The sequence below is a fragment of the Misgurnus anguillicaudatus genome, chromosome 2, assembly GCF_027580225.2.
Source record: "Misgurnus anguillicaudatus chromosome 2, ASM2758022v2, whole genome shotgun sequence".
NCBI lineage: Eukaryota > Metazoa > Chordata > Actinopteri > Cypriniformes > Cobitidae > Misgurnus > Misgurnus anguillicaudatus.
Genome location: NC_073338.2, coordinates 23,628,394 through 23,750,289, shown reverse-complemented (window position 1 = coordinate 23,750,289; position 121,896 = coordinate 23,628,394). Strand labels below are relative to the sequence as shown.

Below are 121,896 nucleotides of genomic sequence, written 5' to 3'. Positions count from 1 at the left end.
ACCGACGCCATTGCCTCATGAGGCAGCGAGGCAACAAGTCAGCTGCCTTGAGTTTTCAGACGCAGCCATAATCTCACTCTCAGAACACATGCGGACTGAAGCGAGAAAGCGCTGGCACGACGATTATGTCACAATCGCGATGTGCATTGAACTTATAAAAAAACAATTATAAACATAAAAATAAACATTTTCTTTCGTCCCTTTTTCACATATTATACCTTCCAACACAACATGGAGGGATTTTGAGTGAAACAAAAATAAAAATAAACATTTTAATTAATACCTGCTATAATAACACGAATGAACAAGAATGAACTGTGGAGTGTGGACGGCCTATAGGAGAAGGCTCTAAAATAATTTAACATGGTTTTAGAATATATTTTAAACAAAATATGTTGGCCTATTTTGATATTTTAGGCCTATTCCAATGCAAAAAGGTGTCCAAGCTAAGCTATAGGTTCAGGAAACGATTTTCTAGTTCGTCATTTTTTCAAAAAATATTTAAAAGTGTTTTTTAATGTTAATATTTAATGTTAAACATCTATAAATCAAAATGAATATGGAATATATTCCGACAATTTAGGATATGATGTTTGAATTTTAAAGTCCAAAAATAACTTATTTTGACACCGCCGTGCCAGGAGGCATGGCAAACTGAAACAAAACTTAAGATACAAATTACATTAACAAATATTACATGTAAAAAATAGAATTAAATGAAACCCATGAATTGAAAGGTCCACTAATCACCTAACTCAAGTGATGTCAATAAAGTTTCCATGTTAGAATTTAAAAACACAAATCATTTTGTAATTTGTGTAACTTTTTGGACACATTTATTACTTTGGCCTAAATATCTATATATAATATTTGCCATATATCTATAAAGTATGCTTAATCAACGGCCCGGCCCAGCCAGAAAATCGAAACCCTACTATGTAGCAATAGGCTCAGCTGTACTTTATGGATGGGAGGGGCAAGTGAGTTTTTAAAAGAAGACATAGGTAAAGTGATCTGCAGAGCAGTAACCTTCAGTAAAAGTTTATCAATGATAAACCTTAAACTTAAACCTTAAAATATCAGAGCTCAATACGAAGGATTTTTGGCCAAAAAGTAATCTTAAAGTAAATATGGATTCATCTTTTTCACGCAGTTACAGTTAGTCAGGAGCAGTGAGTGACTTTCTTTTCTTCTTTTGTTAAATTAATTAATTATTTAATTATTTTTTTAATTAACTTTAATAACATACTTCACGAGGTTAGGCTTATTATAAGACCGAATGCAAAACCAATTGTTTACTTTGAAATAACTAAGACAGTTATTTTGACATATGCGCATTTTAAGCCAAAAAGACGCGAATACAAAGTCGTTTTGCCCTGGCTGTGCACGCGCGCTTTGGTGGGTATGATGCGCTTCGTGCTTTCAAGTTCAAATTGGCAATCTGGTCTACTTTGAACTAATAATCATAGCCTATAAAGATCGCCTCAAGAATAAAAACATGGTGTTGTGGTTTGTTATGAAAAGAAATGCAAATCTTAGACTTTATTCAGTCCATAATACAATTAGGCCTAATAAACATTCCAGCTATACTACGCTGAAATCATGTAGTATTAGCAATGTACGATTTCACTTGTATCATTTAAAAGAAGACATTCCAAGCATTATGTAGACATTTATCCTTGTATGACAAGCCTATCCGTTAAGTTACAATACATTTTTCTGACGCGTTTCTAAAAGAAAAAGAAAACAGAACGCGGGCATGTTTATTTTTTAATTTGCGAAAAGCATAACATTCAGTTTTTATTTGGAGTGAACACACACACACAAACACACATTCTGGTTTCCATGTTTTGTGGGGACATTCCATAGACGTAATGCATTTTATACCATACAAACTGTATATTCTATTCCCCTAACCTACCCCATTCCCTAACCCCAACCATCACAGAAAACTTTCTTGTACTTCACATTTTCAAGAAACATCATTCTGTTTGATTTATAAGCTTGTTTCCTCAAGGGGACATCAAAATGTCCCCACAAGGTCACAAAAACACTGGTATTCCTATCTTTGTGGGGACAATTGGTCCCCACAACGTGATAATTACCAGGTACACACACACACACACACACACACACACACACACACACACACACACACACACACACACAAAAAGACAAGACACTTTAACGTTTTAAATGATGCATAAATTGTATATGTCCAAAATCTGCAGAGTAATCTAAGTCTCTTTGCACAGTGATTGAAAAAGAAAGAGTTTGCGCCGTGACCCAGGGAGGGGTACACTGTAAAAAATCCAACTAATGAAATGTTGGACGGGCAAAAATATATAAGTTAAACCAAGTTTTTTGTTTGAGCTAGTTGAGAAGACATATTATTTTAAGTCTAGATAAATCTGTGTTTTAAATATTAAATTAATGGTTATTTTCAAATCCAGTCAACATTCAGAATGGATTGTGTTGACTGAACTAATTAAGACAAATCAGGTAAATATGTGGACTTATGACAGCTATGTTTCCTGACAACAAAATGCTCATAATATTACTGTTATTTGGTCACAAAATGTAATTTTAAGAGTTGTTCAGGCCTGAATGTATGTGCTTAAAGTTTAAATATGCGGTCGGTTAATAAAGATAGCGTCTATTTAAAAATGTGCTCGGACACTTTCGGACATAGATGAGCTCCATATGAGCTCCAGAAAATCACAGACACTTAAGCGCTCACACCCCGCCCAGCGCAGCCTTGCCTCGGCAAGCGCATCAGAAATCGACTGCTGGCTCTGATATCTCTGTGGTGTTTAAACGTGATTGAATTCATTTTAATTTCTCATACTTAACAATGAAAGGGTTATGTTTTAAATCATATTTTAGGATTGCACTTAATTGATATCGCTGTTGAGTGATGTTTCATATCTTTTACATTTGTTATAACCGGACTGCATGCGAATTTGAACTTCAGAGCTGAAGGAGCGGGTGGAGAAATAGTCCCAATATCATAACAATCTTAAATAAAACTTCTAAATATACCCGTGTGTGTACCCGTGTGCGCGCGCGCGTGTGTATGTACAGGGCCAGCCCAAGGCATAAGCGAACTAAGCGGCTGCTTGGGGCCCCGAATCGTTTTTACAATTAAATAACTTAAACAAGTAATATAAATGAAATAATGAATGAATGAATGAATACGAATGAATAAATAAATAATTCATCACAAGAAAATTTTGATTTCTCTGATTGGTGGGAGGGGGGCCCCCAAACAAATTCTGCGTAGGGCCCCCAAGAGACTCGGGCCGGCACTGTGTATGTACAGTATGTGCGTGAGTTTTTAATTTAAAATGTCTTAACTTAACTCGGAAGGATCTGAATCACAGGTCATTTCATCTGAGATCATTCCGCATGTAACAGCCGGAATCACTCACTGTTTCCCACAACGACACGAGTCATCAGCCGTTTCCTCAAGGGGCCCGTACCATGAAAATGGTTAAACAAACTCAGGGTTACAGGATTAGTTTCAGGTTGACAAAACCAAGCCAATGTGCAGGCCTTGCTGGTAAAAGCTATTTTCATGGTACCCAAAACCCAGGATTTGCACAAACTAATCCTAAACAAAGCTGGCTAACCAACTAAACCAGCTTCATGGTATAGGCCCAAGGTCACGTCAGGTAAGTGTTTGTAAATAAATGTTAATTTTAGACTATATGGCAAAGACGCAAATACTCGACGTTTTTGTAAACATATAAGTTATATAAAGGTGTGTTATGTTATGTGTCCGAGTTAAAGTGGAGCTATTTTAGTTAAGATAATACCGGACAGGGTTTAGGACTCCGTCTTAATTATAATTGGGACATTTTTACAAACAAACCTTATAAAATACAATACTGGCGTGCATTTTGAGACAAAACAATAGCACTCATATGTTAAGAGATGTCAGTACTTTAGTCAGTGATAAGTCCTGTCCGAGAAAACCGCCCAATAGTGTTTAATTCAATTACGTGTGATGTCTGAGGGAAATTTGGCAATTTTAGGGTATAAAATCTTTCACCGTCAAGCTTTATTATATTAAACATGTTATTTATGTATGTGTGTGTGTTTATATTCCTCTGTTTATTAAACCAGAGCGGTGATGATGTGGAAGAGGCAGACCAGAGGGCTAAAGAAAGTCTCCTAAATGGCCCTGCAGATGTTCTGACTGACTTTGGAGTGCCTTTTGGACTGTTTTATGCCCTCTATTTAGAGAAGACTTAATTCTATATGTTCAGTCTGTATGATAAGTGAATAAAGCTTTTGTTTTTATGTGACTGAAGTTAATTATTTGTTAACCACACCAGCATAAATTATTTGATAAATAATTTAAAAAAGTTTCTTAAAAATTCCCAAATAATAAATATTAATTGAAATAACACATACAACATTGAGTAAATACTTAAATTTTAATTGACAGAGTCTTTGCTGTAAGTTTTTAAAGATTCAACTGATTAAAACATTTTAGTTGAAGGAACTATAAAGCTAGTTGAGCAAACATACTTTTTTATATTTGAGTCAAGTTTGGGCCAACTAAAAAACATCAATCCAGGTAACACTTTGGAGTCAGAAATTGAGTGAACGTAAAATTTCTGTGGAACTAGTTACTAAAAAATAATTCATTGAGCCAACAATTAATTTTTTACAGTGTAATATTCTTAATGTTTGTTTTTAACAAATGTGCTGCGCTGCCGCATGTCAAAAAATAAACACGCCGGTTAACAGAAAGTGAAAGTAGTGCATTAAATTTGGTGTGGCCAGTCACATGTCAGGGGGGTCCAGTGCCACTCTGGACACCCCTCTGGCTCCGCCACTGCACAGAGCACAAGTCTACGTTCTATAACCAACACATCCCCCCATTGAATCTCTTAGACCATACACTTATAAGTTATATTTGGAAGGCCAGGAATCAAACCTGACAGGTTGCTTTTAGAAACGCAGTTTGCGGTTTTAAGTTACTTTAGTAATGTGGGTGGATCATTTGAAAAGAAAAAAAAAAGTCCACAGAAGACTATTTTCAGCATACTAAGGGTGTCAGTTCAGGTTAGAGTGCTAGACATTATTTCCTTTTATAAGTATAATAATAAATGTTCTTTTGTGATATTAAAATAAAAAATGTTTTCACATAATTATAAGTCACTAATTTATCATAATTTCTGTGGATATGTGACAAAGTTGTATCAGTTATGTATGCAAAAGATGTTTATTCTTTCTCTTGGTTACTAGGCCTACTAGATTTTTACAGTAGCAAGTTACAGTATAACAACTATTTAGCCCAACAGTTTATTAAGATATTACAGTGAACAGGGCACATGCTGTAATGTTTGTGTTTTGGTGATCACAATGATAAAATATTGACATGTTTAATAGAATAAAATAATATAATACATTAATAATAATAATAATAATAGTCTCATGGTCTAATGTGCACATTTACTAAGGTTACTAGAATCTTGAATGAAATTGATTCTGTTTTGTCCTGATGTAACTCTGTACATTTTTACAGGTGTAAAAGTAAAATTTGAAGAATATTTTGTCCTAAATACTTCAGAGAGAACAATGACCCTTTAAGGTACGATAAATGACAATTACTTTCAAGTTTGTACAAGGCCCCCTAATGGCCTTCATAGGGCAGAAATCTTGTAGCTTTAAAAAAAACCTTTAAACATTCTTGTTAGCTTGAACCCTACCCAATACACTTGTGATTAATCTGAAGTGAAGACAAACAACGTGTTTAGCTGGTTTAGATATTTGTGGTTGGAGCTGGAACTGTACCAGTTTCCTTTCAATTCAATTCAATTTTATTTATATAGCGCTTTTCACATTTGTTAGTTGTTTCAAAGCAGCTTTACATTGTTAGAGGGAGGGGAAAAAACAGAAAAAATCGACAGACAATATAAGTAGCAAAATACAGCGGCTATAAATAAACTTTACAGGCGAGTGTATATACCTCTTACACTCTGAGGCTATTTTGGGGATTTCCACCTGGATTTGGCCTACCCAATTTCAAAAGCTTCCCATACCCACATGCAGAGGTGTACATACAAAAGTTTGGAAACCCTTTGAAATTACATAAAGCACGGTTGAAAGTGCTAAACATGGTTGTATGTGTTGTCAGTCCTCTAATAAACACAAAAATAAATAGGCGCTTTTTGATGTTTTTTTTCCTAAAGTTTGTATTTAAAAGTGTATAACTCTATCATAAATTAATCTACGCAAAAGTTATTCTATTCCAACTGATGGGAGGAATAATACCATTTTTGTATTTAATTTCCGCCTAAAAATATTTGAAGTGTCCCCACAACCACATACAGTGGAATAAATGCAATTTCTTTATATAATTTTACAGAAAACCCTTTGAAGTTACATAAAAAGCTGCTGTTTGTTACAAATATTGTTTTGATGAACCACCACATTTTCTTTTTTTTTATGTTGTTAACACAGTGTATGAAAGTGAATAACTCTGGTTCTGTGTGCTCTAGCAGACTGCAGACAGTTCTGGTTGTTACCAGCAGCAGACAGTAAACACCCAAAAAAAGAATGATCTCTTTAGCAAGTCGAATTCAAAAGTTATTCTCATTTTACTGAAGGGTTTGAAAATACATTTTTCATATAAAAAACTTTTTTTGTTTTGCACATATAATAAATAGCAAGGGATTATTAATGCACACAACCAAAGAAAATGCTGTGAATGGACTCATTTTTTAGAGTAGGACCTAAGAGAAAAGATGGTGTAGCATTTGTGGCTATCTGTGCTATCTGAGGCAGTTCACACTCAAGTTTCACACACGTTTACAAAAGAGGATTTTTTACCTCATTATTCATTCGACGATTGTTGGATATGTGATGAAAAAAAATAACGATGTAGCCTCATTCCTGACAGTGAGAGCTTTCATTTGGTATAAGACTTGCCCATGTTTGTCATATTTGAAAAATATGAAATATGTGAATATTAAATGATATAAAAATGGGGGGGGGTGATAGTGTAAATTAAGTGTAAATAACTTTCATACAGTAAAATATATGTCAAAGTGATGCATATCTGTAGAAATTAGAGATTCTAAGCTTTCAAACAGTATCTCATATGTGGTGCTGGGCCCATGACAGAGCATTAAAAATGGAATATAAAGGAATATTTTATATTAAGTAATAATAAATCATTTTGGACCCGGTACAGGGTCCCAGAGATAAAGAAGTTAATAATGTATCATATAAGAAGGTGCTAAGTTAAGCCAATGTCGGTTGACTCCCCGTGGTTGAAAAAACCCCTATAAGAAAAACCTCCCAACTTTTTTAAGCCTGTGAGGAAAAAAAGTCCTAGGAGAGAAAAAAACATTGGGATATATACATATATATATATATATATATATAAACGGGTAAGCAGATTAAACGGGTTTGTCGGTGGTCGTTGGTCAGGCATCGCATGGGCATCACGTTGAAGAACAGTAGATCAGTGATGTGTTGACCTCCATGGCAGCTGTCTGTTTGTCTCAATGTCAATGATGAGAAAGGGAGAGAGAAACAAAATCCTATTAGCGTAGGGGCCGTTCGCATGTAATGCAAGTGTCGCACAGTGATGTGTTTTAATATATGCTCGGTTCCAGACAGGCTAGCTATTGCAGCATTAGTATATTACCCAGACGAGTTATCTGAATGCTTTGTTCCGTACAGGCTAACTATTGTGAGATAAGTACATTTACTAGACAAATTATGTGAATGCTTTGTTAAAGAAAAAAGTCTTAAGTTTAGATTTAAAGTGATCGACTGTGTCTGATTCACGGACATCAGTTGGCAAATCATTCCAGAGCTTAGAGGCTAAGTAGGAAAAGGATCTACCCCCTTTAAACACTTTTGATACTCTAGGGATATAGAGACCAGAATTTTGGGACCGCAGTGTACGTGATGGTTTGTATTCTGATATTAATTCTCTAAGATATGAGGGTGTTAGGCCATTTAAGGGTTTGTAGGTGATTAGTAGTATTTTAAATTGTATGCGATATTTGATGGGTAGCCAGTGTAAAGATGCCAGAATTGGGCTTATGTGGTCCTTCCACCATGGCATTTAGTTTGCATGCAAACAGCCTGGTTTCATTGTGGGATAAATATACAAAACTTCAGGCATAAGACACGCAATTTAGCTAGGCTTATGTCTAAAACAAGCAAACATATTATTTTATACATTTATATGTACATTTACAACATATTTAGTTTTTTAATGATGTATACTTGCTGACTCATCTTGCTCAAACTAATAACCGGCGCTCTTCAGAGACTGGATGGTTTTGAGTTACTCTCATTAATCTCTGATTTTCTTTCAAAGTCTCAGTGATGTGAGAGCTTTGGGTAAAACCGCACCGCCCCAGAGGGTTTCACTGTTACAATCGTTTTGTCTCTCTACTTCTCCAGAATCAACACACAGGACATTATGTTGCACTTACATCTTTTTGTTTGTTTTTGAGGTTGAAGGGCGAGACAGTCAAAATTGGGATCAGACAAATAATCACCATCTGATGGACGTTTTGTTCCAGTGATAATGGTACAATTCAGAAACCATTAAAGGTGCAGTGTGTAAATTTTAGAAGGATCTCTTGACAGAAATGCAAAATAATATACAAAACTATATTATCAGGGGTGTATACTGCCCTACAAAGGCAAAAGAAAGTAACTTCGTTTTTGGTCAAAAATTACTTATTGATATTTTTGAGACATTCAAGACCTCCTTTATTATTTGCATTAGTGTCTTGAGTCAATTTTATGTTTTTTCGAGAAAATAAAAATAAAGAAGAAATTAACTGACAACTGAAACTCACCATAAGTCTAAACTTTAAAGTTTCACACTCTAGCGAGTTAAGGTCTTTTGCCTTTGTAGGGCATTAATAAAGACCTTTTATAATGAACCCTTATGTTTTTATTACCTTAGAATGAGACATTTTAATCTAAATAAACAGAGGGTCCCCTAACACGGAAGTCACCATTGTGTGCCGCCATGTTTCCACAGAAGCCCTTAATGGACAAACCTTTTTTACGAAGCTGTCTCTGAAGATGACATGTTTGTCTGGTGGTGGCTACCATAGCTTCTCTATAAGTTTTAAATGCGATTTGTGAGCAGCTAACTGAGCCATTGGTTGCAATTCGCAACCTCACCACTAGATGCCACTAAAATTTACACACTGCACCTTTAAGGGGCTGGACACACCAAAGCTTTTAAGCCCGCGGCTGGCGCATGTTTTCAATAGTTTCCAATGGAAGCTCTGCGTTTTTCAAATAAGTCATGCAGCTAGCGGTTTTTCTCTGCGCTGAAAACCGGCGCCTGGCGTTTTTTCCGCGCTCAGCGCTGAGCACCGAGAGTTGAAAAATGTTGACCTTTGGAAGAAAAGCTCCGCTCGTCAATGTCAGTTCTCACGCGGCCGTCCAATCACAGTGGAGGTGGGGCGGGCCAAGTATCACTGCAACCAACCGTCTCACAGCTGACGTATCAGAGCTACCAAAGCGCTTAGCTGAAGAAAGTTGGCACTCAGTTGAAAAACAGCTGACATTCGGCGTTGTCCAGGCGTTTTCAGCCGCGTTTAAAAGTTTTGGTGTACACAACCCCTAAATGTTTACTAGCCTCTAACAGCATTACAATCTGATACACAACATTGACTAATAATAAAACAATATTCAGTATTTCCACACAAAAAAGTGACACAGTAATTCTTTTTTTCCAAAAATTTCAGGAACAAAATATTTATGTTTTTAACATTACAGAGATTTTTTTATTTAATGATTTTTTTAATGAAGGGAATTTTAATTGTTGGGGATGACTGCTGAAAACTTTGCACTTGACCTTTCCTTAGCTGTGAGTGTTTGGTTTGCAATCGAAAACCATATTCACTGTATTTTTAATGAGTTCGGCACTATTGAGAGTTTTAAAAGCTCCAAAGGCACAGAGAGAGAGAGAGAGAGAGAGAGAGAGAGAGAGAGAGAGAGAGAGAGAGAGAGAGAGAGAGAGAGAGAGAGAGAGAGAGAGAGAAAGAGAGAGAGAGAGAGAGAGAGAGAGAGAGACAGACAGGAAGAGAGAGCCTGTTGAATATCTGTTGACAGCCACATACTTTACATTGTATCCCAGACAGGAGAAAGCTGACAGTAAGACAAATTGTGATGGAGGGTGGGCACATGTGCACACTGCAAAAAACAAAAGGACAATATCGCCCTCTAGTGGTCAACTGAAATACGCCAGTGGAACTTTATCCTGTTGTTTTATTATTAAAATAAATAGCGGGGACATTGTGTATAACTGTGTTCTTGTGTTTAACATTTCAGATAATCTACCGATTAATTTTGAAATTAGCTGTCATTGAGTTTTCAAAAGCTAATGGGTTAGTGTGAAAGGTCTGAGGATTTTAAAATTGTACATTACTATTAGTGGATTAATCTGATTAATTTCTCACAATTAGTAGGCCTAAGGCAAACTTATCAGTAATCTGATAAGTTTGCATGAGAACATTTAAATTAATCTTAAATTTCGCCAATCATTAAGCTACATACAGGTTGGGTCTTTATTGATCTCTTTGCTGATTAGTGTAAAACTGTCCTACGTCATTAACAATATATGATCAAATGAATCAGCATATGTCGTACTATTTTGACATTTTATTTGTCATCAGATTCCAAAAAATAAAACGTTAAAATGAAAGACCCGAGGAGTATTTAAGGGTTAAATGAAATAAAAGTAGCTTGAAATGCTCTGTTGATATGCTCCAGATGTAGAGTCAGCGTTTTTCATTGTGTCATGTTCCCACCTCATGTGAACTTGCTATGATCACTGACACTGATTCTTCTTGTATGGGACGATGGGAGATGATGCTGCTATGTGCTATCCCTGCTGCTGATGTACTGTACAGCTCAATCCAATTAGGCTTCACCTCCGGGCTGGGATGATGCACTCCAGCTCAGTCGATGCTCCTCGCTCGAGCTCCACGCGTGACACCACTTATCTTTATAACATTATCATGGCTTCGTGGCGAGAATAATCCACACTTTTACTGGTACCTTTTTACTTCATTTGCACGAGTAGTTTGTGAGCTTTACATACGAAAATGAAGAAGAGCGGCTGTCCGAACAGGGCTTCAACTAATGCATCTCTTCCTTAATCGGATGGAGGAGGAAATAAAAGGCTGATATACTTGTTTTAGTACTTGCATATAAAGAAGAAAAACGGAGGAGAGGTAAGATCATAATTTAAATCGCCTTAAAGATCGGTATATCGCAGAAGATGGTGCTATCCGAGCGTCGCGTTTGTTTTCATCATGTTCCAAAACTCCACGCACACGCGCGTGCCACAGCAGTTTACCTACACTTTTACCAGGTGCACAAAAATAGGCTACTAATTACGGATTAGACGGTTATCGTGAAATACCACAAGGAATTATTTTAGGCATAAATACCTTAAATACGAAAACGAACGGTTTTAAACCCTCATCCTCCTAAAGTAGCTAACAATTTGTTTTTTTCGTAACGGACAAACAAACGTTTCCTATTGGTTAGCCAGGAAAGTTTGCTTAACGTTCTCTTTAGGTTCCCAGAACGTTACGCTAATATATTTTTTGCTCACGTCTTGTGAATATTTTTTTCTCACTTGAACTTGTGAGCTGATTTTTAAGATAGAAATGAGTTGCAATATTAGGGGGCACACCAACTTAACCTTGTGAGGATAAGGCATAAGCTGCTGCGGGATAAAATGGATGTGATAAAGTGTTAAAGCAAAGCAAACTTCACCACGGAACAGTAGCCTATAGTTTCGGTAACATCGCAGTGTGCACATTATGAAATGTTGGCCTATATAGTTTTCTCTCTGGTTGGAAGTTTTAAATAGCCGGCTGTTACGAAGTCTTTTAAGAGCAGGAAATAGAAGTCCGCTAAATAGTCCTACCGGGATTTATCATCAAGACATCCTTAAATACTCAATCGCATTATCGTCTGTCCTCAGAGCAGAAGTATAGCCAGCTTGACATTTAAACGCTCCATAAGAACAACACTGTAATTGTCATTCAATGGTTTATCTATACATTTGTTTTTCTAGATCTGTGAATCTACATTATGACTGTGAAAGTCATTGCAGGTGGTTTAAAGTGTGTATTGTCTGTGTTAAACTCTTAAAAATTTAAGGAACTACACGATGCCATAGAAAAACCATTTGGTTACATAAAGATATACAGCTTAAAAATAAATGTTTTTTTTTAGAATTTAACATGAACTTTGACTAAAAGGTTCTTTGGGGAACCAAACTTGGTTCTTCTATGCCATCGCTGTGAGGAACCATTTGTAAAACCTTCATTTTAATGATTGTAAGATAATGCATCTTATACCATGGGGCTGTTAAAGGAAAACACCCCCGTTTTTCAATATTTTAATATGTTCTTATCTCAACTTAGACAAATGAATACATACCTTTATTTTTTCAATGCGCACACTTAATCTTTGTACAGCGCGTTGTGAATGTGTTAGCATTTAGCCTAGCCCCATTCATTCCTTAGGATCCAATCAGGAATGAATTTAGAAGCCACCAAACACTTGTTTTCCCTATTTAAAAACTGTTACGTGAGTATCACAAGTGGACGACGTTAATGCCAGGTGTAAACGGTGTTCAAAACATTTTGAGCTCATCCACTTTCGACCACTTTCAACCACATTCAGAGGTAGTCGAAACCCCTTTAGATCGGATTGCTTTTGTAGTGTAAACTCACATGTGGTTGAATGTGTTCGAACAGCCACAGGAGACTGCCTTCTCTCTGCCCATTTATCTTATCCAGGGCCGGCCTCAAGGGGGGGCATTCGCGGGCCGTGCCCCCCAAACAGGTTGTTGTGGCCCCCCCTACAAAGTTTTTTATTAATTTAATATATATCAAGAATAATTAAAATAAATTTAACATTGAATGTTTCATGACTTTTAATGTAATCAAATGAGGAAAATATAGTTGATATATGTTTTATTTAATTAAAATAGACCAGTTTCTCTGATTGGTTGTATTCCGGCGTCTCATGCGTCTTTACGTGTCTTTATGTGGCTATAGACCGTTAACAGCATTACGACGTGATTATAGTAAAACGGCTTTTAGGACGCGGTGTGCCCTGCGTTATGAAACCCATTCATTTCAATGGCTTGCGCGCCGCGCGAGGGCGGTTATTGTTGCATCGAGCAAAGCGCGAGCGCAGCTTGCACTCACGCCGCGGTCGAAGTTCAAAAAAGTTTTGCGCATAGTTTGTGGTCTTTTGCACTTTATACGGGAAATGAGCTGACAGTCTGTACCAGTTGTATGCCACATGCCATGTGCCCCCCTGTTAGTTATGGTTTGGCGCCGGCTTTGATCTAATCTGAGGTACTAAACACAATGTTTTACGTCTTTTCTGACTTCTGGCGTGAACACACAGTGTACAGTGCTATTTTAGCTTTTAATTGATAAAATATAGATATTTTCGCGTAGTTTCATTTTGCAAGCGTGTGAAAGTTGTGCAATCTTATTTCATCAATTGCCCTGAAATATCAGAGAAAGCTCTAACATATACATGTACAAAACCCTGTGCAGCATGTTTACTAACAACACAAGCAGCGGACTCCGACATAATATTAGTTCACGTCCATTTATCTCATTATTACTCCCACTCGCATTTAAATTACAGCAGAGAGACTTGCCCACAGACCATCTCCTCAAAGTAATCATGACAGAAGCGGTCAAAAGTGGACAAAAGAGACGGATTAAATACCAGGTGTAAACATGATGTGTCTCTTTCGTCTACTTGTGATCCGATAGATGAAAACACATCTTAATACCAAGTGTAAACAGCCCCTTAGTTTACCTCGGCGCCTCCCCCTCTCGCTCAAACTTCCGTCAATATTACTGTGCCTGAGGTCGAAGTGCTGCAAATTAAGTGCTCTTCCGCCATACAATATACAATATGCAAAAGTCTTTAAATAGGGCAAAAACATGGAAGTGTTTGGTGGCTTCTAAATTCATCCCTGTTTGGATCCTAAGGAATGAATGGGGCTAGGCTAAATGCTAACACATTCATGACGCGCTGTACAAAGATTAAGTGCACGCATTGAAAAAAGATAGGTGTGTATTAATTTGTCTAAGTTGAGGTAAGAACATAGTAAAATATTGAAAAACGGTGGTGTTTTCCTTTAAATGCTTTATTCTGATTGGTTGAGAAATGTTCCACGGGTATGCATTATTTTTTTGATAAACGCACACCTGACCTGTCAAATGTCTTAACCACCAGAGCCATGTCTGTGGTAACTGTGGTATAAGCGGAATAAATGAGTCCGGTCCGCTTCGCGTCGTGCCCCATTACCACCTTGGTTGTGCATTATTTTCGAATAATTAAACGTTGTCAATTATTTCTTACATAATCCTCTTCCTTTTGTACATCGTGTGCTGTACGGCTGGTTTTAGCCTAAAAAGTTTATTGGTTTATTAATTTTTGGAGCTAAGGTTCAATATAATAATAGTGTGTGGTTGCTGGTTCTACAGAAATGCTTATTTTTGGAAACTTGGAATCCACGTGAAGATTTATTAATTAATTTTTAAAAGTTCCATAATTTCTGTTTTTCAGTTACAGAGTTACATCTTATTTCATTTCAGGTGTGACCATGAAGGGCCTTGTCTGAGGTGGATTCACCACAATACTCCTTGTTGGCATCTTATATAGCATAGCATTCGAGTAGCACATTATGGCAGAGAGGGCAAACTTTGGGACTCAGAAAGTCTCAAGGCCGCAGGGCTCGCTCCCGCCGGAACCCATCGAAATAATCCGGACAAAAGCCAGATCCAGAAGAGTCCGGATCAACGTGGGTGGACTGGTCCACGAGGTTCTGTGGAGAACCCTTGACCGCCTGCCACGAACGCGTCTGGGAAAACTTAGAGACTGCAACACCCATGAAACCTTAATGGAGATCTGTGACGACTACAGTCTGAATGATAACGAGTATTTCTTTGATAGGCACCCTGGTGCCTTTTCCTCCATTTTAAACTTTTATCGGACGGGCAAGCTGCACATGATGGAAGAGATGTGCGCTCTGTCTTTTGGTCAGGAGCTTGACTACTGGGGCATTGATGAAATCTATCTGGAGTCATGCTGCCAGGCACGCTATCATCAAAAGAAGGAGCAGATGAACGAAGAACTGAGGAGAGAGGCCTTCGAGAGAAAGAAGGAGATCAGGTGGACACGGGCTGCTGTCCGGATAAAAGGCAGAAGCTCTGGGATTTGCTGGAGAAACCAAGCTCTTCTGTGGCAGCCAAGGTAGGCCAAGCACATGGCCCATGCATGCACCATGCACAAATATCTAAGTATACCCAATAATAATTCCTCCCAGAATGATGGCAAAGATGTTTCCACCAAAAACAACAAACCAGCACTTCAATTTACCATATGTAATTATAGTGCAAATATTCAATATAAAATGGATTATCAGATTGTCTTACAATGAATAATCAAGGGTAATGTTTACAGTAAAAACCCAAACTTGCAGTGACATGATGAAATCTAAAACCCAATGAATTTATAAATATAACAGAATCCATATGCTCTTTCCTGGATGTCGTGATTGACGTATTAGCCCAGGGGTTCATACTGTATCACAAAAGAAGGTGCATATTTTTTATTGGTATAGTTCTTTGTATGGCCACACTAGAGGAAATTTGAATGTTCTTGGAAACCTAGTTTGAAACTATTTTGGCTGCCAATTTTAACCGAGATGTGTGTCTGTTTATGATTTTTATTTTTGCAAATGCTGAGGATCGATATGGATGCATTATGCAATGATTTTAATAGCACTTACAGTTTGTATTTACATTTCAGTGCTATTCTGTAAGCAATAACAGTATGGTGGTCATATTTAATCTATTGAAGAAGATATTGCTTGTTAAATAACAATGTTATCATCTAGGGAAGTTTTTGAGGAATTGTGCTTTCTTACACATTAATAGAACGCCTTGCTACCAATGCATTGATGGAAGGTTGTTGAGAAAATTGAAATGGTTTTTCACAGCTGCTCAGAGGGCTTGCCTTCACTCAGTGCCCAGTCCCAATGGCACTGATCGCCTACTTCCCAGAATACAGCCAGGGAAAGCAGTCAGAAGACCCATTAGTGAAATGCTTTAATGTACAGGATTTTTTTCGTGCCCTTTGGCTCGTGAAAAAAGAAGCTTTCTAAGAGGGAAATAAGAAGCATCCTGAATAAACAAAGTTAAAGAATACATTTAATAAAAGAAAACTTATAGGATCCTGATAATGTTAGTAATAAAAACTCTATCGGGAATATTAAAGGATTATTAAAAAAAGTTCAGATAATTTACTCACCACCATTTCATCCAAAAAATTTTCTTTGTTCAGTCAAGAAGAAATTATGTTTTTTGAGGAAAACATTCCAGGATTTTTATGGACTTTAATGGACCCCAACACTTAACAGTTTTAATGCAGTTTAATATTGCTGTTTCAAAGAACTCTAAATGATCCCAAACGAGGAATAAGGGTCTTATCTAGCGAAACGATTGTCATTTTTGGCAAGAAAAATAAAAAATATGCACTTTTAAACCACAACTTCTCGTCTTCCTTCGGTCCTGTGACGTGCCAGCGTGAAAGAGGACCTTTCCGACGTTGTTGTATGTCGAATGATAGTAATTAATGTCTTTGTGTCAGTTTATTGTTTAAAATGGTCCGCAAATGTGCGTTTCATATATGTAACACACGACCTTTCGACGTCATTACGCAATTACGTGAGGTCGCCCTGGCGCGTCACAGGACCGCAGATAGACAAGGAGTTGTGGTTTAAAAGTGCATATTTTTTATTTTTCTTGCCAAAAATGACAATAGTTTCGCTAGATAAGACCCTTATGCCTCGTTTGGGATCGTTCAGAGTCCTTTGAAGCTGCGTTGAAACTGCAATTTTAAACTTGCATTAAAACTGTTAAGTGTTGGGGTCCATTAAAGTCCATTAAAATGAGAAAAATCCTAGAATGTTTTCCCCAAAAAACATAATTTCTTCTCGACTGAACAAAGAAAGACATAAACGTTTTGGATGACATAGTGGTGAGTAAATTATCAGGATTTTTTTTTAAGAAAATTGACTAATCCTTTAATAATAAGAAATATAAGCATTGCAATCATGGTAACAGGCATACAGTTATGGATCATATGCAAACAACTTTACCTTTAATTATGGAATAATTTTGCTTATAAATGTTCAGTTATAGTACATTTTACACAAAACTAGCGCTTAACCTTTGGGCTGAACATTTAGAGGGATAATTTTTCACCCCAGTTGTTCACTTGCACCTTATGTGAAACTCAAAAAAGTTTACATTTACATTTGGTGGATGCGTTTTTACAATTTTATCAGCAAATGTGTTCCCAGGGAATCAAACCCATGACCTTTTGCAATGCTATTGCAATGCTCTTCCAATTGAGCTACATGAACAGGGGGCAAAAGGTAACGATAAAGGTGAATATTAGACTAACAGTTCAGTCCACGTTCACTTTGTATAGAAAAAGAGCCAAATGAGCATTCTTGAATATTTTCCTCTTCTGCTAAATATCAAAAAAGTATCAAAGTCATAAAAGTTCAAAATTACATGAGCGTGAGTACGTGAATTTTTATTTTTGGCTGAGCTGTCTCTTTAACATGAAACATTTGGAGTTTGCATGTTCTCCCTGTGTCCACGTGCGTTTACTCCGGGTAATCCGGTTACCAACCACAGTCCGAAGACATGCTGGAGTGCGTTTCCCAAAAGCATCGTTGCTAACCTGTTAGCAACTTAGTTGGTTGGCAATGGTTAGAAATTGCATTGCAACCAACAAAGTTGCTTACTTAGTTAGTAACTATGGTTTTGGGAAACACACCCCAGGTTAGGTTAATTGGAGTTGTTCAAATTTAGGATGACCATACGTGCCATTTTCCTCGGACACGTCCTGGCCAGGATTTCGGGTCTGTCTTCGAGAAATCATATTTGTCGACCGCATACGTCATCGGGGTACTCACATTCTAGTTTAAAACATTATAAAATGAAGATTTATTTTTCTTAAGACATACAATTGTAGTTTTAGGCTTACCTTAAAATGTAATAGTTGCTTTTTTTAAATAAAACCTGAAATATTAAACCTCGATGACGTATGCGGTCAACCAATGCAACATCCTGAGGATGCACCCGAAATCCTGGCCAGGACATGTCCAGGGAAAATGGCATGTATACCATGTACAACATGGAAATGGCATGTATAACATGGAATTTGTATATATCAACTTGTGTGGATTAACTTGTGTATATAATGGTTCTTGCCACAAATATAGCCATAGATGCTAGCTAGAATGGCGTTAAGAAATAATAAATAAATAAATATGAAAAATGTTCAGAGGCCGAGTGGATATGACCACACTCTAAAAATGCCAAAAAATGGGTTATTTATGACCCATAATGGGTAAACATGGAACAGAACACATGCTGGGTTAAAATTGGTCCAATGCTGGGTTATTTTAACCCAATTGTTGGGTTATTATAATCCATGGTTGCATAACAACAACCTAACTTTGGGTTGTTATTTTTTTTGGACCCAGCATGTGTTCTGTCCAATATTTACCCAGCCATTTTAAGAGTGCACACTGTAACTTGTAACATAACTTAAAGGCTAATGAAGGAAAATGAGGTACAGCAGAGTAACATAAAGTGAAAGGAGCTGAAAAAGAAAGTTGGAAACAGGAACAAACTTTAGAGAGGAGAGGTGAAAGGAGAGACCCACAAACATACATTAAACTGTCATTATCATATTTAACTGCATCCATCTCTGCCACACATGCTTGCTCAGGCTTTTTTGTTATTAATGTTTCCTGACCATAAAGGACAGGGCACATCATTTCTCTGTGATTTATCGTGTGTGACGGATTTACTTCAGCATTATTGGTAGGGGGTGCGACTGTGCACGTGGAGTAGCACGTTCTGCTCTCACAGAGAGGGATGAAGGTTAAGTCACTGCCACTATGATTTGTTGCCAGTCAATGGTTTAAATGAGTCAGCACAAACAAACAGCATCCATTCAGTCCACACATATCAGCTATAATGTATGCGTTGTCAGGTCAGGATCAGCTTTATATTGACTGAAATCACCTTTAACTAAGTTCAGTTTATCACATCACTGTTGTGTTCGTTGTAGGAGTATGTTGAGAGGTTGAGGCAAAACTAAAAATCTGGCACAAATGCAACAGTCATGGCAGATATCTTCTCACACTATTATAGCCAGCAGCAGCATATACAATTACAAAGTAATTCAATTTAGTTAACTCCAGTTTACTGTCAGGTAATAAATGCAACTCTGAATTCTTTGTAATGTTTTGTGTGCATAGATCCAGGACAGTTTTATGGGAGATGGTTTTTACATCGCAGGCTTCCAGCCGTAACACACGGATTGCATGTGAACACTGTTAATGACAAATTAAATTCTTAACCTTGACCTCTACCTTCACCTCTGTGGTTTGGTTATCTGAGACTGCATGTATTTTGAACGCAACACGACCATGACTGCAGGCTATAAGGAGGGATTCCCCAATGTATAGTCACATCATCTCAATGACTCTGATAATAATTTTCTATACTGTGACAAAGTGAAATTGAGTGGCATACAGCTTATGTCATTGTCTTGTGAAATAAGCTGTTAAATTGTTATTGCTTATTTTAAAAAATACTATTCAAATGGTAATATATTTTTCTTTGGCCAAAGCTAACAGTAGCTTGTTTTTAGCTATCTCAGTGAGGCAATGGACTTATAATCTCCTTTGGTGATTTACTTAGTCTGTTTCTACAAATAGACTGCTGAGGACTCTAGCTTGTCTGGCTTATGACGACTAATATGTAATATGGTCACGTGTTCATTAGAGGAGGCATTTTTCCATGTTAGAGAGGATATTCCTGTGGTAGGGGACTTTGATATTTTCTAAACAATTTTCGGAGTTTCCGGATGCAGCAGGAGCATTCTGAATTGCCTGGGGATGAAAATAATCCTTTACAATTTCCTGTCAGTGGTTTGAGTTTGCTGGGTGAGGAGTACGTTTGGTTTCTGGTGTACTATGCGGGCTTTTTCTTCCTGTTAAGCTGTCCTATTTCCTCTGATTCTCAGCTTACACATGTATCTCAGAGGACTTAGAGTACGTCCTTTATGAAAGGTCAGAGACCTTTAACTTCACCCCATACATATACTGTAAAGGTGCTAAAAGGTTTTTCACAGTGATGCCATATGAACCATTCAATCAAATGTTAAGAAAGTAACAATTTCTTTTAAACCTAAAGAATCTGTTTCTCTACAAAGAACCTTTCGCAAAACAGAAAGGTTCTTCAGATTTTAAATATTCTTTATAGAACCTTACAGCAAATAATTTTCTTTTTATGGCATTGTGAAGCACCTTTATATAGTGTATCAGGACGAGCTATCACCTTGATTCTTAACCAGATTGAAAAGAAAGTAAACTGGAATAACACAGAAAAAAATAATTTACAAAAAATCTTATCTAAGACTTTAGTTTGCATATGAAAATAACACCGTTTTTTTTTTTAATCGCTGGGATACATTTCTTGATACTATGGTGACTTTTGCAAACCTCTTCATGCAGTTCTCTTAACCAACTGTCATCTTGACACATCAGTTCATTTTACATTCAAAATGCACTAAAACTATCTACTTCAAACATGTTTCCAATAACTTCATTCTTCCGTAACACTAAAGGTTGTCTGTCAACAAACACACTTGGTCATCTATAAAACAATGACCTAAAAAACACTAACAATCGGTAGCATTATACAATGTTTTCTTCTACTGGAATTTTTTTTAAATTATGCAGCTGGTTGCCAGTAACTTACTGTAAAAGATAAAGACTGAAAATGTTTCATGTTCATTTAACTTTGAACAAACTGCTGCCAGTAAATAACATAAATGTAAAATCTACAGTAAGTTACTGGCAGCTAGTTGCCAGTAATACTGTAATTTGGGTTATTACAGTGTGGACAACTCTTTACTGTAGAATTCACAGCAATATATGTACAGGAATAAATCAGACAACATGCTGTATGCCTATCCTTCAATATATATGATTTGTATTTTTTTTATTTTTTAGTTACTGCAAGTTATTCTCTTTTTATAGATGGTAATGAAGTTAGGTACAGTAGTAACATGTGCAGATCTTCAACTACACTGTTAAAGGAACACGCCTAGATTTTGGGAATTTAGCTTATTCACCGTATCCCTCAGAGTTAGATAAGTGCATACATACCTTTCTCATCTCAGTGCGTGCTGTAACTCTGTCTGACGCACCCCCCGCTAGCTTAGCTTAGCACAAAGTCTGGAAGTGAATGGCTCCAGCTAGCAAACTGCTCCCAATAAGAAACAAAATAACATTTTCCTATTTTTGTGTTGTGATTTGTATAGTCACACCGTGTACAAACAACAAGGTGATATCTGAGACACAGCGATCTTTTAACAGTATACATACTGAGAACTATATTCTCAGAAGATGAAGCACTGCTACTTGGGCGGAGTGATTTGCTTGCAGCACCCGTGAAGCCCCTGGTGAGGAGCAGAGAGTTCGGTCAGAGTTGTGCAAATCACTCCGCCCATGTAGCAATGCTTCATCTTCTGAGAATATAGTTCTCAGTATGTATACTGTTAAAAGATTGCTGTGTCTCAGATATCACCTTGTTATTTGTACACGGTGTGACTATATAAACCACAACACATAAATAGGAAAATGTTCGCGTTATTTTGTCACTTATTGGGAGCAGTATACTAGCTGGAGCCATTCACTTCCAGACTTTGTGCTAAGCTAAGCTAGCGGGGGCTGCGTCAGACAGAGTTACAGCACGCACCGAGATGAGAAAGGTATGTATGGACTTATCTAACTCTGGGGGATATGGTGAATAAGCTAAATTCCTTCTCTTGAACAAAAGTTGATTTCCACTATAAAAAGTAAAAGTTGGATCAACTTAAAAAACACCTAAAAAAAATTCAACTTAAATTTTTTAATTTAAAGTGTTTTTCACTTAAACGTGTTGGTTGAAACACTTAATTTTGCTTAGGTGTTACAAACTGAAGTAATTTTTTAAGTTGATCCAACCTTTCCTATTTACAGTGGAAATCACCTGTACTACTGTTTTGAAAGCATTTCATTTTTAGATTTGAAATATATTTCAACAAAATATTACTGTTGAAAATTGTCTTCAGGTATGGAGTGTGGCAGTTGTGTCAAAATAAGAAACGAATTCATGAAATTTGAAAGACACAGTCATTGAATGCCGGATGTGTCAAAGATAAATCCACAGTTTAACTCACACAGACTGTTGTTGTGCTCACTGTGTCAAAAGTTTTGCAAAATTCACCAAGAATTGAGAAATGTGTCCTAGCGATTGTAAAAAAAATCTTTCTAAATCTCTCAATTCTTCCTTTAATTTCTCTCTGCAAGTCTACGTGGCTTACAGCGTACATGAATCATTTTGTGAATGATCACTTTTTCAAAACACATTTTATTTAGTACAGAAAAAAACTTATTATTGTTATAATCACATATGATATAGAGCAGGGTTTCCCATGAGGTTCCCGAGCCCCTGATGGTTTACGAGGAAATTGCAGGGGGTTTATGACTTGATGAAAAGCAATTAATTAATAATTACAATTAAATCATAAAGGGGTGGTTTCCCAGACAGGGATTAGCTTAAACCAGGACTTGACCCTAGTGTAATTAGGAAATATAACTTAAACAAACATGTCTTACTAAAAACATTACTTGTGTCCATTTTGAGGCAAAACAAAGGGCACAAATGTATTTTAACATATGTCATTGCAAGTTGTTTTCAGTTTGGACAGCTTTGGTCTAGGACTAATCTAATCCCTGTCTGGGAAACCACCCCATAAATTAAACTAGTAAAATATATATTTTATTAGTTTAATCTGTATGTCATGTGACCGTTGCACAACACTAAAACACATATAAGAAACTGAGAATTCCTGTAAACTTGAGGCTAACAAATGGTTAATTGTAACACGGCTGGGTGATTCTCACGAAAACTTGGTTTTAAAAATGTCAAGCATGAAAATGTAAAAATTGCTTAAATTTACTTTTTTTCCCACCAGACATTGAAAAACAAAGTCTGGAGTAAATGGGAACATTAATTTAAAAACTTTTACTTATCATTTAACACTTTTTGTAACATAATTTTAAAAAATAGTCCTAAAAAATCTCATTACCGCAACAGTCAGAAAACATCAACACTGACATATTTTCAAAATGACATGACAAACCTGAAAGAACATAATTTGGAGATTCTGCACATGCATTTTAAATCAAAGTATTATGCTTCTATTAATTAAATTAACATTTAATAAGCATCTGTTGCGGTAATGATAATCAAAATGTCGTGTAAGCATTCTGACAAGACAATATTTCAAATTAACTGTAAAAAAAATAATCTTACCTGGTAGCCATCTTGAAGTAACTGGTCCATGTGCTTGGTCACTCAAAATCAAACTTTATTAAAATTCTGTATGTGTGCTTAAACTGTTCTCAAAAAGTGTTGCGGAGGATGAGAACATCAGGCATGGACACATCATTTTCCTAATTTTTCTTCATTATTATTATACATGAATATTCAGTAAATATTTTTTCTGTCATCTAAAGTAGTCTAGCAAAACATCCATTTATTTTTTTTCTTAATATTTTTGTGTTAATTTGATTAAATTACAACATAACGCATGTTCAAACACAGCCGGACACATTGCGGTAATGAAAATATCGGCAGAAAATGAGATAAAATTTACAATTATAAATTCTTATGTTGAAATCACACATTGTGCAAGGTAGAACACAGTATTGTGTTAATTCTGCTGCTTTTTAATGTTACTATATTACACATTTTAAAGCTAAAATCATTAGTGTTTCAATGGTTTCGTGAGAATCACCCGGCTACTTTACATACAGGGCCGATCAATCTGTGCTTTTGGTGTTTTTCTCTTACTGTCAGAGGATGATCTCTTTTGAATTTGTAAAAGAGTTTTGATGTGTTTTGGTTAAGATATTGAACAAAGAGTGTTTTGGAGACTTAAAAGAAAATGTCTTAATCTTATGGTTTTTTCAATTTCTGAGTTGGGTGTGTAAGTCACCAAATCCAACCCTGTATTATTTTAACCACTATCTTGTTACCTAAAACATTAAACCATTTTGAAACATGTCAGCAACTCTTAGTAACTGAAAGCTGGGATTGAAAACATTTTTACACAGTGGGTTACACACAGTGTTACAATTAAGCCTCCAGTATACAATGATAATGAAATGAAAACAATGTAAATACTATTCATCAAAGTGATAACTGTTAATACAATATAAGTGAAAATAACTCACAATTATGCAGCCCTTTAAAAAAAAGTGTATTTATATGCATTGATGCATAATACAAGGATGGTTAGTTGAAGGATTATGGATGGATGGATATCCACACATTAATCTATTATAGGCAGATACATAAACAATATCCACCTTTAGTATATAGACAGAATATCTAATACAACAAACCCTCAGTTCAATACAATGAAGAACCCCACCTATGGGGTAAGTTTTATCGTTTGCACTCCTTTTACTTTCAGTGTAATTGTACGATAACAGTAGGTCCCACAAACAAACTTGAAGTGTTCATTTGTAGCAGAGATGTATGTGCTAAATATTTAAAACTTAAATATTTTTTGAATGATAGAGCCAAAACCAATAGCGTTAGGTTGTGCCCCGCTCTCCCCCCAATAAAAGTAAAAAACAACAACAACAAGATCCTGCACCCTGCGAGTCTTGCAAAGGTATCAAGAAGTTTAATAATCACAACATTTCGGTCCACGTTTGTTTTTTTAAACGTTGTGATTGTTAAACTTATTGATACTTTTGCAAGATTTGTTGTGTGTGGGATCATTTTGTTTAGTCTTTCCTCTTATGCACCTATTACCTACAAGTGTGTGAAGGTTGCTGAATGTACCAATAAAAGAAAATTACCAGATGAAGGTCCAATAATAGGCAATAATAGTAATAACTATGTCAAATATTTTTGCTAAAAAAATAATTATTTTAATTATTTTAAATGTTTTACATTTTTGCAAATGTGCTATTAAATTATTGAAATATTATAACTTCACTTAAAATCTCAGGGGGCACTTTAAGTAAATAATTTAGGTCAAGTGGATTTGGCTGACAAAAACCCCCTGATCTAGAGCTATCAGATATCTTACAATATAAAGATGTGTTCACTGCGGATTGTGTTTGGTCCGCTTTTCTCCTGAAGCGCCTGAGGTGTGAATAATTTATGTGTATTTACGGTAATTGCTCATGACATGATACTCTCAGCTCCGCGGATGGAGCGGATGCTCTCTTAACCCATCACAGTGATGGCAGAGGGGCAGAAAAGCTCTTGCTCTGTGGAGGATCTGTTACTGAATAAAGAGGCTTTGGATTTTGGCCGAGACACTCGGTCTGCCTGTGGAGGGACATACCTGTGACATTATTTGGTGTAAGAGTAAATCCAGCCAGTTTAGGAGGCATGGAGGTCAACAGATGAAGCGAGTGTAAAGGTTACATTTGGTGCTCTTGTAAGAGCCGGTTAGATCTTATTAAACACAGTGAGAATGCATTTATCATTTTAGAATAATTCATCCTTCGCCCACTTCAATGGAGGCGTTATTTCGCAATGCACTTTCGGACTGCGGTTGGTAAATTGATCTCCTCTTAAGATTATGGACTGGCCAGAACTGTTTTCCGTGCAGTCATGCGCATAATGTGATGTAAAGAGAGAGATAAATGTTTAATATACTCTCTGACTCTATATACTTTTATATGGTGCACCTCAGCGAAACAAAAATAAATAAAACAAGATGCAATGCATTCGGTTTTTATCTAATCTCTGAATTCTTTTCAAAATCCAGAAAAAAAGAAAAACATTTTTGAAAGTTGGCTAAAACAATGAGATTTAAAGTTGACATGTACTGAAATAAGAAGACACAGCTCTAAATTGAAAGTAATTGTCATGTTATGTAATCCGGTACAGCTGAGTCTGTGACACAGAGGAAGCAAACTGCTGTACATACTGTAGGTCAGACATGGATGTTGGGCATTGGAAATCCTATGTCCTCTTTGCCGACTCAGAAAAGATTTTGTCCCTCACAATGTCACACAATTATGTTGTTAATCTTGAGAAACCTAAAGGGATTTATCTTTAGTCTGAGCTCAACCTTCTGTTCCACTCTAAAGTATAAAGTTGCATTAAGTGGGAATCTGGGTGCATCAGATATTTTTAAAAGCCCTTGAAGCCCTTTTTTTGCACATATAAGATTAAGGTCTGAACTTACTATAACCATTATTTTTAGAGGATTTAAAAAATATTTCTTATGGAATTATTTAAATTTTTTAGATTATCATTACCAAAAATTATCATTACCGCAACATGATATTACATTAAATATATGCATTTACAAACTTATGTTTCGGTAATGAGAACTAAAAAGTTGTCTGTGTACTATGACAAACTTTCAACTTTTATCTGGAGAGAAAAAATAAGAACTGCTTACCTGGTAGCCATCTTGAGTGTCACAGTCAATTATGTCCCTTCCAACCAATTTTTTTTTGAAAATGTTAGTTCATTGAGGGCTTAAACAATGATTGAAAATTGTTGCGGAGGATGAGAAAATTTTTCTTGGACACATTTATATTCCTTATGATTATTGTCTCTACATTTACCAATTATCACCAAATACAACATTTTTCTTTACTGTAAATGTTTATAGTATAACATGCAATGTTATGAACATGTTGCGGTAATGAAAATTTTATAGACATGATCTTATCCTCAAAATGAAGCTTTATTGAACTTAACTCATTCCCCGCCATTGACGAGTTATCTCGTCATTTATGAGTTCATATTTAACTAATAAATATGCCTTTTTGGACGAATTTCAAAGTGAAAGTGTAATCCACCAGATGGCGCCAAATCGAATTTATCAAAAACGGAAGTTAAAAAGAGTTTATGTTTTATTTGAACTGCCTTTATGTTTGATAGTCATTCTGAGTCTGATCTCTAACATAAATTCCTTTACAAAAACGCAATTTTTTAAGCTTTTTGCTCAAAATTTTGTATTTTTGAAGAGAAATATCCATATTTCAGTGGTTAAATTAAGTAGAAAAAGTAAATATATAATGAAACGTTTTTTCCCCATTTTGTTTGTTTGTTTGTTTGTTTGTTTGTTTGTTTGTTGTTTGTTTGAAAGCAGATGGTGTGTTCTGTAATTTGATATAATTTGTATGTTTATATATTTATAGAAAATGATTTTTCCTGCAAGGAATTTTGTGAAAATTTTGTTAAAATCACAAAAATGCAGGTGGGCAACTTTTCTCAAAAAGGCTGGCGGTGAATGGGTTAAAGCACATTATACATGTAACATGACTGACAATCAATAACTATAGAATCCACAATTATGTGTGTAAAATCTATAGCCTTCTCACATTTACATACATAAAACATTGAAGTATAAATTTAACCTTATTCAGAATGCCCAAATTCACAGTATGAGTATTAAGAGTTGGACTTAGGAAACATTTAAGGGGGTCTAAAATCTGCCTTTTGTATTTTTTGCAATATGTAAAGCCCAGTTCAGAGTTATAAATAAGGATCTTTTCTGATATTCATCAAAATTGTACATTACATCTAAGTAAGGAATTGCAAGACAAGGGGCCTCATTTATAAAATGCTGCGTAGAAACCATCATACATTTGATCTTACGATCATTTATCAAAAATGCGTGTAATTCATAAACCAAACATACGGGCAGAAAACGCGCGTACCCCTTTCTTTCAGATGTAAAATCTATAAATCACAAATGATCTTGAAACAATGCATAATTCATGTCATTGACATATAAAAGAGCGCTTGTCAATGTTTAAACCCAATTTCGAGCAACAATAATAGTACGTACGTCTGCTCAGACCCTGACGTGGCGCTAAGCACTTTTCCACGTCAAAGACAGTTTTTATAAATATGGACTTTGCCATGAATTTTTGAGTACCCACGCTTTATAAATGAGGCCCAAGATTTTCTAAATTGAATGAGTATTTTGATTGTGAGAATGCAAAAAAGATGAAGTAATTTTTGTTCTTAGGTACTCCATGATCATAGAAAATAGGTTTAGTGAAATTATTTTTCAAACAAGAACTTTAATGAATATCAGAAGAATCAAATAGTTTTGATATTGATGTAAAAAAAACTGAATATAGAAATTCTTTAACAATTTTTTGAAAGCATTGGCTAACCTAAATAACCTGATGAAGATAATGCATGCATGCATGATTTTCTCTTCCTGTTTCTTGTTGGGTACCTTTAGTGTCTACATTAATTGGGATTTCATTTCATTGGCTTTATCTGCTCCTGATTCAGTTTCTTTACCATTATTAAGACATCAGTAGGTAATACTATTGGGCTAACATTGTTCTTAAGCAGTGCATGTGCTATTCATACGGTGTGACAGCAAAACACATGCTATTCGCTCCACCCATCCAACCCCGCAGGAGCTAAAGCCTTGCCACAGGCAGTGACGCTGGCAGTCTTGCAGGATAAGACAGAGAGCTTTATCCTCTGAACTCAACCTCACCTTGAACCCAGTCATGATTTCTGTTCTGTAAAATGCATTTACAAGGACATACGGCATGTCTGAAAGATTGTTTGGGTCTGTTCGGGTGCAGATTTCTTAGATTGTGTTTTAAAAATAGACAGTGCCAGTTGGACAGACTAAATAACAGGCTGCGCACTGTGTTTAAGTAGAAGCTGCCCGCCTGCCCCACTGAATATTTTGCATGCGAGGATGCGGCAGTAAGTGGTAGGCTGAGAGTAAGCCTGTAAATCACAAGCAGTCATCAGGGCTACATTATTGACTAATAACTATAATCACGACCCCCTGCTTCCTCTCTCCCCCGCACATGTGAAGACACTGTCAAGTGCAGGCAAGTCGTCTCACGGTTTCCCAGTGGCTGGAAGATCCATTAGCTTCATACGTTTAAAGATATTCCATATTGCCATACTACTATGTCCCTTACTCAGCAAACATCCCTTGAGGAATGTGGAGGTTTGTGCCATATAAATCTGTCCTATAAAACCCACAATCATAGGAACACCGAACAGATCACATGTCACCATTTTATAAATAGCCCTTTAATATTGATCAAAACATTCTTGGGTTTCCAGGAAGAGTTTCTTCTTCCTTCGCTTCGGCAGTTATGCCAACAATGTTTTTTCCAGAAATAATTCAACCTTTACTCAGCATAAGTATTGACTTTTGAAAACCTTGAGATTTAGTTTTGCTTGTATTACTCCAAATCATGACCCTTTGTAACCAGATCATTATTTAATCCTGAGCTTTTAAAGTTATATAATGTATTTTAAATGTGTTCAGTTATGTGTCAGCAAAGTGTTGCTTAACTAAGGAGAAACAGAAGAAAAGAGCCAGTCTGGCAGTAGATGCTAATATTGTTTGTGCACAGCGTAACACCTTTCACTCAGAGTAGAGCTGAAAGCATGGTCTGTTATAATTGTTTTCTAAAGAACACATTACTAAGTCATCTGAGCACTAGAGAAAGGTTCGCAGATATGAAGAAGATGGATTTAACACTTTAGTTCCTGCCTGGGATGCACTTCAGATAAGAAGATGGTGTCTGTGTAAGGGAGCTGTCCGTGGTGCTGGCCTCACGCACCAAAATGCTTTAGACATGCATTCGTTCTTTTAGTAAAAAAATCCCTCAATCATTTATATTTCTTTAAAAAAAGTTGTAGTTTTTTGTTGTTGTCATGGGTGACTCCCATTTGATCCTTCTACATTTTACAAAACAGGTAAATCCACCTCACTGTGCAGATTAAAAGGCAAATCCTCATCGGCCAGATTGCCACATACATTTTTAATGAGTATTTTCGGATCCTCGGTTCAATTGGGTGCCAAGACAATAACTCTTGTTGTTATTGTCTAAAAGCCAGATGTTCTCTGGACCACATCAGAGCCAAGAGCAGCTCCAATCCACACTGCATGATATCTGAAACCAGCCTGACAATCTCCTCCCTCGCTCCACATCATAGTTTTACTCTCTAGCTCAGTGCTTCTCAAAAAGTGGGGCGGGAGAGACACCAGGGGGGGGCGCGCGAGACCCCAGGGAAAATACTTTTTCAGGAAGTGATTTTTAAAGACATTACACCCCAATCACGCTGTAAACCGCTTGTTATTTATTGATTATATTTAATTTTTCAGTATCAAATGGTCAAAAATTAATCCTTATTTAATTTCAGGCAAATTGATGCATTTTAAGTCTTTTCTGTTAAAGACTAAAAAACAATTGTTGTAAGTTGATCGATATTTTTTTTGTGTGTGTTTTCTTTTTGTGTTTTCTCAATGTTAATAAGGATACAATGTTTTGCAGATGTGTAATTTTATAGGCAAATTATACTATTTACAGTCGCGGCGAAGAGTTGGGGGGGGGGCGCGAAATGTTTACCTCTTCCTAGGGGGGGCGTGACAGAAAATAATTGAGAAGCACTGCTCTAGCTCAAGATACAAAAACAATGTAGAATTGCAAATGTAACACATATACAGTACTGTGCAAAAGTCTTAGCTTAACATGCCAGAATTAGATTTGTTGTTTTAGCAATATTATAGTGATCATATATAATTGTTTCTCAGTCTCTTTAATAGAATACATCCAGAAAATGCAGGAAATGTGAATTAAAAATACTATAATAAAAATGTAAACTTTAGGGTAAACTCCCTTTTCACTTGAGCAATAGCAGGAAACTGCATGATCTCTTAAACCTAAATAAAATTAAATCCTAATTTCCAATTTTAAATAAATTAGTATTTTTACTTCAATCTGCTCAAAAACGTTTAGTGCCAAGATGTGTTTAGTGCCGAGAGATATCACACTAAACACCGAAGATGGCTAAAGAAGACATTTAGTAATTTTTTACATTTTTCCTGTATTTTCTGTTTGTATCTTAAAGGTTTAGTCCATTTTCTTAAAAAATAAAAATCCAGATAATTTACTCACAGCCATGTCTTCCAAAATGTTGATGTCTTTCTTTGTTCAGTCGAGAAGAAATTATGTTATTTGAGGAAAACATTCCAGGATTTTTCTCATTTTAATGGATTTTAATGGACCCCAACACTTAACAGTATTAATGCAGTTTAAAATTGCAGTTTCAAAGGACTCGAAATGATCCCAAACGAGTCATAAGGGTCTTATCTAGCTAATTGTCATTCTTGGCAATAAAAATAAAAATTTGCACTTTTAAACCACAACTTCTCGTCCTCCTCCGGCTGTATGACGAGCCAGCGCGACCTCACGTAATTGCGTAATGCAGTAGAAAGGTTACGTGTTACATATATGAAACGCACATTTGCGGACCATTTTAAACCCTAAACTGACACAAAGACATTAATTAGTATCATTCCACACACAACAACGTCGGAACGGCCCTCTTTCTTCACACTTATGAACACTGGGTCGTAGTTTCGATACATCATCCGTGACCTCTTGACGTGATGACACAATTATGTGAGGTTGCACTGGCCTGTCACAGAACCTTAAAAGTGCATTTTTTTTATTTTTCTTGCCAAAAATGACTCGTTTGAGATCGTTTAGAGTCCTTTGAAACAGCTATTTTAAACTGCATTAAAACTGTTAAGTATTGGGGTCCATTAAAGTCCATTAAAATGAGAAAATCCTGGAATTTCTTCTCGACTGAACAAAGAAAGACATCAACATTTTGGATGACATGGTGGCGATCAAATTATTTGGATTTTTTAAGAAAATGGACTAATCCTTTAATAAAATAAATATGGATGGATATTAAATCTTCTAAAATAACAAGTCTGGTGGTGGTGGCCTAAAGGTCATGGGTTCAATCCCAGGGAGCACATATAATTGATATTGTAATGTATATGCTCTGTAAGTTGCTTTGGACAAATGTATCTGCCAAATGCATATATGAAAAATGTGATTGACAAATTTGGCAATGTTTTTAATTGCTGCATTATGAGCATCTTTAAAGGGATAGTTCACCCAAAAATGAAAACACTGTCATCATTCCCTCACCCTCATGTTGTTGAACCTGTTTCTTTATTTTGTTGAACACAAAAGAAGATATTTTGATAAATGATGGTAAGCACACAATTAACAATTCCCATTGACTTATAGAATTCCTTACAATGGAAGTCAATGGGTGCCACCAACTGCATGGTTACCATTATTTATCAAAATATCTTCTTCTGTGTTCAACAAAAGAAACTCATGCAGGTTCAGAACAGGGTGCGTTGATGATTTTCATTTGTGGGTAAACTATCCCTTTAAATCCATAAGAGACACACTTAACTAATGTAAAAGTCTTTGTGACATCAGCAAGAGAGACAGGTTTAAAATAGGGTTAGGTGACTTGAAGGATGTCTCTGTGCTCCCTATACGCGCAAGCCCTGGTCTAATGCCAGAAATCTCCTAGTGTTGAGATCACTGCCCATGTAATCCACAGATGAGGACAGTTAGCTAATCCACCAGCCTCTCTCGTTTAGTACTTATCGTTCTTGTCTTTCGCGCGTTGAGAACAACCTCCGCTGCGAAGGTTCAGCAAAGGCATTACACTGTATGACGTATACCTCCATATAAATGTTTCTCCTAGAACCTCTATGAATGTGATTAATGAGTTTACCACAGCGACACATCAGGCTGGGAATTCATGTCCTTCAGACTTAAAGTCAAAACATTGAACTGGTTTTGTGGGACTATTCATACCTTCCATTCTAGAGAGAAGTAACAGCAGGTTTATTCAGGTTTTAAAAGTAATAAGTTGATGGCAAATATTAAAAATAGACAGTGTGCTTGGCACATGCTTATAGTCATATAGATTTATTTTGGTGAATATTAAATTTTTTAAGCATATCTAATGTGTGATAGTTGTAGACAGCTGTTTGATATTTGGTTCTGTGGAGTTATCTCAGTGACACCTTTTTAACACTCAGCTTCATGTGCAGTTAACCCTCTCTGCCTGGATGTAGTGTCTCTACTTAAAGGAAAACACCACAGTTTTTTTAAAATTTTACTATGTTCTTTCCTTAACTTAGATGAAAGAATACATACCTATCTTTTTTCAATGCGTGCACTTTTCATCTTTGTACAGCGCTTCGTGAATTTGTTAGCATTTAGCCTGGCCCCATTTATTCCTATGGATCCAAACAAAAGTACAATTTTGTGCCATCATACTTACTTGTGTAACTACTCATGTAACAGTCTTTAAATAGGGAAAACATGGAAGTGTTTGGTGGCTTCTAATTTCATCCCTGTTTGGAGCCATCGGAATGAATGGGGCTAGGCTAAATGCTAACACATTCATGATGCGCTGTACAAAGTTTAAGTGCACGCATTGATAAAAGATAGATATGTATTAATTAGTTTAAGTTGAGGTAAGAATTGCATAGTAAAATATTGAAAAACAGTAGTGTTTTCCTTTAACGGAACCTGCACAGTAGCACATAGTTACTATTCAGAGACTCTTTCCTCAGGTTTTCTGTGTATTGGGCAAGGTCAATAACTTCCAACAGCTTGTATATGCTTTATTTTGTGTGTCTGTTGAGCAACACATTTGTTTATCACCTCTGAGTGCCCTCTTGACCAATATAAGGACTACAGAACACTGCAAATGCAATTTTTATATTTTAGCAATTTTTCCATTTAATTAATGTATCTGAATAGTTGTCACATTTTCTACTTAATTTTAATTGTTTTATACTGCTTTATAAATAATTTAATAAAAATTTGACAAAATTGTAGAAAAAGCGTAGGCAACACTTTGATTGTACTTAAAAATTTAAGTCAGCAATTAAACTAAACTCTCCTACTGTAAAAAAATCCGTAGAAATTACAAAGTTATTGCAGCTGGGTTGCCGGTAATTTACCATAGATTTAAATTTATATTATTTACTGGCAAGAGTTTGTTCAAAGTTAAATAAATTTTAAATATTAACAAGTCTTTATCTTTACAGAATAAAACTATACAATAACAGCCTCATGCAAAGCATTCTGGGATCCAGAAATCATCATCAACCTTTTTCAGTTTTTTGCTTCAGATTTTGTTTCCCAGAATGTTTTGCTTGATGCTGTTTTTTTAGTTTTACTCTGTAAAGACAAAGACTTGTAAATGTTAAATGTTCATTTAACTTTGAACAAACTGTTGCCAGTAAATAACATAAATTTAAATCTACGGTAAATTACTGGCAACCCAGCTGCAATTTCTACAGATTTTTTACAGTGTATGTTTGGGGTCAAATTGACCCCAATCTACTTTGACATCTCTGAAAAATATGCTAATGGTTTTTTTAAACCTTTAAACCTACTTTTTGACTTTTCCTTGATACTTTTTGACTTACTTTTTTTTAGTTACTTTTAGTCACTTATGATAAAATTGTCTGCCAAGTATATAAATGTACATAGTAAACACAGTGTTTCTGTAAAACTGATCTAATGAGTGTTTTTTACTATTAATATGTGAAAAACAGGTAAAATTGTTCTCAAATCAAATACATGTTATATATTATTTTAAATTCATAAATATGCACTACCTTTATGTGCTACAAAAGATATGTTTTCATAGAAATGAATCTATTTATGTATATAAAAAATAAAAAGTTAAGTTTTTTCCTACAATATTTTTTTAAACTTGGAGTTATTTAGCAAATTTAAAACTATTTAGGGTCAATTTGTCCCCAAACATTAAAAGGGTTGTTAAAATTATAACATAACAGAAGGGTTAACTAGTCAAAGGAATAGTCTACTCATTTTCAATATTAAAATATGTTATTACCTTAACTAAGAATTGTTGATACATCCCTCTATCATCTGTGTGTGTGCACGTAAGCGCTGGAGCACGCTGCGATGCTTCGATAGCATTTAGCTTAGCCCCATTCATTCAATGGTACCATTTAGAGATAAAGTTAGAAGTGACCAAACACATCAACGTTTTTCCTATTTAAGACGAGTAGTTATACGAGCAAGTTTGGTGGTACAAAATAAAACGTAGCGCTTTTCTAAGCGGATTTAAAAGAGGAACTATATTTTATGGCGTAATAGCACTTTTGGGAGTACTTCGACTCGGCGCAGTAACACCCTCCCTCTCCCATTATGAGAGTGAGAAGGGGAGCGGACTTTTCAGGCGAGTCGAAGTACTCCCAAAAGTGCTATTACGCCATAAAATATAGTAATATAAAACGTTGATGTGTTTGGTCACTTCTAACTTTATCTCTAAATGGTACCATTGAATGAATGGGGCTAAGCTAAATGCTATCGAAGCGTCGCAGCGCGCTCCAGCGCTTACGTGCACGCACACAGATGATAGAGGGATGTATCAACAATTCTTAGTTAAGGTAATAACATATTTTAATATTGAAAATGAGTAGACTATTCCTTTAATTTTGACATTAATTCATGTTTTTACATTGTAGATGTATAATAAATGACACACAGTACTTTGCTTTACAATTCAAATGACACGATAAGCAAAGTGATGCCATCGTGGTTAGAAATCTTTTTCCTATATTTTCTCTACTTTAGCCAGAACCAGAGAACATCCGTGAGAGTTTTGGCATTTGATAGGCTTTCCGTATAGTTGGCAGACATTCACGCTGCACATTAAAGCTATGAACCCTACCCACAAGAAACTTTAAGATTAACCCTCTCTTCAAACTCATAAAGGACTTTTTGTCACCCATTGTACTGTATGTTATTGTTGGAGTATGAGCATCTTGTTATTATTTAATTCCATTTGTTAGAGAACTGTATGGACCTTGATAAGGATGTTCACATTGTCACCTGTGTGGGAGGACATTTCAGGATAATTGTAATAGGATTGAGTTTCTATGTATAGTAGGGATATGGAAAGGTTAGGGACAGTTAGTCAGTCTTTCCCCTCTCATCCACAAGAAAAGAATCAACGTGTAATCTCTTTAGTCTTTCTTAAACATTGTAATATAATGTACTATAGTAAAGGACAGTGAGCTTGTGGATTGCATCACAGTGCTGATTGTGTAAAATCATAATTTCCTGATAAATGATGTACTTTTATATCAAAGAAGACAGTTCAGGTTTAACATTATAAAGAAGTTGGGCGCTGAATTTGATGTATTATGTATATGTACTATAGCATCTTTTTTATTACAGTGTTTGCATCTTTCATAATGAAAGAAGTCTGTCATGGTCAGCAGTTTTATTCTTCACTATAGGGTCATTATTAATCCACCCTTAATGCAGTTCCAGTGAATGAGTAAGCGATCTTCACTTTATTGCTTGGTGACTTGTAGTACACCAAAGTTTTTAATTTTTTATCCTGACAAAATAATTTAAAGTTAGTGGAATAATCCACACGCTGGCCTTCAGTCTCTAACTCACATTTCACTTCTTAATCACTATAACATTTTAAATGCAGCACATTCTTACACTTTATTAAAGCATAAAAGAAATGAAAGTATGATGAATGATGTAACTGGATGGCGGCTGGCGCCATGATAGTATAAAGTACACACAGCAGTTTTGTTAATACAACAGCTGAAATAAATACAACAGCTGAAGGCAGTCTAAAGAAGCCTGGCTTTTTCCTAAATTAAAAGACATTTATAAAGTAAGAGCTGCTCCTCAGGGTGGAGTAAATGTACACTTGGAGAACTTGCATTTGGTTTACTTTACAAGGTTCCCATTAAAGGGATAGTTCACCCAAAAGTCATCATTTCCTCACCCTCATGTTGTTCTAATAACCACACAGTAAAAGGTACACATTGACTTCCATGATAAACAAGTACTATTGAAGTCCATGAGCATTAACTGTTTGTTTGCCTGCAATCTATGATCAAAATATCTTCTTTTGTGTTTTAGAACAACATGAAGGTGAGGAAATGATGACAGAATTGTCATTTTTGGGTGTCCCTTTACTAACAAACATTATTTTTCACAAACATCAGTATTAAACACACAAATTTCTTTTTTAAAGGGGACATTTTACAAGACTTTTTTAAGATGTCAAATAAATATTTGGTGTCCCCAGAGTACATATGTTAAGTTCTAGCTCAAAATACCATATAGATCCTTTATTATATGGGTCATTCTACAAAAAAGGTGGAAATGCTTGTCCCTTGCTTTTGCAGACCCCTTAATCATTTAATTTGACCTAGTAATTCCATAATGATATATATTTAATAAATATAGACTGTCCTTAAAATGATGAGAGAGTTTATTTATTTAATTTCCTTTTTTTCCTTTTTTAAACTTAAATCTAATTTACATTTACCTTTAACCCTGTATGAATTTACTACAACACTGAAATGGTAAAAATACACTATTACTATGAATAATATCAAATCAATATTTGTCCCCCAACTTGATGTCATTGGTGTTACCCTACCCACAAGCACTTTAATTTTGAAACACTGCATCAGCTTTTTGAAGTTTTTCATGGGTCAAGAGGTCAGTGGAAGAAGTGCAGTGGAGGAAGGCCAAAGGTTTTTGAGATGTCTTACCTTATTTGTCTAAAATATCATGATATATCTAAGAATTTTGAGATAAGATTTTTTGGATGTCATTAGTTTTACTCTTTTTTTATAACTGGGAGTGTTAAGATCTTTACATAAAAATACATTATACTGAATAAGTATGTGATTGTTACATCTCTGATGAAATAGCACATGGCTAATGGCAGCCATTTTGTTAAAATGATAGTTTTTTTCTGTAAATTGTCATTGGTGTTACCGTCATTGGTGTTACTTTTTTAATGAGTACTTCCTAAGCACTATTCCGTTAACTGACCAACACAAAAGCATTAAAAGCAAAACAAGATGGAAAAATGTTTAAGTTTATAAGTTTTATCATATTCATTATCTTTTATTACATTCTCATTTGTCAGGTATTGAAGATACAATGTCATGGATTCTTTATTTAAATGTATTAAAAAAGTTAAACCTAGATTAAGCTCCCCGTTTTACGGATTCATAGATTTGACAAGTTAATTAATGCTATTAAAGAAGTTTTGGGTATGTCGAAAGAAGTTTATTTAAGCAGATTTCCATCACCCGAATTCCACCTTCTCTGAATGACCCATAACATGTTAAAATTGACACTTTGTAGGTGTGAGCAAAAATGTGCCATTTTGGGTGTGTCCTTTAAAATGTAAATGAGCTAATCTCTGCACTAAATGGCAGTCGCTTTCATGGCTGGATAGTGCAGATTAAGGCGTGATATTATCCCCTTCTGACATCACAGGGGAAGCCAAATTTCTATTTTACATGCTTGCAGAGAGTGGTTTACCAAAACTAAGTTACTGGGTTGTTCTTTTCAACATTTTCTAGGTTGATAGAAGCACTGGGGACCCAATTATAGCACTTAGATTTTTATGATATGTCCCCTTTAAATGTAAATCTAACTAATTGTTTTTTAAAGCCCTTACATGTAATCTCTAATTATATTAGCTTGAATGTATCAAATGAAATATTCACAGGATTTGATTTTTTATTTACTCTGCAGTAACACATTTTTGTCAACTACAAACTGTATTTGACATTTATATTGCAATGTTTAATGCTTATTTTCTTTTTACTTTTAATGTGGCAAACATAAGCATTTATTTTGTGATGTAACATGATAGCCAGAGTTTGATTGGACAGCCATTCCATACAGTAACCAAATATTTGATTAATAACTGTTGTCAAAGCCATTTTTAGGACAATTAGTGATGCACACACATTTAGGTCATGTGGCCTTTCTGTGTGGAGTTTACATGTTCTTCCCTTGTCAGCGTGGGATTATTCCAGGTACTCCGGTTTCCTCCCACAGGCCAAAAACATGCAGGTTAGGTAAATCGGAGATGCCAAATTTGCCCTCCCCCAACTCGTGTATGGATAAACTTGTATCAACTTTTAGATGGATAAACCAGTTCTCACCATGAATATAGACATAGATGTTGGAATGCCGTTAAGAATAAACAAACACAACTATATGGCAGGGACCCCCACATATGATAAAAAGTTAGCGAGGGACCCATTTCCTAAAATATATATCCACATTTTCTTTTAATAAACATTTAAACTGTGTTAATAAATAGTAATTATGATATTATACAGACAGCAAATTGTTTACAAACTGAAATAATTGGCTTCACAGTTGACTTTTATCATTTTTGTTTTGACTTTTTCTCTTGAAAATTTCTTTCTTTCTTTCAAATGCCATACCAGCTTCTAAGGCTACTCTTGAAAATTTCTAAGGAGCCCTTAGAACCTTTTGGGGGCCATCTGGGGGTCCCCAGACCCCAGTTTGCTTTTACTGGGGCAGTACCATTCCACCTTTGCACCTAGTACCTTGTACATATTGGTACCAAATGTAAAAGTGAAAAGTATACAGTGGCAGCTCGTGACTGCTCATCCAAGGGGCGGTAATTCAAAATATATGTTCGGAGTGTCATTTGTGTCATGTGAACCATGTGCATCACGTGTTTTGTCAAAATAAGTGCCTGCTGCACATGCGTCAAAACCGTTTATGATAAAAGAGACACTCACGTTCACAAAATACACGCAAGACACTCACTTAACAGATTATGCATGAGATTATGCGAGTATCTGGCAAAAGCGAGCGTTTCTTTTATAACAAACCCTTTAGACGCATCTGCAGCAGGCACTTATTTTGACAAGACACGTGATGCACATAGGATCATTTGACGCGCAGAACATATTTTGAAATTATGAAACACAAACGACGGGCTACATACATGTTGTGATGAACTTCGCATCGAGCACCCTCGAAAAAAGAAGTCACTGGTCGCCACTGCATATATGTACTTAAATTGTACAAATTATGACCTTGTTAAAGGGTAGCCTACTGGCCCAGTGACATCTTGGGACCATTTTTGACCTTTTTTTCTGACAGTGCACTTATGTTTGCATGTTGTATTTTTTGATGATCCAAGCAGGGCTGTCGTCAGGGTGTGATGGAGGAGAAATATCATTATTTTCAGTTAGTTTTAACTTCTGAATACATTTTACACTTCAAATAACAGAAATGACTTTTTTACACTTACACAACAAACCCTAGGGGAGCGTAGTGCGCGAGAGGCTGCATCTTATATACTATGCCACCTGCTGTTAACATTAGCACAAAAATGATACTTTTACTGAACTCATCTGCACATAATATTTCCGTTCGAGTTCAGAATCGAGCCCCTTTCAAATAGTTTAAATTAAATGTCATTGTCAGTTTAGATGTTTTTGTATTCCGTATATGTTTGACACCCTCTCTTTTCTTTTCCAGATTCTGGCCATAATATCAATCCTGTTTATCGGTCTCTCAACCATTGCACTGTCACTCAACACCCTTCCCGAATTACAAGTGATTGATGAATTCGGACAGTCCAACGACAATCCGAACCTCGCCCACGTTGAAGCCATTTGCATCGCGTGGTTCACTATGGAGTATCTTCTTCGCTTCCTGTCATCTCCCAACAAGTGGAAGTTCTTCAAAGGGCCGCTGAACGTCATCGATCTGTTGGCTATCCTTCCCTATTACGTAACGATATTCCTGACGGAATCCAACAAGAGCGTCCTCCAGTTTCAAAACGTGCGCAGGGTAGTACAGATCTTCCGAATTATGAGAATACTAAGGATTCTGAAACTTGCAAGGCACTCTACGGGTCTTCAGTCTCTTGGGTTCACCCTCAGAAGAAGCTATAATGAACTTGGGCTGTTAATATTGTTTTTGGCTATGGGCATCATGATCTTCTCAAGTCTGGTGTTCTTCGCTGAAAAAGACGAAGATGCCACAAAATTCACAAGTATTCCCGCTTCTTTCTGGTGGGCAACTATAACCATGACAACTGTGGGATATGGGGATATCTACCCCCAAACGCTCCTAGGTAAAATAGTGGGCGGTCTCTGTTGTATTGCCGGCGTGTTAGTGATTGCTCTCCCCATCCCTATTATTGTGAATAACTTCTCCGAGTTCTACAAAGAGCAAAAGAGACAAGAGAAGGCCATCAAACGTAGAGAGGCGCTCGAGAGGGCTAAAAGAAACGGTAGCATTGTGTCAATGAACTTGAAAGATGCCTTTGCTCGCAATATGGAGCTAATGGATGTTGTGATAGAGAAGAATGAAGAAAAGGGCACAGAAAATCACATTTCTCCAAGCAAGTGGAACTTTCAAAAGAGCTCAAACTCTGACTTGGGTTCAAAAATCTATGAAGCAAAATACGAAGAAATAGATCAGTTGGCTTCTCCAGATCGAGTATTCAAACCTTGCCCAAGCCCTCAGCGCCTGAATGCCAAATCCCTTGAACAGATGTATAACCAGATGATGACTCCTTCATCCGTAACCTGTAGCGGACCTTCGGGTGGTAAAGGAGGCAGCGTCGGTAGAGAAGAAGTGATGGAGATGAAGTTGGTTCAGAGCGAACCTCTGCTGAAAGAAAGAGTCATCACAGACATCAGAAGCATTTCGAGTATCGACAGCTTCGCCAGCTGCGCTACAGATATCAGCGAGGTTGAAAAAAGCGCACTGCTGCCCAATATCTCACAGGGGAGGCATCCACGTGCCCCTCCTCCACTTGACCTTAGCCAGATTACCTCTCTGGACAAACGTAGCCCAACATCGAAGAAAGCAAATCAGCCCATGATTATCAAAGAGGGCCTCTATGAGTTTGTCCAGTGCAGGCCTGAAAGCAGCAGCGGGTCACAGGGTGAGGAGAACCAAAGCTTTGATCCTAGCGGTGAAAACGTGCGGACCCCTCCAAGAGGAAATCAAGTGAAAGCAAAGGGACTTAAAGTGAACTTCACCGAATCTGTAGACAGCACGGCTTCCGACGTGCATTTAGATGTAATTGATGACACAGCAACTGTGACACCGAAGCTACCAGCGTGCGACTCGTCACTTCTGGTAGGTTCTCCTTGGGAGAGCCCGAGGTCACCGGGAAAAGGCTTTGAAGGGGACTCGGCTGCAAGCTCTCCACATTTCAGTCTGTCTTCTTCTGGAAGCCAAAGAGGGAGAAACCATGTCGATAGAGCAGCTGTTACTCCCACTTCTCCTAAAAATGCAGGAAACTGTGCTTCTGCCATGGTTGGTGCCATTGGAGCGGAAGACAGCATTCAAAGTGGACAGAAGGTGGACAACCACCTCCTTTCCCCTGATATTCTCAAGGCATCAGGGGATGGGGGCCGATCACCACCGTGTGAAACAAGCATGTGATGTACTGAGGACGCATTAAGATGTTAATGGAATAAATGCATCGTGGAGTATGTGTGGACAGAAAGAGGCATACTGATGTAGTGAAGAGGATTTTCTTAATCATTGAAGGGATTGACTTTATGATCCTAAAAGAGACGTCTGCTGCTGACTTTGAAGAGTTTAGTGACATTAATGAACAATACATACTCTAATAATGATAACGTTAATATTATTTTGTAACAGCATGATCCCTTATGTGAAGGATTAGTTAGCTGTGTCATACCTTTTGAAGCATTAACATCCAGATAACTGATAAGTTAACAGAAATTGTTCACGGTAGCATTTCCAGGCCACTGAGATGAGTACATGCATTTTTAAAAGGCTGAAATGTGTTGGGTTTATTTGATAGCTCTGACCAAAGTGGAAACAGTGCACAATAGTAATTCATGATAATTTGATTTGAAATAATAATTTTGATCAAAACATGCCTTCTTTTGATGATTTATTCAGTTCTCTCTGTAAATGTGAATCTTGAGCAAGTAATAGAAGAAAATACAACAAAAAAATCTATAAACGGATGTTGATTTCACTGTTACACGATTTTCCAATTGTATCCATTTAGATGCCCTGCTTACTTAGAAAATGAATTCTTTGTATAACACATTTAGCATGTTTACTGCTATGGACAACAACCCACATCAGCAAATCTGTGAAACTGTATGGAAAGATCTTTTTTTGATGTTTTGTTGCCTTTAATTCAGAATAAGCTGAGGGAGATACATTTGATAGCCATAGTGAAGCAACTACGCCCTCTGCTGGATGAAGGAAATGGCACTTTATTTTTATGACACATCAGCTTGACTAGATGGGAATAATATTGTACATTTAATGAATGAAATTATTACATTCCTCTCAAAGTGCAATAGAGTTGCTCCAGTACCAAAAAAATGATGTTACCAGCTGGAAGGAGAACTTTGAGCGCTCCACAGTAAAATGTAAGATTTGTAAATTAACTGTATATGCAACACATTATCAGCTACATCCATTTAGTGTGGAAACACAATTAACTGTTTGTGTGGCGTCAGTCGTACATTAAACGATTAAGACAAATTAGGCAGAGCACACGGACTGCTTTAAGTATTTAAATCTGTGCCTTTTCATAAACAGTCATTTATGAGAAGGCGTTGATATATTTGGTTCAGATAATTCTGTACAGAAAATTCTACTTTTGATAGAGTAAAATATGCAAATGTAAGTTCTCAGGTTTTTTATGTATAACCTTGAAAACCCAAATGCCATAGTTCCTGTATTTTAAGACAATCTCTTGCAGATATTGCAGCATGATCACCAAGTGAACAATAATGTGATAAAATGCCACCACAGTATTATCTACTTGCACAAGCAAACCTTGAGCAGATGGCACAAATACATCACTTTCTTCTGCAATGTCACAAATCTGTTTCTCATTAAGTTTAATTCTAGTTTGTACATCATTATGTAAAAATCATGTGTTTATAGCTGTATGTACTTTATTTTATTTTTTTAAATAGTTAATTGCATTGTTCCAGAACCCTAGAAGGACCATAAAAATATTTGTACAGGACACTACGATCACAATCTCGAGGTGAGAAGTTCTTAAACTGATTCTTAAATCATCTTAGTAAGAAACTTCATTAGTTGAGAAGGGGGCCTTCAAACAGCTATCGCATCTTATACTGTACAGACTTCAGAGAGAAATGCTTCACAGTGCATCATTAGAAAGATCTACCATAATAGTGACATTGTCAAACACCATTTAGGTTGATCAGCTTGTGTACACTTCAATAAAGGGATGCCAAGTTCAAAGAAACATCTCAAAAACTGTGTTTATGTAAATGGTTTTATTTTTTTTTCACAGACCAACAGGAGAAACGTTCCAAAAACCTGCAAAGAGAAAAATAATGAGATGACGGCTGACATTGAGCAATCACTTGAAATTTAAGTACAAGGACATTATCCATTTATTGGTTTTTATTCAATTAAAAAAGCTAAAGTAAAAAAGGTCTTCAACTTTGCAGAGTTTCATGAATGAATCACAATGATTTTAAAATTGCCAAAGCACACTTCATCAACTTTTAAAAGGTCTGAGGTATATCAATGCATCCTCTAATGCAGTGGTTCTCAAACTAGGGCCGGGACGAGATGGTGCCAGGGGGCCCCAGTTTTACGACATTTTATAAAATACATTCATTTATCATGAATTCTGTGTAATTAAACCTAAAAATAAGGTTACTAACCAACAGCACTACTTTGCATAACTTAATATGTTTTGTCTATTTAAAATGTTAAGTTTTAGAACAAATGTGTCAAATTTTCTTTGGGGAGGGGGTCGAAGGAATGCACCGTACACTTGGGGGGGCGGGGGGCGCACACCGAAAACGTTTGATAACCACTGCTCTAATGCATTCTAGCTTATTGTTAAAAGGTAAAGCCATGATCAAAAGTTCATGGTTCCGGCACACTACCAAAGTCAAATTTACTAAATACATAAGAGTAAAAACGCCTTTAACATAACCATACAAAACTTAGCATGAAATTTATTAGCAGTAAAGTATTTCCAGCCATAGACACTAATAAAGAGTAGATGCGTTACAGCGGAGTCTCTAACGTCATCACCAGGTGGCCATCTTACCACAGGGCACTCGCTCACCCGTAGCATTGTGTTCAATGAAGAAGGTACTTTTAAATGACCATAACTTGCTAAATTTTCTACCAATTTACAAACAGGCTACAATTCTGGATGTTTTAACATGTTTCATGAATTTTTTTTTAAGTGCAAGTATGCAGTGTCATAGGTACATCTTTGACGTTTATAACAAACCAAACCGTTTGAAAATCAGTAAAAAAATTAAGCAAGTTATGATCATTTAAAAGTACCTGAGCCATTAAAACTCAATGCTACGAGTGAGCAAGCGCCCTGTGGTAAGATGGCCGCCAAATGCGGACGCTCCACTCAATTGGCCAGCAGCGTGGGCGAGACATCTAGCCTTTATACACATCTATGTTTCCAGCTACTATAATGGGGTTTAATATATGATGGCTAATGTAACCATTGTTCTGCAACACTAACATCACCCAGATCATATAATCCTAAACATGTCACTTCAGTCTGCAGGTGCAAGCAGTAATAAAGTGACTAACTGTAAAAAAAATGAGGCATCTACCCCAGTCAGGTGCTCACCAAGTGCTCTTAGTTCATTCTCCTGATCATTCTGTTGATCTGGTCCTCCCTGTTTCCTGCATCACCACCTTCTACAAAGTGGGTGGTCTTCTTGTTCATGCCTCCTCGGGGAGAGGACAGCTTGAATGGCCAGAGGAAGTTGTTGGCGGCCTTGAAGTTCTTTCCGACAGTGTAAATCTCATGGATGAGATCCTCAATGCAGATGATTCCATACTGACCGAGAGATTTATATCATAAATTCATTGAATCTGGAAAATTTCGCTTAAACATTGGTACTTGCTTGTTACAGTTGAATAAGTGCCTACCGAGAGACTTCTCAATAAGGGAGTTATCTGTAAGTCCAATGCGCTGTTTGTTGATCTTGCCATATCCACGCTTGTAGGTAAGCTCGCGTACAGATTTAAGATTGGGGTAGCTGAAAGGCAAGATGAGAGACAATCAAGCAAACCGAAGTTACACTTTATATGTGCAAGTGTAGTTATCATGACATCACAAATCATTTTAACACTAACAATGAAAATTGGGAAACAGGGTATCTGCATGTTTTAACTAATTAATGTATAATTTTTCAGTCATTAATCAATAAACATCGCCCTCACAATGTAAACTTCTAAATCAGACCTTATATAAAAAAATAAATCAGAATGACAAAATGTCCTCCTATATACAGGTTCTACCGGACCATAGGAACTTGTGTGTACATACAGACGGTACACCAGTAATTAAAACAAATTAAAGATAGCTTAACATACCCCCATGCAATGTAGGGCTCTGCAATACGAAGCATGTTGATGGAAGCCTTGTTCAATTTGACAAAGACACCATTGAAGATCTGGCGGAGACGAAGAAGCTGAAGCACCTTGCGGACTTTGGGGCTGACACCGTTGATACTGGAGACAGAAATTGCATCTAATCAAAACTTTAAGACGACAATTTCATGCAAGACTTCATTATTGGTTGTGGTTTCAGAGAAATTGGCTTATTTTCTAGAGAAATCACCATGGTCGATATGACGGGGAAAAAAGAGCAACATCATTAACCACATGCCGTGTAATCTCATGCTCACATTGTGGAAGCACAACGTGAACTACCAAACATTTTATTTACCCTCTGATCCTAATGACAAAAGCCAGTTTGGGTTCAGCTGGGACGTAGAAGTTGCCTGCCCTGCGAGCCATTCTGCCCATGCGGATCTCACGTCTGTACATCTGCCTGTATTCCTTGTGGTAAGCTTCAGCTCGCTTAAAGATAAGCTTCCTGGTGACTTTGCGGGCCTGTGGGTCAGAGATGAAATGTAGTCAATTCATGATGATGCTTTGACACGTTTTGATAGAGCTATGAACAAGGTAAGTGGGTAAAACCAACCTTTTTGTCGGCACGCATCTTCTTCAGACGCACAGCCTTGATAGCCGCGAACCGCTTGCGGCTCTTCAAAAGGCTTTCGGGGACTGAGGGAACCTTCTTCTCTCTGAAAAATCAAGATGAAGCACATGTGTCATTTTTTTATATTTAGGCTTTGCCTGCAGACCAGGCTATCATGACAACCATGTGACATTAACGACACAACGTATCTGGGTTTTATAATTTCTCTTTACTGTAAAATTTTAAAGTATAATCATAATACTAGTTCGTATTAATAAAATGAATCTAATGTGCTGCAAGCCAGCGGAGTAAATTAGCATCATGCTAATGTCACAATCACCTACCAGTTAACCACTGACATTTAAACACGTATGAACTACAAAATAATTATCTAGCGACCGTACGCAACATTTATGAACACAAATAAAGATTTGACAAATCTTAATGTGTGTCACACGAACAACTTCCACATGTTGTTACACCGACTCGAGCCATACACAGACAACACGCCATTCATATCAAATTTATTGATTCATCGTACATTTTTTGTGTCCAATATCCGTCTCATTATATTTATATAGACACACACTGCTCATTCAAACTCTAAACAGCATTGTATGAGCGATATTTTAACCGATGAAATAAGATTCAAACAGCACAGAATCCGACTTACTTTTCACCCGCCATTATCCCTACAGTAAAAGAGGATTCTACGCATGCGCAGCGGCGTGTTATAAGCTGGGTCCGTCATACTTCCGGTTAACCTTAGGTGTCTAGTTCTGATGCCTGTATTTTTTAACTAAAAAACATACTATCCTCGTAATTAAACATAATTTTGAATATTATTTGTGCGACGTAATGTGTTGTGTTGTACACCTAAAAAGACATTAAGTTGAAAGAGAATCTGAAAATAACGTTACTTCGTGTAAATATGACGCACACGCCAATACTGTTGCATAGCTGGCTGAATCAACATGGGTGGGAAGTTATGAAGCATGTCCGATCGTATTTAAAGAGCTCGAGATCCACACTTAACGAACATTGTTATGGGTAGACTTCTTCTTGAAGCTGTGGGAATTAGCTTGCGTTTAAGTTCCGACAAGGTCTTTTTGTTTCGGCTGTATTTCTGAGGATTCTGACTTGTTTGGTTTTGGTTCCACACACTACTGCATCATGAATATCGTCGCTGAATTGTTTGTGGTCACTTTCAAAATAATCTGGTCGTTTGTGTTGGCTGGAGGTAAATGGTTTATTAGTCCACGCGAGAAAAGTGTGGAGGGTCAGGTATGTGTTATTACCGGTGCGGGTAGCGGTCTAGGTCGGCTCTTTGCGCTCGAGTTTGCTCGGAGACGAGCGACTCTTGTACTTTGGGACATAAACAGACAGAGTAACGAAGAAACAGCCGAACTGGTGCGTGAAATCTACAAAGAGATGAGCTGCACTGAAGGTGAACTCCGTTTGAATTAGTTCTTAGTTCTGACTTCGTATTTTCCATAAGATGCTTAACTTCCACTTGTTTTCTCATTCAGGGTCTTCAGGCAGTGTTCAAGAGTTGCCTCTGTTTCAACCAAAAGTTTATACGTACGTCTGCGACGTGAGTAAACGCGAGAGTGTATATTCTACGGCAGAAAAGGCGCGCAAAGATGTGGGCAATATCGACGTGTTGATCAATAACGCTGGAGTTGTCTCAGGACATCATCTTCTCGAGTGCCCGGACGAGCTCATTGAAAGAACAATGATGGTCAACTGCCATGCTCACTTCTGGGTCAGCTTTGATCAGCCTCATTCTCAAGTTTTTGCTTTTAATCCCTACTTGCAGCATTTTAGTGTAAATTAATCTTTATTATTTTTACAGACTACCAAAGCTTTCCTTCCCACAATGCTGGAGATGAATCATGGACACATTGTAACTGTAGCCAGCTCTTTGGGTTTGTTCACCACTGCTGGTGTAGAGGTAAATCTTGCTTTCTTGGTGTCCTTATCTCTTCAGTGCATTGTTACATTTTCTAAACTGTGTTTTTCTCCTTTTTATTGCAGGACTATTGTGCAAGCAAGTTTGGTGCTATAGGTTTTCATGAGTCTTTGAGCCATGAAATGAAAGCAGCAGATAAGGATGGAATCAAGATGACTCTTGTCTGTCCCTTTTTGGTAGACACTGGAATGTTCAAAGGCTGTAAAATTAGGTTTGTGTTCAATATATCTTTAAATCTACTTTTGAGGACATAACACATGCTCATATCTAATGTAATCGCCTTATTCCATTTTTGATAACTTTATAAACGTAACATCTTGATTAAATGATTGAAGTTGATTTGAGTGTTTGTTATTCTTATTGATTAAAACAGGAAAGAAATGGCTCCATTTTTTCCACCACTAAAGCCCGAGTACTGTGTACAACAAGCCATGAGAGCGATACTAACAGACCAACCAATGATCTGCACGCCACGAGTCATGTACATGGTCACCCTCATGAAAACGTACGTATAATATGCCATGAATATTCATACAATAGTGTTTTCTATTTTAGTTCTGTCTGTTTACAACGGTCTTTTATATTTTACAGAATTTTGCCATTTGATGCTGTTGTATGCATGTACAGATTTATCGGTGCTGATAAATGTATGTACCCCTTCCTGGCGCAACGAAAGGAGTCCACAAACAACAATGAATCAAAGACCGGGATCTAACTGGTTTAACTTGGAGCAATGATGCTAAATTCTGTGTAGTTCCACTGGAACAGTGACCATTTAGATTTTTTCAAATTATGTTTATGTGGCAACTGTAAAATTTGCAAATTGCAAAATGACACATTTAGAACATAATGTACCAATAAGCTTTAATCTATGAAATGTTTCGTGTTACTTTAAGATTGCACAAAAATGCCTTTTCCCTATTTATATGTATTCAGTTATATTTTTCTGTCATGTGGTAATTTTTTTCTCTCAACATTCCATGATCTTGTCACTTTAGAGGATTTATCCTCCATATAACACTAAAATATGCACTGTGTGTATTGAAAGTATTTCTACTTGCAACCAAATGACTGTCAAAAGATTTTTAGAAAACTACCACAATTGCTTATTGTTAAATAAATACTCACTTCAAATAAATCATGTGTGCTGTCTAATTTTTGGATAAAATATTTACAATTTTGGTCAATAGGCTATAAATTTTGTCAATGTTTAGTTAAAGGAGTAGTCCACTTTAAAGATGGTGTCCATTGACTTACCATAGTATTTTTATGTCCTACTATGAAAAGTCAATGGGCCCCATCTTTAATGTGGACTACTCCTTTAATATTTCTGAGTAATTGTTTTGTTTTCAGAATATTGGTTAGCCTAAAACCATTATTTTCCAAATAAATGCAAGTGAGTCAACACTGTTTTTTATTGCAAAATGTGGGCAATCATTGTCAAAGTTTTCATCATTTAAAGTTTTTATCATCTATATTTTACTAGTGCTTCCCACTTATTTATTCAATAATACATTCCAATAAATAACTGCAAAACTAATTGAGCATATGAATAAGTGTAAGTTTATAGCATAGAGTATTAAGGATTTCATACTTTGTCTTTATGTTCTGAACAACAAAGTGACTTGAATATCGAAATAATATAGTTTTCTTCAAAAAAAAAGTTATAAAAATACAAACTGTTTATCTGGATTATGGTTTGAAAGTTGTAAAGAAAAAATTGTCAATTTTTATTATTATTCCTTGCACCTCTATGAGATCATATCATAGTGAAGAATAGGATACTAAGGCATTATGAAAATAAATATTTTTTTAAATAAAGAGTTGCCCACTCACATAAGATTCCATGTAGAAATCACCATAGAGAAATATTACACATCCCTAGTATAAAGGAGGGAATTACATTTAAATACCATCAGATTGATTGTAAAATCATACAAGGAAAAATGGAAATTCTCTTTAGTAAGTGATAGTCAAATCAGGAATGAGCATATAGTGTGGAGCACCTTTGAAATGCGTGTATGCAAATATATCTGCAGTATGGAATTGGTTTTGACAATAGGTGTTAAATATACACTCTAAAAATTGTGCTAAATAAAATAGTTCACTGGTTTGTAATAGGGTAACCATTTTTAGTGCTAAACAAAACCTATGTATAACTTGTGTAGAACTATATTGTGCTATGTTGAACTGTGCTAGTCATGCCATTTTTGGTTCTACAGAGCTGCTATATAGTGCCAAATATGGTTGCCCTATTTTTTTTTTTTTTTTAGAAAATATTACTGCTGATAATCAGATATTACTATATACAGTATACTGAAAGCTGGAATAAAAGCACAAATTAAGTTAAACAGTTTGTCATTTCTTTCCACTATGAAAGCATATTTATCATTGAAGTTGCATCATAATAATTTACATCTGTGATGGGATTGTTATAATTTAAATAGTTTTAAACAATACTCTTTTAAAATATTGTCTAGAAAGAATCTCTAAAAAGTTGGCACATCTGAAAAACTAGACCATAAACGGATTAGTCAATAAAAAGCAAACAGAAGATACCAGTCCATGGATTAGATAACTTTACTTTCAGCCTAACAAACACAAAACAATAAAGAACCTCATGTACAAATTCAGAAATTACACAATGGTATGCCTCATTAGAGACAAAGGCTTGAATGAATGTTTGGTCCATGTCCAGCAATGTATTTGTAACATGCTCTCACTGAAATATGTGTTGTCTGTTAAATTATGCAACTGAAGATGTTTTACTTCTAATAAATTATGTATTTGTAGGATTTACATTAAAATTTATGAATGAATGTTTACAGAAGATTTTAGAAAGTTTTGCTGAAACACTTCATTGGTATTACTAATATGGTTAGAAGAATGTAAAAGAAAAAAATAAGCCTTATACGTTTATGCAACTCTTTTAAGTGATTATCAAATGAATAAACAAATGAACTTTAGTTTATATTAGAGCAGTGTAACTCACGTATGATAACACGGAAAGACTCTGTGGGGCTTCCCAACCCACTGACTACATGACTTTAGCCTGCAGTCTGGAAAATGCTTCGGAGAATAGTCCAACAGATAATAAATTTCACTGACACATAGACTATCTCATTCCATTAGACAGGAAATGATGCTGACTCCCACTATAATAATTTGGATGATGCCATTACGTTGTGATAGAAATGCCATAGACACATCTCCGAAGTGGAGATATCACATGAGGAAGATCTGAAAGCATTCATGACTTCATCTAACGAAGGTCAACTTTTCTGATAAATGTATTATGGAACGGTGTCAACCTTTTAGAAACTATAGTCTAGACTATTTTTATCTTTTTAAAAAGTAGGCTCATCATCAATCACTTTAATCATTCAGAGATGATTCACAATTTGAATCGAATGAAGAATGCATAACGGTAATAACCCACACGCAATAAGTGTATAAAATACCAGGAATCACTTCACTCCTACTGTATTTTGCAACTTCTAGTTTTTGTTGCCTTACAACATTTTCCCCTGGTTTCCTCTAAAACACGTTTGAGCTGTCTCATCCGAAATATGCCAATGCCATTGATTTGTCTCAGGATACAAACCAGTAACATCTTTTTCTAAGGCATGTTTATAAAAGATTCTTAAACATCTTTTAAATAAAACCTAGTCCTGACTTTAGCTAAGCCTTGTCTCTGAAACCAGGCCTAAACTACAAATTACTTCTACTAAGCAAATCTTTCAGAAAACTTTGCTGACATTCTGCTCTTAACCAGAGCAATTGTACATTACAGAGCCAGAGTTTGGTTTAAAACATACATTTAAAGATAAAAGTTTGTTGTTGTTTATCAAAGAACCTACCTTACGGTTCTTTCTTTTTACAGTTTTCACATTTACAATCTTGAGTCTGTAGATCCCTTTTCCCTACAAAGAACCTTTTGTGCAACATTCTGTGAATGTTAAAAGTTGATGAAGATTTGTGGGATGCACATCCAGGGCATGAAGCTCCCGTTCCACCACATCCCAAAGATGCTCTATAGGGTTGAGATCTGGTGACTGTGGGGTCCATTTTAGTACAGTGAACTCATTGTCATGTTTTCTAAAAAAAAAAACAATTTAAAATGATTCGAGCTTTGTGACATGGTGCATTATCCTGTTGGAAGTAGCCATCAGAGGATGGGTACATGGTGGTCATAAAGGGATGGACATGGTCAGAAACAATGCTCAGGTAGGCCGAGGCATTTAAACGATGCCCAATTGGCACTAAGGGGCCTAAAGTGTGCCGGGAAAACATCCCCACACCACCACCAGCAGCTTGCACAGTAACAAGGCATGATGGATCCATGTTCTCATTCTGTTTACTCCAAATTCTGACTCTACCATCTGAATGTCTCGAAATCGAGACTCATCAGATCAGGCAACATTTTTCCAGTCTTCAACTGTCCAATTTTGGTGAGCTTGTGCAAATTGTAGCCTCTTTTTCCTATTTGTAGTGGAGATGAGTGGTACCCGGTGGGGTCTTCTGCTGTTGTAGCCCATCTGCCTCAAGGTTGTGCATGTTGTGGCTTCGCAAATGCTTTGCTGCATACCTCGGTTGTAACGAGTGGTTATTTCAGTCAAAGTTGCTCTTCTATCAGCTTGAATCAGTCGGCCCATTCTCCTCTGACTTCTCATCATCAACAAGGCATTTTTGCCCACACGACTGCCACATACTAAATGTTTTTCCCTTTTCACACCATTCTTTGTTAACCCTAGAAATGGTTGTGCGTGAAAATCCCAGTAACTAAGCAGATTGTGAAATACTCAGACCGGCACCAACAACCATGTCACGCTCAAAATTGCTTAAATCACCTTTCTTTTCCATTCTGACATTCAGGTTGGAGTTCAGAAGATTGTCTTGACCAGGACCACGCCCTTAAATGCATTGAAGCAACTGTCATGTGATTGGTTGATTAGATAATTACATTAATGAGAAATTGAAAAAGTGTTCCTAATAATCCTTTAGGCGAGTATAAATGTTTATGTAATATATCCACTGACATGACACTACTTCCCTCTAGTGGTCAGATCACCATAGAACCACAAACTAGCATTAATGATGTGTTTTTCTGTGTAGAAATAATACATAAACCGAAACTTTTATCTATACACGATTGTGCAATAAAGTTTGCCCATTTTAAAGAATAAGACCACTATTTGCACAATAATATGTGAAATTGCTTAAAGCCACACAATATAGGTTACATTAAGTAAACAATTCAAACACATGAGAGCATTTCAAAATATATTACTTTAATAAGAACATTTTTTTAAATAATGTTAAATAAAGTCAAAACAAAACCATGAAGAAAAGTTTCCTAAAGCTAAGTGTAGGGAAACGTGATCTTTTTAAAAGAATCTTTCCCAGCGATGAATATATATATAACCATTAAATCAAACAGACGATTTTAATATAGCTGGATAGAGAAACGTAAAGTGATTATGTTTAAAGTTTCTCTTTGTTTATACTACACAAAATTGGTCTGTCTACAAAAACAGTGCTTAAATCTTGTCCCATAAAGCATTATATGATCATGTGATATCATCACCCTGCATCAAATCTGTACATATTCATAAATTGTACATTTACCAAAATAGTACTATACATCATACCCAACTACAATATTCAACTAAATGGCTTTTCTTGTAAACGAAACTATGGTTACAATATTCATTTAAAATTTTGCCCTGTTTGAAATCCACAGTGCATTACCAATCGAGGCAAACACAGACGTTTGGACTGATCCATTACAGTAGTTATTTGTCTGATTTGCACCGACCTTTCGTTTATTTCAAACCCAAGCTAAAGTTATTATTGCACAAACAGTGAAATCCCTTAAAGGTTTATGAAAGAGAACAAAACAACATAAATCCAACTTAACAAAATTGGGGGAAAAGTGTGCTCCTTATCTTGATTCCATCAAAATATGCTTGCTGGGTGGGTGGGTTACATTCTTGCAGCTTTTATGCACGTTCTCCAGTCAGCATACAGTAAGTGTATGCCCAATCCATACACAAATCGCCAGGGTCTGCTGGTTCAGTCTTTATCCAATGACTTCAAAAATACTTGATGTATCTTGAAAGTCTGTTTGTTTAATGTAATACAATGATACACTTGGATACTAGCATGTATCATCTGTATAGAAAAACAAAGAAGAATAAAAGAAAGTGAAACTAAGAAGAACTGTTGTTCGTAACTTGTATGCTCATAAATTAATGCATGAAGCACACAATTAAATATATATACAGTAGGTGGTTTCCCAGACGAGGCTTATCCTAGTCCGAGACTAAAATGCATGTTTGAGCAGTCTTAATTTAAATACCTTGTACAGACATATCTTAATATCTGTGCCATTGTTTTGTCTCAAGATGCACACTATGTTCTTTTGTAAGGTTTGTTTGTTAAAACTACTTAAATGTCCTAATATATCCAAGGCCCAGTCCTGGATTAATCTAAACCCTGTCCAGGAAACCGTCCCATAATGTGATAAGACTTACCATGATACCACCACTTTGTTTTCTTTGGATTTTTATTACACGTCTTTACGTAAAATGAATTATCTGGAGGACGTCGCTGAAAAGGAAACGGCTCATTAGTCAATCATAACAATGAATTTCATTAACCTACCCGATTCTCGTAGATAAAATGCTGTTTACCTTTTCTTTGCAGCTAGACAGCATGCTAATAATGCTTAAACAAACAGACTGCACAGACAGAGCCGGTGACCAGTCCTCCGTTAAAATAGATAAACAGATGTGACCGTTGCTATAGACATGTGGATGGACTGGTATATTCTCTCCAGTAAACATTACCTAAATTAGAAAAAAAACGAAGAAGAAAAAAAATCAATGTCAAAACAGAAAGTTTGATTCATGGAATCAAAGATATTTAAGAACAAGACTGAGCACTCCTATACTATGAATAAAGGATAATGCAATGCTCAATATGGCAGCTCAGGCGGCAGAAGTCCCGCCTTGCTTATAAGAACCAATCATCAATCTAGGGGAGGGGGTCTATGCAGAGTCATGTAAGGTGTTAGCAACCTGTGTGCATGCAAATGAGCTTAAAAAAGCATTAAATAGCTTTAAAAATAAAACAAAAGTTATGGTATAGTTGATGTCAGGTTTAATTTTTGGATATAAATATGTTGTTTATTTGTGATTTTAAAGATATCTATCTTTCCTCATTCAAGTAGATAGGTCCTTAGTCTTGCATGACTAAAAAAAAACATGACTGAAAGACTTTGCATGAAGAGTGCCATGAGCCTTTTTAATAATGATTTAGGCAGAACACCTTGAATTAAATTTTAAACACATTTATGCTTTAATATTATCAAATTGCTTTGGGTAATCTTCTGCTTCAATTCAGTTTCCTGTATAATGTTATGCAGAGATGAAAAGTAAACACAGACCAATCAAATATTTGCAATATGCACTGAACCAATAACAAGCTTGATAAAAGCAGACAAATAAAGAGAAAAACACAAAAGATCCCAAATTTACCTGAGGTGAGTCAAATGGATATCTACCACTGAATTTAAAGAGCAGCTGGAACTTCTCGCCCTCATAGAGAGTGCCAGAAGCACCCTCCATATCTATAAACCACCTGCACCAAAACAAGAGTTTTTATGAGATTATAATCATTGACTTGTTGGTTTCACTTATGTAGATATGAATGTAACCATTCAAGAAATATAGAAGGTAAACTGGTTTAAGGAATGTAGACTTAATGTTGTTAAAATGTAGCTTATGCTATAGTAAATCATCTCTCAACTTACTCCGTGATTGTGTTTTGCACACTTTTTTCATTTAGTGTCATGCCTGGTGGTGGATCACTTTGTAATGCCATCAGTTCTTTCTGTAATCGTTTCTGTAAAGTCAAAACAACTTGGGTTAAAACACAACACAGAGAAGTAAAGTCAGGTCCACATCAGTTTTTTTTTTAAGTCTAAAGCCTTTACAGTACGATACCAAACAACTTAGGAGTCAAATATGACCTTTTGTTTTAACTAAAGTCCCATATTATCAGTAAAGTATTGAAATGTGAAACTAAACAGACACATAGCTGACTGCTAACAACAAGAGGTGGTCATGCGGTTAAATGATACTGAAGCACGCTATTAAGCATCATTCATAAAAAGTACAGCTCTGAGAAACATTGCTATGTAATTCCTGTGACGCACCAGGTTAACAAATATCGTCTTTATTTGATACAACAATATGTGCTGACAGTTGTTGGGCTCTGATTGAACGTTAGCTTGTAAACAAACGTGCTGATGATGATCGCAACGGATAGAGACACAACACCACAACCCGAAAATGTCTTATTACAGCAATGTTAAAAACGATCAGCATTACGAACTGAAACGAGTTCCTTGTGTATTTAGGGAGACACTCACCTGCATAGACGCCATGATAGAAAACCCCCGTAGAGAGGCGATTGGCCGAGTGACGTGGGGAGCCGCAGTGAGAGAGGTGCGTATAGTTTCTCCTGCGCAGACCGATAGGTGCATGCCATCAAAGTCCCGCGAGAGCGATTGCAAAGCTGTGCTCTCGCGGTACTTTGATGTCATACGCCAATCGGTCTGCGCAGGGTCGCATGAAGTCGAACGCACCTAACAACATTCACAGTTTACAATTCCAGAGGTACTACCGATGGAATATTTTTTATTTTGACAAATAAAGCGCATCAATTTAATATACAGTATATGCACAGATTTGCATATTGTAACCAAACTGATTAATTTCTAAAATTGCAATGATTAATTGTTAAAATAAAGAGACACACACAATATAAGCAGAATATATTTTCTTGAAAATACTTAACGTTAGCCGTTAAAAGGGACATTTCACAAGACTTTGTTAATATGTAAAATAAATCGTTGGTGTCTCCAGACTAGTACACATGTACTGTTTTAGCTCAAAATAACCTACAGATAATTTATTATTTCGTCTTAAAATTGGTGGTTTGTTGAAATTAAATCTCAATTGTGCTGTCAATTATTTTTCTCTCTCTCTGCACTAAACGGCAGTGCCGTGGTTGGATAGTGCAGATCAAGGGGTGGCATTATTATAATAAGATCCCCTTCTGACATCACAAGAGGAAACAATTTTTAATGACCTATTTTTCACATGCTTGCAGTTACTGGGTTGTTCTTTTTTCAGATTTTCCAGTCAGATTTGCATGATATGTCCCCGTCAATTTAGCTTGCCAGTTATGTGAACATGTAAAGCTTACACGTGTTGTTTTGCTGTTATTGGAAGTACTCTAAAAGTTTGGCTGAAAGATAACATTTTACCTTATGGGTCATTTTACGGAAATGTCAATTTTTCTGTCCCTAGCCTTTACAGAAATACTTGAAAAACACTTTAGGGTTACATTTTTTTATATTTTAAAATGAAACAATATTACACCTTCTTGAGCCATCAATGTAGCAATATTTGATTTTTATTAATTAATTAGAATTCCAAGCACCACAGAAGTGCTCGTCCCCACAGTCATGTACAAAGGGAAATGCTTTATTTTAAAATCAAAAATATTTTTTTTCTTCCATTTAAAATACAATAATGTGTCCATAACTATCAAATATATGATGTAAATTACATTAAAAAACAAAATGCTAAACAAATATTATAAATTATATAATGAAAGTAGTGGTCCCCTGGAGTTGTGTGGTGTTACCGTTTAACAAAAAATCACACTGATGACATCACTTGACTTCCTTCTTTCAATTTTCTGGAGAGAAGCCCATGGTAAGTCCACTGTCTCTCTTCAGTTATCAGAAATCTTCTCATTTATCTCATGATTTCCTATGAAGCTTTTAGTTTAAGTCACTATGACCTCCTTTATTGATTGGGAATTGCAAAAAAATAGAATACAAATCAATTAAACTACTTAATTTAGTGAGTATACAATGATTGACAACATGTGGTTTGATACTTTGCTGCAGCAATTTTGTAAAATGGAGATCTCATGAAAATTGTCACTGGTGTTACCTTTCTTATGGGTGAACATCAGTAATGCCAGTGACTGGTAATTTATGATGTCACTGGTGTTACTGTGTTGTTTTTCTTTCCTTTCACAATAAATAAAATCTTTTTGCTACACTTAAGAATTAAGCTTTAAAGCTGAATTAAAAAAATATATATTTCTTAAACACCTTTAATATTGCTAAAGAAGTAAGGTAACACCAGTGACAAAAAATGGTGTATGCAGTCTTCAAGTACATGCAAAAAATAATAACACACACACAAAAAAATAATCATTAAGCTGCCAAAGAGTAATCTAATAATGTGGTCTAAGTTTTAATGTTAGAAAAAGAAATAAATTTTAAGACATTTTGCCATACCAAAAGTGGACGTTTCTGTAGAATGACCCTTACATAGTACCTCTCCCTAATAGCAGCGTACATTTTGTTTCTGTATCTGCATTCGTAAATACCCCTTGGTGTTGTTACATTTTTAAAATAGTAGTAGTGGTAAAGGGACAAATGGAGAAAAAAAGTCAACAATCTAGGCATTTGATAAAGAGGTTTCATTACACATATCTACCAATAAAAGCATTTACATTTCTTTGTTTAGAAGATGCTTTTATCCACAGTTACTTGCAAATGAAAAAAACATCACAAGCAAAACGGATAAGCTGAGTTTATTCATTTAACAACTGATGAACAACTATTGACAATTACAAGACATTTATATGATCAGAGTACTGTATAACAAATTTATTTCAATTGAATTTGAAAATTGTTACCACAAAGATGATGGAAATGTAAAATTACATTTCAGTCTGGTTTATTAAGTGAATATTTCTCCCGGCATTTTGTTATTTAGAAATAATGTAAAAGTTAATACTGGGTCAACACAAAAAAAAGATAACCTGAACAGAAAAAACCCAACAGATTTATCGTATAAATAACCAAACAGCTAATACTCTTAACTCTGTAATCTCAGTACAGCATTGTTTTGTTGGCAAACCTTATTTTGCATTTAAAAGCAATAAAATGAACCAATAATATTTAGCTTTCTTTTCATATTTATTTCCAGCCAGATGAATGTATGAGTGTCTGTTTGTATTTTTTAACAATCTAAGAAGTTTGCAGCCATCAGAAGCTCCAGTGCTATCTCTGGGGCAATAGGAAATTCTGGGATTTCTGTTGAACTATTAGTATAGCGAACTTTGTATGTAAAATACATGCAGACTTTAGAAAGGACATGTGATGGAATCTCTCGAAAGTTGACTTCATTTGTTTCGTTTTCAGCAAACTGGCCTGAAAAAAAAGAGAACACTTTTACATTTAAACAAGTTCAAAGAATGCAAATCAGGTAAGAACTGAAATCAACACAGCACTAAAACATCTAGCACATTTACACCTGGTATGAAGATGCGTTTTGGTCAATTGGATTAAAAGTGGATGAGAGAGACGCAGGTCTCTTTCATCCACTTTCGACCGCTTCTGTCCTGATTACTTTGATGAGTGAGTTTTCGTTTAAACGTGAGCAGAAGAATTGATGGGTTTAAATTGACATGCACTAATATGTCAAGTCGTGTTACTTTTAAGATACATTGTTACAGTTCCATTTCAGGGGAACTTGCGCTGCGTCACTGCGATTACACTTTGGGGACGCCTCCAGGGGTAAGTGCGTCTGAATGTGTATATCAAATTCAACCAATGGTGAGGCTTAAAGAAAAAGACAGGGTGACGCGGGAGCCAGGAAGTATATCTGATATTGCCAAAGAAGGCGTTACAGGGATGCAGGAAGTGTGGAAAGGGAGACGCAGCGTCTCGTTCCCTTCTCAGGGAACAACAGTTACATAAGTAACCCGAGACGTTTTTATGTGTTAAACACAACTATGCAAAAAATCATTTTGGTATGAATCAACATTCGCATACAGAAGATATAAACATTTAAAGCAAACAGTTTAGAACATGTGCTTAAAAGGCTAGAATTTTTATGATATTACCCTAAAATACAGGGAAAAATATGTTTTTTTTCCAGAAAACTTCTTCCATAAAATAGATTCAAGCACTTTCAATGACCTGTATCTATGCATGTATATTTTCAAAAAATTCCCAGGGCCTTAAATTTTTCTCCCAGATTCACAAACTTTCAAGGACCAGTGGAAACCCTGTATTTAGTGTCGTCCACTTGTGATCCGATCGAACAAAACACACAGTAATACCAGTTGTAAACAGGGCATATACTAGAATAAAAGAAATTTAAAGTATAGGAATCCTATTTTTACTGGCTATAGCAGCAAAAATACAACATAATACAAAATAATACACAATACCCTTTTACTTTAAAATCACAGATTTTTTGTTTAAAATACTCACCAGGACCACTAAGCATAGCTTTGATTGTTCCAGATGTCAATGCATGTTCTCTCTTCACAATAAACTCATGGCCATCAGAGGAGATCAATTTCACATACATGGCGTCTGGCCCCTCACAGCCACCATAGGTCTTTTCTTCAGTGTCTAGAAATGTATTTAATTTATTTTATCATAACCTGTATTACTGTCACAACTTAAAAAGTACTAATAAGTTACAAAATAACAAAAACATTGCAGTAGCATCTTAATTTTCAATAACCGATAGTTGCTTCCAATTCTTACAAATTTTATGTGTCCTGATAAAAAAAACTCAATAAAACGTCAATCATTTCTTACCCATTTTTACTGCGTTTCTTTGTCTCTCACTGAAATAATAAAGAGAAAAACAGCAGTGAACAGACAAATAAATAATGTAACATTATTAATAGAAAGTAATAGGGTGATAAGACCCAATTAAAAATCAGAGAACCTATGCATCTACACATTAATTTTTGAGCACACAGGAAACACCAGTGAATGCAGCTCTATAATGCTTTTGCAGGAATCAGGGCCATAGATGCAGTAAAGTAAATGTCACTTATTGTGCCCCAGTTTACAAGATTTAAAATAAGTCTTCGATGTCCCCAGAGTGTGCATGTAAAGTTTTAGTTCAAAATAAACCGTCTCGTGCACTAAGTTAATCCTCATCTTCTTTTTAATCGTCAAAGAAAAAGATAAAATTACATGTCTTATGCTTATATTGTATATGTTTGAGGGGAATACAGTCGCGTTGTGCTTGTCAATCATTCTCTCTTTGTCTCTTGCACTGCGTTAATCCTCATCTTCTTTATAATCTTTAGAGAAACAGATAAAACAACATGTTTTATGCTTATATTGTATATCTTGGAAGGGAATAGAGTCATGTTGTGCGCTGTTAATCACTAAGTGAATCCTCATCTTTCATCGTAACCTTCACATCAACAGAACGCGCAATTGGTGGAGTCCATTGTAAAACTCAAGCTGCTACAGTGAAGATACGACAATGGCAAACTTTGTGCTTCCCACTCAGAGCTGTGTCTATGTAAACAGAATCGTTACTGTTGCTGGGCGGGGCTTCCCCTGAAGACATCATCAATGGGAGAATCTCAATTTAAGTCTAAACTAAAGACATATCTCTTTAACAAAGCATTTACATAATTGGTCTAGTAAATCTACTCATGCCGCAATAGTTAGCTTGTCTGGAACCAAGCAGAAATTCATTGAATATACTGTATGACACTTGCACTACATGTAAACGGCCCGCTAATAGAATTTTGTTTCTCTTTCCTTGTCTCTTCCTCTGAATCAAGGACACTGAGACTAACAGACCAAGGTCCTGCTGCTGTGAAGCTCATTACACCACTGATCTACTGGCCTCCCATCATTGTGATGCCCAGCCGATGTTTGACCCAGGACCACCAATTGCTTCACTTTCATTTTTTTATTTTTAATCAATTTTATAGTAAAGTTTTTAATATATTAGTATTTTTTGCTACTGGATCGGATAAGTCTGCCCAGCAACAACCAACTGCTTGCTTTAACTTATAACTTAATTTTTTATTTGAATTCCCATAAAATTATATAATTTAGTATTTAATATATAGTATACTTTCTATATGATCAGCCATGTCTGCCTCTCTTTCTAGGGATTGTTTCAACCGAGGACTTTTTTCCCACAGGAATTTCCTACTAGAACTTTTTCAACCCCTTGGGAGTTAGCTAACATTAGCTTAACTTAGAACTTCTTCTAGTTAAATTAACTCTTTCCCTGCCATTGACGAGTTACTGAAGAGTTTTTACGGTAATCTGTAATTCAATTCTTACTCAATTTATAAAAAACTTAAATTTAAATTTAAAACATTGTGTATCTTTTGAATCATCGTTCTGAATCTGATCTCTAACTAAATTCCTTTACAAAATGCAATTATTTTATTTTTTTCTTCAAAATTTGGGATTTTTGAAGAAACCTACCCAATATTTAAAGATGCAGTGTGTAAATTTTAGCGGTATCTAGTGATGAGGTTGCGAATTGCAACCAATGCATCAGTCCATCGCTCACACCTCGCTTTTGAAACACATAGAGAAGCTAGGGTAGCCGCCACCGGACAAACATGTCATCATCGGAGACAACTTAGTAAAAAAAATTTCCTTTAAGGGCTTCTGTAGAAAAATGGCGGCACAAAATGGCGGCTTCCATGTAAGGGGACCCTCTGTGTATGTAGATAAAAACTTCTCATTCTAAGGTAATAAACACATAACGGTTCATTATAAAAGGTCTTTATACACCCCTGATACTATAGTTTTGTATATTATTTTGCATTTCTGTCAGATCCTTCTAAAATTTACACACGGCACCTTTAAGAGGTTATAAAAAGAGAACATATGAAGATGGGATGAAACATTTTCCTTCACTTGATATATTCGTATGTTTATATATTTATAGAAGAAAGTTTTCCTGGAAGGCATTTTGTGAAACGTTTGTAAAAAATAAAATAAAAATCACAAAAAATGCTGTCAGGTAATGAATGAATACTCTGCTCACTAGTACAGTTTAATCTAAGCAGCTATACTTTGCTACTTTTGTTGTCATCTGATTTTTCTGTGCTTTCTCTTGTTTTTATTTATGTAAAGCTGATTTAAACAATTGTGAAAAGCTCTATATAAATAAAATTGAATTATAAGACCTTCATCTGGTAATTTTTTTTAATGGTACATTAAATGTATCTGTCCATTTGCATGAGTTCTCAGTTTTCTGATATATTGTAGTGTTGTGTTAATGGTCACATGCCATGCAGAATGAACAAATAAACGGTATGTATTCTTGTTAATAAGTGTTTATTTCGATTTTGTACGTTTAAAATATTCTATTTAAATGTTAATTGTATTTAATGAATCGTTTTCATAAACTTACGAACCTTCTTCAACCCCCTCCCCTGTTCTACCACATTATAAAAGTGAATTTTCATAATAAGTCATATTTAAAGGAACTGGAGTTGCCTGCCCATTTACCTCAATTGCTCTGACACAATCGGTCTCCCATACATATTTCAACTGACATCGTACTTAACATTGAAAACACATACACAATGAACTAAACACTATAACTACTCACCTCCAGCCAGTGTTTTAAACAGTCAATGTGGATTAATCTTTTCCACTTTTGTCTCCGGTGAGCTCTAAATGGCAGCTGCTCTGTTGTCAGTAGACAACAGGAAACAATTGTCACGCACGCATCGAACTTCCGTAACGTATATTACAAATTAAAAGTTACCATGCCCCCTCGGGTATATTTTAATATAAAACCTAAATTACAGTAAAATTGCGTTAAACTTGTTGTGAATGAGATACCGTTTTATTTAAGGCGCTATGCGTAAAATTCCAAACAAACTGGATATTTCCATATAATTCAATAATTGTATGCATCTTTTACCTCGATAGTCAGACCCAAACTGCTTCCGGGTTTTCATGGTCCTCTCATAAGTGGGAAGCTCTTAAGTAAATCATAGAAAATGTATCAGATTGGAGTTTTACATGCACTGCGTCGTCTGTCAAAAAATCAGCAACAGCTTGTTAGAAACATTCAAGTCGGTATTCGCGCGACATCAGACAGCAATGCCAATATTTACACAGATGTCCACGCGCTCGCTGTACCATTAAGGAGCCAGTGTCATTCACTACATGTCATTCAAAGGTCGTTTTTAAAAGTATCTGCAAAAAAGGTATCTGCTACATATACAAATACATTTAACTCTGTCGTATGCTACTAACTTTTCTCTTGATAGTCTTAATCATATGTAAACTTAAATCAGTTGCAGTGCTAGTAGAATAAGAGTTTGCTTTTATTTATTTTTTAAATGCGACTATTCATGCATTATTTTTTGTCATAGGTTCAGCCTTGCTGTGCTGTTAGATGGTATACGTCCACACCAGCACTCTCTGAAGATGGAGAATTGATCTACACAGGAAACATGGACAAGGCTGTCCTTGGTATGGCTTTTGATGTGTCTTTATTTTTAAACAGTTGTTATATATATATCATATACTTAACCACATTAGATTGTTAACGGTTGCAGTGATTTCTTTGCATTAAGCTTTTTAAATGACTTGCTAAAAATCTAAACGTCTCTTTTTCTAGGTGTGAAATTTTTCTCCTATTCCAGCAGTATGTTCAGTCTTTGTGTGATGCCGTACGTCCTCTTGAAAACAGGAATTGGTGTAAACAGTTTTGCACTGCAAGTGGCCTTTTGTGGCTTTATAGGTTTCTTCACATTTCTGACCCCTGTTCTCCTCCATCTGATCACCAAAGGCTATGTAGTACGCCTGTACCACAACAAGGACACAGAGACGTATACGGCCATTACTTACAATGCCTTTCTAGTGGAAAAACGGACTGTATTCCATCAAAGTGATGTCACAGTCCCAGATGTGAGCCGGATGTTTACCAGTTTTTATGCCAAGAAGAAGTCCATGCTGGTTAACCCAATGCTGTTCGCTTTCCCCCATGACTACAACCACCTCATGGGCTATGATCAGCCCTTTACATTTGACACAGATGATTTAAACAAACCAGATAAAAGCTAGTTTCGGTGCACAGTCAAGTTGTCTGCTACTGGGAGATCTCAAAGATTCAATCATTTCAGTGGACTGTTGTAAAGTATTGAGTATTGGTGCGCCACGAAGATATGCGTGATGCTGAAAGTTCTATGAATGTGTAAATAAATGGACATATTTACCCTATCTACATATTTTCAGATTTTTTTCTGTTTTCCAGCAGTTTAATGCATTGTATTGGTAGAACTTATGATAGTTTTTTTTTACTTAATGCAGACAAATAGATTTGACCACTTGTTTTATGCACATAAACATAACAGTTGTGGCTTCTTTGTTTGATTCAGCTTTTTAATATTTTGCTTTTTTCCACTGTGCTGTTATATAACTGTGCATTTCTTTTATTAATATTTACTATTTTAACATTTATACTGCAATATTAAGTGATTAAGTGAAAATGTTTGCATCACTGTAAACAATGCTATTTTTTCCTAAAAGATAAATGACAAGACAATCAGTTAAGTACTACTGATTTTATTACTGATTTTTTACTTCTGGAAAATGCTGCTAAAAATCAACCACTTACGGAGGCATCTCTTCTGAACAATTTTGGGTTACCTTGCTCGAGGACAAAATGGCCATAGCCCTGCATACGTCACTGTGGGATTTCAATGTGTTTTACTCTTTTGAAGTAAAGGGCAGAGGTGTATACTAAAGTATTTTAGTTACATTTTCCAAGCATCTGTGCTTTATCAGAGTGTTTGTCTTGGAAAAAATGTACTTTACTAAAAAATGTTCACTACATTCTAAAGCATAGAAACATACTGTGTATTCTTTAATTTTGCATATAAAAAATTGTGTTTTTTTACTTTCTTGAGTAAAAGTACGAAAGTACTTTTTACTTAAGTAAAAAAATTTACTAGATGTTTAATGTATTTAAATATTAAATATAAGCCAAAAACTTGAAATTATGAAGTGTAGTAGAGTAAAAATTATGATAATATGCTTTGGAATGTATGTTTTCCAAAGAAAAACACTAATAAAAATACTTGAAAATTTACTTGAATGTAGAAAGTAAAAATACTTAAGTAGTATACACCTCTGGTAAAGGGAAAGTGACATGATTTTTCTGTTTTGTAGCCCATACTCAAAATGCGACCTCTGCATTTAACCCATCTTAGTGAATAGTAACACAAGCACACAGAGAAGATTTTTTGCAATGCCCAGTAAGAAATTGGTGAAAAGGTTTCTTGCATAAAGAGACTCAAACTGGCAACCTTCAGGTTACAAGCCTGACTCTCCAACTATTAGGCCAAAACTGCACCCCTTTAATTGATTCTTTTTGATGTCATTATTTTTACATTAAACGGCCAATGTACTCTTTAACCTATAGATCATTAGTGCATCTTTAAAAGAATGACCACATAACATATAATTTACACCTTAAACTTAAGTAAGTTTATAATAGATTTCTTTATTAAACTGCCTTTGTAAATGATTTTTGAGCTCACATTTAAGCTATTTTAATATAACATCAATGCAAATTTAAAGTGAGCTATAAAGTTTGCTTTGTTTATTATTCTGTGTTCACGGCTGCTCTTATATTGTGCTGTTCTTTATTACAAAGGGCAGCTGTGGTTTGATCACAAACAGCCAAATGTTGCTTTTGACGATGCCAAGTTTTTAAAGTGTGTGTATGCAAAGGCCCTTAATCCTATAAAGTGAGCTTTCAATGCAGTAAAGCATAGAAAGTTTGAAAGTTTGAGTCCTAAGGAACACGCATAATGAAAATGTGTATGATCAATTAAATTGCTTGAATGGAATGAATAAATGTAAATACAATCATTTGGAAATAAAAAAGAGATTTTATTTTTTTTCCCTGCAGGGAGAATAGCAGATATTTTCTTATGGATGAGAATAGTATTCATAACCTCAAAAGACAGTATGTTTCAATATCAAAGCCCTGTTAGTGAGAATGCCATTTTTCAACAGTTGGGAGGGCTATAGGACAAGCTATACGTATGTGCTGCAGAATCATCCAGACTTACTTTGAATTTTTCTGGGACTGGTGTTATATTTTCTTATGTAACATTATGTTTTCATGATCAAATGAAAATCTGTATCTGTTCTGACAATTCAGTTTATTGTGCTTAATGATCTTGAAACACTTTATTTCACCGAATCGAATGCTTGTGTTGTACTGAAACAGACATTTTTACTTAAAAAATTGTAAATAAACATAATATAAATGGACATCTAAATTCCCTCCTTGTTTCATGATTCTATCTTATAGCCAAACTTCTGCTTTATTTGTTCTTGATTTATATAATTGCAGGGGAAAGACCTGTGGCAGCTTTTGATCCAAAAGAGAAGTTTTACAATAATAGAGTGCATTGTTGTCTTGCAAACAAAAGTCTTTGTAAATGGTTATTTGTGCATCTGCCAGCTTCTGGAAAGTACATTGCCACTGGTTTATCTCATAAAAGGTTAATAGTTATGAAGCCTCTATACCTTAAAATTTTACTTTGTCATATTATTACACTGTCTCGCGTGTCCACAGCAAAGAGACAATTATTTTGCTCCTCAGAAAATATCAACATTTGGTACAGCTATGATGGTGAGTCATTTTTTATTTTTTATTAAACAATACATCTTTAATTATTGTTTTCGGGTTTTTTAGGCTGTATTTACACAGATGCTATAATGTGAATACATCATTTTAAGATAAAGAAATAAAATAAATAAACAGATGCTTTTACAAATGTTTCTGTCAGTGTCACTGTAAAATTAAAGCTGAAAGACAATCAATTATTAATTACTGTAAATTTCGTTAACTATTTCATTATAGGATGCTGAATATCTTGCTTAAAGGCACATGCATATGTAGCATCTGCATGTGTGGTTTGAACACATATCCTTTGGGTTACAAGCTCAGATTTTACCCATTAGACTAGAAATAGCCTTGGACAGCCTAAAAATGAATATTGATTGGATTTAACAGCCAATGATTCCTTTATCAGGACCATTATATTACCTGTCAATAACCGGATCTCCCTGCTCTCAAGGAGCCACAACGTACCATATAAATTATACAGTAATCCCAAGTAAGTTTATAATAGATTATTAGAGGTTAAATTATGCAGAATTATGAGTAATAAGAGTACACTGTAAAACAATTTCTGAAGAAATTACAATGTTATTGCAGCTGGGTTGCCGGTAATTTACCGTAGATTTAAATTTATGTTATTTTACTGGGAAGAGTTTGTTCAAATGTAAATAAATGTTTTAAATATTAAATATTACAGAATAAAACTATACAATAACAGCCTCATGCAAAGCATTCTGGGAACCAGAAATCATCATCAACCTTTTTCTATTTTGTTTCCCAGCATGTTTTGCTTGATGCTGTTTTTTTAGTTTTACTCTGTAAAGACAAAGACTTGTAAATGTTAATGTTTAACTTTGAACAAAATGTTGCCAGTAAAAAACATACATTTAGATCTACGGTAAGTTACCGGCAACCCAGCTACAATTTCTATGGAATTTTTTTACAGTGTAAATTATCCACAATTACATGCAAGTAACCCTAAGTATAATTAAGCTGTAACTAGGACACAGTTAAATAAAGTTTTATGGAATTATGTATATTAATAAATTACAAAATGTATTTCACAAAACAACACTTAAAAATTATGTATAAGCCCTAAAATACAATTTAATCTTAGTATTTTATTGACATTTGTCTTGTTTTAGTGTTCACAATCGCACGTTTTGGATTTGGTGTTACTGTACATTACAAAGGTCAACTGTGGCTGGAGCACACCAAGCCGAATATTCCCTGTGAAGACCTCAAATTATGTTACATCATCAAAGGAGGTACAGCACACTACACATTTGGATTTTTTGTAACTTTTTTCTGACAGTTTGCTTTAGCTGTGTATGCATCTTAATAGTGATTGCATTCTTCTTATAGAAACACTTCATGACAGCTTTCCACTCTATGTGTCTTCGTTTTACTTTCCTGAGGTGAGCAATGCACTGTCAATTCTGATGTATTTTTTATTATGGTTATTTAGAAAAGATAGTGGGACAATAAAGTCATTATAATTTTCTGCTCTATATCTCAAATGTTTATTTCTGGATCTGATGTGAGCTGTAATATTAACCATGAGGTGTGTTATATTAATTATTTTGTTGAATTACTTCATTTCCCAGGGGGAATATCAGATTTACTTCAATGGGACATTTGTTGATGACCTTGAAAATGCACTAACGGCACGTTTCAACATCACTACACATGTAAAAAGTACTGGTAATGATAAAAATTAGTTTAATCAAGTGTGACAAAGCCACACATGGTATACAGCTTTATGCTTATTTTTTGCAGCTGTTATATACATATCCATATATTAAATATAGTGTTATCAAAAGGGAACAATTATTGATATACAGACATTGGAATGCTTGTTTGTATTGTAGAGAGTTATTGTCTTTATATTGTAGAGAGATGGATAACAAATAAAATCCTGTGAATTGCTGTTTTGTGTTAAATATATGGGCATGTATATTATTCAGTATATTTGCAATGTTGAAACTTTTTTTATCTCATGACCAAACTTCCTTTATTTCAGCAGTTCCCTGTTCACACAACCACTGGTATTAAACTAAGGAAAAACCTGTGACGGTTACAAAAAGAGAAGTTTATTACAATTGACTACATTGTATTAGCAGTTGTGCATTGAGTTTAAAACCGACTTGTTATAGACAAGGGATATTTTTGGGTTAAATACATCTTAACGTCTAGGCAGAAAAATCATTTAAACTTTGTTCATAAAGAGTCATGGTTATGGTGCCTTTGAACCGTTTCGCTTTTCTTTATTTTATTGCCATATGGTCTTGTATACCTGCAGCCTTTGTAGAGAAAAGATTACTGTGCTCCTCAGAAAATTTCAATATTTGGTACACATATGATGGTAAGTTTAAAACAACAATTTATAATAACAAAATAACATTTTGTTACATTAATGAATGTGACAATCGGTTTAAAAATGCTTGGTTATTTTCAATCCAGCACTGGGTCAAAAAGGGACGAACCCAACCCATTGGGATTTAATTTAACCTATTTTTTATATAATATAAATATGAACATTTTCTGCGTTAATTTAAGCCAACAATTGGTGTGTCCTTGTCTGACCCTTAACAATTGGTTGAAAATAACTAGTTTATTAAGATACAGCTATTATAATCAGTTATAATCAGATCCTTATTATTGTAGTTAACAGTAAATAATATCTCTTTAATCAGGTCCCTTGTATTACCTGTCAGCACGAAGCTACCCCTGTGCTTTTGGCTTGTCACTGTACAACATAACTTATACAATAATCCCAAGTAAGTTGATGAAAGATAAATGCTTCATATTTTAACATGATTTCATAGTTTATCCACATTATTTAATGAATAATGGGTAACACTTTACAATAAGGTTGTATTAGTAAACATTAGCATTAACTAACATGAATGAATAATGAACAATCAAATTTTTTAAAATGTATTAATTTTTGTTAATGTTAGTTAATGTCAAATCATTTATTCGTGTTAGTTCATGGTGCACCAATTAATGTTAACAGTTACAACGCTTGCTTTTATAAATGTATTAGTAAATGAAATTAACATGAGCTAAGATTATTAAATGCTGTAGAAGTATTGTTAATTGTTAACAAATACAACATTAATGTAAAGTGTAAGTGTTTTGTTATAGTTTAATGCTATTATACTTGCCTTTATGTGTATCAGCATTCACTCTGGCTCGTATTGGATATCACGTCATTGTTTACTACAATGGTCAGATGTGGCTGGAGCACACACAGCCACATGTTCCTTGTGAGGATGCCAAAATGTGTTATATCATTAAAGGAGGTACTATACATTAGAACATTGTGTCATTTTATAGCACCATCTCTCACTGTATAGTAAAACAAATGCGTTATTTTGTTGTTTTAGAAACTCTTCATGAAACCATTCAGTTGTATCTGAAAAGGTTTTATGGCCCTCCGGTGAGAAATCAACCCATTCCAATATAAATGAAGTGACCTGTTTTATTACAATGCTTCAAAAATATTGAATTAATAACTGTTTCTATTATGTTAAAGGTCATGTTCTTTCTGATCCCATTTTTAATAGTTAGTGTGTAATGTTGCTATAATAGCATACAGTATTTTTCGGTCTATAAGCCGCATTTTGTTCATAACTTGGCTGGTGCTGCATCTTCTAGTCGGGTGCACCTTATAAGTCAGTATGAATTAATTTGACATTTATGAGGCAAGAGACAACATTACCGTCTACAGCCGAGAGAGTCCGCCATATGCTGCTTCTGTATTTTTGTAATTCAGTGGATTCTGTAATGTTGAATGACGAGTATGCAAACTTCACGCTAGTTGGCTTGTTCGGTTAATTTAGCCTATTCAACCTTCCAGGTACGTTCTGAATGCTGTGGTTTATCGTTTAAATAACTGATAATATTACTTTAACGTACAGACATCTATCCAGCCTGCTGTTCTGTCTGCTATTGTTTAGTTGAATAACTTGCCTTTCCAGATTAAATGTCTGTTCTTCGACTTGGATTTTGTGAAACAATTTTTTTATATATGTTATTTCGTCTTAATGACACATTTTTGAATGATGCAGTGAAAGGCCGGTTTGGACTACAGCCCTCTACTTTAATGACGTCACTAAAACAGTTTTTTGACTAAACTCCGCCCACAGGAATACGTCAGTCGCCAGCTAAGCTAACGGCAAGCTAAGCTGCTATTGAATCACAACACACTAAACAAGCTACACAATCAGAACTCGTTACATATTTCTGAAGGAGGGACTTCATAGAACAAGAAAGACATCAGCACGTTTTAGGACAGTGAAAACAGAGCTAGAAATAAGTAAAATACCGCGTTTTTTACATGTAAAACATGAACACATGTTATATTGCGCAGTGTAAACACAATCAAAGCTTCAAAAACACAGAAAGAACGGGACCTTTAATAGTTATAATTATAGTATGATAACAAACATTGGCTATAAATATTTATGTTGGTATAAAGCTTATTCTAATCATAATTCTATTTTACATTGCAGGGAGAATATGAGATAATTGCAACACTAACCATTATTGATGACCTTCAAGGACCCTTGACACTAGAATTCAAGGTCACTCTGGATGTAAAATCTTCTGGTAGTGAGAAAAATATCCTTTTCCCACAACTAGGAGTGCAATAGGATCAACTACATGTGTTATACATCGCAACCTTTCTATTATCTTTGGGGGCAGATTTGTCTTTTGTTAAGATTTTCAGAGGTCAAAGAATATAAGTATAACTGTAATGGTCGCTCATGGTGTGACAACAATCGCATCTGTTTGGTTGTATAGTATTTTGAAAGTGTTGTAAAGAACGTCTTGATTTAGACCCGTCTACCATGTTTGGAACTTCTCAGCATTATCAGCTGCTGAGCATTGTCATTCATTGAAGAACAAGCCGCTATTTGATTTCCAAGTTTGAACAGACTGAAATAGTTAAAGTAGGTTAAAATAGGAGAATTAACGTGGAATGAATGTCCTTTATCTGCTACCAGCAGCTCTTGGTCATTTCTTGTAAATGTGTGAGTCATTACCTTACAAGAGATGCTTTCAGACCACCAGTCATGATTTCACATACTCTATTATGTTTATGTTAAGCAAAGCTGGGTCTATGGGGGTGGGGTTGTGATTTGGCTCTCAAGACCCCCCCCCCAAAAAAGTCAAGCCAGCCATAAAGAACAAGAAGAGTGTCTCTTTAAACATATAGCATCCCTTGTAAAATGTATATATGTATATATATATATATATATATATAAAATATATATATATATATATATATTAATTACATTGAGTGTTATGGCTTCCCACCCAAATATCCCGACTACCACCAGTCCAGCAAGCCCGGTACCAGCCCTGACGTTAAGGTTAAAGAAGTAGTCCACTTTAAATATGGGGTCCACTGACTTTTCATAGTAGGAAAAAATACTATGGAAAGGTCAATGGGAGCCATCTTTAAAGTGGACTACTCCTTTAACTTTCAAGCCAACATTCGTCAAAAAGGGACAAGCCCAGCCACTGGGTTAAAAACCCAGAAAATGTTTATATTTTACCCAATAATGGGTTAAAACAACCCCCTTTTTGACCTAAACATTAGTCAGTAATTACTGTATTAAGTCTAAGTGTTGTCATATATACATTAATATATACACACACACACACACACACACACACACACACACACACACACACACACACACACACACACACACACACACACACACACACACACACATATATATACACACACACACACACACACACACATATTTACATATACACACACACACACACACACACATATTTACATATATATATAGCTCAGATGCAAGCACCCTCCCGAGTGCTTATTAAGTACAATCTATTAAGTATTCCTTTATATGATGAGTGACATTTCTAGTAAATGTCGTGAGCACTGGACAGCAGACATATGTTCACTAGTGATATTTGTGTGCGCTGGAGAGTCAGGGCCTGGTAGAGCTCTTGTGAAGAGGGTTGGGTGTGAGGTGGCATATTCGCAATGGGAGCTGTGTTGCACACATGACGAGAGACAGCAGGTGTCTCAGGACAGGTTGACCTCTCAGTTTTGACTCTGAGGACCATTCAATCTAGATCTAATGGCGTTAAGTGGGAAGACTACATGTAAACTGTATACCTCTCTATGCACCGTCCTTCAAAAACTCCACTAAACCCACTGAAAAGGAAGTTGAGGTGCAAAAAATGCACAGTTTCATTCCCTCACAAAAGAAAGTCAGATGGGAAATCTCATTTCTGTTGTAACAACATCCACATTCTCACAGTAAATGTGTTAACTGTAATTTTTAAGAAAAAGTTGAATTTAAAAGTATGACAGTAGCCTACATTCTCACGTGCATCTACATGAAACCATCATACCCAATTTCTGCTGATTATTATTCCAAAGTAACAAAAGAGGAGTTTTAAAAATGTAAATGTTTGCATTTATCACCAATTGCTCTTTAAATCTGGACTTTTCTTTAAAATAAGTGATGACCTGTGAAATATGAGCTGGTGTATGAAGTCTGAGATGGTTGAGGATTTTCACCGTCTTCCAATCGCATGCCATGAATTCCCTGTAACCAATGCTGTCTGACCTTGGCAATTCCCGCCGCAATTTTTCTGAAACTACAAAGGTTCTATATTTGCAACGATGCAAATTTAAACATGAACTCAGGTCTTTGTCCCGCACGATGAGGCATTTCATTGCTGATGCATGTGTCATGTGAACTAGGTGACATACCTTTCTACGGTCCTCTTGTGCGTCATTGTCACGTGATGATGATGAGCTAATTGCTGCCAATGATGAAGAATCGAATTCTGTGTTGGTCAAATCTCTGTCTTTCCTGCAGATCAATTGGGAGAGCATTGCTGTAGGAGCGCAAAGGTTACGGGTTTAATCCTCAGGGAAAACACATACTGATAAATAATATACATTGTAAAAAAATTCTGTAGAAATTACAGTATTACTGTAGATTTTACATTTATGTTTATGTTATTTACCGGCAACAGTTTGTTCAAAGTTAAATGAACATGAAAAATTTTCAGTCTTTATCTACTACAGTAAGTTACTGTCAACCAGCTGCATAATTACAGCATTTTTTTACAGTGTATTGATTGAATGCACTGTATTTTTTTGCTTGGATAAAAGCATCTGCCAAATGCATAAATGTAAATGTTCCAGTTTAACCATTCACCTCAATATCTCACTTATTTTATACAACATCAAGTCAGTGCACGCAGTGTATATTAAAAACTTTCAGCAGGCTCAAACTTTAGTGTACTACTGGCTCCATGTTCACATGCAAAAAGAGATCAACGAAGCAGCTGTCGGGTGACCTTCCACTCCTTGCCCTCCTGTGGGCTCAGTGGAGTGGAGATCGGTCATAGGCTGGCACGACCCTCTCCCCGCCAACTGCAGCTGCTTTACGCTATTTTGGTCTTAGGATCACCACAGCAATCATCCAGACAAGGAACAATTTTCACACTCGAGGGGGAAGGACTGCTCTAAAATAAAACATGTATGTAAGCCTATAGGAAGACTACGTGAAAGCATTGGGAGAACCTACCCAAGCTCTTGACTGTCTAATCATTTTATATGTATTAACATTGGTCATTGAATGAATTGAAGTCTTGTAACTACATGTGAAACAAAACAATGTCGGGACATGCTTCAAAATTGTGCATTGTGACATTTTTAATTGTAATTCCATTTCCAAAAAAAAAAAAAAAAAATATGTACATATAATGTTGTGTGCCGTGTGAGTCAAAATCATTTATTTGTGTGGAGCAGATAATATCAAAACATTTATCAATATTTTTCCATGCTCAACCTGAAAATGAAAATACATTCAAATCAGTTGAAAATGTCAAGATAGACAAATTAAAGCATATCAAATACAGTATTTAAGTTAAATACTATTTTACATTAAAACATCTTAATATGTAAAGCTTTTATTTTTTAGAAAAATACACAGTTTTGTATAGATGCTCTGAAACAGAATGACAAAAAAAATTGGTGGAAGAAAAGCCAAATGTCACGGGGATCTTTCAATTAAACTTACATTTAATATTAAATAGGTTGGGGTGAGATAAAAACATAGAAAACATAACAAAGCAGCAAAAAAAAGAAAAAAAAAGAAAACTAGTTATGTACATAGCCAATGCATGTAAATCAAAAGTTTTTCCCTTCCTCAAAAATAATAATAATAAAAAAAAAATCCATTAAAAATAAGTAATTTGACGATTAATTTCCCTTCCATTCTGATGCTCTTCTTTCCCTCCTCCTTTTCTCTCACATACTTTCGCAGTCTGACAAAACCTCTGAAAAACAGTCACCCTGTTACAGTCACATACAGCCCCATGTCCTCTTGTTTATGAGCCCCAAACAGAAACCAGAGCCGCAAAAATACACCATGCACACAGGATGTTTAAATCAATCAGCAAAAGATACAGTGCAGTAAAGTAACTCTAGTCAAGGCCATTCAGCATCCAACTGTTCACTAAAAATATTCCCACTCTGTATATAAAATAGATCTATTTATATGTATACATTTTTCATTGAAATACCGGTGCAACATGTGCACAATAATTTAAAATCACACTTTCTCGTGCACCACTAGACCAAAAATAACAGCAAGACTTTTGCAAAGTTCCTTATTAAGACAGCATTTAAAAATCACTTCTTTTCTGAGGTAAACTAAAAAACTGTTACAAATGCTTTTTAAAGGCATCCATCTCTACATTCGCGTTCAGAACCAGTGGGTCGACCTGAATGTATTCAACACAATTTAGCAGGCATAATATAAAGGCAAGTATACCACTCTGCACATGTCAAGTTTAGGGGTGGTGCGAATGGGTGGGGGTTAGAGAAGACTCATTAAAGGTGCAAAATTATGTAACAAATACTCAAAATGAAAGCCATGCATTATACATTTACAAAATCAAACATAGTCCCTAGCTTTCTAAAAAACAACACAATTCTACAATAGTATTAAGAATAAATAACATCAAACCACGCACGCTACTCTTGTTTTGTCTTTGAAAACAATTTGTGTATAAGGATAAATAATATTCATTGGTTTTCTATGCACTCTCAGAAAAAAGTTACAAAAGCTGTGACTGGGACGTACCCTTTAAAAAGGTCCTAATATGTACCATTTAGGTACAGATATGTACCTTTAAGGTACAAGCTTTTGTAGTTTTTAAAGGGTACCACCCCAGTGACATCTTTTGTACTTTTATTTTCCATATTACCGCTTACATGCTTTTGTTTGTAGAGTGCGAGTCCAAAGCACTAGAGATAGTTTTGTTATTCGTAGCTAGGATAAAAGTACAAAAAAATACCACGACAGAAAAAACCAAAGTCATTAAACCAGTACCATGCACAGGCATGTCACGGATAAACCTCCTAAAACAGGAGCAGGAGATGTTAGACAAGGCTGCAGAGATGGGTAATGGAATAAGACTGGCAAGTGACCCTTTCAAAATGTGCATGGTGTTTTCAACCAAGTGGAAAGCGGACACTGGTACACACTTTTGCTGCCCAAACACACTCTGGCAACCCACCACACATCTCCCTTTAAAAACGTCAGTCGGTAAATTAGTAAGGCAGCTGTTCGCTTCCGTCAACTAAAAGTGCATCTCCGAACATATCCAGTTAAGTCCCCCCATTCCACCCCTCCCCATAGCAGCGGGGTGGTCGTGTACTTGACTGGGTACGGCTTGGATCAGCAGATTCTGTTTCTTTCCCAACGACTGCTTGCTTCAGCTTTCAGAGCCCAAGCGAGTCACAAATCATCGCCAGAGGAACTGGGCTGGCTCATGGCGAATGGTCCAGGTTTCATCTTTCTCCCATCATTTGCTCTAATTCCAGTCGTCCAGTCCTTTGCCTGTGTCTGAGTCTGACTGGCGCCATTTTGTTTTAAAGGCCATTGACGCAACTGCGGAGAATTAGGTGCCTACGCCGCTAGTTTTCATGAGCTCACTGAAGGGTCGAAACAGTTAGAGGGTAAGTAATTATGTTGAATAACATTCAGGCACAGCTGAAAATACATGGCAAGAGTAAGGCAGACTGCGTTAGTTGGTGACTGACATGGGGGCATTAAAAGGCCTAGGGCTCTGCTGGGAATGCAGTGTACCTGCCAAAATCCTTTATATGTGTACGAGAGTCTTACCTGAGTTTAACGTTCCGTCAAGTGAGAAAATGGACAAAAATAATTGCCAGTCCGATATTTATCAGCATCACTAGTATGACCAGTATTGAGTTGGGACCTGAAAAACCAACAGAAGAGAGATGCACAACTGAATGTCATGACATTTAAAATGGCACCCTAGAGATGCACCGATATATCCACCTATAACTGGTATCGGCAGATTAAAGTAAATTTTCCCACTTTCAGACATTGGTAGACTGTTTAAAAACTGATGGGGCCGATTATATTCTGGCAATTAAAAGGGACAGAAAAATGCATAAGAAGTCATGCTGTGTGATTATTTTGAATTCGGTGACACTAGCTATGTTTCCATCTACCTATTTTAATGCGAGGATTGCATGGAAAAAAATGCTGGATGGAAACAACAAGATGTGCATAAATTCTAAAAATATGCATTAAAAAACTTGGAAACGCTGCTTTTTCGCAAACGTTTAATGCAATATTCTAATTGACCCTTCGCTATGCCATGCCCGAAAACCGCCACAGGCCAATCGTGGTTTAGCAAACTTAACTAGGCGCGGGGGGTAAAGCGGTATCAAAAGTCACTTCAGAGGTATTGTTACGTTACAAGAACGATTTTTTTGGATTTAGAAGTATTTTATTTCTCAATAAAAGTAACAAAATATATAAGATAAAATGCCAAACTTATCAGATCTATACAGAAATATGCATTTTTCGCCATCTTTAATTATTTTCTTTGACTCGAGCCACTGCACTACGTCACGCTGCCCCTAGGGCTGTCACGGTTATGAAATTTTGCTGACGGTTAATTGTCTTTTTTTTTTTATATTATGATGATTAATTGTCTGTTTTATTGCTTTGACATTTAATAAAAAAATATTTGTTTATGAAATAATTTTCACACGTTGTGATTATTTATATATTATATACTAATTATATTATATATTAATACACATAACACATATTTAAAAGTAATCTGATACTGTCTCGTTTATACATGGGCTGCAGCTCCCCCTTGTGTTTTTTAGAGGGATGTGCAATCATTGCGGTGATCTGAAATCATCGCGATGAGGTCAAACAATCACGATGAGATGATTATTTAATCATTCTGACGGCCCTAGTTGCCCCTTCACTCCGATTGGCAGTTGCTTTGTCACATCGCTCAGCATTTGCATAAAATAGCCTTCTTGTCTATTTTGGCCCCACCTTGCTTGGCGCAGCGGCGAGCTCGTCGCTAGTAGGGGTGGCACGGTTCATGAAAAAAATCCGAACCGTTCGGTTCGCTTGTCTCGGTTCGGAGCGCGTGTGTGTCGTACGGTTCAACGGTTCATGGCATGCGCAATGTAGCCTCATGCCCTGTATGTGACCCCAGATAGCGTGTTTCCCTTTCGCGAATAGCGCGAAAGAAGAGCTGACTGCTGTGGAGAGTGAGTGCTGCCGGTCATGTTACGTGTAGAAATGGCAAGAGGGAGAGAAAAGGAAGTCTGCCCAGAGTTGGAGGATGCACCAGCGTCGTATAAGTTTGGTGTGTGGAAACATTTTATATTTCATGTTACCTATGATGACAGCGGAAATAAAACAATAAATAGAAGTGCAGTCTATGGGTTGAATGTGTTAGAACAGCCACAGGAGACAGCATTCTCTCTGACCATTTAATCTGAGGTACTGAACACAATGTTTTACGTCTTTTCGTATTCAGCGCTATTTTTAGCCTTTCATTGATAAAACGAAAGCGGCTGATTTCCGTGTAGTTTCATTTTGCTAGCGTGTGAAAGTTGCGCGATCTTATTTCATAAACCCCTTAAAGTAATCAGGACAGAAGTAATCAAAAGTGGACAAAAGAGACAGATTTAAATATAACAGGTGTAAACGTTATGTTTCTCTCTCGTCCACATATACTCTCTGCATATACTCTCAGTGATAAATCTAAGAGCTACACTGAATTTGGCATTTTGATAAATGCAAGTTATCTTTGTGTGCTAAAAATGCACATAAAGTTCATGTAGATGGCAATAAACAATCTCTTTTTTGCCAAATAAATGAAAAGCATGTTGAAATCATCAATGTCTTCCCTCTTTCTGTGTCAAAATCTTATCTGGCTTTCCTCAGGGATGGTCCCAATAATGTACTTAGTCAAATTCAGTTTGTGCATGATTACAGGATATAACTTTTTTAATACTGTATCCTAAATTATGGATAATTAATACATTAATAAGATTCTGGAGTGTTAAAAATTTAAAGAAAAAATAACAACAAGAACCGTACTGAACCGAGAACCGTGACCATAGAACCGTGATACGAACCGAACCGAGGGTTTTGTGAACCGTGCCACCCCTAGTCGCTAGCAAACGGCCACTCCCATTGAAAATGAATGGTAGCCTGTTGATCTGTCTCCTGTAGCTAATGTGACTCTAGGGTTAGTGATTGGATGGGGTGGTGGATTTTTTTTCCTTCCGAAACTTAAAACCCAAGTGGAGAACTGTCGGACGTGCATCAGGCAGTGTGGAATTCACAACGAAATATCGACAGAATTAACAAAAACACAGGTTTGCTTCAATGTAGGAGCACGCTAATGTTAGCTGGCTAGCTAGCTCAGTGCATCATTCTTGCAAATAAAGTTAATTCTTTGTTCGTAATGCATATATTTAAACATAAAATAAGACGATTAATGGAAAGACAGAGGCTACGCTGAGACCTAACGTTATAGGCTTTAGCTTCAATTTTGATAAAATTATTCTCTAAACGGTTGCATATTATATCGTGGATATATCCCTCGAAAGCATACTGCAGCCCCTTTTGTCTTGCTCAGATATTTCATCTATTTGCCCAAAATGGTCCTTAGAGTTTTGACGGGGTAGTGGATTTTTTCCCCTTTCCGAAACTTAAAACCCAAGTGGGGAAATGTCGGACGTGCATCAGGCAGTGTGGAATTCACAAATAAATATCGACAGGATTAACTGGGGTGACCGTGGGTGCCATTCTTCCCGGACGCGTCCTGGCCAGGATTTGGGGTGCATCTTCCGGAAGTCGTATTGGTCGACCACATACGTCGTAGAGGATTATTATATGCGGTCGACGGAGGCGACTTCTGGAGGAGGCACCGGGGTTCTGGCCGGGACGCGTCCGGGAGGAGTGGAGCGTATGGTCACCCTAGATTAACAAAAACACATACGTTTGCTCCAATGTTGGAGCACGCTAATGTTAGCTGGCTAGCTAACTCAGTGCATCATTCTTGCAAATAAAGGTAATTCTTTGTTCGTAATACATGTATTTAAACGTAAAATAAGACGATTAATGGCAAATTGTTCTCTAATCTGTTGCATATTATATTGTGGATATATCCCTCGACTGCATACTGCAGCCCCATTTGTCTGTCTATCTCAGATATTTCACCTGTTCCCCAAAAATAACTAATTATCTCCTTGGGAATGTCTGACACCGGTGCAAACACTGTAATATACTTGTCAGACGAGAAAGCTTGACAGGCGTAGCAACAGTAACTAAAGAGGGCGGGGCTTTATCGAAGGGTCAATTATGTGCATAAGTTTAATACGCAACTTTGGATGGAAACATAGCTAATGACAACAGAGTTGCAGTTTGAACTGTCTGCACTTCTATGATTTCATAACATAATAATAGGAGTAAAAAGCAAAACTATATAGGTATAGGTTGAACTGTACTGTAAGTCACCTTGAATAAAGCGTCTACCAAATACATAATGTTAATATCAAAAGAAAAAGACAGCTATATAAGATAATAAATATTAATAAAGAAGGTCTTGTTTTTTTAGTTGAAAACAAAGTATTTCAAATATTTTAATCTTGATATGGCCAAAATATAAAACAAAATTACCCAGGCTCACACGCCGTACGTTACTCTGCCTTTATTACAAAATACTTTAAAATACGTTGCTCCCGGTACATATTACTGCATCTTTTCATGAAATGTCCACTAGTGGCCCTGAGATGGTGCCAGGGGGGCTCCAGTTTAATACTATACTAACCAACAACACTACATTGTATAATTTAATGTTTTGTTTAATTCAAATTATGCACTGCACACCAAAAAAGTTTGAGAACCACTGCACTAGTGAACACTTTAACCAAACCCTAACCCAACCCAACCCAACCCATGCAGCAATATGTACCAGGAGAAACATATTTCAGGTATTTAATTCAAATGAGCCTTTGTAGAATAAAATGCATTTATTTATCCAGTATATAGTATCAATATTAATTATTATATTTTTTATTAGCACACATACACTCTCAGAAATAAAGGTACAAACTTTGTCACTGGGACAGTACCCTTTCAAAAAGGTACACATTTGTACCCAAAAAGTGCATATTAGTACTTCAAAGGTACATATTGGCAGTTCAAAGATACATATTTATACCTAAATGGTACATTTTAGGACCTTTTTTAAAGGGTACTGCCCCAGTGACAGCTTTGTACCTTTATTTTTGACAGTGTGTGTACTTCTGAAAGACATAATATAAAAGATTAAACAAAAAACTATATTGTATGCTGGATTCGAATAAATTGTCTAATGGCAGATCGAGGGAGTGTTTGAAAAATCTGTACTTATTTTTGCATTTACATTTGATGCTACAGGTGCCGAAATTACACACATAAGCTATATTTAGGTTTTTTAAAAACACTAATGTTTCCATCACTTACTGATTCCTCCTCAACAACGTTGGTCGTAATTTCCATGCTGGCTTTCTTAGTTTCTGCTAGGCTCTTTGGCTTCAATGATTCCTGTTTCTTCAGTTTTGGCTCAGGTTTGCTCTCTTTGGCCATCACTGGTTTGGGGGTCGGTGCACGGTACTGCTTCGCAGGCGGGGGGATCCTGGCAAGCGCAGTTGAAGTTTCGTGATGTTTCTCCATTTCAGGTTCATCAGGTGGGACCATTACATCAGCCTTCACAAAGTAACCGTGATACTGAGAATGCAGTTCACCATTTCCAGGGCTGGAGGCATTGGAGGCATTGGCGACCGGCGCCGGCGGCTTGGAGGGTTTGGGTATGGCAACTTCTTCCTGTTTGTCTTCCTGAATGACTTCCTGTTTGTCTGATATCCTGGAAGTAGCATTGCTGACACCCGCTGCGTGGCTTTCGGCAGCTGGGGGCTTGTTTTCTTTCGTGGCTTTTGGGGCACTTCTGTTAAAGAAGGGCTTTTTCTTGCTGACGGGGGGTGAAGGGGGTGGTGTAGGATCTGGGCTTTGGGTCGGGGACTGGGTTGGGGTCGTGCCTTTGCGATAAAAGTGCGGACTTTCTGTGGGCGTTTTCTCTTTCTTTTCTTCTGGAGCTTCTTTGATCTCGATGGGCTCGCTGGAAAACTTCTGCTTGATGTAGTCTGGGCCTTCCAAAGCAATTCAGGAATATCAGAATTAACGTATGCAGATAATCAAGTAACTCATCAGATTCTTTTAAAACAACGTTCAAATATGAAAAGTTCAGTAAATAAGGCTAAAAAATGCTTGGGCATTAAAATGTTCAGACATGTTTAGAGATTTCAAGCTCGGAATGAAAAATTACACCACAACAGATGCAATTTCACATTTTTACAGTCTCAGTCTGTTGGTGTTTATGCAGGGATGGACATTAAGAACTTTGCCACTTGCTTTATGATTCAAGTGTGAGCTTCCAGGCATTCTTCAGATTCTCTAAACAACAGATATGGCCTCACAGCTGACACGGTTGAGCTTTTTAGATCTTGCACTGGCGTAGGCCAAGGCAATAACATAAATCGCACTGTTTATCAGCCATTTCACAAAGCTGAACCCAGAGGTGTGCTACACATACAACTCATCTGCTAAAAACCTAAATGACAACCATAAAAGAAAGTTATTTTGAAGCTGACTTTGGGTAGGGAAAGTCATTTATGAGATGGAGTTTCTTTAACATCCTATATTCTGGTGTGAACTAAAAATGTATAAACTATCAACAGACCATTAAAGTTAAACTGCTTTGACATTGCTTTAAACTAAATATGTTGACCCTGCATAGGACCCAGGGAACATTGATATTGATAAAATGTATACCTTGTAATGCACTATAAGTCACTTTGGATTAAAGTGTCTGCCAAATGCATAAATGTAAACCTAAATTACTTGGACACAAAGACAGTTAACCAAAATGTGTATATAACATAAAGCTGTGTTTCTGATCCAAATCATTATTGAGGATGTATTTCTGCAATCATTTATTTCACATAATCTGCAGTAAAATGGATTGAAAGCTGGTTAGATCTTACCAAAACAAAAATGTGCAGACAAGAGCGCTACAGTATACTAAAAAAATATTTAAATGTGCTACTCTGACCTTCTTATAAAAAGTGCTGGTTACACTTTACAATAAGGTTGTATTAGTAAATAATAATAAATGCATTAACTTACAATGAATAAACAATAGAGTTTTTTAGCATTTATAATTTTTTGTTAAGGTTAAGTTTTCTTGTTAGTAAATGGTGCATTTAAAGGGACACTCCACTTTTTTTTTAAATATGCTAATTTTCCAGCTCCCCAAAGTCCATTCAGCCGATTTCCGGGTCTGGCGGTACCACTTTTAGCATAGCTTAGCATAATCCATTGAATCTGATTAGACCATTAGCATCGTGCTAAAAAATATCCAAAGAGTTTTGATATTTATTCTATTTAAAACTTTACTCTTTTGTAGTTACATTGTGTACTAAGACCGACAGAAAATTTAAAGTTGATATTTTCTAGGCCGATATGGCTAGCAACTATACTCTCATTCTGGCATAATAATCAAGGACTTTGCTGCCGTAACATGGCAGGAGCAGGCGTAATGATATTACACACTTCCTGAAAATAGCAGGGGGCTTCTTTCAGGTGCTGCGTAATATCATTGCGCCTGCTGCAAGTGGAGAGTCCCTTTAAGGTGCATTGTGTAACTTCTAGAATGATCTCTTGACATAAATGCAATATAATATACATAGCTATATTATCAGTGGTGTCTAAAGACCTTACATAACAAACTGTATTGTTTTTATTACCTTAGAATGAGCCGTTTTTTATCTACATACACTACGGGTCCTCTTACATGTAAGTCGCCGTCATGTTTCTACAGTAGCGCTAAACTGATCAACTGTTCTACAGAGCCTGTTTCGTCCCTACGTTGTCTCAGATGATGACATGTCTGTCCTGTGGCGGCTACCATATGCGTTTTGAAATTGAGGGGTGAGCGGTTGCTTGCAATTCTCACCACTACATGCTGCTAAAATGTACACATACCACCTTATGTTAGCAATAAAATTTGATTTAAAAAATGCATAAGTAAATATAGAAATTAACATAAACTAAGATTAATAAATGTTCATAAATTGTTCATTGATAATTCATGTTAGCTAATGCATTAAAGGATTAGTCCATTTTCTTAAAAAAATCCAGATAATTTACTCACCACCATGTCATCCAAAATGTTGATGTCTTTCTTAGTTCAGTCGAGAAGAAATTATGTTTTTTGAGGAAAACATTCCAGGATTTTTCTCATTTTATTGGACTTTAATGGACCCCAATACTTAAGAGTTTTAATGCAGTTTAAAATTGCAATTTCAAAGGACTCTAAATGATCTCAAACGAGGCATAAGGGTCTTATCTGGCGAGACGATATATATTTTTGACAGGAAAAATGGAAAATGAGAACTTTTAGACCATAACTTCTCTTCTATCTCTGTTCATGTGATGCGCCAGCGCGACCTCAAGTAATACTTCACCACCTCAAGAGGTCACGGATGACGTATGCGAAACTACGCCCCAGTGTTTACAAGTGTGGAGAAAGAGGACCGTTTTGACATTGTTGTATGTGGAATGATACTAATTAATGTCTTTGTGTCAGTTTATTGTTCAAAATGGTCCGCAAATGTGCGTTTCATATATGTGCCTTTCCACAGCATTACGCAATTATAGGAGGTCGCAGCCGGAGGAAGAAGAGAAGTTGTGGTTTAAAAGTGCATATTTTTTATTTTTCATGTCAAAAATGACAATCGTTTCGCTAGATAAGACCCTTATGCCTCGTTTGGGATCGTTTAGAGTCCCTTGAAACTGCAATTTTAAACTGTTACGTGTTGGAGTCCATTAAAGTCCATTAAAATAAAAAAATCCTGGAATGTTTTCCTAAAAAAAACATAATTTCTTCTCGACAAAGAAAGAAAGACATCAACATTTTGGATGACATGGTGGTGAGTAAATTATCTGTTTTTTTTTTTTTTTAGAAAAAAGAACTAATCCTTTAACTAATTGTTAACAAATACAACCTTATTGTAAAGCGTTACCAAAATGTTTATATTTCAGAAGATTAAAACAAGTATGCATTATACTTTCACTATTACGGCTGTAGTTTACACAGCTAACATGACTTTTGGCGTTTAGAAAATTAAGGTTGGTTTTTAATTTAGTCCTGCCCTGAACAAGTTGTTTTACATGAGAAATGTTTACAGAAAGTGTGCAAAATATATAAAATATTCTAACACAAACACACATCAGTGGCTAAACATACAGACCTACAATTGGGGTGGAGAAGGGTAATTTAAAGATGCCACTCGCAGACTGTCTGGAAATTAGCCTAAAACCATTTGGCACAGTATGGACAAATGCCAAAGGTTTAGTAAGGATATAAATGAGCAGAGCGGTGGAAAAAATGATTACTTTACTAAATGAGATGAAAATTATATTTTTAAATTTAAGAATTGCACATGCATGCTCCATGTTACAGGCAACAAACATGAAACGGATGTTTCGTTGCTGATCCTTAACACGTTACTTAAATAAAATAGTTATTGGATGTTACATAATATCTACTTCCTGCCACACACACACACACACACACACACACACACACACACACACACACACACACACACTGTGGCCCTCATGTTTTTCTAAAATAATTAGCAGGGATTCTGAGTCCGAGCGAGAGAGAGACAGGAGATAATTTATGCAAATGATATTCCTCCCCTTCACTACTCATCTGCAATTGTATCTGCTCTCTATTCATCTGCTTGACACTACAGCAAAAAGGAGACACTTGACCCAGACACAAAGAGAAAATAATTTAGGAGGGGCCGGAGGGCGGACTAAAGTGTCTATGCGTGACTGTGTATACATATGTATGAGAGAAAGTGAATGTTTTTGGTTATCAATATGTCTAAGCTCAGCATGTGCTTAGCTCACCATGCAAGATCATGAGTTTGATTCCCAGTAGGTGTGTGCGTGATGGGATACCTGGTTGATGAAAGTTGGGGGCCAGATCTCTTGCTACAGCTCTGGCGATATCAGAGTCTTGACTGGCAGAGAGGGCGGCCTGGTCTGCTGCCTCCGCTTTGACCCTGGCGTGTGCGGTTCTAGGCAGAGCAAAGTGACAGAGCTTGAGTCGGACAGCTTGGAAGATAAGACACATGAGGATACATAAGTGAAACATTGCGCTTGGTACCATCAGTTACCACCAGTACTACAGTAGCTCTATGGGCAGAGTCTACAGCACTACAAACACACAGGATCCATTTATTCACAAATAAACAACTACTACACTCACCACTGGTATAATTTTCCTATTCACAAAAATATTTAATCTATAAAAAAATACTTAGTTGGTAGTATAATGAAATTATATATTTAATAAATATTATCACTTGTATTAAAACATAGTGTTCATCACATATGCAGAGTAAAATATGAATAGCAGTGCTGTCTCCCCATTACAAGACTTTCTTCAAGCATTGGCACCAATATTTTACCAGGCTGTGCTGTCTAACTGTGAATATAATATATGGTGTAGGAACCTTGTATGTGTATCATTATAGTGTTTTTAGGCATTTAGGGACATGACCCATCATGCACCATTTTATACAAGGTATCTTTTGTCCATTCACATAGCTAAGCTTGCTTTTAAAGGATTGTACTGTACTTTTGGATAAGCTTTGTAGCCATCACTTTCAAAGAATTAATAAATGAAATTGAGTCTTAAGCTTTGATGAATGATCCATAGGCGATTTTCTCTTTTCCTTTAAAAGTAAATCTTGTGCACTGTAGTTTATATTGTACTAGCTAGTACATTATAAAGTAATTTACAGATTCATGCAATGGATTAATGCAGCAATGGTGATTTATGAATGCTTGAGAAAGACATACGGCAAGCTTGATTTATCTTGTAGCACTAAAACAAATATACTCAGATGTTCATATAGTGCAAATGCAGATCTAATGCACTGTGAGAGCTGAATTAATGCTTTATTAGGGCTTCTGGCAGACAGCCCAGACTATGCTGATTCAGCGCAGCTTCATGAGGTGATCCATCTACCTGGACTTCTGCAATCACCGCAGGTCTAAATGAAGCATGTTACAACTTTTACAATAACTCTATCAATAAAAGGAGTCATTCAACCAACGGCAACAAAATATGGCACAGATTGGATATTAATTAAGGATGCACTGAGATATTGCAAAAAAATCTATATAAAAGCAATTTTTCCACTATTGGACATTGGCTAAAAACAGCCAATAATCAGGGAAGATTATTTCCTGGCAATCAAAAAGGGAACAACAAAAAAAAGAATTAGGTGACAATGACAACAGAATTGTAGTTAATATGATCTGCACTACTAGGATTTCAGAACATAACAATTTGAAACAAGGATGTTAAAAGCAAAACTATCGGATAGGTATCAGTTAACGTCATTTGAATATTGGTTTCGGCACAGTACATTTTTCAAACCTGTGCCATTTAATAAAAGACCTAATATAATCTAATGGCGCTTTTCTATTGTATAATACCCAACAGTTTAGTTTGGGTCAGCTCACCTCACTTTGGCTTGATTAGCTTTTCCATCGAGTTTAGTAACACTTCGGAGTGGGAGGGATTATAGGCGTGTCCTTATATATGCACTGCCTACTGTTGTGACATCACACAAGAGAGAGTGTCGTTGTACATTCCCATACATTCATTTATTTCTTAGTCCACCACAAAATTAAAATTGACCACCACAAATAGATGTTTGCACTTTACTAGCTCTGTCTCAGATGACAGTTTCTGTACAAACACCCATGGCGTCAGTCGACGCACTCCGCTGAGCCTCATTAGAGAGGCCGTTTACACTTGGCATTAACATGTGTTTTCATCGATCGGATCACAAGTGGACGACGTTAATGCCAGGTGTAAACGGTGTTCAAAACGTTTTGAGCTCGTCCACTTTCGATCGGATCGCTTTGTAGTTGCGGAACGCACATGTGGTTGAATGCGTTCGAACAGCCATACGCGACCGCCTACTCTCCGCCCATTTATCTAATCTGAGGTAATAAACACAAGTTTTACGTCTTTTGTGACTTCTGGCGTGAACATTCGGTGAACAGCGCTATTTTTAGCCTTTCATTGATAAAACTAAGCGGCTGATCTCCGTAGTTTCGTTTTGAAAGCGTGTGAAAGTTGCGCGATCCTATTTCATCAATTGCGCTGAAAATTCAAAGAAAGCTCTTACATACTCATGTACAAAACACTGTGCAGCATGTTTACTTGCTAAACAAGCAGTGCACTCCGACATAATATTACTTTGCGTCCATATAAACTCATAATTACTCCCGCTCGGGTTTGAATGACAGCAAAGAGACTCGCCCACCGTCTCACAGACCACCCCCTCAAAGTATTCAGGACAGAAGCGGTCGAAAGTGGACAAAAGAGACGGATTTAAATACCAGGTGTAAACGTAATGTGTCTCTCGTCCACTTGTGATCCGATCGATGAAAACACATCTTAATACCAAGTGTAAACAGCCCCTAAGTTGCATTCATGCTTATGTGTGGACGTGCACGCCACCACGAACTGTAAGTCTGGAAAAAAAACTGTTATGGTGTTCCTGATTCTCAACCTGTGGATGTTTTTCATCACTTAAAAAGGAGTTTGGGAACTTACAGCAAAGCACAGATGACAACAGGTTTACACGAGACAGCGCAAGCTAGCATGAAGGTAAAGCTAATCTTTTACATTATAGCGATGATGCTGGTAGTGACGATTCTCTCAGATCAATCAGTGATCTACAGTGTTTTCGCGTCACATTTTGGTATCAGCTCGGGTCACTTGGAACCCGACCAAGGTGGTACTAAAAAAAGTATCAGGTACCACGTACCGCAGCCAGTGGAAAAGCCCCCCAAAAAAGCTGACCCGACCCAAACCAAACCGTGCGGTACTATGCAATGGAAAAGCACCATATGTGAAGTATACAGGTGAAAACTAAAAAAAAAACGTACAAAATAAGTGCATAATGACAGAATTGTTTTTTTGAGTTAAATCTTTCTTTATAAAACGGCCCGTTCTGGTTCTTCATTCTGATTGGTTGAAACGTGTTCTAAGCCGGGATAAAATACCCCGGTAAACCCACGGCTCAGACCGTATTACATAAGTATCACTGCGCCACTGTTGCTGCGTACTGATTTATGAAAATAAACACCACAGTCTTTAATCATAGTTTTAATTTGTGTACAATTGCACAATTATGGCGATATCCAGATAAATGTCAATAAATATTGTTGAGTCATCTAATCAATAAAGAGAAAACGCTCCCTGGGGAGTTTCTACCGCAAATTCATATTTCCGCTATCCACTGGGTGGCGATCTTACCCAACTTAAACACTGACGCATTCACTTAACACTAAAAACAGCGTGTAAGTTTTAATGGCTCTGAATCTGATCTCTTATTCACAAAAATTTAATTATCTTCTCCGCTATTAGCTAAAAAGTTGAGAGGTGATAAGAGAACAAATGAAAGTAGGATGAAACTGGGTTTTTTTGTTATTGTTTGAAAGCGGATGGTCTGTTCTTTCAATTGATATTTTATGTTTATTTAAAGAGGATAATTTTTCTGTAAGGCATTAAACAAAAACTGGGTGGCAACTGGAAACTTAAAAAAAAAGCTGACGGGGAAAGAGTTCAGCATGCTTCCAAGCATATTTGATCATCACTTCAACAGTTGCACGATATACATTTTAATGTATAAATAAGATGAATGTTGATTTATAAAAATAAACACCACAGTCTTAAATCATATTTTCATTGTGTCTTTGGTGCGTCTGTGTTGGTTGGGAACTGTGCTCTGTTTCAGCCACACTTGATTCTGAGGAACTACTTTGTTTGGCGGAAGAGTAATATTTGTACTAATATAATTACAACTTATTTGTGTTTTATTTTGTGAAACCCTGCTATGCATATGAAGTAACCGTTTTATAAAAGCAATAAACCCCGCAAAGCAGTGGGGTTACAGTGCATTTTATAACAGCTAAGGGGGTGCCTAACAACGCCCCTTAGCTGTTATAAAATGCACTGGTAACCCACTGCTTCTTGGGGCTTATTGCTTTATTAAATAACTAACTGTGAATAAATGCATCAAAGTAGTAGGTCATCCAAATATGAAAACTCTCAAATTTTACTCACCCTCATGCCATTCCCAATTACGTATATTATTTTTTTAGATAAACATAAACAAATCATTTTATATTAAACATTTTTGAGAATTTTTTAAAGTTTGGCAACCTCAAAAGGTCCAGTGTGGGTTTTTAGTGATGTCTAGCGGTGCGATTGCAAATCGCAAACAACCCCTAATTTCAAAACGCAAAGAGAAGCTACGGTAGCTGATACAGGACAAACATGTCATCATATGAGACAACATAGACACGAAACGTGCCATGTAGAGCAGTTTATCCGTTTAGGGCTACTGTAGAAATATGACAGCGACCTCCATGTAAGGAGACCCGTGGTGTATGTAGATAAAACTGCTCATTCTAAGGTAATAAAAATAATACAGTTCATCATGTAAGGTCTTTATACACCACTGATAATATAGTTATGTATATTATATTGCATTTCTGTCAAGAGATCCCTCAAAAAGTCCCACATTGTACCTTTAAAGGCCATAAATTGCTTACTAAATAGACAAAACAAAAAAGAAACATGTAAAACAGATGGCTCCTTTAAAAATACAAGGTATGTAATAGAGAAAATCTATATATTATTTTGTCAGCCAAGTAAAAGGCAGCACCTTCTCTAGGTGTTAATGGACTGAACCTAATGCGATATTCTTTGGAGTTTGAGCCAAGGAACATCTCCTTGACGACAGATGGAGCACTTGCAGAAATTCAGAAGGTTTTAATTTGGCAGTCTCGCCCCACACTCGCCCACTCTCTCTCTCTCTCTCTTTCTATCTATCACACACAAGAGCTCAGATAATGATGTGAAGAGGATCACATCCTCCTGTTTTGAGTCCACTGATCTTAATCTGTCCAGCCACAAAATGATTCTGTAAATTCTTTTCTTATGTATGTTTTTTGTAAACTGACACCAATATAAAATGCTATATAATAAAAAATATAAACAAACAAGAATACAAGGAAATCGGAAATTTGTATGGTTTGGCTTAACGTCAACAACTTATGTCAGCATCGGATTAATTTGCAGATTCACCACATTTGAGCTAAGATTGTGAGATAACATATGGAGCAGATTACTATGGAAGAAAACATTTCCTACATAAACTGCTATTGAGGACAAACAGAAGATTAAAGATGGTTGGTAATCTCTGCAGGTAATCCTTTGCAGTTATGAAATCAATTTTTATATGAAATCATCTCAGTACCCAACAACTTTATGGCAATTAAAAATATAATAATAAGCACATTTCCACCTAAAATAGTTTAACATTAACATTGTTTACTGTCGTCAAACAAATAAACTAAGAAGCAAAAGAAAAATTTGAGTAACAGTATTCACAATAACAGTAGTGACTATTTTAGCAAAAGAATGAAGCAGTACGCACACACACACACACACGCACGCACACACACACGCAGCACTAAACCTGAGTGCTCTAACAGATGATAAGAGGACACGGACCGGCTACTGTATCAGTAACAGCTACAAGACTATATTCTTGTCAGTGGTTGAGAAGTCAACTCTTGCCTGGCCTTATTTAGTAAGTCTCAGTGCTGACACAAACTGCACACATGTGTGATAAAGCACAGAGCTGAAAGATCTCTCACTCTGTCTCTTTCCTAGGCTCCTTCAAGGCAAGCCAATGCCTTCTCAGAGTCTCCATACATTCCCTGAGCCCTCACTGTGCTTATCACTTCTCTCCACATACAACAATCTTCAAAGGCACTGCAAGATATTTAATTCATCCCGCTGCCCTGGGACATATTACTATTTCATTAGCTACATGGCCTGTGCAGGCCTTATTATAGCAGCTTTCATTAAAATTCATATTCTTTCAGCTCATCAGAACGAGGCGCATGGTAATGAATGAGCTCTGTTAGGCAATTGTTCGGGTGCTGACGGAAAGAAGGAAATAACCGCAAAACCAAACCGCATGAGGTCTTCTGTAGTACAAGCGTTTTGAATACAAGAACCTGCAAATGGCAAATAAATAAATGATACAGCAGCACCTTTTCAATTAAATGCGCATACAGAAATCTGATATGCCATATGTCTCATGAACATACATATTAAAGTTTATATAAGTTAACATATAAAACGTAGTCCTAAATCAACTATTTGTAGATAATAAAGTGTAGTAAATAAAAGCAGGTAAAACATGTTTTTACACTATATACATCTATACTTTTTTTAATGTAACATTGAATTTAAGCTGCACAGAGAAATGTATCATCTATTCGATGTATATATAAAAAATTGCCACTTTTGTGATTTTTTTAAAGGTCACGTATGGTAAAAACTGAAATTTTGTGGCTTTTTTCATGATAACTGAGGTCTAGGGGCTATGTAAGTACCATAAGTTTCAAAACAGTCATTTAAGAGTCAAATGCACAGCCTGCTTTAAGTAGCTGTGAGTGAAAACAGTTTTTACTTCCGAAAAATGTGATGTCAGGAATACGCAGTCTCCACCCTGAGCACTGTCCACCGCCCCACCCCCTTTTTGCCAAACAAACCCCTAAGTTATATCACACCACGTGAGAAAATGCTGTTCAATTGATGGATGTCAGGAAACTAAATCATTGCAGGCTTCTGAAAACATTAATATACAAGAAAAATGGCTAATATTCATTTAATTAGAAATTCCTCAACAATTAGTTCAACTTTAGCCGTCTGTTCTAAACATTTCACAAGTGACTGCTTCGGTGTGGCAGTTCAATGCTGGTTTCTCCAGGAAAGATGTTGCAGTCTGTACATTGTTGGATCCGACCTCAAATCCACAACCCGTAAGTAAATACATATTAAGCAGGGCTGCACGATAACTTGCACGCGATTGTCACACGAATCGCGTCGTTAGTAAAGCGGCATCACCTGCTCTCAGAACCGGCTGCCGGTTGCCGCTTCTGAAAGCAGCTGATGGCGATTTACTACTAATCAATGAACCGGCTTTACTGAAGAGATGCACGAGACAATCGCATGCGAATTATCAGCAGTCCTAACTTTTAAATTACATTATGGAGCCAGAGAAACTGAAATGATATATTGTAAACAATTATGCAACGCTAACGTGTTTGCTAACTAGATGCTAAAGTGTTGTTTTGTAACGTTAAAGTCTTTGGTAGCCACTGGTTTTGATAGAATATCTGTTGGAAATCAGACGTTGTTTGTATTAAGTTATAGACACAAGCCCTTTTGGTGTTTGTTTGTTTATTGAGTTAAACATGGTAAGGTTAAAATCTCTTAGTCTCTGTGTCTATTGGTTTACTAACCTAACATTTAGTGTCCAGAAACTAACACTTACTATAATTCCATGGGTAACTTTATTTCAACTGCATATTTCACTCACAAAATAACAAGCCTATCAGAAGAGAGGCTCATGAATATTACTTATTACATGCCAAAACGACCTGTTTTTAGCAGAGCTCCTGAAAGAGGAGCTGTAAAAAATATATAGAGATTGTTTTTGGTACTTAAACAGCAAATATATATTCTTAAGGTCATCATAACCTAAAATAAAACTCTAGAAAGCCTAAAAATATGTGACCTTTAAATCTGTGAAATCTATACATGAAGATGCATATGACATGTGTTTTCCATATATCAGATTTCTGTAGGGGACTAAATGAAATGTTAAGCACATTAAAATTAGTCAGGATGAGAAAACTCTGCCACATCAGAATCAGGGTTCAATATTAGTACAAGAGTTAGCTATAGTTTAATCCTGTACATGTCCTTACATGAGCTAGAAGTGCGACTCATCTTAAATAACAACATTAGAGTCAAAATTTTAACACTCTCAGATCTTCATGACCTGCTTGAGCTTGCAAAAAATCAAAGTATGCCTTGAGCCAGCCGATTGTGGTTTTATGGAATGGTACAGATTTTTTACATTAATGTTTCATCGGACGCACGTGCGGTGAGGTGATACGCGTCTAGTCCGAACTTTACTTCCGGTTTCAGTTTTTTAATGGTCTGACTAGTTGCTAAACTGAAATCTTGAACAAATACCTCGTCGAAAAAAAAACAAATGTTTTGGTTTCCTATGTAATCTATGTGTCGGTTATTTTGCTTGTTATATAAATAAACTACGTTTAAAGCACTTTGTTGTATTTATTCTTAGCGGACTTTCCTGGAAGTTACATGAGGACCACGAAAGTCGCTTGTTTTACTGCTCAAACCGTCTATAAAGTCACACTATAAAGCAGTGGTTCTCAAACTGGGGGTCACCAGATTGGGCCAGGGGGTTCTCAGTTTTATGACATTTAATATAAATTAATCATAAATTCTGTGCAATCAAACCTTATAGGCATCAAACTACTACATTGTAGAATTTAAAGGGGACACTGACTTCTTTCACAAGACTTTTTTTAATACGTAAAATAAATCTTTGGTGTCTCCAGAGTACGTGTGTAAAGTTTTAGCTCAAAATATCATATAGATAATTTATTATAACATGTTAAAGTTGCCACTTTGTAGATGTGAGCAAAAATGTGCAGTTTTTGGGTGTGTCCTTTAAAATGCAAATGATCTGTTCTCTGCACTAAATGGCAGTGCCGTGGTTATATAGTGCAGATTAAGGGGCAGTATTTTCCCCTTGTGACATCACAGGGGCAGCCAAATTTCAATTTTTTGCATGCTTGCAGAGAATGGTTTACCGAAACTAAGTTACTGGGTTGATTTTTTTTCACATTCTCTAGGTTGATAAAAGCACTAGGGACCCAATTATAGCACTTAAACATGGAAAAAGTCTGATTTCATGGTATGTCCTCTTATGTTTTGTTTAATTCAATTCTAAGTTTGCGATTTATGTCAAAAATTTAAGTTTGAGGTTTATATCATGAATTTTCAGCACTGCTATACAGTGACCACACGTGGGCCAAGGTGCCACATTGCTTGGCAACTGCAAACTCCTAATTAGGATAATGAACTAAATTACTTGACGCAAGAATTTGTTCAGCTTATTTCAGCTATAATTATTCATTATTGATTTATTAAATATGTCTGCCTGTTCATTATATTGTTGCCGTTTTATAAATGCAACAGGTTCTATCAAAAGTATTTTTACCACAAATAATAGTTAGCCATGGTAAAACCTCTAACATACTGTATGCTGTATAAAACAATTTGGGGTGGTTTCCCAGACAGGGAATTAGACTAGTCCTAGACTAAAATAAATGTAAGAGCTGTCCAAACTCAAAACAACTTGCACTGACATATCTTAAAATACATCAGTGCCCTTTGTTTTCTCTCAAAATGCACATAATTAATGTTTTAGTAAGGTATGTTTGTTAAAACTAATTATATTACCCAATTAAACTCAGGTCTAGTCCTGGCCTAAGCTAATCCCTGTCCCTGTATGTGATTTAATAATTATGTGTCGAATATAAACAACAGACTGTAATTCAATCTCAGAGGTACTATTTGATTCACAAATACAACCACATCAAGTAGTTGCATAAGTAGCTCCTCAAAGTTTTATGATCCATTCTTAAACCAGTTTTTAACTTCCCTTTCTCTTCTATGTAATAAACAGTCCTATATAAAGGTCTGTGAACCACTCTGCTATAATGTTTATATGATCACGACTGGCGGCCCTGATTCCTCCCTGACTTCATTCAGCACATCCTGTTGGCGCTGCATTGATTATGTGATCAGAATGAGAGCTATGGCCGAGGGGCATGTGATGGCACTCATGCAAACAGACTGCACAATCCCCTCTGTGTTTCCCTCATTCACATGAAGAAAAGAAAGAGTGAATTTCAGCTACCGTATCGTGAGAAAACAGCATGTATGTGCTGGGATGTAATTACTGTGTGATAAATATAAATGTTATGTAAGTGATGTGTGGTCTCATTTGCAAGATAGAGAGAGTGACAAAAAGCAAAAAGGGAAAGATGTGCTAACACATAAGATGTATGTGTTTATGTGGTGTTGGGGAGACATTAACCTTGAGGTGGCAATTTCTACTTTTGTTCGGGCGATGGCGGACGCCCTTATGGCTCCCTCCACGGCACGGTCCACCTTCTGCCTTGTCTTGGTGTTCTTAAGGGGAATGAGCTGCTTCTTGATGCCACGCACCAAAACATTATTTTTGTACTTCCCCTCTTCTTTTGTCCCGTCTGGGAATATTGTGCATCCATAGCCATGCCGTTTGTTGTTCAGCCACTCTCCTTCGTATTTCATTCCGTTGGATCTCTCGCTCACACCGAAACCGTTGCGCTTGTCGTTCTTCCACTCGCCCATGTACGACTCCGTGGTGGTGGCATCCACGTTGTCCTCAGCCGGCAGGTATTCGTCCGCCACCTCGCCGTCGCCGAAACTGATGGTGGAGTTGGCGTCGCTGGAGCTGATGCGGCTCATGGTGGCGTCGCTCCGTGCCGAACTGCGTTTGCTGGATATGGAAGAGCGGGAGTCCGACTTCCTCAGCTGTTTGAGGCTGCCGAACAGCGAGCCCCGTCTGAACAGGCCCTTTTTTTTGCCCGAGCCCATCTCGCTGTCGCTGTGGAAGTTCAGGACGAAGCCGCCGCGGGTGCCAGCTGGGCTGTCTGACATGTGGTCTTGCAGAACGGAGCCGTTGCTCTGCTCGCTGCGGAGAGATGCCAGTGAGGTTCGGAGCGGGGAGCGGATGACAGTGGCCATGCCGTAAGGCACGCTCTGACGCACGCCGCAACCGTGCCGCATGCCGCCCATCCACTGGCCCTGGTACGTACCTGGCAAAGAGATTAGGGAGATTTTAGACTAGCTATTGCATAACACATAATACAGGGATTACAAATGAAAGAATACACCAGAGGAATTGACATGCCTGCCTGGGTGCTTTGATGTTTTGAATTTATTTATTGAGGCTATTTACAATAACCTCCTTAAATATTTCTCTCTTTTTTTTTCGAAGTTTGGCATCCACTGAATCAGTTGCAGTCGTAATGATTGTAATTTAATTTACACTTTAATTAATGTCTTTTCTCTCCTACTGTTTTGTTTAAGCAATTGTTTTAAGTGCACTTCCAACCAAAGTGCTATAATGCACACATATAATTGCATCCCATTATAATTGAATAATTGTCAGGGTAGGAATACGTCTAAGTGTAATTTAATCCACGTTATGACGAAGATGTGACGAAGTCGACGGCTCTCTCTTCTATATCTCATATGCCAGTCTGTCAGACCTAACAGCTTCAACAGCAAAGCCAGCACTATTTTAAAACATGGAAGTAACCTGAGACATTGTGAAGTTTGTGGCTACAGTCAATCATAACTCTTATGTATTATTTACATATTTATGCACTCATTTTTGGGATTCTGCATATGCCTGTACAGTAATAATGCAGAGGAGCTAATATTCCAATAATAGGGAGGGGTGGTATGGAAATGACTTATACAGAGAGTAAAGGAGTCTATGCAGTTTGCATGATTTTTTAGCAGATGTCAATGAGTTAAGAGTATGCTGTGATGTGGGACCGTACCTCATACATTCAAAAGCAGGCCTTACTTTCAGACAGCACAACATTTCAGGAAAAATGTCACGATTCTTATCCAAATGTGAAATTACTTTGCTTTTAAAATGACTATTAATAAGTCTTATACAATGCAGTTGTTTTTTTTAATAGTACTGGTTAAACACTTAGTTTAAACGGTGTTGAATGAATGTGAAAAAGTTTTACTTACATTAAATAAATAAGAAATCTTAAATCTGGGCTGGCCAGTTTTGAATTTAACTAGTTTGAAATTATTTTGAGTAACTATTATTAATAAAGCTATTATAATCATATAATAATAACTATAACATCTAATATTTTAAATTATTTAGAATTTAATTTAATAAAAAACTGATTATGTGAAAATGTGTCCATGTAACAGGTGGAAAATTCTTCACTTAACTTCATATGGTCAGAAGAAAAATTTGAGCTTGATTTTTTTTTTTTGGTGGGGTGTCTATCTTTACATTTAACTTCCAGGGGTTTGACTGTTTTTTGTTTTTCATTCAGAAATAATTCTGTCAAAACGAAGAAACAGACAAGAGCTGATCTGTTGGTCTGCTAGTTGACAAGAGCTTTGATTTGACATGTTGCAGATGTAACTATTATTAGACATGACCTCTGTGAGCAACTACTGCTGACCAGTCCAGTTATAAACCATACATCAAATCAACTCTGCATGGCTAAACTACTTCATACTGATTTTATGGCACATTTCTGGGGGGGGGGTGACCAGTCGCACTTGACAGCAAAATCCAGACACTCTTTCTCAATCTTTCAATCAAAAAATGTATATAAAGCGTGACCTCAATATTTTAACAGATTACATGACATTATATTACGTGACGCACAGATACACAAATGTAGATAAAATAGGTCAAGGCATGTTTAGCTAAACTCACCCCCATCCCCGTAGGTCTCGACCCCATATCCATCTTGCAATCCGTTACTCCACGTGCCTTCGTACCTGGCAGGTGTATTGAGACTCTGTCGAACCCCGTACCGACCCTTAAATCCGTGACTCCACTCTCCACGGTAGAGCCACCTCCCCTTGGACTCCACGCCGAGCCCGTGTCGCTTTCCCTGAGCCCAGTAGCCCCTGTATGTATTCCCACTGGGCCAGGTGTACATCCCGACTACCTCGAACCCGTTGGACCAGGACCCGGAGTATTCGCCCTGACCCTTCGGGCCGGTGCAGATGCCGTGTCCGTGGGCTTTTCCGTCCTCCCATCCACCGCAGAAAGTGCCGCCATCGTCGAAGTCGAACCGTCCGCCCGTCATTCAGATTCAGGGTTGAAATGAGAGCGCGTGCGTCTCGATGGCTGCTCGTATGACGGATGCTCAACAACGACAACAAAACCGGGGGAAATGTTAGGATGCGCGCGCGGTGATGCGATGTGCTGGTGTCTGATGGAGACGGGCGAGAGCGCGCATGGGTGCGAGTGTCGGCGGTGAGTGAGAGGGAGAATCGCGCACAGGCGCCGGAGCCGCGGGCGCTGTCACTGTCGCCGTTCCTGGCTTTTTTTATGATCCTCTCCCCCCTGATCGAGAGAGAGAGAGAGAGAGAGAGAGAGGAGACAGTCGCCCAAAGCCGGGCGAGTAACACCCAGTTGGTGACGTCCGTACTACAACCCCGCCCTCGCTTGTATACCTTAATCAAATATCAGCATAGTTTCATATAATAGTTGACTGTATATAACATACAGGCAGACAGATATGGATAGATTTTTGTTAAGACAAAAAATGGACTGCAAGAGGACCCTGGGAGGGTCTGGCACAGACTTTTATTGTTTCTATACTCTGCCAACAGTAATACCAGTTTGCACCAGCCGTCCACAATTAAGTCTATAATTATGCTGCATTACCCAGCTCATATCTTTGCTGTATCATTGCATCTACTGAAGAAAACAATGGTAATGTTGTCATAAAAAAAGACAGTTAGCCACGCTAGTCATGTTCAGATGTAGTCTGATCCTGAAATTGCATTATGTTTCTGTGGATTTTTAAATGTATTTATGTTTTTATTTAAAAGCAGAATTCAGTAAGTTATGCAATATGTATTAGAGATTGCTGAAAGATGAATGAACTTGTGCCATGTGAAAGGTGACAAGGAACACCATCAGTCCTCAGAATAAAAACTCACAGAGCTTACTGTCATTTTACAACTACACAAAAACCTAGACTTATAAGAATCCACAAGAAGTTGGTGATAAGTTGAGTTACTTTTACACCAAACAATAGTGCCACATCATGTACTTAATGGAATTTTTGAAGTAAAAATCAGTTTTCAATCAAGTTAAAGGAACAGTATTTAAGAAATGTATATCAATTAATCATAACATGGCCCTCATATGTCAGACATTAAAGGACAAGTTCGTTATTTTACACTTAAAGCCCTGTTTTCAGATTGTTTATGATGAAATTTGGACATATGATGCTGGCCCGAGAATTTTCGGTTTCTGTTGTATCACCCACTACCTCTACAATGGCTGCATATGTGCACTGGAACAATCCTTCCTAAGATGCATTAAACTTTTGTTTACAAAGACGTGAAACTCACCGAGTGGTCAGGGGTGTTCACTGATATGCTCACACAAACTTGTGGATCTATTTTTCCAAACGCCTCACACCCGTATATATTCTTCTGCTGAGAGCTTGAATAATAGACACTCCAGCCCAGTTGGTGGCGATAATCCACCTTTGCCAATTGCAAAAGTACAAACAACTCCAAACTCCATTTCTGTTCCCGGTGGCGGAGTAATACCGTACCTCACAACACATCTAATACAAGTCAATGGAGTTGGACAAAAACTACGATAAAACCAGTTGGAAAGCATCTTTTGCAGCGATTTTTGTGTAAGCATATCGGTGAACGCCCCTGACCACTCGGTGAGTTTCACATCTTTGTAAAAGAAAGTTTAATGATTGTTCAAGTGCACCTATGCAGCCATTGTAGAGGTGGAGGTGATAAAACAAACACTCGAAAATTCTCAGGCCAGCATTATATGGCCAAATTTCAGTCAAAAGTCTGGCCAAAATATTGACATTTAAAAAGTGGAGTTGCAGCCCTCAACTGATGTTTATGTTGTGTATTGGCCACCAGTTGTGTGACTGCAATACCAGTTTTGGCCACAATCCTACATACTGTTCCTTTAAATGTACCATGTAGTTGTAATTGTTAAATGTAATTTTAAAGTACCATACCTGTGTTATTTTGAACTATTCAGAATAACTGTGAATGATTTTAAAATACCACAAAGGTATTACATTTAACAATGAATCCTAGAGAAACATGTTCTCTTTCCTTCTAGTTTGTACACTCTTAATGCTCACTCACCCTTTATGTTAAGACAAATAATATTATGTGTTAATCTACAAATGTGATGCATAAAAAGTAGTTTATTAAAGGTGCAGTGTGTAAATTTTAGCGGCAACTAATGGCTCAGTTCACTGCTAACCCCTCGCTTCTGAAACACATCAAGTCGGAGACAACTTATTAAAAAAAGTTTGTCTGTTAAGGGCTTCTGTAGAAACATGGCAGCCCAAAATGGCGACTTCCATGTAAGGAGACCCTCTGTGTATGTAGATAAAAACGTCTTATTCTAAGGTAATAAACACATAACAGTTCATTATGAAAGGTCTTTATACACCCCTGATAATATAGTTTTATATATTATTTTGTCATTTCTGTCAAAAGATCCTTCTAAAAATTACACACTGCACCTTTAAGGAACATTATTAATAAAAATATATTATTTATTATAAATGTTTTATTCATAATCAATAAAATGTATTTGTTGATAAAAGTAGTGTATTCCTCTATAAGGCAAGAAATTAAGGGTGTGTTATCATAATTCACCAGAAGGTGTCAGTGTGTGCTTGGTACATTTCCACTCATAAGGTTCCTTGCTGTCTTTTCCTCTTCAAAGTCTGGAAAATGATAAATTACATTTACAGATTTTAGATTTCCTTTCTCATTTTGGATACTGCTGTTTGTTCCGTATTCACATTCTCACAACTCCAATCATTTTGTAAAATTAGTATATAAAGGGAAAAATGCCATCTCTCTGGTTCCATTTGGGTAAATGTGGTAATAGTTCAGAAGAGAAAGAAACACTTCCAGAATGTTTTTTTAATTATTTAAAAGATGATGGGTAACAGAGAGTAAAGTTAAATAAAGAACAAAGACCAACTGAACGATCTATTTAAGGAGAGGAATGTAAATATGTCATGCTTTATCCAATAGTCCTATCTTGGAAAAATAACATTTGTGTTTTGGAGTTTCGGCAAAGCAAATGAATAATGCTTGCGTCATTAAGCGAAAACAAAACGTAATCACTTAATCACTTAAAAAATGGTATATATAAGCCACACATCAGGAGCCAATTCAGTTGCATCATGGTTATCCAATGGCTGGTAACATAGTAATCCAATGCAATATTTTTCTTATAGGCATGGCCACCTGTCAAAATAAAGCACATTCAATCCCTCAGCTGTTAGATGGTCATTTGCAAGAGCTGCTTCTTGCCAGGCAGTGGTTCTCACTACTACAGATATTACCCATGTTTTTCCTAAGAAATAAAATAATGTTGGATGAACTATATTATATATATATCTTTATAATGCATAGACGGGTTGAGATATGTTCATTTTGTTTTGCAGTGGATTTTGCTCAGAAATGCTTGTATGTAACCTCTCATCAAGGAAAAAACATACAAAAATTGGATACACTGATATCAGAGACAAACCGTGACAAAGGTTTCTCTTCATTATGAGGACATTGAGCGATGTAGGTCAAACTAAAATACACAAACGCATATATTAGACAAGCCTGTTTTGTTTTGGAGCAGTATTTCTTTAAAGTTGGTCAGTGTCCAGTTGGCCAAATAATTCTGTCTTCAGCTTTGTTTTTCAAGTGAAGTCATGGTTTACGCTAATTCAAATGGTGCAATAAATTAACAACAGAACAATAGACCTGACATAACTGCACAGAAACACAAAAACTGTCCGGGTCATTTTGTTTTTGATTTATTGCTTTTGTACTGATTTATTGCATTGTTTAGATGGTGGGGTAAATATGATATTCTGCTTCTTATCAGACCTCTTTATTATCAGCTTGAATAAACATGGTTGCATGACATCATCACTTTTTGGAGTTCAACCAGGACACCATAAGTTCTTGTGATTGTGTCAGTGATTGTTGTTAAAACAAACCATTTCAAGACACACATTGAAAAAAATGCTGGGTTGTCTGAACCAATGGTTAAGTCATGTGAATTTAAACTAACGGGATTGGGTTTGTTCATATTTACCAAACCACCGGCTCAAACAAGAGTGTAGTTTCGTTTCATTTTTATTTTGCTTGCAAGAATCTTCTACGTGTCATTCCTATAACTGGTTGTAGTTGTGGATGATTATATGTCGAAGGAATTATCCTCGGTATTAATAGTTTGAATGCTTGTAAATCCAGCCTGTAAGTTACATCTATTTATGTAGTAAAATGCTATATATGGTACTAAGAGCTCATTTCCTGGCATACATGCAAAAGTGGATGAAAAAAGTTGTTGGAATGCTGCTAGAAGCACACACGCACGCACGTACAGCTGCCATAATCTTATTGAACTTATCAAAGAGCTCAGAAAATAGATGTCAAATTTAGTAAACACAATCATTTACATTTGCATTATACAATTATCTTTCATTGACCTACAAATGCCGTCACTGGGATGGTACCTTATAAAAACGTCCAAATATGTACCTTTGAGGTACCAGTACATGTGAGGTAATAGTACCCACTAAACACAGGACGTCGGATAGACGTGCAGATCATGTCTATATTGGGTCCGTCGGTCCATGACCAATTCTGGACATCTATTCGACATCAAAACTAGGTCCACTATTTGGACGTCCAACCATGACCCTACTTGGACGTCATATTTACGGGCAACATTTGACGTTTAAACTGGGTAATTTTTTGGACGTCATATTTACGGCAACATTTGACGTTTGAACTGGGTAATTTTTTTGGACGTCATTTGGACGTCATATTTATGGGCAACATTTGACATTTGAACTGAGTAATTCTTTGGACGTCATTTGGACGTCTATGACAGGCCTATGTCTATATTACATGATTAGGCCTATAAAATGTGTTTATTTACAAATATCAGCATTATTGTACCAACATGTTTAAAACTTATGAATAGTCTATATTATTTATACAGTACTGTTTTTTCTGCTTTCTTGAATTATATACAAATTCATCTAAATGTACAATTAAAAATCTGTAAATAGTTCGTAATATTAAAAGTATATAACCATTTTTTATTGGTCTTATTGTTTTTTTAATTTTTTTTTTATTTCCGCGGTTTTTCGTGATCGTATCACGAATTTCTGTTTATGTGTCATTGTCACATATTGGTTACTCAACTGCTTTTTCCTATTTTCAAACCATTTTTGCTTCGGTTTAGGGTTAGATTTGTTGTTTGAATTAGGATGTCACCTGAAGTATTAGTTCATACAATTTTTTTATTTATTTTTTTATATTTTCTAAAAAAAAATGTAGAGTTGGGTTTGGGTGAGGATGTCATTTTATGTAAATCTAACCCTAAACCGAAGCGAAAATGGTAGAAAATAGGACAAAACAGTTACTATAGTACGTAATTTCGTTAAAAGGGTACCACCCCAGCAACAGCTTTAGTACCTTTTTGTGCATCTTACTTGGAGCAATGCTACAGTTTAGAGACATAATACTGCACCCTTATTTTACAGCGTCTGTTAAAAGAAACTTTACCAAGAATACGTGTTTATCTTTTACTCCTACAGCACAAATGTGTGCCATTACCCACTTTGTAACCCATATGTGTCCAGCCTAGCACACCATCACTTATATCACTGCCAGCAGTCCAAGCCCTGCTCCATCAAGACCACATTCAAAATCACTTTGATGCAACATGACATTTTACAACATTCAACATCAGCTTGTATGTTATTCCACAATGTACACTATAATTCACATTTATTTAAAGCACTTGTTCTGGTTTCTGTTGAGCAATGCTTTGGTCAGAACAGAACCAGACTACAGTACAGATTCAGTACAGTACAGTTTTGTTACATGAGGTTTCGGATGGGACTTCCCCAAAAGTCATTCCATGGGCATCATGCTTGACTGAAATAGTTTTACTCAGTTTGTACTTTTTTGGTTTATTTCATTTTTTCTATTAATAATATACAGTATATGATTACAGCTATACCAATGTCATAGCACGTGCTGTATATTCTTTCTCTTTTAAAGTGATAGCTCCCTCAAAAGTAAAAGGGATGGTATCGTTTGATTGAAAGCACACCTTCCCATTGACTTCCATAGTAGGAGAAACAAATAAATGTCTTCTTTTGTGTTCAACAAATATATAAAAAACTCAACCCAAGGGGGAATAAATGATGACATAATTTAGATTTTTAGGTGAACTATCCCTTTAAAGGTGCAGTGTGTAAATTTTAGCAGCATCTAGTGGTGAGGTTGCGAATTGCAACCAACGCCTCAGTCCACGGCTCGCTCCATATGCGTTTCAAAAGCGAAAGGCTATACACCACAGGACAAACATATCATCGTCTGAGACAACTTGAGAAAAAAGTTTGTCCGCTAAGGGCTTCTGTAGAAACATGGCGGCACAAAATGGTGACTTCCATGTAAGGGGACCCTCAATGTATGTGTATAAAAACGTCTCATTCTAAGGTAATAAATACATAACGGTTCAATATGAAAGGTCTTCTGATATTATTGTTATGTATAGTGTATTGCATTTCTGTCAAGAGATCCTTCTAAAGGTTACACACTGCACCTTTAAGTGACATATTTATGTGTTAAATATTTGGATAGCACCAACTATGCGTTTTTTTCTCTGTACTTTGGGGGCGCCGAGTTTACAGGAAATGTATACTGTAAATAAATCTTATGTGTGAAATCCTTTTAGACTCTACTGTTAGACCACACTGGACCTCACCGGTCTTGGTTTTGGTCAAAGACCAAACCTCAAGTGGTCATTTGGTGCTATAAAACCACAATAGCTGACATTATACTTCAATTCACTTTATTTAATTATAGATTCTCATACATTTCTTATGAACCGGTTGTGTGGGATTCATCCCTGGTGAGGGATTTGATTTACTAGAGGTCATTTGCCATTAAAATCATGATTAGAAACATTTTCCAGTGCACCACGGTGGTCACAAAGTGATGACCGATGCTAAAAAAAGGCCTACGTTAATGATATCAGTCTGAACTTGTAAATTACTGTAGGGATTAAATTTATATTTAAGAAACAGATACTTAAGCACAGCAAACTAATAAATGAAATAAATTCGAGTTAATGCATTTCGGCACTGAGAATAAAACAGGCTGTGTTTGGTGACCACACAACTGATTTCATTTTAATGTTTTACATGGTCATGAACAAAGTGTAAGCATGTTCAGCTGTTGATTTAGATTGTGTGTTCTTTCTATAAACAGCACTGGACGTTCTTAAGCGAGTTCACTTGTAATCCAGGGAAATCTATTGAGTGACTCATGATGGTAAGGGAGGTCCTTAATCACTGTTTTCATTTTCAAGAAGTCTAGTGCTTTTATGGAGTACAGAGAGGGTTATTGTGCTTGGAGGTTACCTAAAGGGGATTTACTCTCCCTACTCCTGACATCTTATGTCAATAACAGTTATATTTGTTATTAGCATTTCCCTTTTGTCATAATTGAGGTGATCCAAGAAATGAGTGTGTGTGTTTACTACCGACCTTGACCTTTTGCAACTGACAATGACAAGAATCCATTTGTTTTTTTACACCAAGATGGTTTGCCTTTAATTACACACCAGTTGTGCGCATGCTGTCAGGCAGGTATGGCCTAAAATGTTTTTCTGAAGCAATTTACAGTACTGTACACTTGAAGAGTTTCGTTTCAAAACGAGATAACTCCGTTTTTTAAATTTTTCAGAAATTTAATTTTTTGGTTGTGCATTCCAATTAATATAAATTCAACTGCAGTTGGTTTGTTTTGATTTAAACCTTTATAACTTAAAAAATACAGCTAAGTAGCATCATAAAACAAAATAATAACATGATAACACAATAATAAACATGTTTTGACAAAAATGTTAAATAACGGATTGGCAACGAAACTCTTCACTATTACAGTAACAGCCTTCATGGAGAAACCTGCACTTACAGTACAGTATAAAAGCCTTGCTCTCAGACAATGATGATAGCTCATCATGGGTTATACCTTGTATGAACCTACAGGGCACTATCTTACACCCGGCGCAATGCAGCGCAATGCGCGACGCAAGTGTCTTTAGCTAGTTTCCACCCTAATTTTCACGTTTAGCGCCGCGTTGTTTAAATAGCAAATGCATTTGCGCCCCCTTTTGCGCCCATGGGCGTTCTGGTCTGAAAACGAGGTGTGTTCAGGCGCATTGTTGGCGCGTTGCTATTTTGAGGCAACTAAAATAGACTACGCCATTGACCAACAAAAACCTGGTCTAAAGTCTAAAGTCAATGGCGCAATATGTTTTTTTGTTATTTAAAGAGCGCATTAGTAATATGCGCCTACAAACGGGAGGACAACACGGGTTTGCTTATCACATAGTACATGAATGTGCTGCAGCACAAAAATGCTTTTAAATATGAAAGATTAAAGGATTGAATGTAAAAGATTATTATTGAGTTTCTTGGACATAAATGAGGACTAATTATGAGACGTTAGAAGGCGCAAAGAGATGCTTCACATGTAGCCTGGTAAGTAAATAAATGCTTTGATTTAAACAAATGCATCTGTTTTTAAGTGTTTTTTTAATGCTACCTCACGGATTTATTGTATTGACTCTGTACCTGCGGATATGAGGAACATTTTTAGGAAATGCTTAAAAAAAACTCTTTGCTAAAAAAACGCTGTCCAAAGTGCTGAAACGTGAGGAGAGCCGTTTGTGAATTCTTTATCTCCTGTTTGTTACAAATAAAGTATTTTTAGAGTACAAACCTTATCTTACATACTTGTAAATTATTTTTTGATGATATTGGATAGCCATACATTTAAAGCAATTACAAGCCTGCTTTTTTACTTCCATGACTAAAAGAAAACGGGTTTTAATAAAAAATAACAATTTCAATACAAGTGAGAAACAACACAATTATTTAACATTAATCTTAAACTGGGGATCTTCTTCCTCTGCTTAGTTTTTCAGTTTATAAAGTCCGTCATCTAAATAGGGATTAGACATAGAGCCAGCGCAACTTGCTTTTAAAGGGGATGAGAGCTGTGACTCTCATTGGTTTACTGCACGTATCGCCCAAAATACTCCCATTACAATAGGACCAACCCTTTTCGACCATGCGCTCGGCGCACAAACCATTTTTCCTGTCGTTAAATTAGCAAAAGTGGATTCGGACACGCCCATTTAGACGTTGCGCTGTGCGCTTTAGACAATGCGCTTAGATCGTTAAAATAGGGCCCACAGTCTTTTAAGATGTAGCCTAAAACTTGAACTCCATACACTACGCCAAATAAGGGTATATGAAATATACAGTATGTGCAACTTTAAAAATGTATGCTGCTTGACTTTAATAGTGTGTAAATATTTTATATAAATGTCTTATATGTTTTTAAATAAGAGAAAATAATTGAACACATTTTATTTATTGTGCTTTTACATGTGGTTTTGAGATGGTTTGGGGTCAGGGGTAGATTTAGGGCTTGTCTTAGGGTTTAGAGTGTAACTACATTCAGATACCTTAATTACACCTTAATACTACACATGTACACAAGTTACATTGTATAGTTTTTCTTATGTAAATACACAGTAGTTAAAGACGCCTAATATAAAGTGGGACTATTTTATACCATAAAATATGTTCTAAATGTAGAACATCCCTTCTGTTTTTTTAAACAATGAAAAAAATGAATTTGTTTTTTGCACACTTTGGTTGTGTTAACCTGGATAACAGTTTGCAAATCATCTACTGTATATGTGTTATACAACTCCATTATTTCAGTTGTACAATCATTGTTAGCATTAACAAATGCCTGTTCCAACGTATCTAACAATTCTCTCTGAACAAGATATAAATGTATTTTGGATGATCAAGGAAAATATAATTCGATTGTATTCATATTACAATGTATTCATATTACATATTACACTCATTTATTCCTATGGCAATAACCCAATTAAATAAGGTGTAGGGGGCTGTACGATTAATTTTTTAATGCTTATTTTATTTATATATGACCCTGTGCAATATACTTTTTATTTTTTTTTTATTTTACTTATTTATTGATGGGTTGGATAAATAGCCCTGTAGATGTCTGTTTAAATGTTTGGTTGTGGATTATGTGTCGTCATGCCTGTACTGTACAACAAATTGCCCTTCGGGGACATTAAAGTTTCTAACTAACTAACTAACATGAGACATATTTCTTCTATGCAAATTAAGGCGGGCCGTAGGGGCAATTTTTACTCATACATGAATTGCTCGTCTTCAAAAAAATCTTTCAGCAGTAATTCCTACATGAAATGAAAACTTGGGGTCTTGGCTTTAAATGTGTATACTTTTTACTTTTCGAATGTATTGTAACAGGAAATAATTAACCATCAAAGACACTCTGACACAATGTGACAACCAACCCCATCACGGGGTTGGTTGTCACAGGGTATGGGGTTGGTTGTCCCTATAGAGGTTCAATAGGATTTCAGTGATAAATTGGGATCTGAAAAGATAATGTGTAACCTTTAGTTTTTTAAGCTAGAAACTACAAATAAGTTTTAATATGAATAGCACCCCTATGATAGTTGTTATCAATGCCCATTATGTTTAAACAATGGGATTAAAGTGGGTGATGATCAGTTACTTGAATTGTCTACAGTGTTGAGAAATAAAATGAAATAATTTTTAGTGCTAAAACCTTTTTATTATTATTTCATTATGTAAGTTGCCTAACAGCAAACAAAAACAAACAAACAGACAAACAGTCTTAAAAGGTCTACATGTCCAATATTCACATGTGACAACCAACCCCAACTGACTTCTTGACAAACATGCTAAGCTAGCTGCCACATGGCTTTAACTTGATAGCTAAATGATGACTCAAAATAAAGCTACTACTTTGGGCTTTTAAATGATTATGTTTTGTTTTTGAATTACTAATATCCTATAAGATCTCAACAGAAAAACAAAACCAACATGAAAAAAAACTCTGACCCATGAAAAAAAATTGTCTCCTAACCTCGATGTTTTGTGTCTGCTCAGTAAAATTTCAAGTGCAAATGAGTAAGCTATCAAAGGCTAACAGATTGATATCAAAATTGTACCACAGCGCCATGTAATGTGTCTGGAATAAGCAATGTGACAACCAACCCGTGAGACAACCAGCCCCGGTCTCCCCTAATACAATAAAGACTCCTGATACTAATAAAGAGCCAAATTCATTTCAATCCTTGTATGGTCATAGCATATGGTCATAATATTTCAATAATCATAAAGCTATTGACCTGCCAGCTGTCCAGGAGATTTCCAAATTGGAACATTTTCATATTTAGTCAAAACAGATGACCGAATGTTGTTATGGAGCACAAGTATGCAGTGTATAAATCAAAGTGTATTTGAAGTGCATGTTTGTACTGTAAGGTTTAAAATACTTAAAGGGACACTTCACCCATTTGCATTAAGCTTTGTATAGTTGGGTGATTCTCACGAAAACTTGGTTTTAAAAATGTCAAGCATGAAAATGTAAAAATTGCTTAAATTTACTTTTTTCCCACCAGACATTGAAAAACAAAGTCTGGAGTAAATGGGAACATTAATTTAAAAACTTTTACTTATCATTTAACACTTTTTGTAACATAATTAAAAAACTTAGTCCTAAAAAATCTCATTACCGCAACAGTCAGAAAACATCAAGACTGACATATTTTCAAAATGACATGACAAACCTGAAAGAACATAATTTGGAGATTCTGCACATGCATTTAAAATCAAAGTATTATGCTTCTATTAATTAAATTAACATTTAATAAGCATCTGTTGCAGTAATGATAATCATTCAATGGTAAGCATTCTGACAGGACAATATTTCAAATTAACTGTAAAAAAAAATGATCTTACCTGGTAGCCATCTTGAAATAACTGCTGGTCCATGTGCTTGGTCACTCAAAATCAAACTTTATTAAAATTCTGTATGTGTGCTTAAACTGTTCTCAAAAAGTGTTGTGGAGGATGAGAACATCAGGCATGGACACATAATTTTTCTAATTTCTCTTCATTATTATTATACATGAATATTCAGTAAATATTTTTCAGCAGAAAATGAGATAAAATTTACAATTATAAATTCTTATGTTGAAATCACACATTGTGCAAGGTAGAACACAGTATTGTGTTAATTCTGATGCTTTTTAATGTTACTATATTACACATTTTAAAGCTAAAATCATTAGTGCCGTGGTGTTTCAATGGTTTCATGAGAATCACCCAGTTAGAACCCCAGTCATGTTTTTGAATGGGTATGCATCATTTCCTAAGTTGCCGCTCAGACAGGAGAAATACAGATTTCAGTGTAGCACTTCCTTCTTTCAATGATGTAAAAATCATCATTTTGCGTCATTGAAAGCAGGAAGTCCACTATCTTTGTTAAGGGGGTGAGACATCAAACACCCCTTTTCTCGGTCAAATAGGCACCAAATACGAAATGTATGTTACATTTCGACTACAAATATGACGCACTTTCAATAAAGATTAATGTTTCTACGGGTGAAATGCTCCTTTAATCAACTTTAGTAAATCACATTGTGTATCTTTTTTTTTAAATTACACAATAACTTTTAAATATTTCAGGACATAAATGTAACAGAGCTGTGCACTGACGTGAATGAAATTTGTTAATTTTCTATACTGTCTCTAGGCAGTCTTTTTTATTACTGCAGAGTACAAAGATTAAACATCAAGCAAGGAGGCAAGCAAGTTCATTTTTAGGAATATAAATAAAGGTTATACATAGAAACCATTGGCTTTGGTGAACTGTCCCCTTGATTATAAGTTTGTCATTTGAATATTTGAACTGGGACAGTACCTTCTAAACAGAACCTATGGTAATGAAGCAGTTTGTCTGACTATGACCTGCCAATTTGTAAGAACATCAATGGGTGGAGCACACAACTGCTAAGCAAGAATATAAAGGGTTTGGCAGAGCTCCTCATTTCACTATATACCCACATTTACTAAACTGTACCAGTATCAGGCCAAAATACAGAAAAGGTTTGCTGAAGCTCAGTCAGTGTCAAATGCAAACTGAAAGCCCGAATGGTTCTTTTCATTAAGAGTACAACATAAATGCAAAAGTGGACTAAAATCTATCAGGTTCCAGATGAGGTTTAAATCATTATATTGATCCCTTTTATTCATGTGGTTTCTCCAACGCTCATTTAACATAATCCACTTTCCAGATTTCCATTATTTCTCAATGACTATGAAATATGTGAGTGATGCTACAACAGCAAAGGTAAGAAAGAAATTTTAGCACCCCAATATATTCCTAAGCATTGACTGAGCATTAAAAATGGTCAAAAATTAACACCAACCAGCTATTTACTTTCAACAGTGTTTCCCAAAAAACCTGCATCTTCACAGATGAGAAGAAGAGGGGAGGGAAATTAAAGGAGAGTGGGGTCATAAGTTTCCACTTGCCAAAGAAAACAATATGCTTTTGAAGAGCTTCTTAGCTTAGCTCCACACACACACATGCTGGCAAACCTGCATTTTTGGACTCAAACACTGAACAAGTACATTTGAATAATGAATTAGACAAGAGAAACTAACACAAAAACTGTATCTCTCTGACTGACTATGACTTTTATGACTACATTGGCTACGCTGACAAAGGTTTATTATTCTCAGAGTGACAGGGCATAAAGCAGAGCTAAGCACCTTGTGCTTGCCTCCTGCATCCCAGTATAAAAGCCAGAGGCAGCTGTGGACGGATGGAAGATCTTCATCACAGAAGTTACTGAGCTCATGTTTCAGCACAAACAAGCATGTTAAAGGTAAGGTCTTACAACAATACTGCTTAAATAATTGTAATACTTCACAATAAGGTTGTATTAGTAAACATTACTGTATGCATTAACTAACATAACCAAACATGTATTAATTCTTGTTAATGATAGATGGTGTCGATACAGTTGTTTATGATAGTTCATGATGCATAACAATATTATTTCAACTTAAAATTTCACTTTAGCTTCACTTCAGGAGAAAATTTTTAGTTGATGTAATTGCAAATTGAAGTTATTTAAGTTGATCCAACTCTTCACTTTTCACAGTAAAGTAACATAATATGCTAATGCATTAACTAACTGTTAACAAATACAACCTTGTTGTAAAGTGTTACAATAATAATAATACATTTACCCACAATTTTATTTCATATTTTATTTATAATGTTACTTTATTTTTGTATATTTGCAGATAAAAATAGAAAATAGTCACCAAAGAAGGATGAAGAAAAACGTTTTTACCGACTTGTTGCTTTTACTCGTGGCTAGTGATGCAGGCGCGTGGACTGTCAAAAATAAGACTGATAGCCTTGCTGGAGCCAATATCACTATTAATAAAACCAAATTGGAGGAAAACGGGTTGGCATCCTTACCCAAATCAAGGCAAAAACGCTACATTTCGCAGCATGACATGATGGCTATTCTGGACTACCACAACATGGTCCGAGCAAATGTTTTTCCACCTGCCGCCAACATGGAGTACATGGTAAGTATCACTCATTACTTTCCTCTTAACGTCTCAATGTGCATCACAGTATACTGTATGAAGGGTTTGGTTCCAAAACGAGTTTTTTTTTGTTAACACATGTTTATTATTATTTTATCTTTTTTTATTGTGCTACTTAGCTGTGTTTTTTTTTAGCTATGAAGGCTGAAGTTTGATTGATATTAATTGGAATGCACAATTTTTGAAAAATGTTTAAAACGGAGTTATCTCGTTTTGGAACCAAACTCTTCAGATATAGCCAACAAAACACATGCCAAAACTGTAATCGATTAGACTGATGCATATAAATCATTACACAGCTCCACCTGCTGGATGCAATTAACTATCATAGCAGCTTTTAACTGGGTAAACACATTGCCTTACAAGGGTAAACAGTGCGCATGCAACATTTATGACACGCAATGAATAAAATGTTGCAGAGTTACTGTCTGAAGTTGAAACCTTGTTTTGGGAAAAGCATGTGTGCAGTTCCAGATTGCTTATGGACTTTTGGAGACTTGTTTATGGACTTATACAGTGTAAGGATTTTTAATGCTTACTGAGTTAAAGGAATATTCCATTTTCTTGGAGGAAAAATCCGGATGGTTTGCTCACCACCATGTCATCCAGGGTGTTGATGTCTTTCTTTGTTCAGTCGAGAAGAAGTTGTGTTTTTTGAGGAGAACATTGCAGGATGGACTTTAATAGACACCAACAATTAACACTTAACTCTACACGTAACAGTTTTTTTCAACGGAGTTTCAAAGGACTATAAACGATCCCAAACGAAGCATAAGTGTCTTATCTAGCAAAACGATTGTCGTTTTTGACAAGAAAAATAACAAATAAACACTTTTGGAGCACAACTTCTCGTCTAGATCTGGCCGTGATGCGCCAGGTGACCCCACGCAATACGTCATGACGTCAAGAGGTCACAGAAGACGAACGCGAAACTCCGCCCCAGTGTTTACAAGTGCGTTGAAAGATGACCGTTCCTAAGTTGTTGTATGTCAATTGATACTAGTAATTAATGTCTTTGTGTCAGTTTATTGCTTAAAATGGTCCGCAAATGTGCGTTTTATATATGTAACACGTGACCTCCCTACGTCACTACGCATTTACGTTAGGTCGCGCTGGACCGGACCTAGACGAAAAGTTGTGGTCCATTTTTCTTGTCAAAAATGACAATTGTTTCGCTAGATAAGACCCTTATGCCTCGTTTGGGATTGTTTATAGTCCTTTGAAACTCCGTTGAAAAAAACTGTTACGTGTTGAGTTAAGTGTTAATTGTTGGTGTCTATTAAAGTCCATTAAAATGAGAAAAATCCTGCAATGTTTTTCCTCAAAAAACATAATTTCTTCTCGACTGAACAAAGAAAGACATCAACATTTTGGATGACATGGTGGTGAGTAAATTATCTGGATTTTTCTTTTAAGAAAATTGAATATTCCTTTAATCATCATAATAAGATTTTTCATAATTTCATCTGTTATAGGTTTGGGATGAGGGCCTGGCCAGGTCAGCAGAAGCTTGGGCAGCAACCTGTATTTGGGAACATGGACCTTCATATCTTCTCCAATATATAGGTCAAAACCTCTCAGTTCGAACCGGCAAGTAGGTATCGCTGTACTTTGAGGACAACACTTTTATCCAATTTATAGAGGAACCACATAGGTCTTTTACTGTTTTTTCTTTATTACCTCAAAAAGAATAGTGTTCATTTAAGACCTCAAATGTCACTATCAAATTGCAATCGTTGAATGAGGTTCAAGGCAATGGGCCAGACCAGAAATTTGTGTTTTGGATGGCATACTGTAGGCTATTCTGTAGATTTTTTTCTCAAACTCTGTCTGTTCTTGCCAGTTACCATTCCATCATTCAGCTGGTTAAACCGTGGTATGATGAAGTCAAAGATTATGCATTTCCATACCCACGTGACTGCAATCCCCAGTGCCCCATGCGCTGTTATGGACCCATGTGCACACATTACACACAAGTGAGTTTGGTTACGAGTCATGATTCAGATTAAGCAAACATTCAGACCCCTTCCCTCAGATGTCTATCTCTTTCTAAATATTACAGATGGTGTGGGGATCAACAAACAGAGTTGGATGTGCCATTCAAACCTGTTACAATATGGTTGTGTGGGGCTCTGTGTGGAGGGAGGCAATATACTTGGTCTGCAATTATTCACCAAAGTTAGTCACTGTATTAGTGTTTAGTGCAACTCCACTTTAATCTCTTTAGTCTTATAAATGTCACCAGTAGGTGCTATTCATCTGGCTTAAAACTCTTTTTTTATGTTAGGTTTTAAAAGCATCATATTTTTCAGGGGCAACTGGATTGGTGAAGCACCTTATAGAGTTGGTGTACCGTGCTCAGCCTGTCCTCCAAGCTATGGGGGTTCATGCAGCAACAACATGTGCTTTCCTGCCATCAACTCAAACTTTATGTATTGGTTTAAGTAAGCTGGTATGTTATAATAACTTACTGTATAGTATATATGTGCATTTTGTTCTGAATATGTCTGTCTTTTTGTACATGATGATGTAGATTCCAGATGGTGCTAATGTTACATTACTGTTCTAGGTTCACCAGTAATATTAATGCTCACGAACAGGTTAACAAATCTGTGCTGATCACCATGAGATAAGAACAATTTTGTTTTGTTTGGTGTATTTATTTACTTGTTTGTTACAGTTCTTTACCATCAAGGGTTTCAAAGGTGCTAAATAACATATTTGAAGGTGTGTGTTTTAGCGGCATCTAGCGGCGAGATTGCGAATAGCAACAAACCTTCAGAGGCAGCATTCCAAGGCAGGAAGGCATTATAAATGTGCAATGTTTATAAACCTTTATAAATATCCTCAGAAAATCGGAACGGTACATTTATTCAAAGTCAGGTTCAAGGTGCTTGTAATGATATACTGTATTTGAATGTATTTTCAAAAATATTTTGATAAGCTTGTAAAGTTCTCATTTGTGTTATATATATGTGTTTTACATGGTACCATGATTAAATGGTTCATGATGATGATTTACTAAAAGTATTGAACATTTCTAGCAAATGGTAGCAATATTGTTTTGTTCTTTATTTTTATTATTTTAATAAAAGACATGTAAATCATATTCCTCTTTAAAAAAAAATCTCCCTAACTTAAACAGGATAGCTCACATTGCTTTGAGACAATGTGCAATTTTATAGGTTAACTGCTTCCAACGCTTGTGTGCTATAAATATATCAATAAAGAAGTATTTTCTATGTTTTGGACTATGATTGCGTATATATGTGAAAAGAAATGCACTGAAAACAAAAATTGTTTGAGATCTTTAAATGTAGTTATTATTTAGCATTGTTTGATTAGTTATTTCAGATGTTGTTACGAAACAATGATTGCATTATAATCATATAGCATCCAGATAGTAGTACAGTAAGTGTGATACAATATGGTACTAGGGGGTGTAGCCTAAATACGTTCACAACTGACTCTTTCTTTTCCTAACATTTGTTTTAAGAAAGGTTTTCGAAGATAAAATTATGCCATTGTGTCTTATTTTTAATATTTTAAACACCATTTTTTTTTTATAGTTTTCTTAATCTGTTCATTTGGTCGGACAGCTTCACCTTCTGCCATTTTACAAGTTTGAGATACCAAAACATACATTTATATTATTAAAAAATACTAAAAATGCATTTATATGTTTAATAGTAAACGAATATGTTTAAAGTGACATGTCAAAAATGCCTCAAGTTATTTTAAAATAAAATAATGCCCCTGGACACAAAAATATGCATGTCAAGTCTGCATAATTTCAAGCTGTGGTACGTGTATCAGATTTCATAGAGTTAAGATAATCTGAAAATATTTATAATCACTGTGAAAGACTAACATGCACAGAAAACATTCTCAGCACTTATGTATGTTGATCAGGCTGAAACATGAGAAAAAGTAAATCAATTGTATGTTTGCTCAGGAAATAACAACAGACCATTGTTTTGTAATTATACAAACCATCAGTATCTAAGGGGAAAGAAACTGAAAGACCTCTCCTCTTACCACCACCAATTAACAAACTGAAACTACAGGTCAAAACAACTGCATACATTAAGTGTGCATTTATGCATGTATGCTGCAAGTTCTCTACATATTCAGGCTTCAATCAAATAATTGTGACATCTAAATAAAGCCTTTACCTCATGCACTAACTTTTGAATAGAAACAATTTTAGAAATAATATCTACACATCTAAATGCAAGCGTAGATATCCATTTTTACTGAGTTATTATTACATTTCTTGTTAAAGCAGTTTTGAAGTTAAAGTTCATGGAGTTGAAACTTTTTATCCACCCAGTATAGAAAACGCTTGAAAACACTGCCATCTAGTGTTTGCCTATGTTATTTGAAGTACGTTGTAGGTATTTTCTTCACTGTACACTGTAAAAATCAACACAAATTTTTATGTTACTTTAACTTAAAAAAATAGTTAAACAATTTCAAATTAAATTTATAAGTTATGTCAACTTTTTTAACACAAAACTTAAAATAGTGGTTTACTCTTATTCAAAATCATACCCGGTCCCCCAGAAGGTTCTAAGGGTTTCCCATAAAATTACAAAAGATAAAAGACAAAGCAAAAAGTGTTAAGGTCTACTGTGTATAGCCAATTATTTAAGTTTATAAGCATTTACTGTTTTAATAATATCGCATTTACTATTGATCTAACACAGTTTAAATGTTTCTTTATAAAAAAAATATTGATATATATTGTTTTGTTAAGGGGTCCCTTCATCATATGTCGGGGTCCCTGCCATCATAAAGTTTGAATACCCCTGGTCTTGTTGTATGCAGTGGGCTTTAGGAATGGGCGTGGTTTACGAAGTCACGCCTCACTGAACTAAAATCTTCAGTATAAATATGAAAGCGACCCAACAAATGTAACATTTGAATGCACGTTATGTTACCGCGTAAAAATACTAATTATGACTCGTTATTTGAACTTCAAAAGGATATTTATAAGCCGATTAACATAAATAAATGTGTTTGAAGTCATTTTAAATTAATGTGATATTGTTTCAGTAACTCAGTAACACCGGACCTTGATCCACGCGCGGAACCGAGGACAGCAGGTAAACCGCATCATGTGTTTAATGTAAAGACAACGTTTTAATCTTATTGAAATACATAATCTATAAGATATACTCAGATGCAAGACTTGAAAGATGTTTGCGGTTAGTTTTAATGCAGGACACGAGCGTATGAAATATAGCATGTGTGTGGCAAAGGCATATACAGAAGACAAGTGGGAAACTATCAGCATAGCTGTAAAGATGCTGAGACAGCAGTTTTTATTCAGTCAAACTTTGCGCAGACTTTCATTCTAATCTACAAATGAAACTTTATGCATTAAAACGTATGTAAATATATTTTCTAGACCTGAAACAAATGCTTTGATTTCACAGGGAAAAGGAGAAACACTGCTTGGATTTTGTAACAGAAAGTACAGCATGAGTTGTGGACGTGAGGATTTCCTCAGTGGCTTTGTGCTGCTTCTGATCATACAAACTGTGGTCTCCATGGTGGTTCCCAATGCCACCCATTTGGAAGCTGTGCTGGGAAAATACATGGATAAGGATGAAGCATGGTGGCAATCCAAATCAAGAGGCAAGAGAGCAATTTCACAGAGTGATATGCAGCTTATACTTGACCTACATAATAAACTAAGGGGTCAGGTGTACCCCCCTGCCTCAAACATGGAATACATGGTAAGAAAGATCTCATGATAAATCATCTTACTTATACCTTTACTTATACATTTAAGCTTGCATACTATAGTTTGTAATCAAATGTTATTGTAAAATAAAGAAGATTGCATTGTTCAGAAAATCACACAATGATCTTCCAAAAAATTGGGGATCAGACTTGGTTTGAACTTATCTGAGACATATAAGTATAACAATTAAAGGTTAATACAAATTAAATATTTGTAAAGTATTATTTGAACAATGGCACCTTGTTGAAAATTTGCCAAGAAATTGGTGTTTTGAAAAGTTTTTATATGCAAAATGATTCACAGAAAAGTAAAAACAGAGTAAAAATTGTGAGATGTATGAAGAGCTTTGTTAATCACACCATTATGCACTGAATAAAATGATTCATTGAATTTAATAAAAAATTTTAAGGTAAGTGGTTGCAATCAATTTATTTAAAGGTGTAGTGTGTAATTTTTTTTAAGGATCTCTTGACAGAAATGCAAAGTAATATACAAAGCTATATTATGTGGGGTGTATAAAGACCTTTTTATAATGAACCATTATGTTTTTATTACCTTAGAATGAGACGTTTTTATCTACATACACCGAGGGTCCCCTTACGTGGAAGTCGCAATTTTGTGCCGCCATGTTTCTACAGAAGCCCTTAATGGACAAACTTTTTTTACTTAATTGTCTCCGTCAATTACATTTTTTTGGTGGTGGCTACCATAGCTTCTCTATGCGTTTCAAAGGCGAGGGAAGAGCAGTGGACTGAGCCATTGGTTGCAATCC

The 121,896-nt window shown here is 36.2% G+C and overlaps 10 protein-coding genes and 1 non-coding gene across 16 annotated transcripts in view; 6 read left to right on the top strand and 5 right to left on the bottom strand.

The window, feature by feature from the left end:
• Positions 1-10,788: 10,788 nt before the first annotated feature.
• kcnb2a (potassium voltage-gated channel subfamily B member 2a) lies at positions 10,789-42,967 on the top strand. The gene is given in 4 exon segments (XM_055202030.2): positions 10,789-11,240; positions 14,655-15,191; positions 15,194-15,312; positions 40,427-42,967. Coding segments are annotated over 3 exon segments (2,493 nt in total). The 5' UTR covers positions 10,789-11,240; positions 14,655-14,743; the 3' UTR covers positions 42,353-42,967.
• A 1,225-nt stretch (positions 42,968-44,192) lies between these two features.
• On the bottom strand, positions 44,193-47,643 carry rpl7 (ribosomal protein L7). 2 transcript variants are annotated; one of them, XM_073875062.1, is made up of 7 exons: positions 47,587-47,643; positions 46,917-47,019; positions 46,659-46,825; positions 46,304-46,441; positions 45,864-45,966; positions 45,535-45,776; positions 44,193-44,254 (listed from the first exon to the last, which is right to left on the bottom strand). In XM_073875062.1, exons 1-6 carry the CDS (start codon positions 47,598-47,600, stop codon positions 45,561-45,563), a joined length of 741 nt encoding a protein of 246 aa, XP_073731163.1. In that variant the 5' UTR covers positions 47,601-47,643; the 3' UTR covers positions 44,193-44,254; positions 45,535-45,560. The 2 variants fall into 2 exon arrangements, with proteins under 2 accessions (XP_073731163.1, XP_073731161.1); XM_073875060.1 differs by having other exon boundaries at positions 45,552-45,776.
• LOC129443536 (small nucleolar SNORD12/SNORD106) lies at positions 46,508-46,597 on the bottom strand. Its single transcript, XR_008644198.2, has one exon. It is a non-coding gene; the product is annotated as a small nucleolar SNORD12/SNORD106 (small nucleolar RNA).
• Positions 47,644-47,783: 140 nt separating the features above from the next.
• On the top strand, positions 47,784-50,023 carry rdh10b (retinol dehydrogenase 10b). The gene is made up of 6 exons (XM_055202034.2): positions 47,784-48,360; positions 48,443-48,678; positions 48,769-48,867; positions 48,951-49,096; positions 49,259-49,390; positions 49,477-50,023. The coding sequence occupies exons 1-6, from the start codon at positions 48,087-48,089 to the stop codon at positions 49,598-49,600; spliced, it is 1,011 nt and encodes a 336-aa protein (XP_055058009.1). The 5' UTR covers positions 47,784-48,086; the 3' UTR covers positions 49,601-50,023.
• Positions 50,024-54,156: 4,133 nt separating this feature from the next.
• On the bottom strand, positions 54,157-57,462 carry ube2wa (ubiquitin conjugating enzyme E2 Wa). The gene is made up of 6 exons (XM_055202022.2): positions 57,323-57,462; positions 56,702-56,793; positions 56,427-56,529; positions 55,581-55,736; positions 55,422-55,497; positions 54,157-55,059 (listed from the first exon to the last, which is right to left on the bottom strand). Exons 1-6 carry the CDS (start codon positions 57,434-57,436, stop codon positions 55,046-55,048), a joined length of 555 nt encoding a protein of 184 aa, XP_055057997.2. The 5' UTR covers positions 57,437-57,462; the 3' UTR covers positions 54,157-55,045.
• Positions 57,463-59,555: 2,093 nt separating this feature from the next.
• elocb (elongin C paralog b) lies at positions 59,556-64,526 on the bottom strand. Of its 2 annotated transcripts, XM_055202024.2 has the most exons (5): positions 64,392-64,407; positions 61,985-62,094; positions 61,598-61,626; positions 61,262-61,405; positions 59,556-60,193 (listed from the first exon to the last, which is right to left on the bottom strand). In XM_055202024.2, exons 3-5 carry the CDS (start codon positions 61,599-61,601, stop codon positions 60,003-60,005), a joined length of 339 nt encoding a protein of 112 aa, XP_055057999.1. In that variant the 5' UTR covers positions 61,602-61,626; positions 61,985-62,094; positions 64,392-64,407; the 3' UTR covers positions 59,556-60,002. The 2 variants fall into 2 exon arrangements, with proteins under 2 accessions (XP_055057999.1, XP_055057998.1); XM_055202023.2 differs by lacking the exon at positions 61,985-62,094 and having other exon boundaries at positions 64,392-64,526.
• A 180-nt stretch (positions 64,527-64,706) lies between these two features.
• tmem70 (transmembrane protein 70) lies at positions 64,707-66,016 on the top strand. Its single transcript, XM_055202021.2, has 3 exons — positions 64,707-64,998; positions 65,167-65,266; positions 65,415-66,016. The coding sequence occupies exons 1-3, from the start codon at positions 64,789-64,791 to the stop codon at positions 65,858-65,860; spliced, it is 756 nt and encodes a 251-aa protein (XP_055057996.2). The 5' UTR covers positions 64,707-64,788; the 3' UTR covers positions 65,861-66,016.
• A 152-nt stretch (positions 66,017-66,168) lies between these two features.
• LOC129442145 (uncharacterized) lies at positions 66,169-74,166 on the top strand. The gene is made up of 9 exons (XM_073875036.1): positions 66,169-68,444; positions 68,848-68,931; positions 69,581-69,703; positions 69,801-69,853; positions 70,043-70,800; positions 71,132-71,215; positions 71,621-71,743; positions 71,828-71,880; positions 72,956-74,166. The coding sequence occupies exons 5-9, from the start codon at positions 70,668-70,670 to the stop codon at positions 73,094-73,096; spliced, it is 534 nt and encodes a 177-aa protein (XP_073731137.1). The 5' UTR covers positions 66,169-68,444; positions 68,848-68,931; positions 69,581-69,703; positions 69,801-69,853; positions 70,043-70,667; the 3' UTR covers positions 73,097-74,166.
• Positions 74,167-76,139: 1,973 nt separating this feature from the next.
• On the bottom strand, positions 76,140-101,107 carry jph1b (junctophilin 1b). Of its 4 annotated transcripts, none has more exons than XM_073875013.1 (6): positions 100,453-101,107; positions 98,023-98,785; positions 87,890-88,008; positions 83,327-84,006; positions 78,644-78,744; positions 76,140-76,300 (listed from the first exon to the last, which is right to left on the bottom strand). In XM_073875013.1, exons 1-5 carry the CDS (start codon positions 100,829-100,831, stop codon positions 78,661-78,663), a joined length of 2,025 nt encoding a protein of 674 aa, XP_073731114.1. In that variant the 5' UTR covers positions 100,832-101,107; the 3' UTR covers positions 76,140-76,300; positions 78,644-78,660. The 4 variants fall into 4 exon arrangements, with proteins under 4 accessions (XP_073731114.1, XP_073731106.1, XP_073731111.1 ...); XM_073875005.1 differs by lacking the exon at positions 76,140-76,300 and adding an exon at positions 76,376-76,790; XM_073875010.1 differs by lacking the exon at positions 76,140-76,300 and adding an exon at positions 77,720-78,511.
• Positions 101,108-114,200: 13,093 nt separating this feature from the next.
• On the top strand, positions 114,201-118,616 carry pi15b (peptidase inhibitor 15b). The gene is made up of 6 exons (XM_055202016.2): positions 114,201-114,633; positions 115,058-115,351; positions 116,848-116,966; positions 117,216-117,348; positions 117,435-117,550; positions 117,685-118,616. Exons 1-6 carry the CDS (start codon positions 114,625-114,627, stop codon positions 117,818-117,820), a joined length of 807 nt encoding a protein of 268 aa, XP_055057991.2. The 5' UTR covers positions 114,201-114,624; the 3' UTR covers positions 117,821-118,616.
• A 1,667-nt stretch (positions 118,617-120,283) lies between these two features.
• Positions 120,284-121,896, top strand: part of crispld1b (cysteine-rich secretory protein LCCL domain containing 1b) — a 15,094-nt gene continuing 13,481 nt past the window's right edge. The window contains exons 1-2 of the mRNA XM_055203932.2: positions 120,284-120,480; positions 120,814-121,116. Of these exons, the coding sequence (XP_055059907.2) occupies positions 120,859-121,116 (258 nt within the window). The 5' untranslated portion in view covers positions 120,284-120,480; positions 120,814-120,858. The remainder of the gene's footprint in view (positions 120,481-120,813; positions 121,117-121,896) is intronic.

What these genes read in the sequence shown, in the direction of transcription:
- pi15b (XM_055202016.2), top strand. An exon ending in CCGCCAACATGGAGTACATG is followed by an intron (nt 115,352 to 116,847) that starts GTAAGTATCACT and finishes CATCTGTTATAG; the next exon opens with GTTTGGGATGAGGGCCTGGC. An exon ending in TGTGCACACATTACACACAA is followed by an intron (nt 117,349 to 117,434) that starts GTGAGTTTGGTT and finishes TAAATATTACAG; the next exon opens with ATGGTGTGGGGATCAACAAA.
- ube2wa (XM_055202022.2), bottom strand. Translation starts at nt 57,436, where the DNA reads ATGCACCTATCGGTCTGCGCAGGAGAAACTATACGCACCTCTCTCACT. An exon ending in GTGCAAAACACAATCACGGA is followed by an intron (nt 56,530 to 56,701) that starts GTAAGTTGAGAG and finishes GTTTTGGTGCAG; the next exon opens with GTGGTTTATAGATATGGAGG. An exon ending in TGTCTAGCTGCAAAGAAAAG is followed by an intron (nt 55,498 to 55,580) that starts GTAAACAGCATT and finishes TTTCCTTTTCAG; the next exon opens with CGACGTCCTCCAGATAATTC.
- jph1b (XM_073875013.1), bottom strand. Translation starts at nt 100,831, where the DNA reads ATGACGGGCGGACGGTTCGACTTCGACGATGGCGGCACTTTCTGCGGT. An exon ending in CGAGACCTACGGGGATGGGG is followed by an intron (nt 98,786 to 100,452) that starts GTGAGTTTAGCT and finishes TCTCTTTGCCAG; the next exon opens with GTACGTACCAGGGCCAGTGG. An exon ending in CCCCAACTTTCATCAACCAG is followed by an intron (nt 84,007 to 87,889) that starts GTATCCCATCAC and finishes TTGCTTTGGAAG; the next exon opens with GCCCAGACTACATCAAGCAG.
- LOC129442145 (XM_073875036.1), top strand. Translation starts at nt 70,668, where the DNA reads ATGGTTATGGTGCCTTTGAACCGTTTCGCTTTTCTTTATTTTATTGCC. An exon ending in AACTTATACAATAATCCCAA is followed by an intron (nt 71,216 to 71,620) that starts GTAAGTTGATGA and finishes TATGTGTATCAG; the next exon opens with CATTCACTCTGGCTCGTATT. An exon ending in AAAGGTTTTATGGCCCTCCG is followed by an intron (nt 71,881 to 72,955) that starts GTGAGAAATCAA and finishes TTTACATTGCAG; the next exon opens with GGAGAATATGAGATAATTGC.
- rpl7 (XM_073875062.1), bottom strand. An exon ending in AGATGCGTGCCGACAAAAAG is followed by an intron (nt 46,826 to 46,916) that starts GTTGGTTTTACC and finishes TCTGACCCACAG; the next exon opens with GCCCGCAAAGTCACCAGGAA. An exon ending in TTTGTCATTAGGATCAGAGG is followed by an intron (nt 46,442 to 46,658) that starts GTAAATAAAATG and finishes TTCTGTCTCCAG; the next exon opens with TATCAACGGTGTCAGCCCCA.
- rdh10b (XM_055202034.2), top strand. Translation starts at nt 48,087, where the DNA reads ATGAATATCGTCGCTGAATTGTTTGTGGTCACTTTCAAAATAATCTGG. An exon ending in TTCAAAGGCTGTAAAATTAG is followed by an intron (nt 49,097 to 49,258) that starts GTTTGTGTTCAA and finishes TGATTAAAACAG; the next exon opens with GAAAGAAATGGCTCCATTTT. An exon ending in ATGGTCACCCTCATGAAAAC is followed by an intron (nt 49,391 to 49,476) that starts GTACGTATAATA and finishes TATATTTTACAG; the next exon opens with AATTTTGCCATTTGATGCTG.
- tmem70 (XM_055202021.2), top strand. Translation starts at nt 64,789, where the DNA reads ATGTATCAGATTGGAGTTTTACATGCACTGCGTCGTCTGTCAAAAAAT. An exon ending in TAAAAGTATCTGCAAAAAAG is followed by an intron (nt 64,999 to 65,166) that starts GTATCTGCTACA and finishes TTTTTGTCATAG; the next exon opens with GTTCAGCCTTGCTGTGCTGT. An exon ending in CATGGACAAGGCTGTCCTTG is followed by an intron (nt 65,267 to 65,414) that starts GTATGGCTTTTG and finishes CTCTTTTTCTAG; the next exon opens with GTGTGAAATTTTTCTCCTAT.
- elocb (XM_055202023.2), bottom strand. An exon ending in AGCTATGCTTAGTGGTCCTG is followed by an intron (nt 60,194 to 61,261) that starts GTGAGTATTTTA and finishes CTTTTTTTTCAG; the next exon opens with GCCAGTTTGCTGAAAACGAA.